General features: G+C 46.1%; 3 protein-coding genes across 5 annotated transcripts in view; 2 read left to right on the top strand and 1 right to left on the bottom strand.

Annotated features, from left to right (window-relative positions):
• Window positions 1-6,910, top strand: part of snta1 (syntrophin, alpha 1) — an 18,213-nt gene extending 11,303 nt beyond the window's left edge. Inside the window, exons 3-8 of one of the 2 annotated variants that reach the window (XM_037490126.2) lie at window positions 2,481-2,676; window positions 2,831-3,020; window positions 3,136-3,266; window positions 3,618-3,814; window positions 4,897-5,084; window positions 5,417-6,910. In XM_037490126.2, the coding sequence (XP_037346023.2) occupies window positions 2,481-2,676; window positions 2,831-3,020; window positions 3,136-3,266; window positions 3,618-3,814; window positions 4,897-5,084; window positions 5,417-5,509 (995 nt within the window). In that variant the 3' untranslated portion in view covers window positions 5,510-6,910. The remainder of the gene's footprint in view (window positions 1-2,480; window positions 2,677-2,830; window positions 3,021-3,135; window positions 3,267-3,617; window positions 3,815-4,896; window positions 5,085-5,416) is intronic. The other variant, XM_062563805.1, reaches the window with a different exon arrangement.
• Window positions 6,911-19,420: 12,510 nt separating this feature from the next.
• Window positions 19,421-99,885, bottom strand: tox2 (TOX high mobility group box family member 2). Of its 2 annotated transcripts, XM_037490005.2 has the most exons (10): window positions 99,681-99,885; window positions 71,389-71,481; window positions 57,790-57,849; window positions 43,677-43,967; window positions 30,337-30,621; window positions 29,149-29,379; window positions 25,148-25,228; window positions 22,385-22,795; window positions 22,137-22,285; window positions 19,421-21,574 (listed from the first exon to the last, which is right to left on the bottom strand). In XM_037490005.2, exons 1-10 carry the CDS (start codon window positions 99,771-99,773, stop codon window positions 21,532-21,534), a joined length of 1,737 nt encoding a protein of 578 aa, XP_037345902.1. In that variant the 5' UTR covers window positions 99,774-99,885; the 3' UTR covers window positions 19,421-21,531. The 2 variants fall into 2 exon arrangements, with proteins under 2 accessions (XP_037345902.1, XP_037345904.1); XM_037490007.2 differs by lacking the exon at window positions 30,337-30,621 and having other exon boundaries at window positions 99,681-99,882.
• Window positions 99,886-131,961: 32,076 nt separating this feature from the next.
• st7l (suppression of tumorigenicity 7 like) lies at window positions 131,962-143,911 on the top strand. Its single transcript, XM_037447797.2, has 15 exons — window positions 131,962-132,172; window positions 132,598-132,680; window positions 133,100-133,259; window positions 133,344-133,398; window positions 133,539-133,654; window positions 133,840-133,918; window positions 134,037-134,125; window positions 134,398-134,498; window positions 134,626-134,740; window positions 134,842-134,914; window positions 134,996-135,098; window positions 139,417-139,567; window positions 139,752-139,844; window positions 139,946-140,085; window positions 141,768-143,911. Exons 1-15 carry the CDS (start codon window positions 132,004-132,006, stop codon window positions 141,861-141,863), a joined length of 1,623 nt encoding a protein of 540 aa, XP_037303694.2. The 5' UTR covers window positions 131,962-132,003; the 3' UTR covers window positions 141,864-143,911.
• The last annotated feature ends 268 nt before the right edge of the window (window positions 143,912-144,179 follow it).

Genomic DNA, 144,179 nt, shown 5'->3' on the forward strand with positions numbered 1-144,179 from the left:
ACTCACACACACTCGCTCACTCACTCACTCGCGGTACGAAAGTAGTTTTGCTGGCTGCCAGATAAGCTAAAGTAATAACGGTGCCGTCTCAGCTCATTTTAACAGTGCATTGAATGTGCCGCCGCTGGTATTCCAGCTCAGCTCGGTGTCTCAGTGTCGCCAGTCTCTGTCCTCTTCATTCTTCCTCTCTCTCTCTTCCTTGTTCTCTCAATCCTTTTTTATTCTCGTCTCTCTCTCTCTTTCCGATGTCGTCAGTTTCTTTCCGCCTGCCCCCTTCTATTCAGCATCCCTCCCTGCTCTCCTTTTCATTCAACACTGGTCGAGAGCCATCTCGTCCGATTTGTTTGACTAAAATGCGCGAGGTTGTGTGTGTTTTTCGGTGGAAAAATCAAAGCCTCTTAATGAAAGTAAATGTCTTGTTACGCTTGTTGTGGTCATCGTTTCGTCCACACTCAGTTTAGCTCTGCAGAAACCACCATGAACTCAGTCTCTCGCATAATTATAATGAACATCCACTCAGAAAACAACGTTTGCATATCACTTTTTCGGTCTTGCGAGCTACTTTTCAAGCAGACCAATGACCAAGTCATGGAGAACACAGCGGTCCACACAGGAATGGGTGTGCGCCGCTACAACCACGTCCACTTCTCATCAACACTGGAAGAAATGGACCAAAGCTCATGTCCATGAAACATGTTTATGCAAGGTGACAGCTTCTTCCAAACACGTGACGTGACCCTCGAGTTTTGGCATCCAACCAAATCTGAAACTGGAAGCAAACCTCGTCTCTGAAGGAAGGGAACACGTTAGAGATCCAGGACAGAATCACAATGTTATTGAATGAGAAGAAGAGACAGGAAGACAACGTTCTGTTTATTCGATTCAACGTGTTGGTCATTCCGTCCTACATTTTTAACGGCGGCGTTGGGTTTGAAGAATATATCCCTTTCTTTTCCATGGACGCGGTTATGGCAGGAACATTTTCCCACGGTTAAGTACACGTAGTCCCTCCAAAGGAAGGCGCCATTTCAGGACGTTCACCCTCACGTTCGGAGCCAATTACCAGCTTTTGAACGTATTACGGACTTGAAAACTGGCAGATTGAACTGAAATGAAAGATTGGGTGTTACAAGAACGGCTTTTTGGAGGGAGGGAGGCAGGGAGGGAGAGGGGGGGGGGGTTAGATTAAAGAAGAAATGTGATAACCGCCACGCCGAGCCGCCTGACAACAAGCGACAAGTGAGCCATCTCTGTCATGGCGCGCAATTTCCTGCGACGCCTCTCCTCGCGGGTCGGATGTCAATCAGTCTGCCTCACACCGACGGGCGAGAATCGTGAAGATCTGGTCCGTCATCATCATCATCGTCATCGTCGTCGTCTCTCTCTCTCTCTCTCGGTTGGCCTACGCCGCCGCTCTTCTGCTCGCCCTCTGGCCTCGTGCCCCTGGGGCTGTGTGTGGGAGGAGAGCGCCGCACATCCCCCCCCCCCCCCCCCACCCCGGTGAAACCAGAGCTCTGCCTTCATGCGTCGCCATGTCCTCTGGGCTATTTATACTCCAGCAGCAGCGGTGCTCCTGCCAAACCCATACCACAGCGTACTGGACCGCAGTCTGTGTGTGTGTGTGTGTGGAGGTGTATGTAGGTGTGTGTAGTTGTGTGAGTGGTGAAACGGTGAATATAAAAACAGATGTGAGCAGAAAAGGGCCATGGTCCAAAAAAAGAGACAATGTTTTTTTTCTAATGATCATGAGTCTCAATATTGTAGGTATACTTAACTTGGTAGTTAATAGTTGTAGTCAACATTTTCTAATTAAGGGCCTCTTAGATCATGGTCATTTAAGGTGGGACAAACTGTGTGGGACAGAAATTTTATAAATATTTTGCAAATACTGAATCACTTCATTTTTTTCCCCAAAGGGCAACTGCAGCAATGATAAAATGAAACAAAACAAAACTAGTAAACATTTTTTAATAAATCAATTTGATCATTAATGACCGTCGTCAACAGCTTAGTGCACAAAGGCGGAGTAAACCACAGCCTCTATTCCAACAGCCGGTGCTCCAGACCGGCCACAATCAGCCATAGATAACAGATAAACCTCTTCCAAGGTGCAACTGATTACAATTCAGTGGTTCAAGGTCAAGACATTTTCACAGACCTTCAATAGGATGAAATAATTGTGTGATGTTGTGAAAAGAAGACATGGACGTTAAATGTGGGGCACTATCTAGTATTTTGGAGGATAAAAGCTCACCTGTTCCGTGTTAGGGTCGTTTTCTTCATGAAAAGACTCCAGCTGAGGAGTCTGAAGTGACAGAGAATTTTCTTTGGTGGAATTACTTTCGAAGTTAAAAAGTGCCGCTTACAACTCTGAACTTGTGGACGGACATGGAGGCCTTTTTACTCGCATCCTAAGTTCCTTTCCCTCTCCCCCCCTCTGTCCGATCCATCTAATTCTCTCGCTCGCACTCTGTTTTCAGTGAAGTACATCAAGGAGATGTCGGCCTTCTTTAAAAACTCGGGGTCCCCCGGGGCCACCCTCCCCTGGGACTCCCCCCCCTCCACGCCCCACAGGGGCACCGAGCTCGCCCCCGCCGAGGTGAAGGAGCCCTGCAGCATCCCGCTGAAGATGTGCCAGGTGTCACGGAAACAGTGCCCCCCGGACACGGAGAACCGGTACGCCGCGTTTTTTTGATCCGAACACCCAGTCATCTAAGGAAAAGAAATCTACTGATACTTATTCACACATTCCCTTTGTTAATATCTCAAACATCCCCCCCCCCCCCCCTCTCTCTCTCTCTCTCTCTCTCCCTCACATCTCACCTGCCAGGTATTTCGAGGTGATTTCGTCCAGCAGGAGGAGCTCTGTGTTCCTGCGGGCCAAGGACCCGGCCATGGCTCAGTCCTGGTACAACGCCATCCAGGCCGGCGCTGCCAGCCTCCTGCCGCGCGTCAAGGAGGAGATGAGGAGCATGCAGCCGGGAGTGGAGGTCAAACACGTGGGCTGGATCACGGAGCAGGTATGCGTGGACGCAGATGTACGCCGTACCCTGTTTGTCCCTCGTTTTTTTTTTTTTTTAACGCTTTCCTTTTTTTTGTTTTTTCTCGTCCCCGGGGGGTTCTTTAAACGCGCAGGTGACCCAGGGTCCAGAGAAACCCGTACTGGCCATGCTGACCGACAGAGACCTGGTCCTGTATCCCTCCCTGCCGGAGAGCAAGGAGAGCCTGGGCAACCCCACCAAGAGCCACCCGCTCATCGCTACCAGGTCCAAACGCACACGCAGCGCGTTGGGCATTCGGCAAACACACGTGCTCCACCCTGAGCTGCCTCAGAACGGAGAAGAAGAAGAAAAGAAAAAAAAACAGCCTCTCCTGGCTTCTTCTGGCCACGTCTGGAGAGCACAAGCTCACTCTTTCCACAGCTGGACATTTGAGTCATATTTATTTGGAAAAAACATTAGCATGTCTTTTTCCTTCCCCCTTCTCCTGTGCAGTCCACATTGCATTATTCTTTCCCCTCAATACCCCCCTCGGTTTGCTCTCACGCTTCCTTCTTTTGTCTGTTGAGTCCTAAACAGTCTTGTCTCCCCCCCCCCCCACGTCCCTCTCCCGCTCAGGCTGGTCCACTCCGGCCCGGGGAAGAGCTCCCCCCTGCTGGACTCTGACCTGTCGTTCGGCCTGCGTTCGGGCACCAAGCAGGGCGTGGAGACCCATGTGTTCAGGGTGGACTCTGCCAAGGAGCTGTCCACCTGGACTCACCTGGTGGTGGAGGGTTGCCATGACGCCGCCGAGCTCGTCAAGGAGGTCACCGCCGGTACGGACGCAGCGATTTGTTCCCTCACCCCCCCCCCCCCCCCCCCCCCCCACCAGCCGAACTATTCAAATCTCCCGTTGAACGTTTGACTCCCGCTGAGGTCACCCCCCCAGTGGGGACAAGTGACACATGATGAGAGGCTTAAAGTCAGGCTTAAAGACATTTTTCAAGGTCAGCTCTTCTAGATCAGGTTGCAGTCGCTGCTTCTATTAGTAGTTCAAAGTAAGGACCTGGTAGTTTATGAGGAGCATCAAAAGTTCTTGAATTGAATCTCCTTTGAGGCTCGATTGATCTGACTAATAATAAACTGGGAGCCCCTCGACCACAGGGGAAACACGACGGCACCGTCACTAAAAAGGAAAAAAAAGCGATTGGCAAGTCTTTCACAGTTGACAAATGCAACGCAAGATGCGTTTGTCACGCTGTAAAACTCCCAATTCGGGTCGGCCTGCAATCAAAAAATGCTCAAATGGAGGAGATCTGTTTAATCTGCACAAGACATGGTTTCCATTCAACAGACATCTCGCCGCCACATAAAAGGGGCCGGTCTCCCAGAGCAGGATTAGGAGTTAGGATTAATCGTTTGTCAATTCTTTTAGTGGCCTGTTGTCTTCTGCAAAACGTCCGCAATCTTCTGGCTGCTTCTTTGTAAACGACTTGAAGTGTGTTTTTTAAGAAAGGAAAGCTTTTGGTCACCAGACGTACTGAATGCAAAGAGAGTCACTTCACAGTCTGCCTTTTAGAGGGTGGTAATGCTGTCACACTGCCCTCTGCTGGTAGCACGAGGTAGTGCGGAAACCTCAAGCCTACAAACCTAAACTGATCCAATCTGAATTAGGATGAGTGTTCCATTTAACTAGGGCTTTCTTATCAATTATTTTAATCTTTTTGTTATCCTTTCAGTCTCACATTCATAGGATACAGCCGAGGATCCTGGGCTTTTATATCAACTCTGTGCCACTGAGCTCACAACATAATGAGAACGCAAGAAATAGGCAACAAAAATCCAGACTGCATCATTACATTACCTTCCCTTTGTCTGCCTCTGTGTGAGTCATGTTGTTCTTTTGTGCCCCCGGCAGCCTGCAGTTGGAATGGGAAGGAGTGCACCCTGGGAGTCCACATTGATGAGGGTTTCACACTATTTACACAAGAGATGGGTGTCAGGAAAAGTATCCTGCTGCAGCAGCCGTTCGAGCGCCTCCGAATGTCCTCAGACGACGGGGTTCGCATGATGTTCCTCGACTTCGGAGGCCAGGAGGCCGAGATTGTGAGTCACTGGTTTTGCACGGAACTTGTCGAGCGCGTAAAACTTTTAATGTTGCTGCATTTCCAGCCAGCCACGGGTGCGAGCTGTCAAAACGAGCTCTAATAGTTGTTAATGAAATAGATGAGAACAAAATGTTAATGCACCATCCACTCTGTAGCCTTTGGCAGAGCTTTCACTTGGTTCTATTACTATTTCTACCACTATTGAATCCGAATGACTAACAATTGATTAATGTTGCAAATTTACCAGTAATTGAATTTTTGAAAGTGCATTTTTTCTTAAAACAATTTCCATCCGTTTCATATTTCCTGCACTCTCATCTCTCTTTTCAGCAACTGGACCTCCATTCTTGCCCAAAGACCATAGTCTTCATCATCCACTCTTTCCTGTCTGCCAAGGTCAAGCGACTGGGGCTCCTGGCATGATCGAGGTCAACCATCTGGAACGTCAACGGGAATATTCAATAAATCACAGAGCCAGAAGACGTCAGGAACACCAGAGGATGCAGCCTGGGGGAAAAGGGCTGACTCAGCACTTTCTCTCCGCCCCTAAAAGGATCCTCTCTGACCAACAGGTCTTTCTATGGGAATGGACAGAAGGCCGCAGCATTGACGGACCTTTGTTGAACTTGTAGCTTCACGGTAAAGGAGAGGTTTTTTTTTTTTTTTTCCCATCATGGCGTGAGTCAGCAGCCTCTGAAGGGATCTGGCATCCGTCAAATCGTTTTTCGGTGGGTCGTCACACGTCATGGTGGCAAACTGTGTGACATCCTGCATCTTAATGTTTCCAAGCTGGAAATACCAACTATTTCCTTTCATTTTTTTTGTGCCGTTGTGTAAGATTTTGCTTTGTTTCATGAGTCACGGTAGGGCCTTTGTACCGAGAGTCCTTTCCTCTTTCAATAGTTGCTTCATTTCACAAATGTCCTGATTGATGTCGGATGTCGGAAGTTTTTTAACACAGGGAGCTTTAGTGCAGTGACAGAATGACATGACCGATCATTACATAATCAATAATATGAACTGAACAATGAAAAAAAACTTTTGTTTTTCTTCTTTTTTTCGGACAGCTTCCCAAATGTAATTTGCATTGCAGCTCAACAACTTGTTGTTTTATTTTCCTCTCTTCCCTGTTTTGAGCGTGCTCATCCATCATGGCCTGACAAAAAGAAATGCCTAACATTGTGCAGCGCATATTATTAAAATATCTGTTTTTTTTCTCGTCGTCATAGCTTATTCAATAAATCTGATTGAAAAAAGTAGGATTATCTTGAGAAGAAAAGACTGCCCTTCTCTTTCATATCAACGCATGTGAAGTGTCAAATGAGAGCTGTTGTGTTGTTGTTTATTTTAGAGTTCTGCCGGATTGGTTGTTGTTTCCTCATCGTGTATCGATGGACGACACCGTCGGCCCTCTGGACCTCCACTTATTTAGCTTTCAAGTCCAATACAAGCACAGAATTTCACAGTATTGTTTGTCTTTCTGTCCGTTTCTGATGGAATCCCATGAGACGATGAGCCGTGTTCATCAGAGTGTTCTGGTGGTCTCCTCTCTACACGTTGACATTTGATACTTTGCCATTTAGAGGTGTTGAGTTTAACTTAGTGTTTTTTTTTTTTATGTTTTCATTTGTGTGTCGACTGAACATCCAAAACTAGGGGCCTTCTCTCCGTGTCAAACACTAAACAGACGTGTATTAATATATATTTCAAAAACTAAAACCGGTTTGCTTTCAAGAATAAGAGGTATTGTATATTCTTATTTAAACAAAGGTGTGCCTTGCAGAGTTGTTTGTATATAAACATGTAATAAACTTTGTTAACTTTTATTGTTTCCTTTACTTTGCTTCATTAATTACATATTTAGATCACTTTTTAATATTTCGTTCTTTGCATATAATCAAATAGATCTATTATATGATATATATTGAATTTCACATTCAGCGTGCAGCTCTCTCCGCAGCATCAAGAGGAGATTTTGTAGATCGCAAAACCCTGAAAACCTTTCCTGTGAGTTAAGCGACACTAGTGAACATTTGATAGAGTAACGCAAATAGTGTGGTGAACCCACGTGGATCACGTTGGGACATCAAACAAGGCAAAGGATGAGGCAAGTTCACTCAGGATCAGCTGGTGACCAAAAGAAAACCCAGACAAAAGTGGCAAGACCACAGTGACTGAAGGACTCACATTGATCAGCTGACGCTCTGTGCCTGCTGGATGTGTAAACAGGCGTTTCTACATCTTAGGCGCAGTAACCTCACAAGGTCAATTTGGGGTTTTCAGAAAGCAGCTTTAAGAGTCCCGTTGGGTAAAAGTGCACCTCACACGAAACGTCCTCATTGTGTTGCTTGATGTCACTTTACACAGAAGGATTCTTCTGGTTTGGATTTACACGGCCTGAATCAAAGAAAATTAAAAAAATGACGGGTCTTCTGAAGCTAGAAAAGAATGAAAGAAAGAGGATTTCTTCTCTCTCTCAAACCGCCTCGCGGAGTCCTTTAAATAACGTCCCTCTCACGCTTCAGACACACGTTTAGCAGGAGTCCCAGACGGCCATCTGACAGGTTTATTAAGTCCAGGCGGATCCGTGGAACGGGTAGAAGCTCAGGCGACGATGAGGACGGGGGGAGGATGGGGGGGAGGGGGGGGGGGGTCTGAGCGGAGAGACGGTGAGGCCTGCTGCCGGCAGCGAGCAAACGGCAGGCCTCTCATATGCTTTTACGCCCCGTGTGCGTGTGTGTGTGTGTGTGTGTGCGTGCGCTTTGCAAACAACACGTGTGTGTTTGCATCGCGTGTGCCCCCCCCCCCCCCCCCCCCGGACAACGGATGGGAAGCGAGTCTGGCAATAACCAACTGTGACTTGTACATCAGCCCGTCAAATCAGGATAGAGTGTTCACATCTGATCGCATCTAACCCTCTCCGTCTCCGTCCTCTGAGCCCCCCCTTCTTGTCTTGTTGAGATGTTCCCATGGTAACGGCAGAGAGCTCTCAGATTGGCTGCATCCGTCTTTTCCCTTGAACTATGGTTTCGCTGCTGAAATTGCCAATCAGCCTCTCAGATCCGCTGGAGAGGAGGAGGAGATTGTGTGAATATATTTTGATTAACAAAAATGGAAGGGCACTTAGGGCGGAGAGGAAGGGGACGGGGGGGGGGGGATATGATGTTAGTAAGGGAAGGGTGGAGGAGATAATGCTGCACTTCATAGAATGCAATCTATGCAACCTTTTGTGTTGAGGCCTGGAGAGAAAACACCGTCACACACAAAAAGAGAAGCGATATCGATTCCGAATACGATTGAACAGGCAGCGTTAACACTTGGGTTCAGCAATAATCTGAAATATTCTTTGCATGGTCAACGCAGACACAAAAGAGCCGCAGACGAGACACGTGACGGTTGATCGTGGTTGTGCACTTTCCCTTTTAAAGGACTCTACTGCTGAGGTTTTAGCCCAGATACCATTGGGTCAAATTAATAACTGCTGCCTCTCTCTCTCTCTCAGGTTTTATGGTTTTATATCCTAAATGGTTTATGGCTTCAGTAAAAATAATCTGTTGCTAAAGTCATTATTTTAGCGTTTCTACTGTGTGTCAAATTCTGTGTTCAAATAATAAATGTAATACCTTTTAACGGTTATTATTTTAATGACATGGATGGGTCTTTTTTAAATGACCACATTACAACTTCCTCTTGAATCAGAACGTCATGCTTCCTTTAGAATGCTGTGAATAATAATAATAATACAAAGATCTTCCCAATGCCAATCTCACCCAGCTTTTGTCTTAACCTCTGGGTAATATATACACTGACAGGGGGCATCATTTTCGTGTAATACAGGTTTTTTACGGGCCGGTCACTTTTTGTAACCAGCCGTTTTTCATTATCTCCTCCCGAGCAGGTTTTAATACAACTGACAAACAGACAAAAGCGATACAACAACAACAACAACAACAACAATAACCAGTCCAATCCTGTCAGTATCTCTGCTGCTGTCTCAGAAGATCACCGAACATCAAAGAGTCCAAAGACTTCCTCCACCACTGCCCCGGCAGCCAGAGTCCTACATTTGCGTCATTTGCCCACACACATGTAACATGTGACACGACTGTATGTTTAAACGCAGACGAAGGGCACCGCGCTACAGGGTCCGGGTTTCATCACGTCCTGCAGTGTGCATCCTGCGAGGCAGGTGGCAGTAGATTATTGAAGGAGGAGACGTCTTGCTGGTTCTTATGGCCGGTCAGAAACAGCAGGGGTCTCTGTCTCTCCACACAGGAGAATCACAAAGAGAGCATTGGTGTTCAGTGAAAGGGGGGGGGGGGGGCTTTGATTGGTCCTGACCTAATTCAGAACAGGACATCCCACAATATTCAATACTCTATTTCTAGTTTTTTTTTTCTTTATTCTCCCACTTAACACAAAGGGACTAGAGAGAGGAAAGAGGGCAAGAGATTAATACTAAAGCTCAGGCTGAGCAATTCATATTCCAATTGCAGGGCCGTGTTATCTATTTTCTCACACTCATTCATTGTGCTTCCCTCCCTGAGAGCTTCCACGGGAATCAAACGGGGGGGGGGGGGAATTTTCAAGGAAACGAAACAATGGCGACAACAGTCGGCCTATAGGTGGAACGTTTCGACCTTGTGCGGGAATCCAAAAGGAATCAACTGCGCAATCACTTTCACATCAACTCCTCAATAACCATGTCAAATATGTACAGAGGGACGGGGTTTGTGGGCTGAAGCTGAGGCCTGTGTCATTGGAAAGTCATTCATCCGAGCTTAATCAATCTAGGTTGTTTGATTCAATTCAAAGTGCCTCCCGGGCAGAAGAGGAGAGGGAGAAGAAGGGCAGAAAAAAAAAGAAGAGAGTTGAGCTGAGCTGACTCTTTCTGACTCTGACGAGGCTTCTCTCCATCTCTCGTCTCATTCGTTTTCCCCTTTTTCTTTCATTCTCTATCGTTTTCTCATCCTCCTCCTCCTCCTCCTAGGGGCAGGAATTATTGCTACTCATTTCATGCTAAGGCACAGTTTGGATCTCTGTTTTTTTTTTTTCTTCCCTTGCCAGTATTTTTTAAATATTGTTATTACTACTGTATGTCTTAAAGACCAGGTTAGGGTTATTAAATATGCCAAAGCGAATTGTATTTTCGCTCAAGTAAGCTCCTTGGAAATATTCCATCAGGGCACCCTTTCATTCTTTCCAAATGTAGTTATGAATTTTAAAGTAGACTCGTATTACTGGAGGAGAGAGGTGTGTGATCGGAATGCCGAGCAAAGCCCAGATTGGAATTCCTTGTTCTAGGAGCACTGTAAGGAGGACGTGGCTGTCAACAGGAAGGCAAAGAACAAGAGAGACAATGGGGGTTAATATCGGCAGCTGGTGATGATGAGCCCACTTACATTTACATTTTTTTATCTTTGTCTGTTTGAGGCGTTGGAAACGGGCCAGATTGCTTTCAGAAAGGTGTTACTTGAAAACATTGCACAGAATGAGTCGATAATAAAATAGCACGTTTCCATTGCCTACCAGGGTTGAAGTGTCTTTTTTAGCAACGCCATCATGTAGACGTTCAGACCCCCCCCCCCCCCCCCCCCATCCTGCCATCAAATTTTTGGTATTCATGAGCATATGCTCCTGTGTGAAGTCCCCTGTCAATAAATATGCACAGTCTTAATTGTTCCCTTCGTAATTAGACTGCAGTTCTGTTCTTTTTGGCTCAGGTGTATGTTGAAGCTTTTTTTCTTTTGTTTGTGGTTTGGCACCTCTGATGATTTCCATGACAATCGTTTGAGTGAGCGAGGAAGCGAGGGAGAGAGAGAGAGAGAGAGAATGAGGGCTAGAGAGAAGGTGAGAAACAGTTGCTGGAATAAAGCCCCATCTCAATCTGAATAGCTTATTAATAGAGCCGGTCCCGGGCAAACAGATGGCAGCTGCCAAAAACAAACACAGAAATCACAGAAATGAAAACCCTAATTCAATTAGGTGGGAAGCATTCCTCGCTGCAGCAGTTATTGAGCAGTTTCCATTAATTTGATGATCCATTTAACAAAAAAACAAAAAAAAGGAATGATATTAAAGAGCTTTTTCCAGAATGCTCTCCTGTGTTTATTATCTGGGGCTGACAAGCGGAAAAAGGAGAAGGCCGCGAGCTGCATGTGTGTGGGTGTGAGAAGAAAAACAGGATTTAAGTCATTACTGGCTCATGGTTAACAAATGCAATTAAAGTTACTAATGAACGATACAATTGCAGTGTGGATAATATGAATTTATGGTTCACAGCAAAGGAGTCCACTAAATCGTGGGTTGGAATTGGCCTGTTTGCACATTAGCATATTACCGTTTAAGAGCCGGAGAGAGAAGTGAAACTAATCAGTGGATTTCCGGAGGTTGTGAGTGATGCTTTTGTCTGTGTTTTCATCTTCAGGATTGTTTCAAAGCCGTCCAAATGAGGGTTTCACCAGACTGTAGAACATCTTTTTAGCCATTTTAGCAACACGTCTCGTCATCTTGGTCGATTTGACTCCTTGCCAAAGAATCTTTTTATATATAGATATATATTCACGGCTCAGAGAAGATGAACGTCATCCGATGTTTTCCTCTCCTACATTACGTCGTTTACCTGTTACCTAATTCACGTAGTTACTTCAAGTTCAACCACGATGATCCAAGTCGCTGACTCTTTGGTGTTAAGCTGGCTAACCGCTCGCTGTGAACTTGCTATCTATGCTAACTTGCTAAGTAATGGTTAGCGTGCTAGCACATTGACATTAGCATCCAGCTCTTTCATGGCTAAGAGATATATGAAGTCCGTCCTTCATCGAGAAAGTTATACCTGATGCTGACAAGAGTTAAAGAAGGGACGCGTACCATCGAGAAACCAGTTCAATACTTGCGGAGAACTGATATTTATTTTTAAAACCCACGCGTGGACACCACGTGACCAGCACCTGGAACTCACCTTTCTACCTTTTTGTCTCACCTGACTTGAGACAAAAAGGTAGAAAACTCCCGAAATACCAGGTAAAGATACTGGTGTGTTTGATTCTAATGAATGCAGAAACACCTTGGCAGGCTGCTGCAGGAAGGCAGGACTCAAACGCAGAGTTCCAAAAAAGGTATTCTTTAATAAATCCAAATCCAAAATGGTGGCCAAAACGCCGTCAGGGACCAGGGACATACACCAACAACATGTAATGACAAACAAACAATCATCGACACTGCAGACAATCACAGGGGAAGACAGGACAAGGCAGGAAGTGAAGGGACACAGGACATATGAAACTACAAAATAAAACAGGACATTAACCCAAACCGTGACACACCCGACAAAAATAGATGTCCCCTGGGTAGAAAGAAACTTAATCTCAGGGACATGAATGTAAATATTGGATTTCAAACATGAAAACTGCAGACAAGAACGAAGCATAAATGATAAACACAGTGTTTGGTAAAAGAGGAGAAATGCTTGAAGTACCATGTGTCCAACACAATGGAGCTCGCAGGGACAAAAAAAATAATATTCGCACTCTAACTTACCTTGCGGAGAAATCTCTGGAAACAGATTCCGTCTAGCTGACAAAGGTATGCATTTGTATAGTACTTGAGTGGAGTACAAGCACTTTGTACTTGAGGGCAAAACCAAAAAGGTAGTAAGCGTTTATAACAGGTAGCAGTGGTATAGCATCTCAGACGGCTCATCAGAGAGACACTTCCCCCCCGACACCATTTACGCGACGATGCGTTTGTGAGGGATGTTCATTGCAATGAAACATATTAAACCGAGCTACGCTGTTAACTTACAATCAAAGAAGAAGAGAGCTGCGGCTAAACATGTTTCAGGGTCAGGCCTTTGCGGCTACTAGCCACTGCCACCTGTTAAGTTTTTCAGTTTGTTTTTGGCTGAGTAATCTTACAGGCAGAGTTGCATAAGGAACCCCTCATGAAAAAAAAAAAAGCAGTGCTGCAGGGTTCCATTGTTTAAACGTAGTGCAGCAGTTTGTAGCCTCTCGCAGAAGACAACTAAAGATTCAGGGAGACATTCAGTATTATTATCAGCGCCACTGACAGCCTATGCTCAGCCCTCGTGTCTTCCTGTTTTATTTAACTTCTTTTTCATATTTGGGTGTTGGCATGTCTGCATCATTTTTCCGAATGGCCTTTTGTTTGTCTGTTGTCAATAAAAGGATTTGCTCTGCACCAATATGTATTATTTTAAAACCATATTTCTCACAGCATGGGAGCAATCGATTGGTTTCTCTGCACAGCACAAAGGAAAAAGCTGTAAAATATGTGTATTTTTTCTTTTGCACCCAAAAGTCATTAGTTGCAGCGTTGAGTGAAGAAATAAAAAGGAACATCTTTCGTAATTCAATATTGGAGTAATCAGGCAAGAACATTTTCAAATAATCATTCCATTATATTATTTTCACAAATGTATTGCGTTAGGCAATTAAATGCCTAAATTGAGCAATGCTGATTCAAAGTGTGTCTCAGCAATGCGAGCAAGTGTAAAAATGCATTGCGAAGTTACATTTAAGGTATGTTGGCAACGCGCGCGTCACAGCTTGGTTGCTATGGTGCCCATTTTAAGAACATGGACCTTTTTCACCAACCAAATGTTAGGACCGTCTATTACACAACATCTTTCACTACGTTCGCTCGAATCCTTTCACCAATTTCATCTTGAAGCCTGTTTAAATATTGTTACATGCCATGTGCATGACAGAGCCGAATACCTTACTTCCCGAGTAACTATTTTGTATTTTTATAACAAGCCTTTAATCCCAAACATCTGGACCAGTAACTTGTTACACTAACACAATCATTTCTCTCGAAACACTCTCAACGTGCAATTATTGGAGGATCCAAGGTGCAGTGTGTGTGGGCGATGTTGCTCAAATAGAGCAGCTGTGGCGTTTATCAAACATCAGAAATGACTGCGTACGGCTGGTCCCGTTTTTTTTGTTTTTTTCTTCTCTTTTTTGGCTGCAGTGTGAGCTCATCCACGGCGTAAAAATCCCCCCGATTCTCACCGAAGGCTGCAGGGGGGTGATGAGAAAATAGTTATGTGTGTGGTTCCCCATCTGACTCGTCTCCACTTCAAGTCAGGGCTTTGAGAACTGCTGAGACGGAGCAGCGTGGGGCTCTGTTATTTTACTTCTTACTCAAAGCGAACAAGGGGGGGGGGGTTCTCTTTGGGGGGGAGGTGGGCTTCTGGCCCGCAGAGGGAATCAAGTATCTTTGCCACCCACCATTTGCTCAAAGCTCTCTCTCGACCCCCCCGATTTCCACACGTCGATAGAGATCAAAAGTGCAATATCAGCCTGTTCACATCACTTTGAAAGGTGCTATATAAATAAAAGTTATTATTATTGTTATTACTTTCTATTCAGAGTAAAGCGAAAAGAAAATCTACTGGACATCAGCGAGTTCTGACAGATTCACACATTCATTTGACACCATCCGATACTCCTCAGAAAGAATAGGAAACACGTGCTTTACTTTTCGATTTAACAGTTCTTTGTTATTTAAGACCTTTCCCAAAGGCACTTGTTTTTGAGCTGAAGTAGTCGCCGTTCGACGAGCAAAGCGTCAAACAACCCGGGACTTTCACCCATGAGACCCAAAAGTGTCACAACGCAGGGTGCGAGGGCAAGGAGGGAGGACTCAGACGCAGAGTATGCAAAAATAAAAGGACTTTAATAGTAAAAAAAATCAAAATCACTCCAACCAAAAAAGACAGGAAGGAGGCAAAAACAAAACCGACAAAGCACAAACAAGGACCTGGACTTGAGACGACGACGACGACGACAACAACAACAACAACAACAACAACAACAACAACAACAACAACAACAACAACAACAACAACAACAACAACAACAACAACAACAACAACAACAACAACAACAACAACATACGTGCCATGAACGGTCGACATGTAATGACGCCACACAAGACAAGAGACTCACAGGGCTTAAATACACAAAGGAGGTGCAGGTGATTGGACACAGGTGGAAACGATCAGGCACGGCAGACAATCACAGGGGAAGACAGGGGAAGGATCCAGGCTCTGCAGCTCTGGCGTCGTGCTCTGCGACTCCGGCATTGTGGCGTGGGACGTCGGGCTCTGCGGCTCTGGGTTCTGGCTTCGTGGCGTGGGGCACAGAAGCGCACTTTATTTCAAATGTGACCCACAGAAAGGTGTTCTAGGTGTTTCAGATTGACTGATATAAAAACCCTGTGGGACAAAGAAGTGAATCACTGAAGCTCGCTGAAACAGACCAAAATAAATCCACCAACTTTAAATAGACTTAAATGTAGTAAGTGAGACATTTTATTTGATCAATCATGAATTAAAAGTATTAAATCCTCCTGTTACGTTCAAATTTACTAACACCTTTTACCATTGGGGTCAATTTGACCCCCAGCGATTTAAACACCCAGAAAATGATAATAATAATATTTTTTTCCCCAGGTTTATGTATTTGGAACTTGCGAGCCTTAAGCCTAATCTCTAAGATCCGTATCATTTGGAGAATAGTCGGCCTGGCATTGTTGCAATGTGGGTGGTATGTGCAAATGATTCTTTGGCATTGCTCCGTGTTACCGGCACCAGCAGATTTCCGCTCCCCTACCGGCGAAAGGCTGCCCAATAACGTTGTGTGGCAACAATACGGAGCCGCTTTTCAATTGGCAAAGTGTCCCTTTAAGTTACATCGCGCTAAACACCGATCTTTACCTTAACGTGGCCAAGTTTGGTTTGCTAAAACCGAGCAACATTCTCATGCGGAGGAACGTACATAACTCACGTCATATATAAAATATGTGTTGCACCCTGCATGTTGGAAAAAAAGAGGCTAAAAGGGTGTTAAAAGTGTGTTAAAAAGTTATGGCAAAGGGGTCCGACAAGCCAGAGTCTGCTGTATATTTGACGAGATGGGAGTGAGAATGTGTTGGTTTTGGCACCATTTGCCGGCGCCTTCGATTTTGTGTGTAATAAAATGATTTTATATACCATGAAAGGAGCTGTTTAATTTTGGAGGAAAAATATGTGAAAGAAAAAACTGAACCGAGTGGATATTCAGACATTCAAATTTGGATCAGTAGTCATATAGAGAAAGTCTTCATCATCATCTAGTTTCACGACAAACAATCCATTACAAAACACGTTATTACAGGTATGGTTTTTAAATGACAATGCAACTACTTTAATCATTTAAAAGTATTTTTATCCTCAGAAAAAAACAGGAAATGGACATGAACATTTGACCTTAGCAGTTCTGACAACCCGGTGGTTGTCAAAACCGACACAGCGTGAATGCTGGATTATGTAAACATGCAGGTGTGAAACCACAAGTGTGCTTTGTGCCTCACGTGGTATCCTCTGTCCTCTGGGTTGTACTTTGTCACCCTTTGTTTCTGTCCTGTTGTCGCATAGGTACGAGTATTCAAGCTGCAACCTCAAGAAAAATAAATAAAATAATGACAATTCATTTCGGTCCAAAACGAGATCTTCAACAAACAATAATGACTGCGGTAAAAGCATTAACTTAAATAGCCAAATGAAAAGTATGTCGGAATGAGTTATGGAAATTCTGGTTTCTGTAGATGTACTAGTTCAACATGTGCAGTGAAGTCAGCATGAAACAAAAAAAAAAAAGAAGAAAGAAACCCTAACTGATTCTGAACACAAAGCGAAACCCATTTCTTGTTAAAACCACCCACATTTCCTGCTGCTCGCTGCTCCACCGCAGCACCGAGGTTGCAACTGAAAACGTTTTGCCTGGATGCTGCATTATGGCGTCTGTGACAGACCCGGTGTGTTTGGTTGCTTTCTCCTCCCCTGGGTTCAGCCACGGCGCTGACCTTCTGCCCTGCATCTCCCTCAAAGGACAGATACCTGGTGGCGTCATGTTCGCAGAGTAACCATCAGCACACCGCTGCACCGCCGCAGCTCAACGCCTTGCAATGCAATTGTAGCCAAACGATGTGCTCTTTCAAAAAAAAAAAAATGTTTTACGAGGGGACCAGGTGTCACTCGGGGGGCCGATTCATCACCCGCAAAAACGTGCGAGCCCTGTGCTCGGCTGCATCTTCAATCAACCGTATACTTAAATAAGCATCTAGAGGCGTAAAAGGATCTGGTAGTTTAGGAGGACATATTGACACGTAGTGAGCGGAACTTGCTTTGTTGTTGAGTTGTTGAATACAACATTTCAATAAAATGGACACGTTGTTCGTCATTATTTAAAATCTAAATGAGTTGTGTTGGAAAAAAAACATCTGTACTTTACTTATTAAATGTAGCCGGGAGAGCGTTTAAAACACATTGGAACAAAAAAGGGAACACAAAACAGCGCTGAGGACTCATTTAAATTTAATTTGGGTATAATAAAGAACCTTTTTCCTAAATGAATCTTGCCAGACTGAAAAATTGAACCTAAATCAAAATCAAAACTTGCAATGGATAAAAAAATTACGTACATGGCAAACCAGTCATTGAAGTTATTGGCCTTTTGATTCAGTATTGAACAGTGAGTCCATAGCGGTTGTGCATCTCTTTCATCTAACTCTCTACAAGATAGACACCACGCAGCAACCTCGTCTTTGTCAACAAACCTGCTGCCATTACTGATGCCATCGCTGCAGTGGTCTTTTGGATCCTCCACGACCGACGAGACCACCGCATTCGCTGCTTTTCTAACGGCATCCTCCACCACAACACTGCAGCAGCTTCTCGTTCTCGGTCGGGCCTCGTGCCTCCGACTCTGGGACGGGCGCGTCTACACAGTCTGCACAGTCTACACCGTACACACCGTCTGCACCGTACTCACCGTCTGCACCGTACTCACCGTCTGCACCGTACTCACCGTCTGCACTGTACACACCGTCTGCACCGTACTCACCGTCTGCACCGTACTCACCGTCTGCACCGTCTGCACTGTACACACCGTCTGCACCGTACACACCATCCACACCGTCGGCACCGTCCGCACCGTCTGCACCGTACTCACCGTCTGCACCGTCTGCGCTGTACACACCGTCTGCACTGTACTCACCGTCTGCACCGTCTGCACTGTACACACCGTCTGCACCGTACTCACCGTCTGCACCGTCTGCACTGTACACACCGTCTGCACTGTACTCACCGTCTGCACCGTCTGCACTGTACACACCGTCTGCACTGTACACACCGTCTGCACCGTACACACCGTCCGCACCGTCTGCACCGTACACACCGTCTGCACCGCCTGCACCGTACGCACCGCCTGCACCGTACTCACCGTCTGCACCGTCTGCACTGTACACACCGTCTGCACCGTACACACCGTCTGCACTGTCTGCACCGTCTGCGCCGTCTGCACCGTCTGCACTGTACACACCGTACACACCGTCTATACCGTCTGCACCGTCTACACCGTCTACACCTGGCAGTATTTACTTGAGAAATGATGACTGACACGCGTGTGACACAGGGAAGACGTGGCAAAGGAAATCGAATATTGCTAACCATGTACGCACGGGTACAGCTGCAGCCGGAGAGGAGGGAGACAACACCCAAACAGAAACACAAACGCGGGGCCTGCCGCGTGCACAGAAGGCACAAGACAGCGGCGCGTGGTGGCACCCGAAGCTCTTTTTCATATTGCATTGTATTAAGAATGTATGACTGTGATGTTAACGTAATGTGTGTCATATCACAAAGTGGCAGGTTCTGCAATCGCCCAATTAATGATCTATTTGCCGATTCAATGCCATTGAAGAGACGAGACGGGCGGGCGGACGTAAAAATGAATAAAACATGGCATCGAGGGCCTCGCGACGCTTCCATTTCAATCTCTCCATCTCTCTCTCTCTCTCTCGCGCAAAGTCTCCAAGAAGACTTGTGTGCGATTGGGGTAAAATCGGCCCTTGGACGGTTGCCTGGGTGTGTGTGCACATTGCATTTCTCTGTTCTCTTTATCTCACACATAAGACGCCTACGATGCACCACTTTCACAAGCAAAGCCGACGTCTTCTCGCATCTGCTCTCTTGTTTGTTAAGATAGTTTTTACTGGCAATACATCCGCGCTGGCTGGCGTGCTCCGTACCCACGGCTAATTAGCTAATGCCACCGGAGTCCTGAGCTAAAAATGCACACAGGATACGAGTGTGACCCTCTTGAGCGCAGACGCACTGCGAGGTTCAGCGAGTCGTGGGTGTTGGTGAGTGTTTGAAGCGGTTTTAAAGTCTTGGAAAAACAAAAAAAAACAAAAACAACAACAACAACGTGTGATCGTCTCATTAGAGGAAGGGAGAAAAAAAAAAAAAGAGTCGGCGAGGAATGATCCCTTTTAAACTTTTTTTTATTATGCAGGTTTGAAATAAAAGAAGCAATGTGACACAAACAGATGCTGCTGGCAAGGGGGGGAAAAAAGGGAGCAGCGGCCGAAATATATAAAAAAAAGAACAAAAAATCAGTGTGATCAGCATCCTTTTTATCAAACCAATAAAAATGAAACAACAAAGTAAGATTAAAAATACACCTCTATTGTAAGAAGCAAAAGTGATCTAATTTCTTTCATAAATAAGAAAACCTGTCAAATGGCTGATGGGTAACTAGCGGAAACAATATATTGGTAACCATTTAAAATATTTATCATTACTGGCTTTACAAATAAAATAACCACAATTGGCAGGTTTTTATTTTTACACAACTTAAAATGTTATTGTTCTGTAACAATTAAAACTGAAATTATGCAACAGTAAAGAGATAAATACAGATGTCATTGTCAGCAAAATGCAATTCTGTTAATCACACAAAAAGTTAAAAAGATGAGATCAACACAACCTAACACCAAGTAGAAACTTATAAAAATCACTGTAATGGGGATGTGATGGCTCCATTCACATATTTCATTACTTCACTTGTGCATGTCGAGGAGACAAAAATTGACATTATGGTCAGAGAAAATAAGAAAAGGGAGGTTGGGGGGCATTTTGAGGCAATGTCTTCTTTTTTTCTCATTCCAACAGCAACATTATATCTCATTTTATCTCACGGCGTTTCTCTCTCTCTGTCTGTCTCTCTCTCTCTCTCTCTGTCTCTTCCCTCTCTATCTCTCACCTGGCTCTTTCCATTTAATGATCTGCAGGACACATATTGTGTATTCAGTTTTAGATTGAACTTTATTGGAAAAAAAAACACACCAGTGAGCACAGACTTAATGCCAGAACGAGAGTGTGAAATACTCCTCTGAAATCCAGCTGCACGAGGCTGTTAAAATTCACGAGAAAGACCTCGACACTCCAACGCTCACACAATCTTGCGCACGGGCGCGTGTCCGTGGACACACACACACACACAGTCAACTTCACACGTCATGAATGGGTTACATTCTAACGTCCAGGCACACACACACACACACACACACACGCACACACACACAGAGAATGACTTACATGTAATATTAAAGAAGAAAAAAACTCTATCTGGACTCCCAATTCCCTATTTGATCCCATAAAAGTGATATTTACAATCACACTGTGACCGCTCAGTAGACCTCAACAGGTCCTTTAATATTAAAAAAAGATCCTTTTCGTTTTGTTTCCCCACCCCGAGTTTTTTTTTTTGTATCAATTTGCAGGCCCTTAAGCAAAGCTACCATAACATCAAAGCCTGCGCTGAACCTACTAGAAGTTAATATTTCTCTACAGTACGGGGCCCAACGCTTATTGGCAAAAAAAAGAAAGAAAAGAGGAACGATTTTGCAAGCCAGAAATAAATAAAACAACAACAACAGCAACAACAAAAAGGAAAATGAGAAAGAAAAAAAACAAAATAAAGGAAATCAAAACGATTAAAGGACACGCAGATTTTTTTTTTTTTCCTTCTCATTCTAATTAAAGCTGGATGGGGTCCCTGAGGGGACTCTGATGGTGACACAGAAGAGGAGTGCTCTTACAGCCCGGCCGGCTTCAGAGCGACCAGAGAAACACAATTCAGAGAAGAGGGAGGGGAGGAGGAGGGGGGGTGGGAGGGGGGGGGGGGGGGGGGCTTCATAAGTGCTTGGCAAATTTTAAACAGCAGGAGGACTGCTAATACATTAAGTGGTACAGACAGCAGTCATCTAGTCAAAAAACGCTGGTCACGAATTCTTCTAGAAACGGAAAGAATCGATCATTACGTTGACCCCCCCCCCCAAAAAAAAAAGATGGTGGTGGTGGTTCGGGAGGCGGAATGTGTGTGTGTGTGTGTGAGTGGCCGTATGTGAATGCATGTCATTGTACGTTACAGTGTGAACTGTGTGTAAGTGTGTGTTTGTCAGAAGAGGGTTGACGGGCAGAGGGGCGAGAGGGGGGGCGAGAAGGGGGGGGAAGGGAGGGGCGAGAGGGGGAGATTAGGGGTGAGAGCAGACTTCTCTGTGTCGTATTTGTCGACCGAGAGTGATCTTCAGTTTCAGGTGAGGTAGAGTGGCTTGTCCCTGCCAATCATGCTGCCGCTGGGGAGGAGAACAAAAGAAACACAAGCACGGGTTAGATGACCAACAAAGAAACAATGATATGCATATTTTTCTCAGAATGCAGATATTTTAAGCTCATTGTTCCTACTTCTATTCTCCAAAGAAAAGCCTGCAAACTTAACGAAACATGTCGCGGTACTTTGTCCCGAGCTCTGAACATCTTCTAAACCCTTTGGTACAATAACGGTGAGAACTTGTTTGAGGGACATCTGTTTTTTCTTTCTTTTTTTTCTTCATATTGCTGTCTGACAAACACATGACAGGCTATTATCTCACCATTACCTCTCCAGCTGTCCTCCCCCCCCCCCCTCCCCCTCCTCCCCCCGTCTCTCTGGAACCGAGCTGACAATTTTCAACTCAACGTTATGTCGTGAAAGCGGCCCGACAAGAGGCAGCTCTGGTCCAAGACTCGGATTGGACTGCATCTACCCCGACAAACTCTCGCCACCCCCCCTTTGAACCATTCTGTATACGCATGTGTTCACTCTGCCCCTTCAAGGCCACGAGGTCAAACACAACGGCGCCCTCTGCCTCCGCTGACCTGCAGTGGTTGCCACACTCCCGATTGCAGTATTCACTGTCCCAGTCGTGGCTCTGAGCCACTCCGGGACCTGGGCCGGGACCGGGGGCTCCTGGAGACTGGGGGCCGCCGATGCCCTTCTGATATTCGGACTGCAGGTGGGAAAACCCCTGGAGACAAAAAAAAGAAAAGGCAAATCAAGCCCACCGCCTCAAAGCGTAAGCCGGCGGCGGCGCGGCAGAAGGCGTGCGTTCGGCGTGTCGCTCTACCTGCTGCCCCGGAGGTGGGGAGTGAAGAGACGCCTGCAGCCCCATCTGGTGAGAGATGATCGGCTGGGACTGGACCTGCTGCATGCGGATGGGCTGGTTGAGGAGCGAGCTCTGGTGCAGGGATAGCTGCTGGTGGGGGTGGAGGGGCGGGCTGATCTGGAAGGAGGAAGGGGGAGAGGCACTAATGCTTGGCAGCATCTGCGATTGGCTGAGCGTCTGCGACAGGGCGTGGCGAGGGGCGTGTCCCGCGTAGCTCTGCAGGTCGGCGAGGGGAAAGGCCCCGGGCCCCAGGTAGGGTGACGACGGCTGCGGGGGGTGTGGCACGCTGTACAGGGGCGGGTTGGCTGGCATCATGTGTGGAGAGGCCTGGCTCGTTTGGGCACTTTTTGTCTCCACGGGGTCATTATACGTCTGAGAGTAAATACAAATCATGGGAAAGCATCATTTAGTTACTATGCAACAAACAGCTGGACTTGCCCCAACTCTGAGCAAGTTTAAACCAAGACTGAAAACTTTTATGTTCACCTTCGCCTTCTGCTAAATGTGACCAACATTGCCCTTTTAACCTTTGATTAAACAATTTTAATAAGATTTTAATCTCTCACTCTGCACTGTAACTTTTAAATCTTTTTATATTTACTATTTTATTTGCTGTTTTTTAATTGTCTTTTAATTCTTTTTTCATTTATTTCACTCTATTGTATGACATGTTATGATGTGAAGCACTTGCCTTGTGTATGAAAAGCGCTATACAAATAAACTTGCCTCGCCTTGCCTTGAGAGGGGGGAGGGGGGACCAAGATGGAGGGAAAAATGGTCAATTGGTAACAGTGGCTGAGTCACACCGAAGGAGCAGCTGGCTTTGGCACATTCAAATGTAAAGGCAATCATCCCTAACAGCTTTGTGTTAGTAACACGGCTCCTCGTCCAATGAACTCAGATTTGATGTGAAAATGTCTTTTTTAAACGTCAGTTTGGCAACATAGTGAACTCATCTATAGTATTAATTATCTCTATCTATTAAGCTAACGTTCTTCCTCTCCTTATTTGCTCAGTCCCCGCCGTTGATGCCGCGAGACCCGCCGCGCACATTTATTCCGCAGGTCCCTCAGCCTCCCGTCCTTTTATGAGGTGGTGAACGTATGAAATATGTGCCGCGTTTCTCATTAGCTGTCAGGCGGCGCGGAGTGATGTGTGGTACCCGGGCTACTTAGTAATGGCTCGCATCCATTCCTCTGAACCCGTGAAAATAATCAATGCAACGTGATGGAGAGATGGATAAAAAGGGAGGGTCAGATATTTTTGCGAGGTCAAGTGGAATATAAGAAGCTGAAGAAATGGTGTAAAGGTAAAAAGAAAGTATTTGTTTCACCTTTTTTTTAAAGTTTGATGTATTGGATAAGAATAATTTGATATATATATCAGAGGAAATTTATGAAGACTGTGCGCTGTTTGAGTTAAAGTTTGCGAGGATCGAAACAACCTTTATTACATTTTAGACTTTATACATCTACGTTCGGTACGTGGGAGCTCTTGGATTCAAACGTACAAAAGGAGAATTGCCATGCCATACAGAGGGAAGCAATCATACTTTTGTTTTTTCCTCTCCTCCCAAACAAACCGACGTGCATCACCAAACAAAAAGGCAACAGGTGCACGGCGGAGCTGTGAATCCTCCAAATGACACTCCAATTACCTCCAATTCCACCCGCCCCAATTCACTTTGAAAAGACTCCTTCATTGGTAATTAAAAAAAAAACAGAAAGTTGCTTTGAATCACGGGGTTCAGCGCTGGATTGGGATTGGCTGTCAGGTTTTTTTTGACTGGCAATCTAGCAACGTATAGTATCAATCAGGCCTCTGTATGGGAGCTCTGACATGAATGTCTAATTGCAGCACAGACGACGCCATGAGAATAGTCTTTTTAGTTGAAAGTGTGCCACAGTGAAGAGGCTGATGAATTAACTATTCATGCCTTAATCAAGGTGCTTGTTTTCGGCCCACGAGCACGAGAGGAAGCGCGGTGCGGAGCGGGGGGCGGACCGGGATCGGGTGAGAGATGGGGGGGGGGGAAGAGGAGGAGCTTGGCATATGCTAATGCAATTTAAGAGTTGTGTCTCGAAAAACAATGCCCCCGAAACACTGAAAAAACGAGGGAAAAAAACAGATTGAAACACCCCCGTGTGCCGAGAAAACTCCCGTACCAGCCTCTGGTCAACATATGACATCATCCTTTAAAAAAAAACAAAACAACAACAACACTTTCAGGGTAAGGTGTTTACGTTGTGGGCTAAAGAGGAGCGAGAGCAGGTGTGAGCGGGCGGCGCATTAGGGGCCCATCAGGGGCCCATCAGGGAGGACGAATGACAGCTGACGCAGGGATGAGCACACAGGCGTGCACCGATACTTTTTTCATTTCTCCCCAGGTTGCAAATTGGGTGTGTGTGAGACCTAATTTTCACTGTTCTCCTCTGAGCACACGCACACACGCACACACACACGCACTCTCACACACACACACACACACACACACACACACACACACACACACACACACACACACACACACACACACACACACACACACACACACACACACACGCACTCACACACACCCTTCTGTGTGGCAAGCGGAGGCTTATCTCTGAATAAGAGTGAGAGGAATCCTCTGTCTAATTCATCATCCCTTACATTGCCGCTGACCCATGTATATCAAAGATGTGACCCACCCCCTCTCCCCCCCTTCCCCCCCCCGGTGGTTACCTTGGAAACCAGACTGGCTCTGTAGGCGGCCAGGGCTTTCAGGTACTCCTTCTTAGCAGCCTCTGTTTTCCTCTTGTAGTTCTGCAACAACAACAACAACAAGGACGATTGATTACAAGGCGATGCCAAAGGTTAGAATGACCCAGTGGTCCACACCGGCTGACGTGGAGGACATTTTGGGAGTCGTGGTGTGACTGTGTGCCCCCCCCTCCCCACCCCTCGGCAGCGAGCCGTGTGACAAAAGGCCCGTTAAAATGGATTCATCGCAGGTGGAGCAGATTCAGCCGTCTGCACGATGTCTGCCGCTGCCATTTGAAACATGAATTCCTTCCCCAACGTCCAGATGTAAATGCGGAGAAAGGCCCCGGCGTGCAGCAATGGCGAAATGATGGCGTTTGAAATATGACGACGCTAAAGGAGCGACCAGAGGCGGTTTGTCATTTTGTGCATTGCTTCCCAGCCTCTTTTGCTATAAAGGCTGTGGCTCATCTCTTAATCAGAGCCGATGTCCCGGCAAATCACTCAGACGAGGAGGGGGGGGGGATAAAAGAATTCAAAACAGCATTAGTAGAGAGGCAATCTCAAGCCTTCCGAATGATCCTCGAATGATGCGTTGAGACAGAGAATTCAAGCTAATGTCATCACACGTCACTCACGGAACTCTTTATAGCTGCCACTGCCTTTTTCGAGGCGGGGTGGGGGGGCAACAAGTTCCCCAACAAGCCTTAAATCGACGAGGAAGACTCAGGCGTCCTCTTTGACACATTTTAATATGAAGAAGAACGTTGTGTTTGGGTAATTTGCTGATCCTCGCTGCGAGACAGTCTGTGGCTCCGTGCACCGGGGGTCATTTCTTTGAAAGAGGTGGGGTAGAATAACCATTAAGCATTCATGGGTTGCCAAATTCACAAAGGCCTGGCAGCTGCAAACACGGGGCAGTCAATAAACAAACAGACATAAACAGAGAACAGCAAACAAGCCGGGACAAAGGCGGATACAGTCCCTTGCTCTAACAGATGACGTTCCTCCTCCCACTGATGCCTATTTACAATTATTTCCACTGCATCATACTGTATATATATATATTTATAGGTATTTCGGAACGACTGCATTGAATTAGGAAACACAAAATACAGGGAAAACCTTCATAATACAAACAGATAATCGCCATTAGGAAAAAAGCTGACAACCTCTCCCCATCACCCTTTTAAATATTGATCGAGTCACGGCCGCCTCTTTAATGAACCCCAAACTTCTCCCAGCAGCTTTAATTTCAAATCAATTTAACACAGCTAATGATTCGTGCAACGACGGATACTTTTAAATAAATTACCATGCCTAAGGATGTCTAATTATTCCAAAGTGAGTGGATTCATTAGCAATTGAAGCCGTCAGGGGCTGCGGGGTCAGTATGAATTAAAAATAACAAAGCTGCGAGGGGAGAGCATATGCCTCCATCGTAATCCTGACACAGAGGTGTCCCGCCTGAATTAGCCCCTAATTGTACCTTAATGAAATGTTCTTGTTTGATAACCAGTTAATTACAGAAGACAATAACTTCGCACCCTGCTGACACTGAAGGGAGCGATTACCCAGACGACCGAAAAGCCGAGCGAGGAGGAGGAAGGGGAGGAGGAGGAAGAGGATGCAAAGTTACAAAAGATATACATTCAAAAAGCCAGAGTTAGAAAAGAGTACAAAAAATCATTGCTAGATGCTGAAATGTAGAAGGAAATACAGAGTTTTATTCTAAACAGTTTGTGTTTGCCTTCTATTACTGCCATTTTCTCATGACTCCAACGCAGCGGACTCTTTAATTAAATGTAAGTAGCCCATTCCGTTATCACTGTTACTCCCTACCGCTGTATTAAAAAATAAAAAAAGCAGAGAAACAACCTTAATAAATCTTAAATAACAAAAAAGAAGAAAACTGATCTTCTGTGTTTCTGGGGCAGCTTTAACATGTAAGTCACCTTGAGGAATAACGCATTGATCTCGCACTATAAAACAAAGGCCTTTCGGGAATAAAAAACAAAAAAACCCTGCTGCAAAGCATCTGAAAACATATTAATAAAAAGGAAACTATCAACATAAACACGAATTGCAAAATAAATAAAAAACTCTGTTCTACCAAACTCGAGGGTGACACTGGAGAATACACAGCAATGCCATCAAAGTGGGGAAAACTCACACGCTTTGGAAAAAACAAAGGAACACAAATCACAACAAGGCCTCCTGTGATCGTTTCTCCAATAAAATACGGCGATAAAACACGCCGCCTTTAATCCACCCGCGTGAAAACTGGGCCGCGTGGTGCTGAAGGTAATTGGAAACAGGGGCCTCGCGTTCCCAGTTAAAACAAATGCTGCGCGTGGTGGGGGGGAGGGGGGGGCCGTGTTTACATTCTTGTGCCCCGTGCGCGGCTCCAGAGGGTCTGACCGGGAGGTGGGATACACCACCTAGGCGGCGCTCCTGAAAGACGTGGCGTGGCAGCCGAGAAAAAAACAAAACGCACACACACACACAAACACACACACACACACACACACACACACACAACGAGTCCAAGATTCAACGGGCCCCCGAGCGGGACAGAGGTAGAAAAGGTTTCAGGCCCGAGACCTTTAGCTTCAACAGAACAGCTATCCTCCTAAACGCATTTCACCTGGTCATCACTCCGTGCCGTAATATGTTGTTCAAACCCAAAGACGGGTGGGGGGGGGGGACGGACGTTTAACAAGGTTAAACTCTGTTAATGCGCGTTGATCCAGTTCGCGCGTTTGTTGTGCAGGAACGAGTGACAGTGTTAGTCGCGGAGAATAATTAGAGCAATCACAGTGTTATTGCCCAGACAGGGTCCTACATTTCATTCCATAATGACATTATTACCTGGCGTTAATTATGTGTCTTGCGAAGGTGACACGTTTGATTAAACGCACGCGATTGCACAAACAAATCAAAACATTAGCGGCGGAACGGCATAATGAATGGATGTTTTTTGGTTTTAAGCCCGGGACTGCCCTTTCGTTTCATCTCTATTCTCAGGTAATACAGCGAAGGACAATTGCATTTAAGAGAGAGAGAGAGAGAGAGAGAGCATCTACAGTGCAAAATCTAAGGCGAAAAGAGAAGGCGGGACACGAAGGGTTAAGAAGCACAAACAATAACATTTCAGGAGCAGATGTCCTTGAGGCAAAACCAAGGACGAGGCAATTGCTAATCTTGTATTCCCGGCATGATCAAATCACCAGGCAACAGATATAAATAAAAGGACAGGAAATGAGGAATTCACATTCAAGGGTGTCAGCGGCGAAATGAAGATTCATGGTGAAGAGCCCCGGCGAAGGCGGCAAAAAATTAACTGCAAATAAAAGGGACAGGCGGCCTCCAAAGTCCGGGCGTATAAAGTGGGTTCGGTGGCAGAAAAGCACACACGTGCTTAGATGGGGTTCTGGGCGACAGGCGGCTGGGGCTGAGGGAAAATGGGCCGCACTTTGTCATGGAGACAGGTGCTTTTATTTGACAGCCAATAGGCTGCGCCCACACTGGATATTCTAAAAATATGAGGCGGCGAATGGTCATCAGACCGTCTCGCCTCTCCCCCCCCCCCCCCGTCATTTCGCTCTCATCATTTGTTACCAGAACCCGCATTCTGGGTCTTTGACTTTGACTCGTCGGCGCCGGGGCGCTAAAATGATGTTTGGAAAACGTTGCCTGGGTGGAAAATGCTCCAGACGGCAGTAAAAATGTTAATGAAGTTTCACGTGCGCAGGTGAGGTCATAAAAAATAAAATTGACTCGCCGAAAAAAAAACGTTCTGGGAAAATACAGTATGTCTACACTGTTGATTGCGACACACTTTTCATCACTGCATATTAGGCAAGTTACTCGTGACATAAACACTGTCATTATCACTCCTCTTCTTAAATACATATATATATATATATATATTTAATGAAGTTTAAGAAATGTAATCCTAATATGAATGAGCAGCCTGTTACCTGTTTCTGCTCCTCTCCCAACCCGTCCCACATGGAGGCCACTATCTTGGACACGTCCCCGAAGGTGGCGTTGGGGTTCTGTCCCTTGATGGCGGCCTGCGTGTCCCTGAAGAACAAGGCGTAGGCTGACACGGGCTTCGTGGGCTCGTTGGGATCCTTCTTCTTCTTCTTTTTTTGGGGCTTGGGCTTGGGCTTCATCATCTCCGAGGACGGCCGCTTCTCGCCCGTGATCTGGAAGACCATCAAAAGCACGCAAAGACAAAGCCACTTATTGACACCGCAGGAACGAGGGCCACGCCAACATCTGATCAAGGTCTAAAACTCTCTGTTAGGTGGTTAGTCAGCGTTTTAATGCACCGGTTGATGTGTTTTTTTGTGTCAGAAATAACATCTGTTAGCTCAATTCATCAAACCTTTTCAAATCTTTATTTTTCAGTTATTGAGCGAGTCATGAATTCAGACTTTTCATGCTGTGGGGGGGGGTGAAAGGAATTTTAAAATGGCTCTGACTTTGATGTGGTCTCGGAGCGAACTGGAGGCAGCGAATGGAATTACTTACTGGTGGGAGTGATGGTCATCACTTTCGTTCACACAGCACAGATGTATATGCAGGGGTATTTATATGTTTTCCTTAACGAAAGGGTCTCCCGTATCACTGCGAGCAACCGTCTACATGCACCCGTGAAGCCGACACGCTGGGGATGTGGCCCAATCAATTACATGCTCGTTTCCCACTCCCCCGATAGAAAATAAGTAGGTCCACGGAGGCTGGTGGGCAATACATGAAAAGCCGATTTGCATAAATCAAACAAACCTAAACAAGTGTAGCAGTGGTAGTTTTTCGAAGCCAGATTGTATGTGACCAACGGCCGAGTGTGTTTTGGTTGCCGACACTCAACGCTGAAGTAAATAGGTCAATTTTTCTTTTCAACTTGCGCCGCTTCGACCACACCAATGAATGCAAATGTACATTAAAACATGGTCAGCTCCCCTCGACAGCAACATTTTGCAACCGTGCCAGTTTTCTACCCGACCCGATAAAAAAGAAGCCCCCAGAATCACCCCCCCCCTCCCTGCAGAAGCTGAGCACCGTCTCTGAGAAGCCCTGCCGAGCCCCCCGCCCCCCCGACCCCCCCTTTTACTCCTCCACCACCACCACAAGCCAGACAAGCGATGCCCCGTCGGTACCTTCGAGTGAGGATCGGTCTCCTCCTCCTGATTGGAGCTCGAGGGGGAGGGCGTGGCCGATTTACTCCCGGGAGGTGAAGGGGAGCCGTGAGGCAGTGCGCTCCGGCTGACCTGAGGGTTTAGCTGGGTCAGTGCACCCATGGGGTTGGGGGGTATCGGAGGTGACCTGTTTATCAGGGGGTGGTTACGGACGGGGTCATAATGAGAGCCATCTGGGTGCTGGTGATGGTGTTGCTGGTGGTGGTGGTGGTGGTGGTGGTGGTGGTGCAAAGCCATCTCCTGCATCTGGGGTGAGAGAAGAACACCAGCTTTACTATCTTCTCCTCCACTCAAAGTGATAAACGTTTGCCAATTAGCCAAATGTGCACAGACCTGGAGGAGTGGTGTGGACATTTTTCCAATTTGAGAAAATATTGGACAAAATCTAAAGTGAGACCATGAATTACTGTTTGGACGTGTGTTGGAGTGAGGAACACATGTCTGTTGGATCAAAGACCTTCTCATTGATAAACTGAGGCTGGTGGTTAGAAAGCTTCTCTTTTTATTTGCAACGGTCTGTTTTTCGTCTCCTAACTTGCAGGTTTATGGCCAATTATGGCTTTTTGGTATCACTGAACTTTATTTGCAAGGGAGTGTTTGAGGGGGGGGGCATTTGAATATTGTGAGCAATTCAGTTAATTAAATTAAAAACGTAAAATCCGTCCGGCTGGTGTAGACAGCTGTCAATCAAGCAAATCTGACCCAAACATCCCCTTCTGAAGATGCTTAGTGAAGAATTGTGAAAAGTGAAGAATATTTCAAAATATTGAAGAGCAGCTACTCTGCAGTATTTGTTGTTGTTGTTGTTGTTGTATGAAAGCTTTTGGGGTTGAGACTCCCTTAAACTACGTGGTATTTTCAAGTCTCATTATTTCTATTTTTTCCCCCCCGAGAACTTGACTGTTATGGTTTTTTTCTCACCGCTTTCAAAGTGTAAGACTACACCTCAGTCCACAGAAGGCAGATGCTTTTAGCAGACATGATCTAAGAGTGCACTGCGAATAGTGGCCAATGGTCGCCAACAGAAACCAGTGGCATTATGCTCTTTGTGGGTCATGAAAGAGGAAAAACATCTCCTGCTGCCATGTTTAACCACACAACGCACCTTCTGCAACACAAAAAGGGAACAAGAACGACCCTCACGCGGAGAACACCCTCCAGAGTGATTACAGAAGCAGCTTCCCCACACACAGTTCTGCTTCTTCTTTAAAGATCTTCAATAATAACCACATGAAAAGCTTCTCTTCGAGATTCATCAGGACGGAACATGAGCACGCACCAAAGGAGGCTTTTAATGTGGGCATAAATGGGACTGCTTGGCAATTTACAGATCAGAAAGTGATGAACTAGCATTTGTTAGCTCTTTTAAATATTTATGAGTTAAATAATACATTACACATTAGTGAAGTGCTAAAAAGATCAGATTGAAACGGCCCGAGCATATGAGGTCCTGATAAAAACAAGAGGTTTAAAGATGAAGGCTTGGATCTCTAATCATAATTGGTCCCACTAGATTGCTGCAGTACAAATGCACAACAAAGTGATGTTGCACGAGGCTCCGGCGTTGCTCTTAAAAAACTCCTAATATTCATACACAACATTAGATTCTGTGTTTTCTCTCGGCAGCTGCACACAAAAGACAGCTATGAACAAAGCCAATCCTTTTGCATTTGAAACCTCTCCCCCCCCCCATCCGTGGCAATCTCCAACTTCCAATCATAACTCAAAACACCATCACTACACTTCTTAAAACATGAGGAAACAGCTTCCGCAAAACAAGTGGTAAGCCAGGCGGGGGAAGAAAAAAAAAAAAAGAGGAAGAAAGGAGGAAAGCAAAAGGAAATTGAAATCCATTAATTTTCCATTTGCTATGGACTTGCTCTTTAAGGGTCCTCACAAACCAAGAAGCATTGAAAAACCAATTAATCAAACATGAATGGCCTATCATAGCTGTAGCAGACGCATTTCCATAGCAACAGCCTCCGGGGGCGAAACTGTCACCCTTTAAGCTGAGCCACACCATGTTTAATACAAACAAGAGGGAGACATGCAGAGGGTTCACCGGGGGTGGGGGGGGGGGGGAGAACAGTGGCATCACGGGTGCAGAGGCTCCCTCGCGTACTGCACACACATCTGTTTAGAAATTCCCATTTTAAACCACTGATTTGTGACACTTTGTTTTCTGAAATGACAGTATGTTAAATATCAAACCCGCCTCATTGTTGTTTTTCGGGCAAAAAAAACCCCCCCAACAACAAAAATTCAGCAAATTTCTCGGTTATAATTTGAACCCAGTGGACTTTGGTCAGAGCTGTGTCCTTATGAAGCAGCAGGTCACCAGAAAACACACAGAAACCGATTCTTCAGCCGCCGTAAGAGACGCACAGATTGTACCACCGCGTCACATTAACTAAAAAGCATCTGACACCGAAGAAGGACCAGCGATCCAACGCTCATATCGTCCCCACTGTGCTCAGTCTGTGCTTTAAACCCGCGTGAGACGGAAAGAGCAGGAAGTTATCGCACAGCGCCATCGAGGCCTGAGCTAAATAAAGCGAGCAGCAGACGGCTGTTCAAATATTATGAAAGAATCTGACAAAGGTTGCCGGTTGCCATAGGTACTGTATGCTAATTCCTAATGGTATCACCCGAATGGGAGGGAGGTAGGAGGGGAGGGGGAGGGGGGGGGGCAGTGAGTAACAGGACTTGGTTGGTCACTGCTGTTAGTATATAACACATGTGGCCTTCTCACCTGTCATAGACATCCTGTGATACAAATGTATTTCCTGGAAAAAGCGACAAAGCACGACAATTACGTCACGTCGTTTTTGTTATTTTCAGTGGGGCAAACCGAATAGATGGTTGCGGGTTGAGAAAGATATCATTGCAAGTGGAGGGGGGAATCGTTGAATACTTTCAGGTATTTCTGAACCCGCTCTATTTTGCTCAAAAATGACGAACCAATAACGATCCATACTCAGAAGACTCATAGAGTGGGATTCGTGGGAGAAGAGCAACAAGACACAAGAGAGGAGGAAAGACTTAACTACTAAAAACCCATCTCCAAAAGTCAGCACGAGGACAGGTGTTGCTGTTTGGCGGCGAGCGGCCGGTGCGACCTGTGATGTGAAGCCAGGTAACTCGGCGTGAGCGCGCTCCGCCCCCCCCCTCGCCGTCGTTAACGCCCGTCCTGTTTGCATTCACACCTTGTACATCACAGTCAAATGGGAGTCAAATAACAAAGGCTTTCCAATTACGCGCGGCACACTGTGCGTGAGATGGAATATCACAAAGCCATTGTTCTCCTGCTCCCGCTGACCCTACCTTTTGAAAAACGGTTTCCACGGGCCGCTCCGATTGCCGGCGCCGTTTGATTTAGCCAAAGGGGATTTGACCACAGCGCAGGGAGGCGAACCAGGGAGGAGAGGAGAGGAGGAGAGGGGAGGAGAGGAGGTGCAGCCACCAGGAGGACGACGATCACACATGATCACGTCCGTTTTTTTCGTCTCTTTAAAATGAGCAGGGTGATTTTAGGTTTTAATTGCCCCGGCATCGTAATGAACCAGACTCTAAAGAATCAATAAACTCTGGTCAGCGTCTAAAACTGAGTCAATAAAATCTTAAATGTGCCACTTTTTTTTAATGAAGTGCGAGCGGTCCATTCAGTTTGGCAACTGGTTGATCTTTTAGCGTTTTTGGATTTTAAAAGAGACATCACCTGTTGTTCTGCTTTAATTGCGCTCGGAGAGGCTCTCGGTGCCGTCCCGCCCCTGTTTGAACACACAGGGATCAACGCTGCTGAGAGCCGCCCCCCTCCCTCCTCCTTCTTTCCACGGCTCCCTGCTCGACTGGAGCCATCTTGTTCGGAGTGATGGCTCACTCACACAGGTTTGCGGCTGCTATTGTAAAATCACCCGGCGTTTAATTGAAACAAATGACTATAATAATAGAACATTATCCCTGCAGGCGCCCAGCCATGACAGCTTTAATTAGAGGCGCGTTCAAGACTGATCCTTCAAAAAGCACAGCCCGCACCGCGCAGCAACGCGGCGGTAAACACGCCTTTTAGTAGGTGGGGGGGGGGGGGGGGGGGGGGGAGCCAACCGCGGGGGCCTCGGAGCTACTTCTCATCCCCCCCCCCCGAGGGCAAAGCGCTAACAACTCCTGTGCCTCGAAGAGCCTTCCAGCCTCCGCCCCTCCCTCTCCTCTCCTCCTCTCCTCCTCCTCCTCCTCCTTCTCCTTCTTCTTCTTCTTCTTCTCGCCTCTCTTCCCTTCATCCGTGTCTTCGGTTTATCAAGCTTATATAGACCCAGGGGGGTCATTTACACAAGCCGAGGAGAATTAATAAGAGAGTGGATTCATGAATCATACGCTACTTAAGAATGGAAGCGAAGGCGAAAAAGAAAAAAAGGCCGCTCCGTGACACGAGACGGATGCTTAAGTGAGGGGAGAAGACGGGCAGCGCTTTAACAATGTGTCGGGGCCTAACTGGACTTGTTTAGAAAAGAATCATCCAATACGAAAAAGGGAGGTTTTGATTCAGCTGTAATATGATGCTGTGATCCAGGTGTAGTACAAGCCAACAGCATTTAGCGACGCGCTATTAAAAACTAATTTAGTTTAACAGCCTGGCGGTGACTCCACGTTGGCAAAACAAGACGCTATAAGGTCACTTTCACTGGTTCCAATTACAAGCTGGGGGCGGGGGGGGGTGAAATACTTGCTCTTGCACCTCCTGCGCTGAACTGTGATAATTTATTAATCCGGCAGAAACACAGCAATTCCTCGGAAAACTGACGTCGCAAAGGAAGTAATTATGAGATTTCACACAAACTTGAAAAGGTAAAAAAAAAACAACGTTAAAAGTAGCTTCTGGAATGGATAAGCGTTTTATATATTGGGAAGCCAAAGTCCTCGCCCACACGCTTCATGTTTGTATAAATACCTAGGAATTACTTTTGTGCCACGCAAAAAATAAAATCAAAACTAGAGCAAAAGGTCAACTTTTATGACGTTGAATACAAAATGTTTTTTTTTGTTGTTGTTACGTTTTGATTCTCCTTTGGGTGTAAAGCACTTAATGCCCGCGGCTCTTATTGCCGTTGTTATTAATGACTAAATCTAAAAGCAGCGCTGGAGGCTTTCGCTCAAAGAGGCCGTCGTATCTGCCTGTGACTGACTGGCGGTTTGAAAAGCTCCGCACCGCCCCTGAACGCCTCGCAGTGGATCCGTGGCAGCAACAAGGCAGTGGTTGATTTCTCAGGCAGCAATGTCAGGATGTCCCCCTCGGCGCCGTCCTCCATGTTCCTCATTACTGCTAATGTCAGAACCTCCTTTGCTTTTATACTTCATCCTCCTCCCCCCCCCCCCCTCCCCCAAGTTCTCTCTCTTGTTCCTGCAGTCTTTATTCTCTCTCTCTCTCTTGTTCTCTCTCACTGTATCTCTCCCCGCCCGGGCCTCCGCTCCCCTCTCAGCCCGGGCGTGTCTCTCCGAGCTCACCTCACAAAGCGCGGCGTCAGAGAATCAGAGGCTTGCCTGACATGACATGCAGGAGACGGCTGTGAGGAGCGGGTAGGGACACACACACACACACACACACACACTTGACAGTGGAAAGGCGAGGCTCCTCCGCTGCCACTAATGAGACTCCTGGCTGCCGTGACATCTTTGTGCACGCGTGTCAATGTGTGTGTGTGTGTGTGTGTGACCGTGCTTGCACCGACAACAACAACAACAAACAAAAAAAATATGTAGATGCAGAAATAACGAAGGGAAATACAAGAAAGAGCACAGACATGAAAGGTGGGTGCATACAGTATGGTGCAGGTCACGGGGAGGTGATTTTCACGTGTGAAATCCTCTCGTGGAGACATTTCACTCGTCTCTTGCAGAAGCCGCCTCGACTTATTCTCCTCATTTGGACCGCATCGAATGCTACAGACAGCGTGTTACCGGGCAAAGGAACTCATTGCTATTCAAACGGTATTGTACATGTGACCACACGGTTCCCTGCGTCACACTGTGGATGATGCTCTTTTTTGATTTTGCGGACAGAAAAAAGATATTTTGTTAAATAATTACATTAAAACAGGTGCTTTCTACTGCAACACCACACAGGTCGTTAAAGATCATCGATATCGCTCAGGTTGTTCTGGAAAACAATAGTCCTGGAAAAAACAAACAAATGAGCTATGCTGCATATGTGCTCCTCTTAGCGAGCAAAATCATTAGAAAATAAATTAACCAAACTTTTTTCGTCCCTACGCCATCAAGAGACAATCTGCAGGTAACTCTCTGGCCTCGTGGTGCCGTCTCACGGTAACTAACTGTGTCACATGACTACACAAAGTGTTTTAATCTCTTGCGGTGCATTAGCGGGACAGAGCGGTGGCTGGTTGCTCAGCAGGGGAGACGTTAAACATCCGTCCCCTCCCCCCCCCTCCGGCGCTCTCCGCCGCCACCGGGGCCGAATATTCCCCCCCCCCCCCCCCCCGGTGGTGAAAGCAGAATGAGCTGATGGACGGTGGAGATAGGGCACAGTGCAATATGGACACGATTTCATGGCGTGATAAATCTCCGCGGGGGCCCGTAACTAAGTGTCATATGAAATCCTTTATCTGAGTCTCTGCTTCATAACGCCGGCTTTCTCCCGCAGATGAATCTGCCTTTGTTTCTTCAGCTGTTCTTTGTTTGAATGCCACTGTTGATCACCTCCACGCCACGGACGAGGACGGTGACCGCGCAACACCTGTGTGGTGATGCGTCTTCTACTCAGTTGTTTTTTGAAATAAGATGTTATGAATTATCTAAATTGAAAATTGTCACCATGGAGATTGTAATCCGTTACCTGTGACCACACAGACAGGCGGCGTTATTAAAAAGGGATTTGGCATAGCACTCTGTACTCGCAATATGTTTAAATGACACAATTTATGTCCTATAACTGATCCTTTTAAAGTTTGGTGTGTGCGTTATTTAACTTCATCTCTGTAGCAGCATACAGATTATAAATAAAGAACCTAAGACGCCACCTTATCCTGTGATTAGCTTAATCCAATAATGTTAACTGACTTTATCGGGGTGGAGAAAATAGACGAGCTGCAGTTGCAATGAAAATCCCCCCCAAAATGATGAAATTGGAAAATAATTTATATTTCTTTTAAGATATTTCTTAATATACAACTACAGTTTCATATCACATTGCCAGAGAAAAAAAGTCACTTCTCCCAGGAGATGAGAAAAGAATTGAATTTTTCCTTATCGGTCATCTATTTTTCCACGGAATGCTATTACTTGCTGCCTGCCGTTGCTAGGCAACAGGAAATATTAATAGGACCTTTTATTAGCTAGGCTTTACCAGTGGAGTACTAAAATGAAGAAGTGGAAAACATGAATGTGTTACATAAATCTCTGAACCTTTCAGGGTTTTGCACAAGTCTCTGTTTGTCCAGTGATTTACGGCTGTGATGGTTCGTTTATGGGAGAGGGAGGTGTGAAATGCCAAATGGAACATTAGCCTAAGGGACAATTTGAAAATAAATAATCACAAAAAAAGTGTGGAGGGGGGGGAAAAAAGGAGAGAAACCGTTTAAAGGACAGCGGACTTCAAGAGCCCATCAAACAAGCAAGTGCTATTTTGGTTTGTGCCGAGGGCATTGATGGTTCAAAATCACCTATGCCTGAATCAACATTGGAATAACTAATACAAGTCCCATTCTATCAGCGGGGTTGTTGAACTGTGGTGGAAAGCGACAGACATTCCATCATTTTTCTGCAGACGCTCTAATCCCTTTAAAAAATGACTGAAAATGAAGGTCTTTCAAAGGAGAAATAGGTTTTCTTCATCTGAATGAAAAGTATAGAAGAAGGCAAAGAGCAGGAAGCCTTAAAGGGAAAGGTAAGACAGATTTAAAGTCCATATTGGAAAAAGTCCAAACACATTTAATTATAGTATTTCTGTAAAGTCGCTTGATAACAGTCAAGGTGACGTACAGATCTTTTTTTTTTCTATGAATGCATCACCTCATCTTTAATCCACCGTTCTCCCTGTTTCATGTTCATAAAAAAAGAAAACAACAGCAAGGTGTACAGTATGTGATAATCCCTCCATCAGAGAGAGAGAACACACTCAAAAACACCACAGCTCTCTTATCATTAATTCATCCCAGCTTGTCTGTGACAAGTTCAGTTAACATTGCAGCTCATATTTCATTCACACAGTCTTAGAGAGCGCGCACCTGCCTCCAGCACTTAATGCCGCCTCGCAAGTAAAAAAACCAAGAGAGGAAAGAAACACACCAGCATCCACCCAATTTAACATGACAATCAGGGAGGGATTGACACTTTTTTTTTTTTTTAATTAACCTCGACAACTGCTGATGAAGAGCCTGCGAGGATTTTTTTTTCTTCTTTCTTACACTAAAATGTTGGTAACAAAAGAAATTAAGAGTACGACATTTGAATATGAAATCAGCAGGCGGACCACCCTCATTTCAAATGACCTGACCCCCTCATCCGGGGCGGATTTACGTCTCGTACTCTGGAAAGTAACAAACGAGATAATACCTGTGAGCTAAAGGCCCCGTATAATAAATAGCCGCTACGCATAACATCCCCTGGCTGATTATACATTCATCATCCGTTACATATTCAAAACATCACACCCGAGCCAGTTTGATGATGGCTAATATTGCATGCATCATTGAGGAACATGAAGAAGAAGAAAAAAAAAAACCTTAATCAAAGATAATTTATTCCACTCGCAGGCACGCATATCACACGCGTTTAAGGGTGCATTTGAAATGTGATTGAACGCGGAGGCCTTCCTGTTCCAGCGGATTGCAGATGTTGTTGTCGTGGAACAGGTGTGGAATCTAACAAGAAATCAGGCCGATGATAAAATAGATTTGCTTTTGGTACGTTTTCTAGTAAATAAATGACGTATTAGAAAGAAAAATAGAACAACAACAACAAGGCCACTTCACTTGTGAGTCCAGCAGCGATGCAGCAGCAGAGATGAGTGTCGTTCTGGGCTGTGTTGATACCATCAATGCAACCTGAGAATGGCTATTAAATATCTAATGTGTTTTTGGAACTTGTAGATGCTATGACAGTGGGGGCATTAACAGAGAGAGAGAGGGAGAGGGAGAGGGAGAGAGGGGCCCTGCCAAGTGCATCAGAGCATCGGCAAAAAAAAGATATCGTGTTTGTCCAGGAGGGGCTTCAGGAGCTCCAGAAAAAAAAAGAAAATATGAGTCTTTACACAATTAGGAAAGTAGATTAAATCATGTTTTTTATGTTCGCCAGCTGAAAGTTAACCTTTCTCAACTCTTGGTATTAAGGATTATAACTAATAATGTCCTCTGTGTGGCATTCAGAGCATTATTATACGGTGCATGTGAAGGGAATGTTTTAGTCCAAAGTTCTCCTCGCATCGCTGACATCGTGCTTTTGGTGCATGAGGGGCGATGCGCTCACACACCACGGCTGCAGCAGGTCACAACGCCGGCCCGGGGGAAAGCGACTGGGTCGGCGTGGAAACGTAGCGCCCTGCCTTCCGGTTCCCCGTCAGGTGAACACACACCGTTGGCCCGTGTCGCGGCTGCTGCTGCCTTGGGTTTGTATTGTTAGCGATGTATTGTTAGCAGCTGCTAGCTCAAAAGAATGAGGCCGGCAATATTTTATAGTTATAAGTTGATATTGTTGGGGGGGGGGGATTGGTTCATCACTTTGTTGTTTTGTGATGCGGACACTGTTTAAGCTTCTGAATAAAAAGCGACTTAAACCATGAATGATCAAAAACGGCTAAAAGACTCCCGTTAACCGCCGCCAATGGAAACTTTTTAACCAGACAATTCAATTCGGAAATGAAAACAGATTCAACAACTGGATGCCTTATTTCTCACCTCAAAGGTTTTCATAAGCTAATTTCCATGAACTCTTTTCATTGTATGAGAGCTCAGGACCACGGAGCAGCAGCACGTACCATCCAGCTCCCTCACCAGCAGCTCAACGCCAACATTTCCATGGTAACAGCGAGGTGTTCTTTAATGTTCTCTAGATTTTCAGTTTGCATCTGAGTCAAACACCTTGTGCTTGAATCACATTGCTGCTCATTTAGAAAGCAGGAGCTTCCCGAAAACCTTTTGTTGAGACCGAATAACCTTCCACTCAACGGAATTATCTCTGAAACATCTAACCGCGAAATCAAGGAGGTACAGAAAAATGAAGGTATGAGCTCATTGTGAATAAGAGTTACCTCTTTTCCTCTTTGCAATTTCTTTCTTGCTTACCTACCAACAATCCCCCCTCCCTCCCTTTATCTCTCTCTCTCTCTCTCTCTCGTTCTCCATCCTCACCCCTCCTCTCCTCATCCAACTCTATTGCACTCTTTTCATTGCCCTGCTCACGTATTGAATCTGCCTGATGAAAACAGATCTCACTGCAGCACCACAATAGAATGGCTGATGCAGGAAAGATGAACCCTAATGGATTTTTTTTTTTTCCCTTTCAATGTGCTCAAGATTGAATATAAGGCCTGACCTCCAGATGTAGTGGATCCATTTCAACAGCAGAGATATTGTTTATAGTGAGGACACAGAAACGCACGGAGCCACTTGGAAACACACAAAACGGCAGAATAAATCCCTTTGTATCTACGTGCGCGTGTTCTTTTTAGCCCAGCAAACTGTGTGAAGTAAGAATTAACCCTCGTTATTTATCAATCCACGTCAAGTGAGGTATCCACTATTAACAGAATCCCGTGTTCCAAGCGCACAGTTTGCTTAATTACTCTGCTCAGCAGACTGTGTCAAGGTGAGGCACCGATTTAATAGACACTCCATTTTCAGCACAAATGAACCTCCGCCACGGTTTGGTGGCTTCGCCGGGTCCGAAACTATCTGACTTCGAAATGTGTGAGTTCGCTTAATGCGCCGCAATGAAGTCGAGGCAGAGAGCCCCCCCCCCCCCCGAAAAGGTCTCCGACGTGTTCAAGGAATTTCTCTCAGAGACGGTTAGAAATAGAAAAGGTTTCGAGAGGTTATAACATTTCTTTTTCTTTTTTTTTTTATCACTGATGATCTGTTTAAAAGCTGTAATTTCTTTTTAGCTTTTTCTTTATCTTTTGGTTTCAAAAGGATATTGAAGGTAATTTGTACAAAATATCCCATTCAGGACGTGTGCTGCTCTTTGGGTCTCCACTTTCAGGTATTGTGAGTATAAATTGTTACCGGCATTAGTTTGTGTGTGTGTGTGTGTTTTGGTTACATGTTCATCGTGTGCCATTTCAAACATTTCAAATGTCATGCTTTTATAGCACACAACCTGAAATACTCAATCTGTTAAAACCGACGAGTGGAGCGGGAACAAATATCCCGACTGCTGAGCGAAACACTGGCCAATCAACCACTGTCTCCACAGTAAAGGTCACGACCAAAATGTGGAATGAATATGAAGATAAATGACACACAAATCCAATTGCTCGGGGGGGATATTGAAACATTACATATAATAAATAGTATTTATATTTCAGAGCAAAACCAGGCCATATCTTGCCTGCATGCTGAATGATGTTTTAATCTTATCTCTTCTGTTTAAGATGAACGTTGGAATATATCATATCACATGATTCACATCATTAAAATAAAAATAAACCAATACAAATGTTAATAATAAAGAAACTCACAATGTTCAGTGTAGCTACTTCTGTTCCTTTTCTATATTTCAGTCAATGTTATTATGATCTTCAGATCCTCAACTATATTATGCATTTTTTATATGTTATATTTTGCCCATATGTGCTCTTTCTCTTCCGACACTCTTTCACCCATTAATATGAACGCATCAGCATCCAGCACCTTTTCACGTGGGCAGATTCATGTCAATCATGGTCCTCCTGTCACATGCGTCACACACACACATGAAATAAAATGCCTTCCCCCCCCCTCGCCACGTCCACCTTCTTCCTGGTGACACCGGGGTCCAGGGGTTGACCAAATACTGTCGGCTATTCATGGGTAGGCGTCAATATCTCCCCCTTCGATGGGGCAGAGAGTGTTAAGCGTTCTGCGCTGTGCTGCTTTCGGTGGGAATCGCCCAATCACGTGCGGTGGTTCAGTCCAATGGGGGCGGAGCCGAGAGGGGTGTGTGAAGCCGCCCTGGAAGAGTTGCTGTTATTAGCAGCAGGCTGTGAGGCCGCTGTTAGGTCACTTAATGCCTCTGTTTCCCCCCTCTGTGCTAATGTACTTCCGTGCTTGCTGTCTGTTGTGGTTTATTAAAAAACCAACACATTTCGGGAGGACTTCTGCCTCCTGCTCTCCTCGGGTGCCACGCAGTCGCGCTGGGAGCCCTCGTCCATGTGGACTTACCAGCGATTTTAGTAAGAAGCGTTGAATCAAACGTCAAACCAGAACATGAACACTCTTTTCAGCAGATCTCTATTGCAATATGTTGGTGAGTGAATACCAGGATCCCCAAAAAAATGAATTACATTGAGCTCTGCTCGTTTCTTTCCATGTGGAGCCAGACGGATGCTACACCGCAGACATTTACTTACCAAAGCCTTTACATTATGCTCCGCGCATACGCTTTGCATAATACATATATATATATATATATATATATTTTTTGTGATAGAAACCTGCTCAATTTCCTGCAGTTGCTCTCAATGCAATTACAGTTAGAAGATGCTAATTTGTGGAGGAGCAGTTCTGTGTGGAGCTGCGGGAGCAATCAGTGCGCATTCATGTTTGAAGGCTTGACAGATTGACCGATGCATGCTGTCGAGGTAGATATGATGCTGATGGATTTACCCACAATCCTTTTCACCGGGCATCAGAGCTGACATTGAAACCACTAAACAATCATTCGGTGGTCCTCCGTTTAGCCCCCGTTTTCATGTGCCGGAAAATTAAGTTTAGCACACGGGCTCGTGATCTGTTTCTCATTAAAAAAGCGCTTTTAAATGGCTGTTTTTTTTAAGTGTTTTTGCAAAAATCCCAAAAGCTTTAAAAAAATCATTTTTAAAAGGTCAGACATGTCCAATCTCTCCTGTGCTCAATCATTTCTCCCTCCCACTCCAAACTGCAACTTTTTTTTAACTGTGTGTGTGTGTGTGTTTTAAAGTGCTACAGTTAAAATCACACCCCACACTAAAAGTGTCTAGGAAGAGGAAAAGGAAAAATCCTTTCCTCTGAGGCACAAAACTCATTTTGTGAGCATTACGTGAAAATATTCCCTGACTCCATAACCACCAGCACTGTGGTGTTGAGGCACGGTTCCGTCCGCTTGGTGCTACTCACCGAGGGCATTTGGCTGGAGACGAGGTGGCCGTCCTGCGCCAGCATGTTGGACATCATGAGTGTGGGCAGCTCCGGGTAGGAATACGGGTTGATGAGCCCGTTGTGTTGCAGGGAGTGGCAGAGGTAGCCTGTGGAGTCGTGCTCCATCAGGTGAAGGAGAGACGGCTCAGGGTGGTTGGGTGGAGTGATGGGAGGGATCTCGTAGTCCTCGTCGCCGCCTCCGTTTCCCCCGCCGCCACCTCCTCCTCCGCCTCCTCCTCCGCCTCCGCCGCCGGTCTGACCCGTGTAGTTCTGATGGAAGGGAAACAAAGAAGACACATGCCAAGATCAAACTCCGCTATTCCATACGGGTTGAAGATGTGGACCTTCGGGTTTTATAGGGACGGAGTCGGAGAGGAACCGCCCTGTTCGTTTCCTGCAGGCGGCGCGTTATGTAACCGTTGAATCACCACTGCTTCACAGAGAGATGAAAAGAAGGCGAACTCTCAAGGTGCATTTCATCAAGAAACGTAAAACTATACATAATAAAACTACATGCAGCAGTTTGAATCCGGTTGCTTTGGTATGAATGTGGCAGAGTTTTACTCCCCGGATGCAACGACAAAGCACTTGGAATTTGCCACGCCGTGTAATTTTAAGCCTCTAATTGGCTCCTTCTCCATAGCAAGGCCCGCTGAGGGTCATGGGTATCACAGCGTTTAGAGCCCTTTCAAGACACCCCAACCCCACACAGACACACGTGTCGAGTCAAATTCAACATCCAGACAAGACACATACTGCTGTTTATTTGGCAACACGACATTCCACGTTAGTGGAGGCCCGAGTATCCATAGCAACAGTGTACGTCTCAGTTGCTACTTGCCAACTGTCACTTAAAAATGAAATAGTTTACTTCTGCTTTGTGCTACTTTCAGTTTATTAGTCACTTTGTGGTGTTGTATAGAAAAGGAATATATATATATATGAATGAAAAAATGAAATGTTGACGCCCTATGATTATCAATGTCCTGTCCTCGCCTACAGGATATTTGGCATATTACCTCTTACTGACACGTACGGGCATGAGAATCAATATATTAGCATCGTGATCCCCTTGGGATTCCGTTTCGTGTCATTTTTTGTTAGAAGAGGTGTTAATTCAGCCTGGTGTTTTGAACGTCTCATTTTGGAAAAACCCAAACTCGGCGCTCGGTAATAAAGGAGCTTCTGCATTTGTGTGCTGCCGCGCTAACACAGCAAGTCCAATCAGATCAGAGTCCTGCACAGAGCAAGAAGAAAAGAGAAATAGACGGGAAATTCAACGGGGGGGGGGAATGAAAAGCAATTTTGTCTGAGACTATCCAACTTGACTCCCATTGTAATGACTGAGTCAAATTAATCATCACAAATAATATTCTGGTGTCAGCCATTCAAGGGTTTTTTTAATAGAATTTTTATGATTCATGTCTAGCAGTATACATCAAACAGTCAGTTCTGCAACATTTCTGAAATAAATTCAATATCATCTTTGTGTAGGCTGTCATCCTCGGCAGCAGAGTGGTCATTTATCTCTCAAACAGATACTTTTAGAAAATAAGGGGCATGAGGAGATGGAAGAAAGGAGAGAGGATACAGGGCACATTTCTTTTTCTTGTTTCACTCAACCTATAGAGGTGAGAATAAAGCCCCACTGTGGCCATATGAATTACAGGCTTGTTAAGATATGTAACTAAAAGGTCCAAATTATAAATTAACATTTTTCAGCTCTTTGGAGAAAGAAAAGAAAAAGAAAAATGATGTTGTTTAGTACATTTTTTGAAGGGATTGCACCTTTTAATCCTTGGCGGGGCAAACCTTTTCCCATTCGAATCGCACATTTTAAACACATAGAAACTGGCTGTTGTTTTTACAACACTCGCTTTCAGCACGTCTAAAATATACCTAATGCCTTTTCAAATGAATACCAATCCGAGGCAGTAAGCACAAAAGCTAGACGAGAGGAATTTCATTAAGTTACAATCCCTAAAACACCCATTTTTAATTTGACCACAAAAAAGGACGTTTTTACTGTGAAGCAGGAATGCAGACACGGACTCTGCGTTTATGGCACACTTTCATCTTCCTACACGCAACACCAAATGAAAAAGGGTAAAAAAAAAGTGTGATTGCCTCAATTAGATTCACTTTATCCTGACAAAGCCTGCGAGATGTTCATTTTCCTTTTCCGTCCTTTTTGAAGACGGGTCTTTTTTATACAGCTTTTTTGGTTTGTTTTTGGACATTTCCTGACATTCGATTTCCCTCATAATTGTTAGAAGGGGAAACTAAATGATCCGCTATAAACATCGGGGGCCATTGTGTGTGAAGTGACTCCCGGGCCCCAGTCGTGACCCTGCATGTTTTTTTTTTTTTTTTCCTCTTTGTGTACGGAGCGACAGTCTCTCCACATAAACATTTTTTCTTGGTCCCGTCTGTTGCTTTTTGATGACGCGGACCGAGCATGTGTCGCGTGCTGGATTGTGCTGCGAGGGCTCACCCAGTGCCCTTGATGATAAAATGTAAATACCAAGGACGTTCCCAGTTGGATTGTGGCGAGATAAATTATTCATATGCCCCTTTCGGAATGAGCTCGCATGTACAGAGCCACATGTGCACTCTGGCTAATGTATACTCTTTTCTCCTTTAAAAAGTACAATCCGAGGAAAGGCGACGTATTTGATGGATGGTACGGAACGGCCTGTGTATGGAATTATCTTTTCAAACAAAAGCCCACCACTTTGTATTTTCCCAACATACGGTGCTAGTCATGGGTTCACTTCCAATAGTCAGGGTCGCATTCCTACCACAAGCTGCATTACATAGATGCTATTTTCTTATTGAAACATCCTTGAATTTCCCTCGTCTGATCGATACAGATAGCGTCCATTTCCAGAGGACAGTATGCTCAGTTTGCACAGTGAGCCAAACACAATCTGCAACATTTTAATTGAGAGACAGATCTCGCGACTGTAAGTGTTACATAGCAGCACACCTTTCATTTGAAAGAAACAGATGAATAGACAGTTGGTCTGGGACTGAGAGGGAAAATAACATTGAGTGGGGAGCGTTCCAGCTTGTCTTTTTATTTGGCACAGATCTCTCCCTCCCTCTGTAACACTGCCTGAGTATCCAAGGCCTTCTGGAGATGTTATTGACTAATGGGTAATGGCTCATTATCTGTACATTCTACTCCTTCTTAGGTTATTGTTGTAATGCCTGAAATTTAGTACAAAACCCAATTAATATTACATTTTATGTTGCTATTAATAGTATGAAAACTGATCCACTGTCAAATGTACATGCAAAATCATAACAAGAGAGCTGCAGGCTGTTTGGTATTGGGGATATTGTTAAAATATTTGGTTCTTGTTTATGCCATTTAAAAATGAAACACCAAAACATAATCTGCTTCTCAGTTGTGAGGATTTTTTTTTCATGGCATTGGAGGATTGCTCAAAATTGAGAGTGTTATAGTATTATTAACAGAGTTAATAATAATCTACAATGGAAATAGTCATTTGTTACAACCTTAGTTGTATTATTTGACAGTATTTAACTACATCACCTAAAAAGGAACATCACAATAAAAAAATAAAAATAAAATCAAGCGACACAATAAGAACATGCATGCATGCATGCATGGGTATATTCAGACGCATGGCGAGCAGACATTGGTTTCGGCAGAGAGGGCGGGACCAGCAGCTCTGAGACAGACGATGACAGATCTGCCTCACCACTAATGTGCACTTATCTGCCTATTGGAGAGCTTTGTCACGGTGGTGATTTATGCTCAGAATCCCGCACACACACACACACACACACACACACACACACACACACACACACACACACACACACACACACACACACACACACACACACACACACACACACACACACACACACACACACACACACACACACCACCACTCCCATCGCCACCGACACTCTCTCTCCGTTCCAACACCTCCCCGCATCCGCCGTGCAGCGCAGGGAGACAAAGTCAGTCTCCGTTATCTCCCGTTTCCACGCAGTCCGGTTCGCAAGGAAAAAAACGGAGGGTTTCTCCCTGGGAAGAATTCGAGGGCATCATCGTTTTTTTTAAAAATAATTTGCTCTGCCATCGCTCTCCCAGAGGAAGATTATCCTGTTATATTTATGAATGGTCATGTTTACTAGTTCACACAGGGCTCTTGTTTTAATGGAACACAGCACAAGCGAATATCTGTCGGACAAAGATCACATGACATGATTATTGGGCTCCCCCCCCCCTTTCTCTCTCTCTCTCCTTATCTGTCCATCTCACTCAGGCTTAATTAAAGCCATACTCGTTCTTCTGCCACAGTATCATTTCGGTGGGGGGGGGGGTTGTATGAGCACATCACAAAGCCTCTACAGCAGAGCCCAAAGAGACGGGGTGGGGGGGGCAAAGATCCAGTTACAGTCACCCTACACCTCCACTCTCCTCTTCCTTTCTTAGCCGGCCCACAGAGCCCAAACAGTTCTGGTCCTCGTATCAACCCCCCCACAACCCCACACCCTCTTCCGATTATTCCCCTGCCATCTCATTTTCCTCTAAAACCGCCAGGCTGCATTATTTATCTGTCACTATGTTACTGTTTGGAAATCATGAAAGGGGGCTGTGGGGATGGGGATGCTAAATCGCCATGTACTTGGTTTCTGTTTGGTGAAAAGAATGGGAGGGGAGGATGGGAGAGAGAGAGAGGGGGGGGGAGGGGGTGGGAGTGAGACAGGGGAAAAAAATAATGTCACAGTCACGCTCTTTCTAGGAAATAAAGTGCAGCCAGTATCTCTTCAGTCCTGGTCGCACCCCAGGGAAAAAATGCTCTATTTTTTTTGGAAGGGTGGGAGGGAAATTATTGAGTAAATGGGGAGAATAATCAAAGCGAATAACAACTGCCGAATGTCCGAAGATGCAGATGGCCCCATTCACCCCAAACACAGAGCCGATTACTAAACCTCCCATTCACTAAAACCAGCCTTCCTAATTGCTTATATTCTCTCCTTTTCTCTTTTATGTTTCCTTCCCTTCCTCTCCCTTGTGTATCCTGTTCCCAGTGCTCGTCTCACTTGTCAGTCAAGGTCAGGAGGTCATCCTCATCTGATCGCGTGTCAGAGCAGATTAAAATCAGAGCTTTTGTGCCATGTCATATTTCATTATGCATTTGACTCATCTGGCGGGTCAATAGGTCAGTGTGATTTGATTGGATGACAGAAATGATATAATTTGTGTTTAACCCTAGGCTGTATGAGGCTGTGAGTGGCGTACTAATGTATTTTGCAAAGACGGGGCAGGCCTTCTCCACGAGCGGCTAATTTGAAGTGGCACACCGCGGAGTCGAAGGAGAGCCAGGGCCATTGCGCAACATGCTGAGGTTATGAGGGAGGCTTTATCAAATAATAAACACAACCTCCCTCGTTCCTCCTTTTCCTCCCTGTCTCTCGCACGCTTTTCTTTTCACTTTGAACTGACGCGAGAGGCCAGACGTGACTGCACCCGATGCCTCGCTTACCCTCCTCCTATCTTCTTTCGTTCTTCAATTTGAATTACTGAAAAATGTGTCAGTTGACCCTTCTCTCTTGTTTTTATTCCGTCTCACTATCTAATAACACTCGATTTTTTTTTTTTTTGGCGAGAGGAGCTGTCAGCAACAACAACCGCATCGTTATTGCTGAACATTCGACTGGAACACAAACAACATTTTAAATAGCTCCCAAACGACTGCACTGTATAATAGACGTGTAACAGAAGCAACAAAAAAAAAATGACTGAACAACAGGCTTAATGTTTTGATGAATAAAGATGTATCTACGCGCTGTGAGCGCAAGGGAAGAGTCGCGGAACGTGTGGTGGTACTGATTCGCTGCCCCAGTGTCAGTGAAAACGAACACTAATGCGGTCAGAAAAAAACCAACCATCAATGCACGAGATTCCTCGGTTATCTAGAGGGGTTTTGATAGCGATGTTGATACTGTGGAGAGTGACATGAGATGGGGGGGGGGGTGGAGGAGGAGGGTGGAGCAGAAAGCAGAGGAGGGAGCAGAAAAGAAGGGGGGGGGGGGGGGGGGGAAGCTACGAAACCAACATTTCAAATGAGGACCATAATCAAACTTATTGCCTGCCAGCATGAATCTAGGATTACGACGTTGCGTTGGCAGACACGCCGCATTATTCCCAGTCCCCGCAGTCTCTCCCTGTTTGAAGCAGCCGCGTCTCCCGGAGAGAGAGAGAGGAAAGCCTTTTTTAAACTCGACTCATCGGCGCACCGCTGTCTGTTTTTTTTTTTTTGCGAGGCTTTAGCGGCAGCGATTGCTACTGACGAGTCGTGGGGCGAGCGCACCGAGGCCCGCGAAAAAAAAAGAAAAGAAAAAAAAACAGCAGCAAGTCAACTGCTTTTAGAGATGCTGAGAAAAGGCTCTTGAGTTATCTACTCTTCTGCGCTTTACTGTCCGGGGAATCGTCATTAACGTGTGGACAATGGCGCCGCTGTGTGTGACTGACAAAAGTAATTATTGTTATAAGAGCAAGTGAAACAGCACAATAAAAGGGCTGGTGGATCAGTACCGACTGACTCAAACAATGTTGAACATAACAAAGGGAACGCTGATGGCGCAGTCATCCAAACAAATGTGCATTATTCTGAGAATTGTTAGGATCCTGTCACCCACTAAAAAAACACCAGGAGAAAGGGGTGGGGTGTAACGTGCATGTGGTGTGTGTGTGTGTGTGTGTGTGTGTTTTTTAATCTGTGTAAGAAACGTCACATTTTCCCCTGACACGGACCTTGGTGTTTAAAGCTGATTTCAACTTTTTGAAGTTAATTTTCTTAAAACCAAAACTACAAAAACGGGCTGCTCTGTGTGTGTGTGTGTGTGCGCGCTCCCTGGTCCGGAGTCAATGAGGCTGTGTATTGGAGGCTGGCACAGCTGGTGGGAGCAGGAGACGAACATCTGGAGCCCTCGTACTCTGGCTGCCATTGTTAATAAGAGGCTGGTGGGGCGTGGAGGGGAGCGGAGGAGACGGCTCTCCGGCGCTCAATGGACCTCGCTGTGTCCCACTGGAACGACGCTGTCGCGATCGCACACTTCACGAAAAGGGGGCTCCAGGAAAAGAGGCTCCAGCCTGGCGAGCGTTATCCACAACTTTGGCGGGGTGAAACCCAAACAGAAACAGCTTGACAAGCCTCGTTTTGTCGGGTTTTAGCCGGTAGCCACGCTAGCAGTGTGCCGGTCAGGTCTAAAATAAAACTATTGCCATTAATATTTGGTTTCGATATTAAATCTGCCCCTCGGGACCAATTGTGATAACTTCTAAGATAGGTGGTTAATGAAATCTACATTGTTTTAGCATGCTATGAAGCCACGATGAACATTGGTATTTAGCATTACCGCCAGTATCCATTTACACTCTTATTATTCTAATCACACAGCCGCCATGTTAACTGACCCAGAAAAGGATGAAATAATCCTTGGGATCGTTTTACATTTCTGGTTCTTTATTGAGCACCAACTATATTAAGAGCCGAGAAGAAGTGAGAAGTGAGGTTTGTTTGCTTCTACATTAATGCTCTGCAGTCTGTATATCAGTGGCTCGCGAAATCTTTTTTTTTGTGATGTGACATATTTCTGTCAGCGTTTTTTGGTTGGAAAAAAAGAGATGCAATACAAAGCGCTGTGCCAGCAGTGTGGGATTTCTTTAACTGTTAACACTGAAAGGACACAAAGCTTTGGTTGGGTTGCACCTTGTGGAGGTTTTAAAAAAAAAATGCTGCTACGCTTCCGCCAACGACACCTCCCGTACCTCCCGTATCTCCCGTACCTCCCGTACCTCCTGTATCTCCCGTATCTCCCGTACCTCCCGTACCTCCCGTACCTCCCGTATCTCCCGTATCCCCTGGAGGGCCTTCCCCGTACCCTCATTTGAGAACCACTGCTGTGTAAACATTTGAAGTTTCTCACAACAGAGGAAAAACGCCACCATGGATACATGTCGGCCCGAGGACTTATTTCCTACCTTGGAGATACTTCATCAATAATTAACTGAGTATTTTTGCTAATGAATCTCTCTTTTCCTCTCTAACAACCCGTATGTGTTTGCAGCCATTAGGGAAACCAGCTCAACTACGTTGTGAGCCGTCTTTTTTTCTTTCTTTTTATAATCTTTACAGGCTGAGAATTGCACGTCCTTTACAATGATCTGGCACAAGGGCGAGTGCTTGGTCTGCTGTGTCCTCCAATGGGGTTGAACGGCCTAAACAAACACATTACGGTCGCCATTGGTTTCGCCGGATCGCCCGGGGCAACGGGAGGATGAACAGCTTGGCAGAGCCGAGGCCCTTACACAAATATACAGCTGTGCTTTTGTACACGCGGTGCCGTGTCAGGTGAGTATTTCAAAAAAGACGGGGGGCGGGGGGGGGGTTTAAACGGCGTGCGAGAGAGAGACAGAGTGAGGAGGAGGAGGAGCGACGATGTTTCGCAATGACTGCGAAAAGGCCAACGGGGAGAGAACTTTCCATCTTTCCGCTGCCGCGACAAATATGCCTGCACATCCTTTTGCATTGTCTCCACTCTCTGCTTCGTCAGCGAACAGCTATAGAAATATTTTGGCAGGCTGCTCTTTGTTTTCATTTTCACAAAAGATGTAGTGAGGGAGTGAGAGAGAGGGAGTGGTGGGGGGGGGGGGCAAGGGGGGGCTACTCGGAAAGGTAAAGGGATGCTGTCAGAGGTTTGAGGGGGACAGTTGAAGAAAAAAAAAAAAGAGGATAAGGGGAGGTATACAGAGGAGAGATGGGGGGCGGGTGGGGGGTGCGGGGGAGTTCGGAATAATGGAGGATGGAAAGACGGAAATGTCAAAGGAGGGAAGAGCAGGAGAACGTGTGGGAACGACGAAGCCCCCAAAGGACGGATGAATCAGGTACATTATGTGAGGTGGGATGAGAGGGGTAGTGGGTGGGGGGGGGGGGACATGAAAGGGACCGGGAAGCTCGGGGCGAGTACTAGAGGGTCAGGCACAAGGTGAGGGACTCAATCGGAAGAGAAGGGGCAGGTGGAAGTGCAGGGGAAGGAGGAGCCTGCACACGCTGGCCCCCCAACTCCCAACCCAAACCTAAATCAGGCCAAAGTGGCCTCGGGGCTGTAATCCGGACCAGGCGGGCCGGGTCGGGTCCGGCCCGACGCGGGGCGCGGCGGGCGACGAAGCGCTGGGCGCTGGGCTTTAATCAGCGCGGCGATCCAAAGACACCGTGTCCCCCCCCCCCCCGCCCCCTCCAATCAGCAGGCTTCCTGTCAGTCACACATGGCCGAACCGGACCAATCAGGCTTTCGCCGAGGGTCCCAGACGAGGCCGGCTGTGCTTTGGGCTGCTGCCAAACAAGAGAATTACTAATCTAAACTGGAACGGTGGAATGGGCCTTTAAGTCAGAGCGCAGAGGGACGAGGTGACAGATTTGTCAAAGGTTGGACATAATTGACTACGGGATCATGTTCTACAATTGTTCACCGGAAACAAATGGGGGAAAGATGAGAGACACGGGGGGAGCTGTGGAATAAGACTTAATCATATTCCTGCGACTGGAGTTCCCACAGTAAAACAAACTAAAGTAAAACATGTTTCTGCTCAAATGAGCTCTCGCAGCACTAATTCTCTCATTAAACGCATTCGTGAAAAATAAAAATAACACAAAGGCCTCATTGTAACTTCAGTCAGTTCAAAGGTGTTTTTCAAACTCCATCCTAATCACGTCTGTTTGCAGCCATTTAACAACAACTTTCCATCGGTTCCAATCCGTCTCTGCTCCTCCGTGTCTTAACAAACCGACCCAATTACAACGACAACACCCAAGGGGCCGGTAGGATCCCTGCCGGCAGTGATTTACCGCAAAATAACAAGAAAAACGTCACCTGAGCTCCCGAACATGTAAAACAGGCAGACAAACTTTCAAATCACTCGTCACCAGAAGCTGCCTTTTTAATACCTGCATTTACTCAAAGAGAGCGGGGGTGAGGGGGGGGGGGGAGGGGCCAATGCATTAACTTAAAAGTGAGTGGAAAAATGCAAATGCCATCCACTTTATCATCAGGCATTCAAACAGACCCTTTCAACTCGGCAATCCATAATATTTCAGCTTTGATGCTCGGTAAATGGCCACAGCTCGATGGTAACGGGGAGCTGGATGCTGCTCTCGGAGCGGTGGGGCTAGTGTGACTGGCTGGGCTGCACACACACACACACACACACACACACACACACTGTGCATGCTAAAACCACATGCAGCGTCTTGGCAGCAAAGACGCTACAGCGGCAGCCAATCAATAAAACCTTGTTACGCTAATTGCAAGATCATAATCTCTGTTCCTACTTCTGCTGAATATCCAAACAGTCACTCCATTAGCCGAATTATTCCCCCGTGCAGTCTCTCCCCTCCTTCCCCCCTTTTCTATTTCCTCCTCCTTGTTCTTTTTTTTCTTCTCCCTCCCTGTGACATATTTCTCTCAAACAGCAGTTCTGCTAAATGAATTCATAAGTCAGGCAGAAAGACATCAAAGCGAAGCATTGTCAAGGTAAAGTGCTGATGAAGTACACAGTGTCTTCCACTTTTGCTGCAGCCCGAGAAGGAGGCGTTCGCCGCGGTGCGTCGTCGACGGCGACGCGCGTTTCTGTTCAACAGATGTCACACACCGAAAGAGACGTGGAAGTCTGCTGAGACCTTTTCCCCGACGAAAACCCCGTTGTTGGTTACTCTCTCCTGCAATGTAGCCAAGACAAATGGTCATTTGGCCCGAGGGGGGGGGGGGGGAGCTTGTTGATGACACGACCGAGGTCCGTGACCTTGTCATTGAATCAGCAACACTTTGTCACTGCGCCGGAGGGGGGGGGGGGTTAGAGAGAGACTAGAAGAAACACCACAGAGTACTAGGCAGGGTCAGACCACGATGCTCATGGGAACATCAATATGACAATGGCACTGACCCCGTTTGGTTTGCGACTAATCGCGAGAACACGCCCCCCCCCCCCCCCCCCCTCTCGAAGCGTCTCACTACGGGCCGCAGCTACTCAACGGGGGCCCTGCTTCGTGTCCTATATGATTGTAAAAGAAAAAGAGTATTTATATAGGTGAGCCAGATTAAATAGAACGATTACATGCAGGAACTGAAGTGAGAGGCAGCCGAGCACCGAGAGACACACTTTCACAGTTAGGAGGCGGAACCGCTGACCCAAATGCATTTAAATGCAGCAGGGGGGGGGGGGGGGGGAGGAAGAGAGGTAGAGATGTAAAGTGAGATAATAAAGCAGCAAACAGAGAAAAGGGAGCTTTAGGCAGTATGATTTGTTTTTATTCGAGATGGAATATATTGTGAATACTGCAGCTACTGTAGGTACCGTAAAAAAGAAACGTTTATTCAGGAGTAAAACTAATTAATAAAAGATGATCCCTGCAGCTGTGTTATCCCTCTGTTACGCTCACCAAGTAGTCAGAAGCATAAACATGTTTAGAGTTAAGCAGCCAATCCAATGTACCACAATTACTTTTTTTTTGCAGTACTAGAAATCAATGCACTTCACCAATGTGTATCAATTATGCAACATATTTTCATTAGACATCAATAAAATGGCAACTGTGTCCCACATCTACACTGCACAGCATTTCCCAGCAGTCTGTGAGTGTGGTGTGTGTTCACAGTGTGAGTGACTGCATGAGGGTGTACTGTCGATGCTCTGTATTCTCTCACAATGCGGTGTGCACAAAGAGAAGAACACTCACCGCTGGACGACATGTCTTAACTAATCGTGTGGTACAAATCCAGAAGCATCTCAGAAAACGGAGAAATAACCAAACAATATTTGGTGAGAACATGCCTCGTTAAGTTTAAAGAGGCAGTTTGATGCGTAACGGCACAAGCATTGTAGTTTCCTGTTTTTCATTCAGTAAATAGTGTTTTTATTTCATCTAATCTAACTTGAAAATCAAGTGTTCATTTGTTTGTTTCCTAACGTCTTCCTGTTTCTCCACCAGCCAATTTGTGCACAGAACAGCTCCCACACAACAGAAACATCCTCAGGTCTGCACATTCACTTTGCTGCGTGTATATTTTATTCATGTCCAGTTTACATTCTCCCCCCCCCCGGTTAAGATCAGTTTGAAAGGTGTAATTAGGATATTTCTAAGCAGGTGCAGATCAGCGATTGTTCCCATTTCCTGCATCTCCATGTTGTGTTGGCAGAGTGTTTGCCCAGCCACTGAGGCCCTCCCCGATTCAAGCTGTCAGAGGGAAGGAGAGGATGAACTTGGTGAAGCGGAGAATGGAGCAAGGCACATGTCAAATATGAGGGGATCTTGAGTAAACAAAGTGTAACACCGAGCAAGGCAAAATCGTCTCTCATCCCATCACCCTTTTTTTTTTCCACGCCATTTTCCCCCTCTGCCTCTCTCTCTCTCTCCTGCTTCCCCCCCGAAAACCACCTTTCTCTGTCTTTTCTATCTTGCGCGCCACATTTCCAAAGTTTTATCTGTCCCCTCGGTAATTCAGCAAAGAACCTTGTGCACATCAGCGCGACTTGCAATCGCACAATCAGCACTGCTGCAAAAGAACATGCGCTGAATAAAAAAAAAAAAAAAGGCCAATAAAATGAGTGGTTCTTAAGATTGTTTAGACGGCAGAGTAGCCGATCGAGGCATTTTTCACGATAACGGCGCCATCCTTCCTCAAATCCACTCCGTAACAGAGATATTTGACGTCGGAGTTATCAAAAATGAGAATAAGAAACAAGCGCAGCCGTCTCTCTCACTCTGGGCCTTGAGCCACACTTTAAGAAAGCAGGGTATTAAGAAATTAGTGGGGGGAGAAGAAAAAAAAAACGCAATTGCAAGAGAAACGCTAGAAACTAGTGCGGCCTGCGGGTCGGTTCTAATAATTGCAATTGACAGGGACAAATTCCCTGCTCCCCTATGTGTGTCAGGTGGGCTTATTCCCAAACTCCACAAATCCCCCTGTCCAAACACAACCATATGTTCTCCCAGTTGTTCGTGACCAGCTGTTCTGCAGTGTGTCTGGCAGTGACACGGTCGCCATGTTCAGTGGAAGAGCGCTGACTCCCCTCCCCTCCCCACCCCCCCACCTCCCCCACCTCCTCAATTCTAACTTGATAAATCCTTTGCAATGAGGCCAAAACTCACTCAGAGGGAAGCAGCGGCGCGTTCTGCTTGGCTTTCACCAAAGTGGAAATGATGTGTTCAGAGAGCGGTTGCATCATTTGAATGAAGTGAATTTGGATTTTATGATGGCGTAGTTTAATGGTTTGAAACAGAAACGAGGAACAAGTGCCTTCTGTTTGCCGTCTATTTCAGCTTCTCTGGTTTCCTTCTACTGTACTTAGCTGATGGACACAGAAATTCGTCTTTAGATCTCTTTGCAAACTGCATGTGGGAATGATTTTAATATGTTGTTATTTTTAATGTGGCCTGTGCCTTTGTGTCTCATGTACTCGGGTTGGTTATTTCATCGGCTTATCTCTCAAGGTAACACCGCTTTACCGTGTTTACCGCTTGTAGCATAAGTGCAAACATGTATAGACGGTGTGGACATTTTACTACCCCAGTATTGTACCACTAAGTGCCTGTTGCCACGGTAACAACTTATGGGGATGCAAAGAAACCAGAAACGATAGAAGCGAGCATCCTTGGCAGTGATTTGTAATTAGACTCCAGGTTCTGGGAATATAATAAATGTGTTTGTTTATCACACAATTTAAATACTAACGGTCATAATATTATATATTATCATTATTGTCCGTGGTGAATGCTTCCCCCATGGGGGGCACAATGTTTTAAACAGCTTTTTTTCAGTATAGAACTTGTGTGAACTAATTGGACTATTTTCTTTTGGGAGCCTTCGGTCCCTTTGCTTTCAGCTGGTGTCATCTAACTCTGACTGTGGTTTCAGGAGAAACAATTTGTCGCCCATCCTAACAAGCTACAACAATGGTGGAATGAAAACAGTCCCGGGGAACAGGCGGAATAAGAGGAACAGCGGGTGAAGAGCAGCTATTTCGTTAGAGGCAATTTGTTCTCACCTGGTTTGGCGGCAGGAACTCATGGTTGTTTTCATTCATGTACATGTTGTCACCATCAAACTGCAGTGAGAGAGAGAGAGAGAGATGGAAATGAGAAAACTGTTAGGCAGAAACAAACACATCACAACAGTGAGAGAAAAACAGAGGTTTGGGAGAGACACAGAAGCGGCGTCACACAGCAGCAGCCTAATGACTGCGAGTCCTCGGCTTATAGACCTCGATGCTCGGGTGGATGTCAGTAATTACAGTTCATTAGAGACACGTATAATTAGGCCCTGTCGAGCTTTGTGGGACTCACACTCTTCGTCTCAGCTCGTCGACAGCCTGAGAGTGAGTGTGTGTGTGAGTGTGTGTGTGGGGGGGGGTAAGTGCGCGCACACCTCACCGCTGCGATTCCACAGGGCGACAAAGGCACAACAGAGTGATAATCACAACACAGGCGCCGACGGCTGCGCGGTAAGTTTCGACCCGTCAGATCCAAGCCGAGGGGGGGGGGGGCAACACTCGCATGAAAATCGACGATCCCAGAGGTTAAAAATACCAAACGCGGCTGTTTTACCACTCAAGCCAATTACCTCAACCCGCCAATAACGAGTCATCCGGACAGCGGCCGCACACAATCAGGTGAGAGCGGTCCGGGCCGAGAGAAGAGGACACTCGAGCCGATGGTGAAGGAGCAGGAAGGGATGGTGTAGAAAGTGGGAGTGAGCATTGTAAGAAAGATGCTTTATATTGGCACCAGGAAAAAAACGACAAAAAACAGCATGAATGAGGAACCCGCTGGAGTCGGAGAGGAGGTAGCAGGAGCCTGTGGTTGTTCCGGGTGTAGTGTGATTAACACTGAGGTCACAGCCAGAGGCCGCAGCTTGAAACACACGGCATATAAACACACACACACACACACTCCCAAAGGCTTCCCTGCCTCTCTGTCTGACACTATTTGGCACACGCCATTTATTAGGAAACAGAACACACCTGAAGTCGGCTATGGTAGCGGTAGAGATGAATTGCCGCTGCATTTGTGAGGTTAAGTAACGGGACAGAAGTGCTGCATCAAAAACTTGCTGGGGGGGGGCGGGGGGGGGGGACCAGAAGTTGGCCTCACACTGTTATGGCCCCGTAATGAGCCATGTTCTCCACAGACTGACTCGTTTCTTCAGTTGGTCAATGAACGCCCCTTTTTTGGGACGTTTTCAATTAAAATCGCAGCCAGCTCGCTCTACTTGAGTCAAGTTGAAATGTTGTTTCTTTTTTTTTTTCCAGACGTGACACACGCACCAAACACACAGAGACAATTCCTTGCACCATTATTCCATTTAAAGCCCCAATTCCATTTCCGCGTTATCATTCGGACTCTGATGGGTCCGTTACTTCTAGTGCAATGACTTCTATCTGATAGCACTATTAGTTTTCTGCAGGAATAATCATTCTATTCTGCAAATGAAATTACTTTCTTTATTGCTCTTCGAAAACGGTCTTACTTGCTGGCCCTAATCACGTCGCGCCGGAACGGACGGTATCTCGAAACGGGTTATTTTCACACCTGCGAACCAGATGTTGATGAGAAAAACAAGTAAAGTAAAAGCAATTGTACAGAATGTCAAAGAGCAAACTGAGGGCAGTAAGTTGTTAGAACAACAAACGATATCTAAATCGAGGGGAAAGGTAAAGATAATTATTTTGCTTCTGAAGCTCACAAATGATCTCTGCCAGTTGTTTCCATCTGAAGCAAAACATGAACTGTAAAAAACAAAAGATGCGGCTTTGAAAGAGTTAAAGGCTAATGTGTTTATATGTTCTTAATTTTTTTTTTTTTTAGGGCGGCGTCCCGGCTTCTGAGCTGGCGAGCTAAAATGGCGCGTTCCCCCCCAGAAAAAGGACGAAAGAAAGCCCTGAAACGGTGTGAATTAAATACGAACAAATGACTAACGCACGGGGCAACAATGTCGTCTACCGGGTAGAGTTTCTATCTTCAGAAATCAGATTTTTTTTTTAAACTGTGTGTGCATATGCAATCTCTACTGTGTTATCTGACGGGTAATGAGTGGACCTCATGACGTGCTCTGGTGGAACATACGAGCGGGTGACACCAGAAAAGAAGGGAGGTCTGTCAAATCGACCATCTTGTCGATACTGCCACAGGCTCTTTGAGAATGGCGCTGGACGGTATTGCTCCCCTCAAAAGAAGAATGGCAACAAGAAGGAAGTTCGCGCCTTGGTATAACTCTCAAACCCGGAACCTAAAGCAAACTGTGCGGAAACTTGAGCGGTTATGGCGTTCCACCAAATCAGAAGGATCTAGGCTAACTTGGCAAGACAGCGTTAAAACATATAAGAAGGCTCTCCGTAACGCAAGAGCATCTTATTACTCATCATTAATCGAGAAAAATAAAAACAACTCCAGGTTTCTCTTCAGCACTGTAGCCAGACTGACAGAGAGTCACAGCGCTGTCGAGCCGTGTATTCCTGTGGACCTCAGTAGTAACGACTTTATGAACTTCTTCAATAATAAGATTCTGACTATCAAAGAGAAAATTGATGGTCTACTACCCCCAACCGGAGCCAACCCGTCCGCGGATGTAGGATCCTTGGACGTAGCCGTGGGCCCTGATACCTACTTGGATGGTTTCTCTTCCATCAACCTTGATCAACTGACTTCTACAATTTTGAAATCCAACTCTTCCACTTGTCTCCTGGATCCGATTCCAACTAAGCTGCTTAAGGAAGTTTTTCCGTTAATTAGCACATCCCTACTGGATATTATGAATCTGTCTTTGTTGACAGGACATGTACCACAGTCCTTCAAGGTAGCTGTAATTAAACCTCTTCTGAAGAAACCTACCCTAGCTCCAGAGGTGTTGGCTAACTACAGACCCATCTCTAATCTTCCCTTCCTCGCTAAGATCCTGGAGAAATCTGTCGCGAATCAATTATGTGACTTTCTACAAAACAATGCTTTGTTCGAGGATTTCCAGTCAGGATTTCGAATGCATCACAGCACAGAAACGGCACTGGTGAAAATTACAAATGATCTTCTACTTGCATCGGACCAAGGACTTGTATCTTTTCTTGTATTGCTGGACCTCAGTGCTGCATTTGACACCATCGATCACCGTATCCTGCTGCAGAGACTGGAACACTTGATTGGCATCAAAGGAACTGCACTCAGCTGGTTTAAATCTTATTTATCGGATCGATCCCAGTTTGTGTTTGTGAACGGTGAATCATCGAGGACCACGAATGTTGGTCACGGAGTCCCACAAGGTTCTGTGCTTGGACCGATTCTATTTACCCTGTACATGCTTCCTTTGGGCGACGTTATCAGAAAACACCGCATAAACTTCCATTGTTATGCAGACGATACTCAACTGTATCTATCGATCAAGCCAGAAGACACCAACCAACTTGTTAGACTTCAGGACTGTCTTGGAGACATCAAAACCTGGATGACCTGCAACTTCCTGATGTTAAACTCGGAAAAAACGGAAGTTATCATGATAGGCCCAGAGCGCCTTCGAAGTCAGCTGTCACGTGATACAGTCTCTATGGATGGAATTGCTCTGGTATCCAACAGCACCGTCAGAAATCTTGGAGTTCTCTTCGACCAGGATATGTCCTTCAACTCTCATATAAAGAAGACTTCAAGGACTGCCTTTTTTCATCTACGGAATATATCAAAAATCAGGAACTTCCTGTCTCAAAGTGATGCAGAAAAACTAGTTCATGCATTTGTTACTTCTAGACTGGATTACTGTAATTCTTTGTTATCAGGCTGCTCTTGTAAATCGCTTAAACCTCTCCAGCTGATTCAGAATGCTGCAGCACGTGTATTAACAAGAACTAAGAAATGGGATCATATAACTCCTGTATTAACTTCTCTGCACTGGCTTCCTGTTAAATCAAGAATAGAATTTAAGGTACTTCTCCTCACCTACAAGGCACTTGCTGGTGAGGCACCGTCTTATCTTAAAGAGCTTGTTACACCGTATTGTCCTACAAGGCATCTACGCTCCATAGATGCTGGGCTACTTGTGGTTCCTAGAGTTTTAAAAAGTAGGATGGGGGCCAGAGCCTTCAGTTATCAAGCTCCTCTTTTGTGGAACCAGCTTCCACTTTCAGTCCGGGGGGCAGACTCGGTCAGTTCATTTAAGATAAAGCTTAAAACGTTCCTCTTTGATATTGCTTATAGTTAGGGCTGGCTCAGGTTAGCCTGGACCAGCCCTTAGTTAAGCTGCTCTAGGCTTAGACTGCCGGGGGACTTCTTAGGACACACCGAGCCCCTCTCTCACTCTCACTCTCTCCTCCCACAATCATCCATGCTTTATTAATGTACATCACTAATTAAGCTTCTTTCCGGGAGTTTTTTGTGCTTTCTCGCCTAGCAGGTCTCCGTGGATCATAGTTTCGTGCGGACCCCGGTTCTGACTCCTGGCTCATGGCTCTGCTGACACCTGCTACTGCCATCATCATTACTTTAAATATGATTCATATTACTGTCATCAAAAACCAACATCTTTCTGCTCTCCCTCCCCACAGAAGCCTCTGTGGATGGTGGTTCGATCTGATGGAGGTTGTCCCTGCAGTGGTCCTGCCGTACACCTCTTCTGCTACTTGCAATTACTTGTATCATTTCAGTTAGAGAAATTGAATGTATTGTACATCTTTTACATTGTTGATTCTGTACACATGACATCCATTGCAGTCTGTCCATCCCGGGAGAGGGATCCCTCCTCTGACGTTCTCCCTATGGTTTCTTCCCTTTTTTCCCCATTGAAGGGTTTTTTTCATATTTTGGGGAGTTTTTCCTGTGCCGATGTGAGGGTTTCGGGACAGAGGATGTTGCATGTGTACAGACTGTAAAGCCCTCTGAGGCAAATTTGTAATTTGCGATTTTGGGCTATACAAAATAAAATGAATTGAATTGAATTGTCAGCTTGTTGTGTCTCTCTCTCTCTCTCTCTCTCTCTCGCTCTGTTTGCTTTTCTGAGGCTTTGGGGGTCATTAATCATCGTGGCCAAATCTACAGGAAAAAAACAATTGAGCAAAGAAAAACACAGACAGAGAGAGAGATGGAGGGGAGAGGAGGGAGAGGGGAAGGGGGGGGGGTGAAGGTGAGAGAGAGGTGGAAAGCTACAGTGAGACGGAGGAAGGGGGGGTGGGGGGGAGCCACGTCGAGCGAGGGGGGGGCAAAAACCGCGAGACGGATGGAGGCTTGAGAGAGAGCGAAAGGGACGCGCTGGGGCCTTCGACAAACTGACGCACTTGACACCAGACTCCTGTTTGCAGAGCGGAAATGCAAATAGACGAGAGGGAGAGAACAGGAGGGGGGGGGGGGAGAAATAAAGTGGGAGAGGCGCTATAAATAGCCCTGTGTTTGCATGGAGCCAAAGCGTAGTCAGTTTGATGCAGGAAGTGCACCGCGGGCCTCAGAAGTCAGTAAAACAACTGTTGACTGCACGGCGTGTCAGAAATGCAGCTCGGTCCTGCAGACCGGGGGGGGGGGGGGGGGGGGGACGAGGGGGACGCGCATCTGTTGCGGCATCGCAGAACACCCGCAACTCAAACCACTCGTTAGAGAATAAGTTCCCCCTTTAAGACAAGGGGATCATAGAGCTCTTTAGAAAGTGGGGTCAAATAAGGTTCTGGATTAAGGTGTGTACGGTGTTTGTTCACCTTGTGCAGACATATATTCTCAATACTATGTTTTTTTTTAAAATGCATTCTATTTTGTGTCTTATGCTGCATGTTCCTGTATTTTGGATTCATCTGTATTTGTTGGTTTGCTGTCAGGTTCACTGCTCTATGTTATCTATTCTCACCAAAAGGGTCTCTGCCAGTGCTGACCGTTGTTCTCGTATTCTCAAATCAACACTCTTCATAGCGGTTACATTCATCATGACATTAATCCGCTGCACCTCTGCCTCAAATAAGCTCATTTTCTCGGATCAATGTGGTCACCATTCTTTGTTCCCACTACGATGCTTACTCTGCATTCCGGGGGAGGGATGTCTTTAGATTTAGAGAGAGACGAGGCAGGGACGCGGAGAGCAGGACGGAGCGGCAGCGCGCGCCTCCCTTGGTTCTTCATCGCAGCGTAACTAACCGCATGTCAGTCAAACGTGCCGATTGGAAAAGAGGCAGCAGTCAAAATACCTGCGTCGGGAGTGTGGTCGTTAGAGCATTCAGTGACTCGCTGTCAGGTGCGCGCACACACACACACACACACACACGCACAAACGCACAGAAGTATGGGGGATGGTGTGTTGTGAATATGGATTTCTTCTGCATGTGTATATATCACCTTTATGTGTTCCTTATGTGTGTGTGTGTGTGTGTGTGTGTGCATTCTGTGCAGACAACCTAAGCGCTCGGCTCCAAATGTGTGCACATTGCGTGCGTGCCGTGCTTGTTTGTGTAATGTACCCTGTCCAATAATACACACATTGATCCCGGCGAGATAAAGATAACAAAGTTAGACTTTCCACAATATTTATTTTCCTATAACAGACCTCCTGAGCCACGCCCAGCCGCGTAACTCCGTGCAGATGAAATATGGTCTTCATTACCTTCAGACCTCAACACACACAAACTACAGAGCAAAAGCAGAACTGCCCTCCGTTCTCAACCCCGAAAGAGCACGAAATGAATTGGAGCCGCAGAGTTTTTTTTTTTTTTTTTTTACATTACCAGTACAAATGCGGGCAAGAGAGAGAGAGAGAGACACACATGACGACAGACGGAAAAGGGCAGATCAGCCAGAAAGAACAAATTGTGTGAGAAAAAACAAAAAACAAAAAAACCCCACATCAGCTGAATTTGTGCTTGACTCTAAGCTGTGAGCTGAGAGGAGAAATAAAATAAGGGATTTAGCTGGGAATCATGTTAAACCATGCAAGTGAATGCGTCCCCAGAGGAGAGTGTTCCCTCTCCCGCTCATGATGGACTTAATTGCCTCTATCAGAGCTCAAGACATAACGTTCATCTCAGGTTTATTGCTTTTACTTTACGGTCTTGTCCATCGCGCCCGAAGGGTTTCGAGAGGCCGGCCACTCTTAAAATAATGAGACGGATTACAAAGCAGCGAAAGAAAAAGAAAAAAGAGAGAGAAAAGGCATCATTTATATCTGGAAAAATGAGAGCATTTTCACAAGCAGATCCGGCGGAGCAGAATGGTTTGGACGGAATGCCGGTAGGGTTACTCTTTCGCTTCTGTGTCTTTCAAAAAGCGTGGTTTTGTCGAGCTACAGGCGCACACACACACACGCGCGCAAACACACACGCACACACACACATCTCCCCCACCTCTGACCCCCGAAAGCTCTGGGTAGGTGTAGGGTTTCAGATGGCCACACAATCGTACCATTGTGCTCCTGTTAACACAATGAAAACAAAGCAAACACATCGCTGATATTCAACTCCCCCGCGCTCCCCCTCCAACCCCCTCCAAACCCCCCTCCCACAGCCTAACCTTGACTTCCAGCACGACTTATGCGGGACGCGCATATTGACAATCAGAACCTCAAAAACAATCCACTACTGGCGGTAATGTGGAGCGCAAAAAAGGAAAAGAAAAAAAAAAGTGGAGTAAAATTCCATTTATGCGTAAGCATACGTGGGCAATAAAGCTTCTGATTAAATGCAATGGCTTCTGTCTCCACATGCACCAAACCACCAGCAACGTTGAACATAAAACCAGAGCCTTAACGCACTGCTGGAATAACGCGGGATTGACATATCATTTCATTCCTCTAAGATGTGGTTCTGATCTCCTGAAAACAAGCTGTTTCTCATCGCATGAGGGCCTGAGAGCGATGTCTGCGTGTTCCATTAAATCTATTAAATCCACTTGCATTATATCATAGTGCTTACCACACAATAGGAGCCTTTCAATGGCAGTCCCAGAGGAAGCCAACAAAGGGCCCTCTCTTTCGGTCTAGTCAAGTAATTCGGAAAGAGCCAAACATGATTTTTGTGTGTGTGTGTGTGTGTGTGTGTGTGTGGATCTTCTCCACCGGACCCGCAAACGGCAATTTCCCCCTTTGTCGAGAAGAAGGGAAATAGAGTGGAAAAAAGCGAACAGCAAGTACCATTTTTCTTTTCTTTTTTCCATCTTATTTAAAGCGACGCGGCGTCTGGTGTGGAAGCGTCCACCTTCGAAAAGAGAGCGTCTCATTGGCTCCCGATGATGCTCAACCACAAATATCCCAATATCTGAATTGATGAATTTAAGAAACAATTGAAGCAAATTGGTTCAAAATATACAGTCCTAGGTATTTAATTAATAAAACGTTAAGCTGCAACCCTGATCTCACATGAACTCTTGCATACGATGATATTTATTAGTTCTCCTTTCAAACCCCAATGATCAACTCTTGCTTCGTTCCGCAGCGGTAAAGCAGAACTGTTTATGGACTTTTCCCAGGAAACTAACCAGGTGTGAAAGTACAGTCATTTGAAAAAAGAGACAAATAGAGCACCACCAGGAGAAAAGAAAAAAGTATTTAAACCTAAACACGGCGAACCGGCAGCGTCTACTTCTGTCGATAAGGGCTCCAAATAATTCACCATTCTTTCATCCACATCCAGCGTCTGCCACTCGCATTCAGGCAGATCTTTTTTTATTACCAATCTAATTGCACATTCCACCCTGACAAGAGCTCATTAAACCTTAATTATACACATGTTGTTTTCTACAAACATCTCCATTTGGGTCTCTCTGCCTTGTAATTGTTCAGCAGGGACAACCAGTTGAGATTTCGCAGATTGAGAGTGAATAAGAAAGAGCGAGAGGGAGGTGAGAGGAAAGAGAGAAGAATGGGGGGGGGGAAAGAAAGAGAAAAATACCAGAAAGAGAGAGAGAGAGAGAGAGAGAGGAGTGTCTGGAAGTAGGTCATCCCTCTCCATAAACAAGGCATGGTTTCTAAAATAATATACCCATCCAGTGGAAGTAATGCCAAACAACTGAGCGAATGTGGAGCTCATGTAATATTTACGGAGCACTAATACATAGATGGCAGGTCTTTTTCTCAGCAACCTGCCCCCCCCCCCTCCTCTCCAAAGCCAGGGGTTTCTTTTTTTCTTTTTTTTCCTTATTAGGTTTTTTCTCTCTCTCTCTCTCTCTCTCTCTGTTGCCATTTGAATTTCAGAGAAAGCCAACTGCATTGATATATCTGCTGGGGAGGAGGGGTTGGGAGCGTTAAGATGTTCAGTCTCCCCCACTTTCCCTTCTTTTCTGCCCCTCTCTTCCTCTCTCCATTGTTCCCTCTACATTGGCTGTGATGTTTTTTTTTCTTTCTTTTTTTCACGCATTTGTTACATTTTAGCTGGGGAAAGTGGGCCTTAATCCGGACTCTTTGAGGCATGGGCGATGATATTACTGTGGAGAATCGGTCTTCTAAAAGACTTCTTTTGACTCCAGCTGGTGCTGTAAGGTCACCAGGCACTTGTTCGACACCGGGCCCAGCGTGACGCTTCTGGGTTCGAGGGGACTGACTGGCGGTGTGGACCCCTGGCCCGGGGGGGCTTTCTGGGCCTTTGACAGCGGCAGGCGAGGTTACTGCAAGAGGGGAACGACTGTAAAGGAGGCCCAAGTCCTGGGAGAAGAAAACTCTGGACTGCAGGACATTTTTAGTTGCCAGCTTCCTGGATTTTCTTAGTAAATAGTAAATGCATCATGTTCATGCTTTTATTTGTATTTACATATCCATTAAAACAAAAACAGCTGCGATTACACATGATAATTGTTATTATTATTTTCATACAATATCACTGGGATTTATGTTAAAAACGGATGCTTTTGACAACCGGTAATCATGAAATGAGACGTCTACACCTGCCACCTAAAAAGGCATCAAGTGTCCTCACTGAGCATCTCAGTCATTGCTGCAGGGACCTTCTTGGCTTGTCTCCGTTGACACTCTGTGTGTGTGTGTGTGTGTGTGTGTGCATCATTGAAACCCGCCCAGCAGCAGAAAATAAATAGCCTGCCACCATATCACTCACGGTTTGCAATATCACAATTATCTCGGCGATGTTTCTTGTTTTTTTTTTTCTTTTACAGCAGTCATTTGTTGTGGGTCTCTAATTTGTTTGTTTCTTCAGTTGGCTAGTTAAAAATAATCCATCCTGAGCGCAATTACGGTAAAACATTGCTCACTTCTCAACGAAACCAAGTGCGCTGAACCCTCGTCTGATCAACAAACACGACATATTAAACAATAACATGAGTCACTCTTATTATCCCACAAAAATAAATCAGTAATTATAACAACATGTGCACGATTTCAACTAATTCACCCCTGCTCTCCGGCTGTGTGTGTGTGTGAGTGTAGGTGTGTGTGTGTGTGTTGTATTCTTCTCCTGCTGTCGCCCTTAATAAGCAGTCTCTTAGATATTCGCTACAGAATAGCGCTCATGCAATATTAATATCGCACCAAAATATGGGAGCCGGAGCCCCCACTCCAGCTCTCCCTCCCTACATAATTGACTATGCAAGGCTCCAAATCAGCTTGGAAAAAGAGAAAAAAGACACAGAGAGACAAAGCAGCAGCAGAGAGAGAGAGGGGGGGAGAGAGAGAGAGAGAGAGAGAGACATTTAGAAACCAAGGGAACACACAGAAAGGGAAAGAGATGGTCCTGAAACGATGCTGTCTTCTCTGCGCTTTGGCAGATTCCCTCTAAAGCAATGGAGCTAAAACAACAATAACAACAACAACAACAACAACTACCACAGCGGCAGCTCAATGAGTTTGACCCCCTGCAAGGAAACACACTCTGATGCTCATCCAGCCTGAGAAAAAGCAAAGCTAAACTCAGGCAACTTTAAGAGATTGGTAAACATAAACAAAATTCATTTCATGATTTAATTGAATTGTCTTGATTCCTGTAGTTCCATCACAGCTGACAGTAAACCGTGAACACATGCTAGCATGCAGTAGGTAGATAAATAGAATTTAGTTTCCTGGTCCATCTATTGCATATTCATTATTCAACCCATATTAAAGTACCCAAAGATATTAAATTGTGAGGTTTATTCTAGAGGAAGTGTGTAAAAGTGGCAAGACACATTTCCATTTGATGTAATGGCACAGCTGTAGTTTAAGGGTCAAGGAAGCTATGTTTTTCATCTTAAACATAATTAAAGGGTTTACACTAATCTATTGGCAGTGGGAAGAAATTAAGTTATGTGCCATCAAATGCAGGGAGAAAATATTAATTTTGTTTCATGGTGAAGAAAATAGATGTTTGTTTGTACGTTAAATGCAATTTTACACCTTTAGGTTGAAAAAAAATGGTTGTTAATGGGTAAAAACGATGACAATGAGCATTTTTTAGGGAAGTTAATGTATATGAGAGCCTGTGTTTGTGTATTCACTTACATTCATAATGGATGTTTAACAATATTCACTTTGATTGCAGATTGATTCAAATGGGTGTGAACAACTCATTCAAACAGAGACCCTCCCCCTACTCTCTCTCTCACACACACACACACACAAAGTTGCAGGACTTGCGAGATCCCTTCAGAGCGCCGGGGTCAGGCCCTCTGCACCGACCGTCTAAAAAAAGAAGAACTGTAGGCATTTAGAGCGATAATAGATGTTGAAAGAAAGCAAAGACAGGGTTGCGGGGGCAGAGCCAGTGGTTGAGGGAGGGGGGGGGGGGGGCAGTGCACCTTGACAGGAAACATAGAGGTGAAAAGCAGGAGTTAGAGGTTAGTTTGACAGAGAGAAAAGAAGTGGTGGTGGTGATGGGTATAGGGAGGAGGGGGGGTGGGGAGGAGGGGGGGGGGGGTTGCTGCGGAAGTGCCAGCCCACTTTTAACTGAACCCAGGGTGGTGAGTGGTGGTGGGGGGAGGGACAGAGATAGAGATCAGGGGAAAACATCAGGGGTGTGCAGGGGAAGGAAGAGGGGAGGAAGAAGAGTACGGGTGAGATGGAGTTGGGGTGGGGGGGGGGGGGGGGGGGCGCGAGGACCTACTGCACCTTGACACTTGCTCTCACCACAGCACCTGATAAGTGCAATGGAAAAACGTCTGGTTTCCTCCTGCATGTTAAGTGGTTTACACCCCCCCCTCCGACTCCTCCTCCTCCACATGCTAAGCTACCGATGCTACACCCAGCTAATAACAGACCAATGGGAATAAAGCTAATACGGTCTCCTTTTGTATTTTGCTTAGTAGCTCTCTTTATGTTTCCCGTGTGAGGAACATCGTCATAAATGTCCCATCTCTCGCATCGCTTCATTTTAAACATCCAAATGAGATTCAGATGCAGAGTTGATGTTGCGCTCGACGAAGGGTCCGATGCAACTGGACGTGTGTCTTTAGAACCTCATGCACACGCTGACAAGGAACTCATTCCCGTGATTTGTAAGCGGGTCTCTCTCCAGAACAGCATTAACAATATTCACTTTAGATAACGTATGATTCCAGCCCCCCCCCTCCCCCCCCGAGAGGATGGGTTTCTCAGAAATGCTTTGTTAGCACTCTCCCCCTTGATGAATGATTGAGGACATCAATACAATCGCTGTTGTAATTAAGAAAAAAAAAAAGTGCGCTCCAACAATATTACACAGCTCTCACTTTATCCGTCTCTCTCTTTCACTCCGTCTCTGTCTCCCTTTCTCCTCTCCTCCCTTGCTCACCCACTCTTCCTCTCATGGAGCCCCGGAGCAGGGAAGAGATAATTCAAAAAGCACTTGCATGGAGTGAAACATGAAAAAGAGAGACATATGAAATTAAATTCTCTCTTTTTGCTCCACTGTTCTTTCATTTTCCCTCCTTTGTTACATAAGTGCATGAAAGCAAGGCAAGCTAGATTCTAATTATGATTTCCACAATACTAAATGATTTATTATTTATTTATTTAAAAAAAAATGCAAGAAAGGTGTCACAAACCAAGCAAACTTACTGTTCCAGCACTTTGTCAAAGTCAAAGTCACTGCAGCACTAAACCCAAATAAACTCCTTTCCTAGCTTCCTCGCAAACAATCACATAATAAATTATTGACAAAGTTCAATTTAATACATCTGCGTTGCATCGAAGAATGTAAAAATAAATGGAACGTCCCGAAATATTTCAACTATCAACATTTCCCTTTCCTTTATCTACAAGTTGGCAAAATGTTTCTGTTAGAAGCTTTTCCATCCCGATACCACTTAGACCACCAGGCCAGACGGGCGCTTTATCGGCGGGGGCCAATGACGGTTTGTGAATGGGGGGGGGGGGGGGGGGCTGAGAAGCTGTATCAGGGTGAGCGTGGAAAGAGCCCGCGAAGGGAGTAGTAGTGGGATGAGGAAGAAGTCACGGAAGTTGATGCCCAGGTTTAAAAAAAACAATGGCTTGTCCTGTCTAACGTTTGTTTCTGCACAAAAAGCTCCCCATCATGAAGACGGGCAGACACACACACACACACGCACACATCAACCCATGAAATGATGCCCCTCGTATGCCGTGTCGGGAGAGTCTTCTTGTGCAGGTGATGAAGGAAGTGTCTCCTCAGTGGGTCTCAGTGTTTGCTTAAGGGTATGAGTCTAGATGAAGGTATGGATGAGACCTCGGGGGAAGAGGGGGGAGAGGGTGGGGGGGGGGGTCTTACCCCAGTAGAGGGCAGTCTCTTGCCGTCTGGGTTTGGGCGCATGGGAAGGGAACTGTAGAGCCTCACACCTCGATCTGCAGCACCGTATCTGCTCTGGAGTGGGAGAGAGAGAGAGAGAGAGAGAGAGATTTTAAGAATTATTTCCATGCTTGCGACTTTATTATTCACCACAAAACTTTTCCATGCACTTCACGCACAATCCCCATCCTTCACACTGCAGTTCTTTACGTGGTCCTCTCTTTGTTTACGAGTGCTGGTTTTCACAGCGTCGGCTGCCACGTTAAATCACATCAGCGCATGATGAGTGGGGAGAAGGTAGGCCTCAGGAGCGGCACTAATGGGACTAAGCTGTTATGTTTGGTGTCCGAGCAGACCTCCCCCCCAACCCCCCCCCCCCCCCCGTGCTCAGCTCCACTGCACGTCCCTACGTAGGCTCCGGCAAACACCACCTGAGGAGCGGAGTGACGGCCACGGCAGCCATAGGCGGGGTTCACGCCGTGGTCACACCCCCTCTGGATCGAGCGTCTTTCTCCCTCCTCCTCCTCGTTTTTTCATCTCTCTCTCTCTCTCTCTCTCTCCTCACCCGACTACTCGCATCCCACTGCACCTCCCCTGATGTCCTAAATTTCTCACATTAACTAAAACATCTGGCTGCGTGCGGTTTCTGTCATCAGGTTTGCCGTGCAGGGGTTAATTGATCAAATGAGCTCCATCCTCATTTTGGCTTCCGTGCACCGCCAGCTGTTAAAAAGAACTTGTGATGTGGAAACTGGTTTCTCATAAATAAGAGGATAAAACATTTTTTGGTAATGGCTATGGCTCCGGCGTGCTATGTATAGTGCTTAATGGCTTTGCCACACTTGAGCGATACAGGCTGTTAATGAGGATGTGGATTATTGAAAAAAAAAGAAAAAAAACATCTCGGGCAAATACGTCACATTATCTCTGTCTTGTACTTTGTTTATTTGCTTCACTCTCTCTTGCCTTCTCTTGTTTTATTTTAGCCTTTATCCACACGAAAAAAGAAAAAAACCCGGCACACATGTAATCACGCAGACACAAATACATTCAAGGGCAGGGCTTCAGATTGCTGAAGAGTAGTATTTCACCATATAAAACATCCATGAACCAACCATAGCTGGCCCTGCCTTTCACTCCCAGCCGGCGAAATGGTGCAGACAAAACACACACAGGCCTTAAAAGCCATAAAACACACCTTTTTGCAGATTGCGTGTGGAGCCCAAAGCGTAGTTCTTACCATGCGGCGAAACCTGCGAGCAATGTAAGCTGAAAAGTATGTAATCCCCCCCCCTCCCCGATATATGAACGATATCGGAGAAATCACACGTCAAAGCGCATGATTTATGACAAGAGAAGATTTGTAGTATACTAGAGTGCCGACAGTGTGCCGATCTAATGGCCTCATCTCAGAGGCTCCACAGTAGCAGGCGATCCCCCCCGAGGCAGTGGGAGCACTTGCTGCGTAAGGTTTGGATTTCCGTTGCTCATTATGAAAGGTGAAAAACGGATGAGTGGACAGCAGTGGCCATCTCGTCGATACGGCTCACATAATGGTGACGCAGCTATCTAACCCCCCCCCCCCCCCCAACCACTGATCCTTCCTTTTCAGTTCCGGTAACGTGAAACCTATAAAAAAAATACATGTTCTTCTTATGTGGATTCAAATCCAAAATCCTAATCAGCCACATGACACCTGCATGTTGCGCTTACATCCTCTAGTCAGACATTTATTTGGCATTTTAACCTCCCATCGGAGCCACTGTACGCTAACTGCATCGCTCAGTGGGGGATTTTTTTCCTTCTTTTTCTTCTTTTGTGGCCTCTTGGAAAGCTTGCCAGCATCGCGGCTAAGTGAATGCCTCGCAGAAGAGATGCTTTCGCCAGCGAAGGAGCCACAGTAAGTGAATGTTTGATATTTCTCCAGTGTGCCAGGCTAATCTGGCCCCGTGGCATGCCATTACGGGGCTAATAACAGCTGTCTGAGGCCTGGAGGGGACACGAGCGGGCCCTGGCTATGCTAACTGGCCCTGACAGACTCATTAGGAGTGTTCTGGCGCACGACAACAGCAACAGGGCAAACTCCTCACATTTCGCAAGTGCAAAAGCATTGTTCCCTGCACTTGTTCTCTGACACCTTGCTTCTGTTTTCCAGTCCTCGGCTCAGACGCTCTCCCCCTTCGTCACTCGCTGCTTCAGGGTTTTCGTGATAGTTCTACAAGATCTGGATGCTGCCGGCTGTTTACCATCCCTGCTTACCCTAACCCACACCCTCTAGTTCTTATCAAAATAGAGCAGAAAGCACAGCCTTCCTTGTGCAAGGTAAAATATATATATTTTTAACTGTGAGTGATTCAAAGACATATTTGTTCATTTTAAAAAATGAACAAATATGTCTTTGAATCACTCACAGTTTCTAACTGACTTTGGTGTGCGGCGACAGGAAGATGCTGCACCGCACCAGGAAGAGGCTGGCATCCTCTGAACTTTGTATCAGTTACTGTAGCTGCCCCCCCCCCCCCCCTCCCTGTTCAGGGACAGGAGGGACTTCCCCAGGCAGACAGCGAGGCAAACATGGTCCTGTCGCTTGGCACGGAGGAGCCAATCGGTACGGGGCGAGCGGGCAGACAATAAACACACAGAGCCAGTGAGGGTAGTCTGGATGTAGAAGCCACTAACAATGGGGGGAAGGAGGGTGGGCGCTCCCCCTTAACCCCCCCCCCCTCCCCCGTTCCATGCGACTGCAGACTTCAACGCTCCGGTACAGATTCACACGATGCTGATCATGCGTACTGATACGCAGCAAGCGGCGGCTTGCGATTGTCAATCGTGCTGAGAAAGGCATCATCACGTTATCGGACATTTATTATTCTCAGGATCCATTCTAATCCGTCTGCCTCTATTATCTAACACATATTCATCAGCCCAGTATAAGCCACAGCACATCAGGGATGCTTTTTTTATTTTTTTATAGGCGGGGCGGGGAGGGACTGCAAAGCCAAAAGCACAGCTGTGGGGGTACAGTTACCTGTAACGTTAGCTGTTGCATGTTATATTATTTACGCAGATCTGGACTTAATGGAACACATGTGCGTCTGCAGGTCCACATTCTTCCCAGATTAGCTGGAAAGGCTTGAAGACATCAGACTCCACCCGACTGAGAGGAATGCAAAGGGCCTGGACCGGCTTATGAGGAAACCCGATCACTCATCCATAGTGTACAGCAATGTATGCACACACACACACACACACACACACAATCAAGCATGTACACGCATACTGCAGCCACGCGTTGTGGAGACGGTTTGTGGAGTACGCACTCAACGATGCATGGGCAGTGAACTCGGGGGGAGGTCGATAGCACAAAAAGATCACTCTCGTTTCAAATGCAGTCACTCCATTGTTCAACCGGTAGCATAGATCCCCCCTGTCAGCGGTGTTGTATAAACATATTACATAATACCAGTCGGATTTCTGGCTGCGGTGGTCTGACAGTCAACAACAGAGTGTGAATCACATTTTCAGTGGTGTTTAGAGACGTATGTCTATGCGCAGCTCTGGTTTGCATACTGCGATGCATCATAATCCTTTGTATATTTTGCAATGAATGTCATATAATTTAATTTGAAGAGAGATGATTGAAGTATTTAGATTCTGCTCCAAGTGGCTTTACATCTGATATTTCCACATAATACACGCATACACACTTCGTAAGAATCACAAGCTGAATATACAGCCCTCATTTTTTAGGCTGCACAGTTCTGTATGTACTATTTATATGATGTAAAAAGAATGTGTTTGAAGTCCAAGCCCAAACTTGTGCTACATAGCAAATCAATACAAGGCATTGATTAAAGGCTGGAAGCTACAGACCTGAACTGTAAAAACATATTGATGCACATTGTACACACAGTGACTCATGTGCACATGTTTAAGATGAATGTTTGTTTCAATATTCGCATTCATGTCCGCAGGGACTGTACATCGAGTCACTTACATTAGTGAGTAAGATTTGTCTCCAAAAACACCTGCAGTGAGAAAGACAAACAGATGAGTTGTGTAAACGTGAGTGTGTGTGTGTGTGTCTGTGTGTGTGTGAGAGTGAACGAGACGTCCAATGAAGCCGAGGCAACCCAACCGTAACCGGGACGTGAACCCATGGGCTACCTGCCTCGGGCCACTGCTGACACTCAAACTACTGATCACACCATTGGGAATATCCATGCCGAGGCTATTTATAGCTGACCGCAGCTTTTTACAGAGACCCTGCATCCGCTCCCAGTGTGAACGCCGGTGACCTCGGACGTACGTGCATGCTGCCGCTTGTGTTTCAAAGGTGGGAACAGCTGACTGCGTAGTAATCGATAGCGCAAAGGAACGGATACCGTGACACGGTAACTTGATTTTGGAAGGTTTTTTTAGTGTAACACAACGCAACACAAACGTAAACAAGTCTTTGGGATCGGCTAAAGAAGGAGCATTTTAAATGAATGAAAACGTGCATTTGACTGTTTAAAACCCAACAGTATTGTTGCGCTTTGGCAGCTGTATTGGTTGAAATTTGACTGTTGACTGTTTCCCAACCTTATCCTGTGATAAGACAGTTGCAAATATTCTGCAAAAAAAAACAAAAAAAACAAATGACACACAGACTTAACTCAGTGAAAGTGGAGGTTGCACATCTGCAACCCAGTTTGGGCTTTGTGCTCGATCTAGTATGTCACCGCATGCTCTCCATCCTCTTCCTGCTACCCGGTCTGGTTCTTTCCAACTCGACATTGTGTGTCTCTACCGGCAGTGTGTGTCTCTACTGAGGGTCGTCGCACCGGGTCGATTCCGTATCTACTGGAACAACAACGTAGAGCTTGGCTGCATGTTTCAGGCCCGGGCAGATAAGAAGTTCGACAGCAAACCATCTAAAATTGCAAAAGCTTGGATTCAAAGTGCAAGTCGGCTGAGTGGATTATCGAGTGGAGTAAACGCTTCGTTCTTTTCTAACTCCACACACAGGAAAATGGAATAAAAGTTACAGATGATTTTGGATGGTGTCAACACAGGATTTATCAGAGAGCTAAATTAAAGGCTGAATTGGTTTGGTAGAATGAAAGTATTCAAGCTTCATCTACGCTGAGGCTGCACGTCAAACACAAGCAATCACTTTCATGAATTATGTCCCTTGTTTAAATGGACCCTCTGGAACGCTACACCCCCACGTGGTAAACATGTACTGCAATAACTCCTGAAATGGGGTTGCTCTCGTTTCTGCCCTTTGTATTATGTCCGACAAAAGGAGAAACTTCCTTTCTCATCTTCACGCATCTGTTTCGCGGTTTCCTGAAGGCGATGCACACGGCGGTGTTACAACCACGCGACTAACAGCGGGCCGGGCCACAAGCCTGTGTGCTGCAGGCAGCAGACAAGTCGGTCGGCGGGAGATTTGGCTAAAAAATCTCCTCCTTAAGGTCGATTTTGCATTTGACGTCTGATTTCAAGAGGAATCCTGTGACCTGTGGTAGAGATGTTCTCCTGTTTCTTTGCAGAGAACTTAGCGAGTGGAAGAACATCAGCTTGTACATGACAGTTCTGCAACATGAATGGACCTATTTGCATACACCGTTGAGTAATAAAAACAAGAGAGGGAATACATTCGATCAGACTTTTAAACTAAACTAAACTAAAAATACTTGCTTCTTAAGGTTACCATATCTGTTTTTTAATTGAATATTTGAAATAAATAATTGCCAAAGTGTACAAAGGTGTAATGAGAGAGAGAGTAACAGTGCACAAGGAAACTGAAGTGACTCTGCTCATTAATACAGTTCGAGTATTATTTCAAATTGAAATGTACGTTGAAAGATCACAAGGGGGCCCTTTCTGTTTGTTTGTTGCACACATTTAGCGTTGCTCTTGCCAGATACGAGGTGCAGGGGAAGTCACTGACTGTTGGCCACCCTCGTATAGTAAGCCAGCTTTAGCAACATTTTAACAAGTTCAATCACACATCGGCGGAAAAGAGAAGGAAAGAGAGAGAGAAAATAGAGACAGACAGAGGGGGCGGAGGTCCGGGGGGGGGGGGGGGGGTGATGATGGAAGAGGAGAAAGACAGCCAACACAGCGTGGAAAGAGTGAGAGCAGTAAAGAGAGAGAGAGAGAGGGAGAGAGAGAGAGATGGAGAGATATAGGCAGAGAGTCGGTTGAGAGTTGAGATGCTGACTCCAGGCAGTTGATTTGGTTTCAGAGCATTGTTACGGCGCTTTGAATTAATGCCTCCCAAAGAGTCCAATTGTGATTCTTGGGCTGTGCTGACAGAAAATTTGACAGCTCAGTGTGAGCTGCTGATCTCAGCCGAATCCTCTGTGTGCGCGCGCGTGTGTGTGTGCGCGCGTGTGTGTGTGTGTGAGAGCGTGTGCCTGAATGTACAGGGGTGACACACATTCATACACCTACACAGATGTTCAGATATGTGTAGGTGTGCAAAACAGTTCGAAACCCACAGAAACATGTGCGCCCCCACACAGTCGCACACTTTGGACACACAAAGACAGAGAGGACGGCATGAGAGGCCGAGACGGAAAAAAAAAATGAACCAACACACAAATCAAATCATAAATTGACTGTTCGCTAAGCGCTTAACACACACACAGACACACACACGGACGCAAAGCCTTCATATGCAGCTCAACTGAGCTCCTGCACTGCAGAATAAAAAAAAGAAATAAAAATAAAAAACATAGACAAGCCCAATGCATCATTACACTGATGGTGAGAAATCAAGACGCTCCGTCAAAATAAATATGCTGCACAGTGCTGGCGCCGTTTGACAGCAACACAAATCAAAAAACATCGTTGGTGAAAATGTGCTACACAAACCAGCAGATACAGCAAATACATACGGCATTAAATATGACGCAAGGAGATGGATAAGGGCTAAGCAATGCAGACCCACAACTACAATGAATCGGCAGAGCCTTTAATTGTGTTCACACGGCTCTGTACATGTAAATGTAGTGAACGTAGTGGAGTACATTTTTTTGACATCTCATTATTGAGCCTCATGCTGCAAAAGGCTGTCGATGACGCATTGCAATGCAAATGCATTTCAAATATGTTGTTATTTTCATTGGCAACATTCAAAATGTGATGCATTTCTCTCTATATGTCTATTTTACTTGGTTGAAAGAAAAAACTGTTTTGTTATTTCAAAAACAAAAAAAATCAGATCCAGTAACAACATTAAATAATTGGCATCCGTATCTACTAATTGTGCCAAGAGCAAAAACCATCACTTACCATAATATATAACATAGCAGATCACCACAATATATCAGTAAAGAATGATTCGAAGCATAGCATGACATTTAAAAAAAAAAAAAACCTGTTCTACAGTCTCTTCCAGTCACTCACAACCTTCCAATAAAGGGGATGAAGGAGGCAGGAGACAGAAGAGTATCATTATGATGCAGGTGGACAGATACTCGTCTTCCAGCCTTTGTCTTCTCCCTCTACCTTTACCACAGCTATCCACTTTCGGGGCGACTCTCTCGGCCTTTTACATCTTTCTCTCCATCTTGAGTGCCGTGCCTCCACCCTAATTAGAAATCCCCCTTTCGAACCAGCTGAAATTGAATTGCACATCATTTGCATAATGATAGCTGACCGGGCTGAGGGCCGATTTGCCATGAGATGAAATGTAGCAATCACTTAAGAGAGTGACCATGAGGGAGCGCGGGTAACGGGGTTTGCATGTGGGAGAGAGAGAGAGAGAGAGAGAGAGAGAGAATGTGAAGATGGAATGGGATCACAAAGAGGGACAGAGGTAAAGAGGCGCAGGGAGAAAGAACCAGAGAGAAATCCGTAAAATATGTAGGTTATTGTCTCCTGGAGCCACATAGCTGACGGGGAGACCGTGTCCTCAATATGACAACGACTGGACACAACAAGGACACACGAGGACGCTTACGTAGCACTGTCCCCCTCGTCTGTCCTTTCTCACTAATTATCACACAGCGTGTTTTCAGACAAAAAGCTACGATTCTCCTGCAACACCAAAATACTAAATGACACGCTGATCTTTACCCTCTTGCTTTTTTTTAACATTCCCGTGAACAGCGAGTCATACAGAGGTTTCCTATTTTATTTCAAAGCGGCCTCCTTTCACATCAACAGCTAAAGGTCGATCAAACCAGGTGAGCCGCTACCTGGCAGCAACTCGGTCAAAGAGCATTTTCCCATTTAGAACCTTAAAAAAAAATAACAATAACAATTTAATTGTTTTTCTTACCCTCCCCACACTGATAAAGAAACTAAAAACGGGGACTGAAAGTCAGCGACTCCTCCTGCCGGTGGAGATGTTAGGCTCCTGTGCGCTATTTTTAGATAACTTTTTTTTTAGATGTTTGGCACGTTCTGACTCTGACATCAACATCAGGAACCCGTGAACCCACCCACGGTTTTTACGAGAATCGGCCACTCTTGACTGTCAACTGTGTGGCTGCAGTGAAGGCCCTGCGCGCGACTTCTTCAACTTTCAACGCGGCGCACAAAGAAACCGGCGGCGTCACGACCCCAAAAAAATCGCCTCTTCTGGGTCCGTCGATCCTCCGCTCCGAGGAACCCCTGCAGGTCTTGTCGCGCGGTGAGGTGAGGTCACGTAACTGCGGGCAAATCAAATAGCGCAGCGCGATGAGTGTGATGTGGCAAAAAAAAAAAGAATCTCGCCGCTGTGGGTGTTTTTTTTTTCTTTTTAGCCAAAATGTGTTTATGTGTGTGTGAGAGTGCGTGGAGGTCATATTTGTTTCTAATAGTCAGGGTGATATGTTGGGCTCTCAGGTTGGAAGCTCTGCCCAGAGTCTGATAAGGCCACTGTTTATTGTCTAACTTCCACTCTTTAACCTGAGGAACCTCACACACACACACACACACACAGGGTACTTTCCACTCCTTTGCCATTACTTCAACATGAATGTGTGCGTGTGTGTGTTTGTGTGATCTTTGGTTTCCATCACAAGTCTCGACCTAATTAAAAAGTCCTGTTGATGCTCAATAAGCGGGCAGATCAACAGAAAGCGATGCGCGCACACACACACACACACACACTAAAGACACACTAAAGCAGTTTGCACACATCGGGCCGGTGCACCAATCGTTTATTCAATTCTTCAATCTCCTCTTCCTCTGTCCGTCCCTACGCGAATGACGGGTGATCACATGTCGCATGTTAAAGAAGTCGGCCCTGGGCCCAGGCAGGAGGGAGTTAAGTCCCTTATCTCTCCCCAGCAGAAGAAATTCCAACTAGAGGCCTCGCTCTGCTGGTTTCCTGCCTTCTTGCCCAATGCCCTATTTTTACTCATCGCCTCTAGAATACCAGGGCAGCTTTTTCCTTGTCACTAAACATATTTCCTGCCATTCTCACTTTGACATTTCTCCCCGCTGCACGCTTCACTCAAATCGTTCCCCCTCTTTATGGGTCATAACCTTTCAGTCGAAGCCGTTCATATTCAAACGTGCCGACCAATGGCTGGGCCCTTTTTTTTTTTTTTTTTGATGTTCAAAGGTTTTTAACGTCAGCTTTTCAAGAGGTGATAATTTGAGATGTTCCTGAGTTCTGTCAGAAACTACCAGGTCCACTTTGTGCCTTGCTGTCGGGTTAATTGACTTAAGTGTTTGATGGTTGTTGCACAAAAAGCATAGGAAGGTAAGTGTCTCACATTAAAATATTTATAAGGGAACAGATGAAAATAATTAACATGAACTTCATTTTTAATTGTTCTCGTTTGTGTACGAGAAAATTTAAATTCAGCATATTTTACATTCCCACTAAACATGAATTCACTCTCTGTGTTCTAACAAACAAGACTTTCACTAAGAGGACCATCATTCAATACTTATAGATAACCTCTCTTTCCTCTTCGAGTGAAGCAAGTTTAAATACTTTTCAAAGGTACTATATTGTATTTTCAGACAGCAGGAACCGTCCTGTCGAAAGCTGTAAATCCAGATCCAGATTATCTGGTTCTCAACTTTACTGCAGCATTTAAATAGCAGCGCGAGTGACGACTTGAACTCCATGTACTACTTCACTCGCGGGCGGCGGGCGGGGCGGCCCTGTAGGCCCGCGGTTCAGAATGTGAAGTCGCAGATTTCAAAGCCACAGGGCCCCGAGGAGGCGAGTGAACGCCGGATTAATGCAGGTCTGGAGAGACATTATATCAGTGGTCGACTCTCTGCTCACTGCAGCTTTCATAGTATTCACACAGCAACCTGGGTTGGAATGCCCGCAGATCGATGATTGTTGAAGAAAACTGATGAAAAAATACGCTGAACATCCTTAAGTGTGTGTGTCTTTCTCGCCACGGTCTGATCACTCATAGACTAGTTATGCCATGCGGCTCTCAATAGAGAACATCCAGTCAGCTACAGCCCTGACATTGACATTTCAAATAAAAGAATAACAATAGGGTTACTACTTGCATTAATGAATGTACTGATATTCTTTCTGATGAGTGGGACATTGTGAACCAAAGGCCGGAGACACCTGGGCTTGTCTTTTATTTTATTTTTTTTGTCCCTTTACTGGGTGCGTTTTATGAATTTCAATATTATTTCCAAGTCAAAAGGTAAATGGTACTGAATGGTTGCCAAGCTGCTGCACCGCTGCTGGACCGCTCAGCTGACTCGAAAAGGAGCCGCTCTCCATTTTATCTCTTTATCAGTGTGCCGCACACACACACACATGCACGCACGCACGCATGTATGCACGCACGCATGTACGCATGCATGCGCGGCTCGGTTCTCGGACCGAGGAGCAGAGCGAGCCGGAGCTTGCTGCACCACTAGGCCATGTGAGAAAGAAAAGAAAAAAAAAAGTGCACGTGATGCAGGCAAATACTGCCGGGTCTACAGCAGGATGGAAACACTGTAATCAAACCATAAATCATAAATCACTGGACTGCCATCCACCCACCAACTCTCCCTCTCTCTCTCTCCCTCTCTCTCTTTTTTTTCCTTACCACCCTCCTACTCCTCCCTGCAGACGTCCCTGGCCTGTTAGGTTACACACGGCCGTGCATACACGCTGCCTTTGTGGAGGTTTACGGCGGATCAATGAAAAGTGCATTTCGCCCCCATACCGAAGGTTTCTCATCACAGGACGGCCTAGGAATCGCACAGTGAAAAAGAAAGAACCTTTCCTATTAGTTAAGGTGATTTGGGGCGAGAAACCCACAATCCGTAGTACCAACAGTTCTGCAGTTGGCGTGCGCGCTCCTCCTGACCAGAACACGCGCAGTCCGCATTCGTCCGCAGGGGGGGGGGGGGCGTGACTTTCACAGTGAGCCACCTGGCGTGCGGTAATATCAGGAGAAACAGTGGGGGTCATTGTGAAGGAGCTGTGTGATATCAAGGAGAGTGACCCATTTAGAGCTCGTGGGGGGGGACGGGGGGTGGGGGGGGGGGGGCACAGAGCTGACAGGCCTCTGTTATGTCTGGGACATCTGGAGGGCCGGAGACACTCACTCTCTCTCTCTCTCTCTCTCTCTCTCTCTCTCTCTCCGCCGTGTGCTTCTCCACGTTTCGAGAGTCAACCCTTTTCCAGGGAGGCGAAAAAAAACAACAACAACAGCAACAACAGCAACACATCTGACACGGTTCACGGGTGTTTTACAGGCTCACCTGTAGGAGCGTGTTCAGGAGGTGAGGATCCGTTACAGCGCACGGTGAGAAAAGGGGGATACAAAACAGTATCTGGAACCGCCGTGGCGAAGATCGAGCGACCTCATCTCATTATTCCAACGAGAGGGATTCAAAGAGAGGAAATGTTGACACTCGTGTATCACACACACACACAACGCTGGCCAAAAAAGGACTGAGATTTGTCCGATGGAGCTGCAGTGCTGCGCATTATGTAAACAAATACATGAATGTATAATGAGAGGCCAAAATGAGCCGAGGAAAGTACACAGCAAAAGAAATCCCCCAGGGGGGGGAAAGGAAATTATTCAGAATAGACACAATTCATAACAATATTGGAAAGGGGAACTTTTCGCTCTCTCCTAATTTAAAACCCATGCTTTAAATAAAAAACAGACATTAAACGTGTGGCTTACTTTAGCGTCACGATTGGGACCTTTTTTTTTTTTACAGTAATGCAAAGCTTGCTTTTACTATTATGGCATGAGGTAAAATCTGCTGAGATGACAGATACACGAAACACAAGCTAATCCAGTCCACGGTTCAGATGTAAGCATTTATGCACATAACTGGTGGAACAATGCAACAACGCTCTGATTATTTAATCGAAAAGGAATCCCACTGTCATTTCACTTTCTGCTGCTCGCTAAACAATCATTCTGTATCGTGGGGTAATTCATTTTCGGGCGGAGAGGCAATTGGCGGCGTAGATTGAATCATCGGCCCTTGTTTCATTTTCCATGTAATTAAATCAGCTTCTGAAAAATGATGTACGCTCGCGTACGATTTAGGTAAAATTAGCATTTTTAATCGCAGTACATTACTTTAATAACTCAATAAATCTGTGGCAGCTGGAGCATCTGAGAATGTTGTCACAGTCACTTAGTTCTACATTTGCAACTAATACAGGCTGATGAGAATCAGCCCGAGAGAGAGAGAGAGAGAGAGAGAGAGAGAGGGAGAAGAGAACTGAGACAGAGAGGATGAGAATCCAGGGGAGACTGAAAGACGAGGGTGAACAGAACGAGGGAGAAAGAAACATCACACGTGTTTCACCTCTCTCACTTATTTACTGTTAAGCCCCAATTGGCTGATCCGTCACCTCGGCGCCGTACGCTAAAACCTGCGTAACCCTCGGCTCAGTCGTAGTAGTCGCCACGTTCCCCAAACAGGGCGGGTTGACTGGAGCGGAACCTAATTCAATAGTGAAAAATTGATGTTGTGAATGCGCACAGTCCCTGACCCGCCGGGGGAGGGGGGGCGGGGCCTTGGGCTCTTTTAAAGTTGTGATGTGACTGCAATTACGATTTGTGACTCAATCAATCAGACCTGACCGAAACCGCGACCTGACCCGTCGCCGACCTCCGTCCGGTTGACTTGCGGCCGCTTTGACGTTTCACTCGTGGCGCCGCCTTCGAGACGACCGTGGTCACGCCGAGGGGAAGAACACCTGTGTGAGTGGGAGCAGGTGCATGGCCACAAGTGGAGGCCGGCCGCTGCTAACTGCTACGTGGCTAACGTGCCGTAAGTGCCTGTGTTCTTTTCTTTGTTTCCTGCAAGTTTGCAGAATTGCTTATCGGGCGTCTCTCTCTCTCTCTCTCTCTCTCTCTCTCTCCCCCGTCTGATAAAGCTGCATCTCTCCAACTTCTCTTCCTTTCCGTCGGATGTTTGTTGTTCTACTTCCTGTCACATGTGCAGGGCTGTAATAGTGGAACCCTGCATCAATTCACCGCTTTTAACGGAGATTTAGCGTGAGTCTGAGGGTTCGCTCACGCGCGCACGTTTACTCGCATCTTTGCGCTTCAAAGCCTTTGGCGACGTGCTCGCGCACACTCACACACACACACTCACACACACACACACGGAAGACAAACATAAAAAGAAATCCTACGCCTGAGATATGAGATATGACTTTACATTGGACACAGGCAGCAGAGGCACATGAAAGCATCGTGGCACTCAATCAAGGCCCTGAAGGCGTATTGGCGTGCGCCTGTGGGGGGGGGGGGGGGGGGGGTTTACTTAGCAGGCCTTGTCGTGGGCACGTCGGACTAAGCTTCTGCCCTGAAAGAAAAATAAATAAATCGAACGAGCCGCGGATGCCCGCAAACCCGCAAGCAGCCACTAGCGGGGTGGCGGTGGACCCCGCTAATTAGCTCGTCATCTCAACACCTCGGGGGGGGGGGGGGGATCTGGTTTCAAAGTGTACACTGCCCCCAAAGCGTCCCGGCGTAATGAAAGCACTACAGTGTCGGACATTGGAGTACATTTCCCTCGTGCTCTCCGGGGGGGGGGGGGGGGGGGCGAGAGGCGACGCGCTAGACTTGTAGGTTTTTCCTCTATCGACTGTGTGACTTGACACTGGAACAGCACCCCGAGAGGCACGAAGCCACTGGGACGCCGTGCCAGGTCTGATTTGGCCGTTTCGTAGGTCAGGCAACGGTGGATCTTCGCAGGTGGCGACAAAACCTTTTATTTTTTTCTTTCATTTATTTTTTTAATGCTCCGCTACAAACAGTTGACACTGTTCTGAATGCGTTGGTTCCTCTTTCTCTGTATCTCTTTTCTCCAATGACACAAGTGTTGGGGCGTTTTCACGCTGTTGTGACTTGTAAAAAAAAAATGCTGTTGTTATTCGGCCTCAAAAAAATGCTGCTAATTGAAACCCTGAAAGTTCTCTTGAATGAAAACAGAAAATTGCCAACACGACTCTGAGAGCCTTTGTTTTAATCATTTGTGGCTGGCATTGCTTAAAGGTCATTCGAAGAAGAGGGAGATCACTTTGTTCTTCGCAAGAGGCAACAAAACCTCAAATGTAAATTGCTGTTGGTCTTGACGCAGCTAAAAGGAAGGAAGTGATAAAACAGTTGTTTTTTTCCTTCCACTATCGTTTCATCGACACTATTAGTCATCTCGGATGATAATTAATTTCGGTGTTAACATGCAAACTTTACTGCAGGTTTAAGGCAATTCCTCAATAGGCTTCACCTTTCACAGCCGGACCCGGTACTTTGACAGGTTCATCAATCGAAAAATAAATGTAAAACAGCTGCAGGTTTGGATGTTTGTCGATGCCTCCTGCAGCGGCATCAGCACTTACCTCCGCTCTTCTAATGCTCTCGTATGATTCAGTTTGTCGATACCTCCGAATTAGAAAAGCCGGCAAAGCTTGCAGCAAGTCAGGGTGTAGATTGTTTGCCACTGAGGTGCCACTGAAAGATTCATATACTCTATATGGTAAACAGTGGTCTTGTACGGTTTCATATGAAGACCCGGACCCACAGCTGCAGTTTACATGTAACCGTAAACATTATTACAAAATCTGTTTCTGCACCACGGCCTCGTGTTTTTTTTTTTTTTTTTTTTTTTTTTTGTGCGATATGGCACAGCAAAGGGAAATGGCACCGAAGCCAATTTACAGTTTATAACTCACACACATCAATAATAGGAAAAAAATAGATTACAGTAAATCCATGGTTCAAAAGCTGCATACCTTTTGAAATGTCAAAGGGGAAACCACAATGGATAACTCATCTCAAAACTCATTTGAACTGCACAGTGCGAGCTGTATAACAAATATTCAACAGCCTGCTGTTCCCTGCAGGTATTCTTTTTTTTTTTTTTTAGCAAAACACTATATATTTTCATTTGAGATGAAAAAAAAAAAACAATGTATTTTTTTCACTGGCGAGCAACCAAACCAATTTAATTGCATTCCAAATGGGGGCAATCTCCACATAGCAACCAGCTCGTGTTGTATTTCTCAAACTTCAACAGCCTCCTTGACTTTCTCAGAGTAATTGAAATATTCCACTCTTCCACCCTCGTCATTATGCAGAGCTGAAGAAAGTACAACAAACCAAAACCAGAAGCAACGAAGAGATCCGGCTCTCGGGAATGAGCAACTTTAGCCAATTTGTAACTTCATCAGCAAGTCTTCATACAGATTCTCTTAAGTCAAATGAAAGAATATTAGGTGGTGTCTATCTAGAAGAAAAAAAAAACGCGTTTCCCCTGCCAAGAATCTGATGAATACCCATGACTAGTCAGCAGAATCCTGTCAGACTCGGATGAGAGGTCACCGCTTTTTGTTTTTGATTCATTCTTTTAGCCTTGAGCCATGTCCCGAAAACATCTTTTTTTAATGTGAAAATATTCATTTGAAACTTGCAATGCTTCTCCATCTGAAAGGTGTCGAACTTTGCGAAACACCTGCCCTCGGTGCCAGGAGGAGAACGTTTTGTTGCAAAGAAAGCAGTGATTATGATCTGGATAACACAATAATTAGCTAATGAATCAAATGTTTGCTTCACTGCATAGATTATAAATATCTTTTTAAATGCATTTTTCAGTGTTTCATAAAACATCAAAAGATCCTTTAAAAGAGCTTACTTTCAAATACGTGTTTCTTTTTTTCTTTCTTTTTTACTGCAAAGACAAACCATAATCTCACCAGAGTCCCTCCCATCTACGCGGTGGGTAATTACTGGATGGTAGACAATATAAATATATAGATCCTCCACGAGGAATTGCTGCAGCCTGGATTTTTGCACATAAGGGCCCTGATCTGACCAAAGTACCAGGCCCAGTCCCTATTATGCAGCGTTTTCTTCAGGAAAACCAGTGACTGTGATGTTTAAGGCCTACAGATATACCCTAACCCAAAAAGGAAATCTTCCTGTCTAGACAAAATGAAAAAAAAGGGAACAGAGACAAGTTTGAACGCTTAAACATGCGAATGTTATAGGCAATTATCCTTCTATTTATGTACACATACATAACTCTCTCTCTCTCTCTCTCTCTCTCTCTCTCTCGCCCTGTGGCTGAATCTGTCTGAGAGCCCAGCCACATGCCAGTGCCTTTGTGTCAAAGATTAAGTGAAACCAGGAGTGCCAGCGTTGCTGTGTTTGCACAGTGAACACAGCGGCGTTCGGCCGCAAAAACACATCACACACACCGATCATCATCCAGCTAACAGACCTGAGGGATCCACCGTCGATCAGTGGTCAACACACAGACGGCGTAAAGTACAAGTTCCAATTCTTGGAACGTCTAAATTTAGCTGCAACACCTTATTCTGCGTGTTGGTTGGGTGTTGGAAGGAGGAGGGGAAAAACGGCGAAAACCCTCAAAAGATTCAGCACTGATAGGCAATGAAGAATTGAAACGCAGTCGCATCTCGATTCTAGAACAGGGCGTAGTTGCTTCTCGTAAGATTAGGTGCTCTTATTTGACGCTGTTATCTTGGTTTAACAAAAAACTGACTATCAACACACAGCGAATGGAATTCCTGGAAAGTAAAGCAAAGCTTCAATGAAAATATTATGAACAAAGCACAAAAATGCCAGAGGCGGTTTGCTTGACTGAGGCAAAACTGGGGCCTGGGGGGACTGTGGGTTTGTAGTGATAGCGAGGGGAGTCTCTCTCTCTCTCACTCTCACACACACACACACACACACACACACACACACACTTGGCTCAAAGCGGCACACAGACACAAAAGTCACACGGAACAATCCTCGTCGGCCTAACCAGCAAACTGACTTCTTGTGCAGCCCTGATGTAACAAGAACATGATCGATTGACATCACAAGTAGTTTCAAAGATTTATTTTCAATGTCAACGGTTTCTAAGGCTCTATCAATAATAATAATAATAATAATAATAAGTAGGCAAAAAGTCTCCCCTGAGGGAGAAACACTTCCACGGGGCGCTAGAGAGCCATTTTTTCACACCCAAATGCGCAAAAACCCCAAAATATAGAAGTTTTTCGCACTTCTGATGCGCATGCCAAAATTCAAGAGGTTTTCAAGAGGCTTTGAACATAGAGATAAAGGCCTCAAAAGTGCGATCGAAGTGGTGAAAGAATAATAACAATAATTCTTTGAAACACAGTAGGGCTTCGCGGCTAAGGACCTAATCAAAGTCACCCTGCGATGGGGTTTTTTCTTCTTGTTTTATCGCGTTTAAGGGGGCGGGACTTGTTAAGTGAATGTGACACTTAGAGAAGGAAGCCTGGAGATGCTGTACAACCCCCCAACCCCCCCCCCCCCCCCCCCCCCACCCACCCAAAAAGTCCAAGAAATAAAGCGTGACATCCGCTGCAACTAAAACACATGTGTTTAAAAAACGATTGTGCGAGTAATCACACTCCCTGTTCAACTCAAAACACGAAAACATTCACGGCGCAAAGGACGAGCAGCAATCCGTCGCTCATTCACGCAGTGCGTGTCTCGACATGCGCTCGCACGTCCCCGTGCGTGCGCGTGTGCCCAGTGGGTCCGTGGTCTCCCCCGAGCGTGGGCCTGAAGCAGCCTCCTCCGGCGCTGTTTGCACAGGACATGCCTCAGGAAGCTAAGACAACTGTTGGAGTTTGCCCCCCCCCTCCCACCCCTGTGTGCGATCCCTTTTCTTAATAAACCCTACAGCCGACATTCCTCCGACGGCGCGGGAACGCCGCGTTTTATCCGTGTTTCTGTACGTGGGCCCTACATGGGAGCGCGGACGGGAGATGCTGAGATGCTTCATCCTGTGGCTGGAGCAGCTGTTGGGAAATAGGTGTTTTTCCTTTGATAGCCGAGGTATTTCGACGTTGCCACTGCGATCCGTCCGCGCGCCCCCAAAATATCGCTCTCACCGCCCCTCCCTTTCAATTCTTCCGCTCCTTAGTGTTTCATTTCCTGCGAACAGTCTAAACCCGGCAGAGCTTTTAGTGGAGAGAAAAGAAAAGAAGAAGAAGAAGAAAAAAAAAAAAAACACAGGCCGCAAACACACTATCCCCGGAGAGACCAAATGAAAAACAAATTGTTGGGTGAACTGCGAGATCTCCGTAGAGTGTGAAAGTCGGAGATGATGAGCTCCGTCTGTGAAATGTTTATGGTTTTCTCATACAACGCTTTTGCAAATTTATGTACCGAAGCCTGCTTAGCACAAATCTGCCAAGGCCAATAACTGCACTCATAATCTCCCAGCATCTCGAATCATCACTTTCTGCTCTATTTGTTAAAGAAATAAATGACACAATTATCCTAATGAAGATCAGCTTTCTTTACTCTGGGAATCTATCGCACACTGGAAAAAGCTTCGCCTCTCTTTGCGTGAGTCTTTGCTTGTGCTGATACTTGAGGTGTCAGGACAATAGAAACGGCAACATGGTACGTGTACTATAATTAAGGGCACGCGGCTCGCAGCATGGCCGCTGAAACTGCTGCAAAAAAGACGGAGCGGCGCACTTCCTGACCTTAAAGTCAAAACCACGTGCATGTGGATGATGCTAAATGTCAGCATCAACAATACGTTTGGTCGTGCCCCGACCGAACCAAAGACACAAAAGAAACAAAGCTACATAATAGAAGGTCAGAGCAGTTTGGGAGTCAATATTGACTTTGGTTTATTGTTACCATAAAAAAAACAGCCCCTACGATGCAACATCTTTGCGATTTATTGTCTTGCAGGTAAGCATGTTTACCATACTTATCTCAATTGGAACCTGTTACACAGGGGAGGCGGGGGAAGGGAGGGGTTAGGGGGGGGTTGTCCATACGGAAATATCAAGGACCACATTCTGTAGATATCAACGGGAGACATTTTGGGAGGGCTTGTATTATATCCTTTTTGTGCGCTAATAAAAAAAAAAGAAATGATACTGTAGCAGGAAAAAAAGCACAGAAATGGTTAAATAAATCACATGGAACAGATGTCTCTCTCTCTCTCTCTGTTACACACACACACACACACTGTCAGGGTTTGGTGCTGGAGCAGGCGGAAGCAGGACTCAAGTGCAGAGGTTCGCGATCAAGGTGCTCTTTATTCTTAGACAAACCAACAATAACGTGCTCCAACGACGAGTGACACATAGACAATGACACGACAAAGGACAGCAGGCACACAGGGCTTAAATACACAAGGGAGGTGCAGGTGATTGGACACAGGTGGAATCAATCAGGCAATCACAGGACAAGGCAGGAAGTGAAGTTACCCAGGAACACAAGAGACATGAAAACTACAAAATAGAACAGGAAGAGAGACCAAACCGTGACAGAACCCCCCCCTCAAGGACCGAATTCCAGACGGTCCTAAAGGGGGGCAGAACCATGAAAATCAGACAAGGGGCGGGAGGGTGGGGACCCGACAGCTATGGTCCGGCGGCCTGCCGGGGCGGCGGCCGGGCGTGGGGTGCTCAGGGGGTCTGCCGGGTCGGCGACCGGGCCTCGGGGTCTCGGGGGGTCTGCCGGGTCGGCGACCGGGCCTCGGGGTCTCGGGGGGTCTGCCGGGTCGGCGACCGGGCCTCGGGGTCTCGGGGGGTCTGCCGAGTCGGCGACCGGGCCTCGGGGTCTCGGGGGGTCTGCCGGGTCGGCGACCGGGCCTCGGGGTCTCGGGGGGCGCCGGGCGGTGCGGCTCCGGCGTCGTCGTGGCGTGGGGCGCCGAGCTGTGCGGCTCCGGCGTCGTGGTGGCTTGGGGCGCCGAGCTGTGCGGCTCCGGCGTCGTCGTGGCTTGGGGCGCCGAGCTGTGCGGCTCCGGCGTCGTCGTGGCTTGGGGCGCCGAGCTGTGCGGCTCCGGCGTCGTCGTGGCGTGGGGCGCCGAGCTGTGCGGCTCCGGCGTCGTCGTGGCTTGGGCCGCCGAGCTGTGCGGCTCCGGCGTCGTCGTGGCTTGGGGCGCCGAGCTGTGCGGCTCCGGCGTCGTCGTGGCTTGGGGCGCCGAGCTGTGCGGCTCCGGCGTCGTCGTGGCTTGGGGCGCCGAGCTGTGCGGCTCCGGCGTCGTCGTGGCTTGGGGCGCCGAGCTGTGCGGCTCCGGCGTCGTCGTGGCTTGGGGCGCCGAGCTGTGCGGCTCCGGCGTCGTCGTGGCTTGGGGCGCCGAGCTGTGCGGCTCCGGCGTCGTCGTGGCTTGCGGCGCCGAGCTGTGCGGCTCCGGCGTCGTCGTGGCTTGCGGCGCCGAGCTGTGCGGCTCGGGCGTCGTCTTGGCGTGGGGCGCCGAGCTGTGCGGCTCCGGCGTCGTCTTGGCGTGGGGCGCCGAGCTGTGCGGCTCCGGCGTCGTCTTGGCGTGGGGCGCCGAGCTGTGCGGCTCCGGCGTCGTCTTGGCGTGGGGCGCCGAGCAGTGCGGCTGCGGCGTCGTCGTGGCGTGGGGCGCCGAGCAGTGCGGCTGCGGCGTCGTCGTGGCGGGGGGCGCCGAGCAGTGCGGCTGCGGCGTCGTCGTGGCGGGAGGCGCCGACCCAACCCCTGGCCCCACCCCCCCTTCAAGGACCGACTTCCAGGCGGTCCCAAGAGGGTGGGAGGGAGGGGTCATGGTCGGGGGCCGTGGGGACGGGGCTGGAGACTGGAGTCTTGGGGCCGGAACGGGCGGAGACGAGACTCTGGGGGCCGGAACGGGCGGAGACGAGACTCTGGGGGCCGGAACGGGCGGAGACGAGACTCTGGGGGCCGGAACGGGCGGAGACGAGACTCTGGGGGCCGGAACGGGCGGAGACGAGACTCTGGGGGCCGGAACGGGCGGAGACGAGACTCTGGGGGCCGGAACGGGCGGAGACGAGACTCTGGGGGCCGGAACGGGCGGAGACGAGACTCTGGGGGCCGGAACGGGCGGAGACGAGACTCTGGGGGCCGGAACGGGCGGAGACGAGACTCTGGGGGCCGGAACGGGCGGAGACGAGACTCTGGGGGCCGGAACGGGCGGAGACAAGACTCTGGGGGCCGGAACGGGCGTGGGTCTTGGAGCTGGGGGCGTGGGTCTTGGAGCTGGGGGCGTGGGTCTTGGAGCTGGGGGCGTGGGTCTTGGAGCTGGGGGCGTGGGTCTTGGAGCTGGGGGCGTGGGTCTTGGAGCTGGGGGCGTGGGTCTTGGAGCTGGGGGCGTGGGTCTTGGGGCCGCTTCGGGCGGAGCCGGGCGTCGCTGGCGCCGTCGCTGCCGCCGAATGCGGAGGTCCAGGGCGTGGGGGTCGTACCTGGCCTGGAGGCGGGCGGCCAGCTCCAGCACCTGCTCCCAGCGTGCGCTGAGGACCGGGGGCTGGACGCTGGCCTCCATTGGCGAGACCCAACCTGAGTCTGGAGAGGGGCGAGGGTGGTGACTGGAACACCGCCCGGAGCCTGCTGGCGAGCCGTGGTTGGCCTTACGCCGGGCAGCCAGCTGCACGCTGCGTGGCCCACCCAAGGCCAGACGGGTTCCCCAAAACGGGTTCTCAAAATCGTCCTCTGCGGAGTCCTCTTTTGGTCGTGTCATTCTGTCAGGGTTTGGTGCTGGAGCAGGCGGAAGCAGGACTCAAGTGCAGAGGTTCGCGATCAAGGTGCTCTTTATTCTTAGACAAACCAACAATAACGTGCTCCAACGACGAGTGACACATAGACAATGACACGACAAAGGACAGCAGGCACACAGGGCTTAAATACACAAGGGAGGTGCAGGTGATTGGACACAGGTGGAATCAATCAGGCAATCACAGGACAAGGCAGGAAGTGAAGTTACCCAGGAACACAAGAGACATGAAAACTACAAAATAGAACAGGAAGAGAGACCAAACCGTGACACACACACACACATTCATTAGTGAAATCCATCAATCTGCATTTCATGCAGTTTGGGTTTGAACCACACCAAATGCACTAAAACAATAAACGTCTGTCTTTCAAGTCGCTATCTGGACTGGAACACATCTGGTGGCAAGGCGCGTTTTTTGGTTTCCACATCGTTGAATGACATTACAGACTCAAGGGCGAGCTGAAAAATAAAGTACCTCTAAAACCTCTCTCCATTTTCTCTCCATCTGCAGACCTCTCTCTCTCTCTTTACACACCCGCCCCTAATCTACTTCCCCCTCCCTGCACAAACCAGCTAACCTCTCAAGTGCTATTCCACCACCCCATCCCCCAACCAATCAGCAGCTGAATATAAAACAGCACGAGGAAAGCTGCGTGGTGGGGGCACACCGACTCGCTGCTACCGAGGAGCCAGTGGCCTCCCGGGGTGAGGACAGTTTAAAGCACCTCAGCGCGTTGGACTCCTTCACACAAGCCGAAGAGGATGAAACACACACCCCCACACACACACTCACACACACACACCCTGACACCCAGCCCGAGGAGCCCCGGGAGTCAAGCCCGACTGTGGTATGTGGGCTTCAAGGGGCACTGACGATAATTAGGGTTAATGTGAGTTAATGAGGGGCACGAGTTGGGGCCGGGGCCCGGGCCTCCTTTGAGTCGAGTTCAACGTCAAAGTCGGAATTGCTCCCGACACCTCGGTACGTGGCTGCGTAGCGCGTGTACATTACAGTTTACCCCGCGCGTCACCAAGCCACAACAACTACCTTAAACCCGGCGGTCCAGCCGTACCTTACGGTACAGCGTCTACCCGGCTGACGGATTGCTGGAGGTAACAGAAGCAGGTTAGCGTACCACAAAGGGTATATTGAGTGTACGGAGTTTTTAGGCATGCACTGTCATGACTGAATTCTTGAGGGTTGATGCCATCGATCACGGACGTAAATAGCCCGCTTCAATGGACCCAGGTGATTAAGTAGCTAACAAGGCAGGATAAACTACGCTATCTATTTTCGGGCACGCATGACTTACGACCCTCTCAGCACCTCTGAGTCACGTCTGGTCTCGATTATAAAAGTACAGAGCAGAGCAGTCGGAGTCTGTTGGAGGCTTCGTTACCTTCGCTGTCCACTCTGAAGGTTTAAGCGAAGTCTAGGGTGGTACATTCCTGTACGGTGTTATCAGCCTAATGCCGTCCTCAAATACCCTGTGAAACCCTATGCAGCTGCAAAATAGAAACTACTGTATCATTGATGTGGCGGCGTGAATGTGGGCGTTTTTTCCTATGTTGTAACATTGGTTATCAAAACACACGCAGATTAGAAGAAAGCTGCAGCTCTGTATGCTACTCAACTTCCCCTGACACATGCATCTGATTCAATTCGTATACGTACTCAACACAGTCCCTTCATATTCCCTTTTGTGTTTAAAACAAGTCAAGAAAATCATGAATAATGCATTTTTCTAATGCAGTAATAGTCTGCGCACAGAAAACAAACCCAAGCCCCACCGCTCCAGAGAATAACACTGTAGCTACTTATCATTAACTCAAAGACACAATCAGCCCCAGGCGATCCGGCTTTCCTGCATAACCTTTTGACATTGCTGCTGGGAAGGTAAATGAGAGAAGAAGTTAGACGCAGAGAGGCGGGAGAGAGGTGGGGAGACGGAAAGACTTGAACATGTGAAGTGTCAGGAAGTGGTTAGACCAGCAACAACAAAAAAAGTAACTTTTTTTGCAAGTACAAATAATAATGTTCATTCCATGAGTCCTTTTTTCTTTAATCTATTATTTTCTCCGAAGTTAACTGCCTGGAACTGCATTCGAACAATAAACTCGCCACAATCAGTATTCCCAGTCGCAGCAGCTGCAGACTGCGTCCCCACCCCCCCCCCCCCCCCCCCCCCCCCCCCCCCGCCCCTCTCTGGTGTGCATTAGAGCCAGGCATGGGTTAACATCTCTCCCAACGAGAACGGTTATTGCAACTCGGACCGGCCAGTCAGCAGAATGTTATGAATGGGCACAATGAAAAACCCCAAAGTCCACGCCGTCGACCCAAGAATGCCTGCCTCCATGTAATTAACTTTCACTGTGTACAGAATGAGGTACTGCTGGAATAACTCGTTTCTTCTGTTTCTATTACAGTCATGTTTTAAAGAAAAGAAAGAGAGAGAGAGAGAGAGAGAGAGAGAGAGAGAAAAAAAACTCTTGACAATCTGGCGTGGAAAACATTTTTGCCTGTGTGTGCTTTGAAGTATCCGTGACGAATACAGTGATTTGGATACTGGGGGAAATGGAACGGACCACTTGTTAAAAAAAAAAAAAAAAGAGGGGGCCCGGTTGCTTCTCCGCGTGGACAAATGTCAGCCGCCTGCTACTTGCACTTGTATGAAGACGCAGGCGGATGCACGACGCGGTATAACGTTGGGGGGCCCTGATCAATGTTTTAAGCCACTTGTTACGTGTGTTCCGCGCGTCTCTCGCCCCCCCCCCCCCCCCCCCACCATTTTAGCAGCTAGGTGTGGCCTGCACTCGCACACGCGTCGAACCAACGAATGCTTTCTGACGAGATATCACTCACTCAAGTGCTCGCTGCGCACTGCGGTCGAAAACGACTCGGCTGCGTGTATAAATAACGTACAGTAACTTGGAACAGGCCTTAAAAAAAAAAAAAAAAAGGGGGGAACATCTGCAAAGCATTGGATTAGAAACCTACAGAATAACTACGGTATAATTACTTGAGAGCCTCTCTCTTGGGGCACCGTGTTGTTAGAGGGGAAGAGGGATGAGGAGAAAGTGGAACAGCTACGGTAATCTATCCAACTTCATTTCACCAGAGTGATTCTGCCCGGGGGGGGGGGGGGGGGGGGGGGGTATGCACAAGTCATAATGCATTTGACAAATAGTCTCTCGCCGAAACAGGCATTTGCGAAGAAGTGGCCTTCAGCGCTGGTATACACAGCTGAGTGTACACTGAACAAACAAGCCTCCCACTCAGCAGAGGAAAGATACAGAGACGCTTCAAAAAGATTAGGAGAAATCTTGGGCAAAAAAAAAGTAAAGATGACTCACGGTGAGCGTGCAAGTGGAGGACAATGCGAGTTGGAAGGAGTTGAGACGAGCAACGGAGCCGTGGGGTTCAGAGCAGAAGCACAAATCGATGCTCCTCTCATGTTTGGTTCCGAGCGGCGTTCTGAAATGCGGACGCTCAGGTCGATTCGCCCGGGAATTTACATTGAGATGTAGAAAAGCACAATGACGTTTTTGTCAGGCGTGATCTCTTTTTTGTGTTCGAAAATGGAATTAAAGCATCAACTACATCAGATCTTTGATCCATACACTTATGATTGCTACATAATGCATTTGGCTGATGTTTCATGTGTAAATGGAGGCCAACCATTGCCTTAATTCAAAGGTAAAGTGCATTCATAGCTTTGTGGTATTGACGTGTCCTGTCAGTGTGATCCACACTCCTGGCAGGCGTCAATCAATCATCAGCCTGAATGTGACCGATCACTTCCAACGAGTTTCAGTTTACACATTCTTTATGTTCCTTTCAGTACACACATTCTTCATGTTCCTCACACATAAACCCTTTCAGGCACACAATGGCTTGAAGTGTACACACACAGACATAAAGTCAGTCTCACGAAGCCATAGTTAGTTGGAAATAGACTTGTGAGTTTACACCACCACAGGAAGTGCTGGGCTTTTTCATATGAACTGTCCCACTTGATGTTATGCTCACTTCCTTGTAAGTAATACTGTTCTGTAATGCATAACCACACTGGTTTGTTCAAATATATACATGTGTATATATACATATATATTTATATATAAATATATATAGTTGCGTCAGGTGTAAACTATAGTGAGGAGGCCTCATCAGGAGGGTTTTATCCTGTTCAAACCCTGCAAAAATGCAAAGAGCAATAACTTTTGACTTATTCTACTTTCAAACAAAGGAACCATTGAAACCACTAACTAGCTAACGACTGCTGAGTACAAACAGATATGTCCTTTTGTATGATCTCTGCGCGATTTTCCCAGTTAACACCTGCTCACAGAGTGCTGCTCCTGCGGCTCCGCTGCATCCCCCCCCCCCCCCCCCCCCCGAAATGAAACCGCCACAAAGGGCCTGCATTATTATTATTCAACACTTAACACGACAACACGTCCCTTTACATCCTCGGTCGCAGCCGTTACTTTAGAACCGACAGTGTGATACGACTCCGGGCCTTGAAACCCAAAACCTACTTACGCACCGGCCCCCCGACAACCATCGTGGTAACTAGGGTGGCTCGTATTTTTGTGAATGTCACGGCATCAGAGAAACGTGGCCCTTGGTCCGGAGGGGGGGGGGGGGGTACATCCTCCTCTGTGTGAAGGAGACATGTCACAACACACACACACACACACGTGCGAACAACGGCACATCATGACAAAGAAAGAACAATTATAAAACAAAAAAAACCCTTCTCTGTGAGATGACTTTGCCCGTGCTAAATTAATAACACATAGTGACACATAGTGAAACGATTGAAGCCGGTGGTACAGTAGGTTACGCAGTTGAGGAATGACTGTGGTGTCATGTATTGTAACTCAAACCTCAATGCAAGCGAGTGTGGGTGTGAGAGAGAGAGAGGGAGAGAGAGTGTGCCGTCTGTGTGTGTACTGATACATCTACGTACAGGTGACCGCGTGCATGAACATGGGAGATGAACGATTCAAACGTTGCACCGTGCTACAGTGTTTCACTCTGTCATCAGCAAAACGTCACCTGGCTGCTGGCTTCCTTTCAGGGGGCATAAAGACTTCTCCTAGCTCTGCCAAAATGTATTTACCCAAGTTCTACCCACACCACACGGAATACAAAGATGGCTATGTCGCTTGTGACTTGTAATCTGGCAGTTTTTGTATATTTCAAATTTGCCTAAATGCAAAAACCTTGCTGAATAAAGCAAAGCGTCAGCGCACACGAACAGGAGGCGGAACTAGTCCGGTGACCAGGTGATCTCTTCACAGAAGGGCCCATCGAACCGAAATATCAAGAACTGCATATTTATGACAACTTGAACAACATTTAGCTCTCCGTAAAACAACTGGTGCTCTCTGGTTGTGTCGCGCTCTCCTCTTTCCCACGTAAATGTACCGACAAACGTGTCTATACGTCCCGTTGATACTGGACGCGATTTCGTGCGTAAAAACGCACGGCGATATCAACACAAAAGCTGGTCATTTACCGTATATATAAAGACTGGCACTGTCTTCATAGATTTCTAAATCAATAATCGATTCAAAAAAGTTACCGTGATGAGTTTGCATGCATGCGCAAAAAAAAAGGTGTTAACCGAGCCTGCGGAACACGCGATCGCGTATTCCTCATGGAAACATTTATATCAAGCAATAAAGGCAAGATAGTGAGAAATACGACACACACTGGTCTGTTACAAGCTGCACTATGCACACACTGGAGAATCACAAATAGCCCCGATCCATAACATGTTGTCACTGTCAAGTTTAGGCACGATGTGTACAGCTGTTTATTGGCCTAATTGTGCATTGACCCATGTGTGATCCTGCGTGGAGCAGATAAGATAAGCGACTTTCCGCAGTTGGGTTGGAAAAGGTTTACATGTTCTTTCTTCTTCTGGTTCGCGTGTATTCAAATGTGGGGTAAGCCACATCTTCACTTCAGTGCGCTGGAGACAGTGGTGCGCTCCGACTCCGCTGCGCAGGACCACGTACCCGTAGTGTATCCCCGTTAACACATGGGCACATGTCTGATTAAAGGACGCACGAGCTCAGAACAGGTGTCAGGTGTGCTTTTTTTCCTCCTTCCTGTTCGAAGCCATCTGCGCCGCGTCAGCAATAAAATAAAAAAAACGAAGTTCGGCCACAATACCGCCGCGCGGACTCATTTCCATCGACATTCATCCGGCAGACGAATGGTCTTCCTGCACGTTGTGCGTACGCACAACCCCTGTGGGATCGATTCACCGGAGTGCCGAGCATCTGACCCGCACGCGAGCGCGCAAAAAGTAAGAGATAATGGTTACCTTGTTGGAGTGGTAATAGTCCAAACCGGAGTCGGTCGGTAACGTACACGAACCCACGCTTGAAGGGGGAGCTGGATAAAATCTGACGTCCATCTCAGAGTCCGCAAGACTGACGGCATGAAAGCTTAGCTCCAATAAACCTGAGCGACTCTCTCTCTCTCTCTCTCTCTCCTGCACTCCCTCTCTCTCCCCCCTCTCTCTCTCTCTCTCTCTCTCTCACCCCCCTCTCTCTCTCCTCGTGCAATAAACCGAGCCAAAAAGTAGCAGAAGAGGAGGCTCGAGTCTCTCTAGTAGTTCACTCTCCACATCCGCGTCACACTTTCTTCGGGTCTATGTGGGCACTCTGCGCGGGGATGCTCTCATATAACATCCCTGAAAAAGTTCATCGGGGGAGAGAGAGAGAGGAAGAGAGAGAGAGAGAGAGAGGGGGGGGGGGTTGATGTCCGCAAAGCGAACCAAAAGTCAAACGGTCACCGGGGTTATTTGACAGCGTGCCGAGCCGAGCCGTGCTGCAGGTAAGGATTTGCAGAACGGATCGTATCGATGGGTTCATCCCGACCCCCCCTCCGTGCTCCTGCTCCTTTCCGGATTATTTCCAGCTTTGTCGTGTGGGAAGCGCTCGGGTCCTTCTACGCGTCCACGGAGCGAGAGACTGCGACCTCTAGCGGCCGGAGGAGGCGCAGGTGGAGGGAGGGAGGGGTGCGGCACGGGGAGGAGGTGGGGGGGGGAGAACGAGTCCTCCCACGCAGTTGTCAGGTGGCGGGTCGGTCCGTGCTTGGTCACCAGGACACCACAGACACGTTTGAATGGTATCAACAGGTTGTGGCATCATCAACAAGATCACGACCTACTTAATGCCTCTGGAAAATGAGGTGTCGCCTTTAATGCTAAAGGGACAATGTTTCTTTACTTTATAATCACCTGAAAATAAGAACTATTGTGTGTTTGTTACCTTAGAATGAGACGTCCTCTTAATGAAGCAGGCCTTCGTGTTCCTGCAGAAGCCCAGAACCTAAAAAAAAAAAAAAACAGCACTGAATCCATCAGCATTTTTGCGCTTTTGCTTTTGCTCATTGGCCACCGTAGTTCCACTGGATACTGGGAAAATGTCAGTTGATTGCAAGTTACAATTTCACCCTCTTCATGCCACTAAATCCTTCACACTGGCCCTTTAAGTGGAAGTATGGAAGTATGTGGAAAATGCATTGAAAGTTATAAGTAAAAGTACTTCATGCAAAAACATCCCCCTGTGTATTTGTGTGTGTGTGTGTGGGGGGGGGGGACATGCTACTACTTTTATTCTATTATCATATGAAATATCATTATTGACTTTACCTTTTGGGTTGTGTTGAATTTGAGATTTTACTCTATTGCTCTTTATCCCACATATACAGCATCTGTCTTTGAACAGTGTGGTTAAATCAGAAAGCGGAATGGAAACTCAAATACTCCTTAGAATTGTACTACTTGACAAAATGTAATCAGTTTACATTTTACACCAATGATCGACCACAGCATGGGGCTCAATAATGTTGATAAGTAAAATAAACTCAAGAACCAAACGTTCTCAATGATTTGGCTATGTAACAGAATAAATCATGTTGTTATACAATGTGACACATTAAGCTGCACGAAGCATCACTTGTTTTGTAAGATTCTTCCTTCAAAGAAAATCAAATGTTTTTTTTTTCCTTTATAATGTCACCGATTGGAATGTCAAGGATGTGCATTCAAAGAGCCAGATGTTGAACGTCTGGTGGGCCACAGCTAAGAGCCTATAGAGATTAACTCTACCGACTTAAACAAATGATGAACATAATTAGGATGCTACACAATAGAGGTTAAAGCACAAACTATGTTTTTAGAAATGCATGAACAAGCATGTAAAACATCCACTTGCTATGATGTGTAGTCCCTCCATAATTTACGCCATGTCCTTCACACTAAACTATGCATTTTTTGGTCATTTTAAATTCAATGCCTAAAATGCAGCTATTTTGGTCATTTTCTTCTTTTCTTTGCTTTATTCCGTTTTAATGCCTGACTTCTATCCGGCGGGGGGGTTCCAACACCCGGCGAGAACACGTTGGCTTCCCGCGGCAGCAGCGATGATACACACGGCCGCCGTGCTCCTGCTTTGACCCCCGCACACACACACACACACACAGCCGGACCAACGAGAAACACAACAGGATGCAAAAAACACAGAACAATGTCCGAGTGGAGCTTCAAATAGGTGCAGCGAGGGAAAACAACAGCGCTCACAGCCAAATGTGTGTCCCACTTTTTCAGGCTGAGCGGGGTGGAGTGGTGTCATGTGCTCACTCATACGTGCGGGGAAGCATCATTGAGGTGTTTCTGTTTGTCTCTCCGTGTTTTGATCGCCACGTGTGTGGGAGTTTTTTTCTTCATCTTCCCAAGTGTCGATGTCCTCCCAGGACTGGGCCTGCAGGTCCGTGTGGATGCTACGCAGCATGGTGGCACCGTGAGGGGGGGGGGCTGTTCTGATACCGGGCACAGACGGGTCTGCCTTTGGGCCTTCCAGCTCAGGCCGTCCTGACTCTGAGCTCATAGGTCAACTGTCACCAAGGCGCCAATTTCTCCTCACTCCGTTTACCTCTGTGTCGCTTTCTGTCTAATTCTTCTGACCTCTCTCTCTCTCTCCTGCTTTTGGCTCCGTCTCTCGGTCACTGTTACGAGGAGACACGGTGGTGTACGCGGCGGGTGTCTGGCACGGGGCCCACGCAGAAGCGGGCCTCACGGGAAAGGAATGCGTGTTTTTTCTTTTCCGTGTCGAAGTGGCGTGTAAAACAACAAGAGTGTTAGCCAGACAGAAAAGACAGTTATGTCACAGAGAACATTGAGGGGGGGGAGGGGTGGAGACATTTGATAAATGGGGGCGGGGAAAAAGAAAAGATATGAAACACGCGGGTTGGAGTTAGTTCCAGGGTGGAGCGACTCGGGCTGGTGGAGCGTGTAAATAAAGGGGCGATGACACGCGCATATAAAGACGTGTCTCGCTCACGAACCACTTCTTCCCAGCGTGGGACGCAAATCCCAGCGTCTCGAACCATGTGGACGACGCGCATTCCACTTTGAGCAATTAGCAAGAACCAACACTTTTATTGGCCTGAGAGCTCCTGTTCCAAGATGATGTCAGTGTTGCTGCTTTTTATAACTTCTCCTTCTCCATCAGGGAGAAAATGTACTATTTGACTTTTAAAGTAAAGTATTCACAAGAAAGAAATAATCACAGAAACATTTCTTCCCATTCCTTTCCATTTGCATTTCTCCTCTTGCACTTAAGTGAGCTGTTAATTCTTCTTCCGACCTGGAAATGTGCACTTATCACCACGCCGGGGCTATGAAAAACACCACAGGAATAATTATTCTCTTTAGCTTTCATTTGTTTTATAACACTGAATATTCTTTAATAAAGCCTTCATCATGCTGCCCCCCACCCCCCCACACACACACACACCCTCTTTTGTTTCATATGTTTTGTACACAGATACAAAGCAAATGTTAAACAACTCATATTTCAAGAGAAGAGGTACTCATATGTGGACTGATATTAAAGTCTTCATCATGAAAATGTACGAGAAGCTCGATGAATCTAACTCAATATGCAATGAAAAGGATGATAACATGTAACATTGTACATTAATATAATAAGAATAAAGAAGAATAAAGGCATCAGAAGGTGGATCAATGCAGTGAATAACGCGAGCGTGGCTGTCTGCTTAAAACATCTTTAACTGTGTCGTCTGCATGTCAAATGGCTCCAAATGATTAATAATTCAAAGAATGGGAATGGAATGACGAGAGGTATCAACCAAAAAAAAAAAAAAACCTCCCCACTGTATTTCAAAGGTCCTGCAGGACACTAATTCAGTGTGTCTTAAGTGGCATCCTCCGCTTCCACCTGAGAGAACTCACATTAGCCTATTCTCTCATCTGGAACAAACAAGCAAGTGTAATTTAATGTCACTATAATAACACCTTCAGTTCCCCACTTACTAGGGAGGTGAAGCTGTCAAGGTGTAGTTTCATCAGACACAGCAGGACTTTGGATGCTGGTCCTTTTGAGTGAATTATTTAAGCGTTAAACTTTCAGATTCAGAAACAACTGTCAGAAGTTTTCCTTAATTAAAATCGTGGCAGGAAGACGTTGTTTTTCACATGGATGTTCTTTCCTTTTAGACTCGAACGTTGATTCAATTTGGCACTGCTGTACATGTTGTACAAGCGGTGTACTGGCAACAATTCCATATACGGTTGTCCCCGAAAGGAGCCAACAGCAAAGTTACGGTAAACAGGAAATAGTTCAATAGGTCCATTAAGCGGAGAGATGATTCAATAATGACCCAAATTCACAAAGAAAACAAACGTGTTTGCAGAACTGGAAAGAAGCCACAAAAATAGCATTTTATAAAACATGGAAATAGATTATGTTGAATTCCTTTCATTTGTGCTCTGTTGACCACTTATTGACAGAGCAGCTTGTAAATGCGCTTGGTGAATTACTTTTCCTTTGACTTTGGTTCCCCTACAGCAAATGTCACTTTATTTCAATCTACATTGAATCAAACTGGTACTCGGGCGCTTAATTTTTTCCTTTTTACATTTCCGCCCGTCTCCAGCTGTCACGAGGGGACCCTGGACGGAGACTCGGACTCAGGATCAGAGCTTCCAACCTTTCTTTATTCAAGGACAGATATTAGTTATATTTAGGGACAAATCTAAATGGGAATTCCGAAGACAGGCAGTAGGTCGGCAACACGGGAGGCAAAAGATGGTTCTGGTCCAGGGGAATAGGCAGGTTCGTGGTCAGATGCAGGCGGAAGGTCGAGTCACGGGTTCTAATGGGGTTTCAGGCAGATAAGCAAAGCGGTTCAGCAGAGAAATGTACATTCAATACCTCACAACCTGCCCGCTGCGTCGGGCTGTTTTTATAGGTATCTCTCCCTCGCAGGTGTTCAGCGTTCCGGTGATTGGCTCCGGGGTTCGCGTCCTCTCTCGCAGGTGTCTAGTATTCCGGTGATTGACTCCGGAGGACGCGTTCTTTGGCTCCCCCTCGTGGCCTCCTGCCGTCACGCTGGGGTTGAGACCTCACAGAGCCCCCTCCTCCACGGCCGGCTCCTGACGGTCGAGCCACTGTAGACGGCGGGCGGCCCCGCGGGCGAGGTGCAGGGCGATCCGGGCGCATCCGATGAAACTCCTCTATTAGCTCTTGGGAGAGGACATCCCGGGCCGGGACCCATGATCGTTTTTCAGGGCCGTATCCTTCCCAGTCCACCAGGTAATGGAGACCGTCCCGCAGACGTTTGGAATCCAGCACGGCCGTGATAGCGTATGCCGGACCCCCATCTATCTCCAGTGGGGCAGGTGGCGTTGGTGTCGGTAGAGATGGATGGAGAGGGCTAACATGGACAGGCTTCAGAAGAGACACGTGAAAAGCTGACGAGATTCGGTAATGTTTAGGTAGAAGCAGTCGGTAGGTTACCGGGTTGATGCGATGGGTGATCTTAAATGGTCCGATGTATCGTGGCCACAGCTTCCGGCAAGGCAGACGCAGCTTCAAGTTTCTCGTGGATAGCCACACCCTCTGACCCGTTTGGTAGTTGGGAGCGGGCCGGCGTCGTCGGTCTGCGAACTTCTTTTGCGTGCTGGCGGCTTGACGGAGGTGACGATGGGCGGTCTCCCAGACTTCGCCACTGCGCTGGAACCAGTCCTCTACGGCCAGTACGGGACCGGGCCTAGTATCCCAGGGAAACAATGGGGGCTGGTATCCCAGCACACACTGAAAAGGGGTTAGTCGTACTGATGAGTGGAACGTAGAGTTCTGTGCGTATTCTGCCCAGGCCACGTACCGGGACCAATCATGTGGATGTTGTGCGCAATAACCACGAAGGTACTTCCCCAGTTCCTGGTTGAGTCTTTCGGTTTGGCCGTTGGTCTCTGGATGGTATCCGGACGTCAGCTTCACCCTTATTCCCAGCCGGTTGCAGAACGCCCTCCAGACCTGAGACGTGAACTGAGGACCTCTGTCTGAGAGGATTTCTTCTGGAAGGCCGAACGGGCGAAACACCTGGAGGAACAGACATTCTGCCATCTCGATGGCTGAGGGAAGGTTACACAGGGGTATAAAGCGACACATTTTAGAGAATCTGTCGATTAATACTAAAATAGTAGTAAACCCCTCTGACGCCGGTAGGTCGGTGAGGAAGTCCACTGCCACATGGGACCACGGTCTCTGGGGAGTGGGCAGCGGTACTAACTCCCCGGCGGGGAGTTGACGGGGTGTTTTAGTTTGTGCGCAGACTGGACAGGATAGCACGTAGTCCCGCACGTCGGAGGCCAACGAATTCCACCAGTATTTCTGGGACAAGAGCTGAGTGGTTCGGGTAATGCCTGGATGTCCTGATCCCAACGAGGTGTGACTCCACTGGACGAGTTGAGGTCGCACTGATGCAGGGACATAGACTCGGTTGGCAGGGGTGTCAGGTGGTGCTGGGTCCGTGCGGAGCGCGTCCTGGATGACGGACTCGATCTCCCAGCGAATGGGACCGACGAAATATGAGTCCGGTAGGATGGGTTCGGGGTCGGCCATAGACGCCGGAGACCCGTACAGTCGTGAGAGTGCGTCCGCCTTTGCGTTCTTCTCTCCGGGCTGGTACGACACGGTAAACTGGAAGCGCGTGAAAAACAAGGCCCACCGGGCCTGCCGCGGGTTTAGCCGTCTTGCCCCTTTCAGGTACTCCAGGTTGCGGTGATCAGTCAGGACAATGAAGGGATGCCGAGCTCCCTCTAGCCAATGTCTCCATTCTTCAAGGGCGAGTTTGATGGCTAGTAGTTCCCGTTTGCCCACGTCGTAGTTTCTTTCCGCCGGGGACAGTTTCTTTGAAAAGAACGCACATGGGTGCACCTTGGGGGGACTCCCCGTGCGTTGGGATAGAACACCCCCGACCCCTTCTTCGGAAGCGTCCACCTCGACAATAAACTGGCGGTCGGGGTCCGGTTGGGTCAGCACGGGAGCCGAGGTGAACGCCAGCTTAAGGGCGTCGAACGCCTTCTGGGCTGCGTCAGACCATGTGAGTTTGCCTTTCTTCTGGCTCGTAAGGGCGGTAAGTGGAGCAGCCATTGCTCCGAAGTTCCGGATGAATCTCCGGTAGTAATTGGAGAACCCCAGGAACCGCTGGAGGTCCTTTACGGTGTTGGGTGTAGGCCAGTTGTGCACCGCGTCTACCTTGTCTTGGTCCATGGCGACCCCTCCTGGCGACAGCACGTATCCAAGGAAAGTGAGCGTCGAGACGTGGAACAGGCTTTTTTCCGCATTCACGTAGAGTTGGTTGGCCTGCAGACGCTGTAGCACTAGACGCACCTGCTGGACGTGCTCCTCCATACTGTGGGAGTAAATGAGCAGGTCGTCAATGTACACAATGAGAAACCGATTTATCATGTCATGGAAGAGTTCGTTCATAAAAGCTTGGAATACTGCGGGGGCGTTTGTGAGCCCGTAGGGCATCACCAGGTACTCGTAATGCCCCCTTGCCGTCAGGAACGCCGTTTTCCATTCATCGCCCTCCCGGATGCGCACCAAGTTGTAAGCGCTCCGGAGGTCAAGCTTTGTGTATATGCTTGCCCCTCCTACCTGTTCCAAGGCCGCAGGGATGAGGGGCAGAGGGAACCGGTTCTTCACTGTGATCGCATTCAGTGCCCGGTAATCGATGCAAGGACGTAGCCCTCCATCCTTCTTTCCCACGAAGAAGAAGCTGGAAGCGGCCGGGGACGTGGAGGGGCGGATGATGCCCTGCTGCAGGGATTCCTCGACGTACCGGTTCATGGCCTCCTCCTCTGGTAGGGACAGCGCGTATATCCGACCCCTCGGCAGCGGTCCCTCTGGCAGCAGCTCGATAGCACAATCGCATGGTCGATGGGGAGCCAGCTCTGCGGCCTTTTGTTTGCTGAATACCTCCTGGAGTGTCTCGTAGCAGGAGGGTACCGCCTGGGTCTTTGTAGCCGTGGCTGCCTCCACCGAGGTGGCTCGGCAGGTGACGTTCAGGCATCTGGACATACATTCAGGAGACCAGGTCAGTAACTCACCTTGTCTCCACGAAATCACAGGGTCATGGAGCACAAGCCACGGGTGTCCTAGGATCAGTGGTTCCCGGGGAGAGGACACTATGAAGAAACTTATGTCCTCCTCGTGCAGTGCTCCGACCCGCAGAGTGATGTTAGCCGTCTGGTGAATAATCCTTCCGGTGCCCAGGGGCTGCCCATCCAAGGCGTTGATTCGGAGTGGAGGACACACCGGGATGAGGGGCACAGATAAACGGTGAGCCAAGTATTGGTCCATAAAATTCCCTGCCGCCCCCGAGTCCACCAACCCACGTACCTCCTGCTTCATTTTCCCCACAGATAAAACAGTAGGTAGGGTTAGTTGTTGACGTGACATGTTTAACACTGGAGACATTCCTACCTTGGCAGAGGTGTAGGTCCAGCCTTCCTTCTGACGGGGAGGTCGGAGTCGGCAGTTCCGAAGGAGATGTCCCGCCTCGCCACAATACAAGCACAACTGCTCCCTGATCCTCCTCATCCTCTCCGCTGGAGACAGGGGCAGGCGACCTAACTGCATCGGCTCCGGTCCCTCGTCGGCCAGAGGAGGTGTTACCGGAAAGGTGGGCTCTGATGGAAAGTTGGCTCGCGGGGATAGTCGGGACTCGAGGAGGTGTCCCACGCTAATGGACACCCTGATGTAATCGCCCAGCTCGGTCACATCCCCTCGGCACGCCAGTTCTGCCTGGAGTTCAGGACGGAGACCGCGACGGTAGATGGTCAGGAGTGCAGTCTCGCTCCACCCACTGCCAGCGGCGAGGGTCCGGAACCTCAGGGCGTAGTCTGACACCGTTTGCGAGCCCTGCCGGATTTCGCACAGCAAATCCCCCGTGGTCTTCCCGGTAATGGGGTGGTCAAACACCTCCTTAAACTGTGCTTGAAAGTGTCGCTCAGACAGAAGTTCTGGGGCTCCCGCTGACCAGAGGGCCGTTGCCCAATCGAGGGCTCTTCCTGTTAGCAGGGAGATGACGAAGTCGACTCTGTCCTTCTCCGTCTGGTAGTTTGCAGAGTGGTGGGCGATATACATCCCGCACTGCATGAGGAATCCCAGGCATTTGCCAGGAGAGCCATCATACTTTCCCGGCATAGCCATCGGGGCGGGTCCGGTGGAGGCCAAAGAAATGGCGGGTTGAACCGCCGGTGTGGCGGACTGGCGTAGGAGCTGGCATAGCTCCTCAACCCGTTCCTCCTGCTGGGCGAGCCGACGTTGGAGCTCTGATGGTTCCATTTGAATACTGGTGAGGTATTCTGTCACGAGGGGACCCTGGACGGAGACTCGGACTCAGGATCAGAGCTTCCAACCTTTCTTTATTCAAGGACAGATATTAGTTATATTTAGGGACAAATCTAAATGGGAATTCCGAAGACAGGCAGTAGGTCGGCAACACGGGAGGCAAAAGATGGTTCTGGTCCAGGGGAATAGGCAGGTTCGTGGTCAGATGCAGGCGGAAGGTCGAGTCACGGGTTCTAATGGGGTTTCAGGCAGATAAGCAAAGCGGTTCAGCAGAGAAATGTACATTCAATACCTCACAACCTGCCCGCTGCGTCGGGCTGTTTTTATAGGTATCTCTCCCTCGCAGGTGTTCAGCGTTCCGGTGATTGGCTCCGGGGTTCGCGTCCTCTCTCGCAGGTGTCTAGTATTCCGGTGATTGACTCCGGAGGACGCGTTCTTTGGCTCCCCCTCGTGGCCTCCTGCCGTCACGCTGGGGTTGAGACCTCACACCAGCCACCTAAATACGTCGAATGAGAAGCCATTCAGCTCAGCGTGGCTGCTTGTCCTTCAATCAAGCATCAAATCAATCCCATTATTATGTTTCAAAACTACCACGGCCGCAAACATAAGACAAATAAATGAATAAAAATAGGACCGAAAGCAACGGGCACCATGACGTGAAAGGGTTCGGCGGAATGCATTTCTCTGCTAACAGGGCTGATGGTTCTAGACCCTCCGGACACGGCGAGTGACTTCATCAGACTGACCAACGCCTCACAGAAGAGCCCATTCTTGTCTGGTGATATTTCCTGCAGTACATTTTCGAATTTGCCCCCCCCGTGGGATCCTATTTCTGTCTGCTATCTTCGTAGCGAGCAAAAGACGGACTGTGTTTGAAAACCTGGATCTGACCTAAAGAAACTCTGGACCATTTCCAATGAGAGTGTGTGTATGAGGAAAAAGTGTTAATTCAAATGTGCAATCAAACCAAAACGCGTGCAATAATAACGTTGTCGTTAAGCACGGTTTCAGTTATGGTGTCAAAGTGAGTGCGAATACATTTTGCTGCGGGTCCGTGGCCCGTCTCTCCACAAAGGGCCGTTCAGCGGTGAACCTTTGGCAACCTTTCATAGCCACTGACCTTTCATAATGAGACTATGTTGTCTCTTGTTCCTTCGGAGACAATCGGCCATTGAAACAACTGCCACTCACGGAGTGACCCTTTTCCTCACCAGTAATTAGCCGCTGTTGCATTTCCACCAGATACAAAACCACCAAAATCACAACACTTACTATTCACATGCAGATGGGATATTTTGTTGAGTCGTACCATTGTCCCGCGTCATGTATGTGGAAACACGAATGATCCAAATCAATCAGTTTTTACTTTGTATCACAGTCGTGTTACTTCTTCGATTGACGCATAACGCCGTTTTTTTTTTTTTTTAAGCGTTCAGATTTCTCTCTAGAAAATATAATTTCAACTCATAATGTCAGAGCCCCATGATCCCCTCATCCTTCCATTCCACTCCAGAATAAACCCTCCTCTTCATCATCCTCTCATTCCCCCGGCCTTCTACTTATGCAGCACATGAGAAACGAGAGGGGGATGGGAGGTAAGATGAATGAAACGAGGAGTGTGGAATGAAAAGGAGGAGTGGGGGGGGGGGAGTGTGTGTGTGTGTGTGTGGGGGGGGGCAAGATTGGGAAAAATGCCCTTTGACTGGATTTAAAAGTCTGTGGCATTTCATTTTCAGAGAGAGGGGAGCTTCATCTCCTTCAGATCCTTTAAGGGCCAACCTAATTGATTAATGTTTCCATCTCATTGAGGAGAGGAGGGGAGCCATTTGAAGCTTAACTGGAGCCTTTCACATTCCCCGAGTCTCCAAAACAGAACCAACCACAGAGCGAGACGATGACAGAACGAGAGACGCGGCGATGAAACAAAAAAAAAGTCTAAAATTCCCCGTTGATGAGAGAAATATGCTGAAGGTCGAAATTGTTTCAATAATTTACTGAACATAGAGGAATGGGGGGGGGGGACACACGTCTCAGCCACTACTAGAAGATCTGGCTGTAATAGAATAATGTACATGGTTTTCAAAGAGGCTGTTTAGATTTCTGCACCTGTCACTGGGAGCCAGCAGCGGGCACTTTATAAGATTGGGAAATCTAATGCAAGGAAAATACATTGCCTTTCCATTGGAAGGGAAGTCTGAGGGAGGATGTAAGTGACATTAAATCTGTGGACGAACGGGAAAAAAAATAATATATATATATATGTATATCAGGATCATCTAGTACTTTGACCAGGTGCTTCGTTCCCCAAAACAAACCATCCCACAACTGATGATGCTGGAATAGAAGAAATAAACTCACCATGTCGTAGCCCGGGCCCGCTCAGGTGCAAGCTAATCAGCCCGGCGTGATTAGAAATCTCCAAAATCACTTACCGGAAAAAAAAAACGCACCGTGATTACTTTCCCTTTGCATATTGTTGACAGCGAGGTGGAAATATTTACATGTATATATGGGAGGGACCGTGGGCCTTTGCAAACTGCACAACAAAACCAGTGGAGGGAAGCCAAAACAGCAGGTGACCTTTTACGCAACATGCTATACTAAATATGAAAGGTCAACTCGCATGGTCGGGAAGGGGGGGAGGCGCTCCAGTCTAGCACATAGCACCGAACAGACGAAACACTGTAGTATCTACCAGGCAAGATCCATATGCGGCCCTCGGAGGTCATTTGAATGTGAGGGGTGTCGAGGCAAGAGGGAAGAAAAGATACATGGTTCAATCTCTCCCTCCCGCTCTCCAAAATTGAGACGTGCGGCTGTGCAGCACATTGGCTGTTTTTTACAAACCGTATTAATCTCGCAGCTCTTAAAGCCGGTGTTAACATCTGCTCCACTTTCCTCAGTCAAAAAATCTTATGTTTTAAAATCATGTGGGGGTATTGCCAGATAGAAACTCTTAAATAACAGCCATGCAAATGATTTGCTTTGATTATAATTAAGGCTCTGTTGTTTTTCGGGTCCAAATATCTTTCCGAAACTGGAGACAATTTAGATGCCAATCACTAAGCTCGCTGCACGCTGCGTTCCCTAACAAAAATAATGACCTTCTTTCAGTTGTTGTTCTTTCAGAATTCATTTCTGTTGAAGTCATTTGCAGCTTTCTCAATGCTGAAAAAGTTACATTGCAGTCGGGCGAAAAGCATTCATGTCTTTAATGTCATGCCGTTTGGTTCGAGTTGACCCTTTCAATCTATTGATTTTTAAATAAGTTGGATTTCAAGAATATGATTTTATCTGATAGTATTTAAACTAGGGGACAACTTTGCTTTCAAATTTAGATTCCTCATCAAACGTTTGACATAAAAATGTCTTCACTTAAAATGAGCGATGCTCTTGTTACTGTTTTTTTGAAGAACAGTAGTGTTTCAAACCCGGCGCACACCTCTCATATCCAACATGGGGTGTTTTCATTGGTCCAGGTCGTGCCATGCGAGACAACCCTCTTGACCAGACACTTTGTAAACACACGGTAGAAGATGACGAGGGTCATCTGACCCAGCCATTAGTCAACTGGTCCACAATGGATCACATGGGACAGTCGTGGTTACAAGTAAACACACCCATCCGCACACCCTCCCACACGTCGTTTACCACAAACGGCTGTTGGACAGCGAAAGGGGCGGAGCTAAAGTGCAGGCGTCAATAATAGAACACTGAATCACAAGAGTGACCTTTTTGCAACTGTCACTGTCGTTCTGGCTAAAAGACCCCCCCCTGAAAGAGCGACACGTGGGACCTCAACGCCAAAATACAGCCTCCAGAGGAATTTTATCGACATGCCGAAAACTCAAAAATCCCCCCACACACTCATTTTTGGTTATCATTTCATAGTTTCCACCACGTTCACTCGCCACCACAGATCCACGGCTATCACCAAATACCAAACCTCCGAAAATATCATTTGAAATGTGTCGTGCACTGCTGTTCAAAGGCGGGCTTTGGGAAGTTGCTTTCATGAGCGGAGCGGCCATCTGGAGAGCCCGGAGTTCTCTCGTGGCTCGCCGACCTTTGGGGGGGCGGGCGCCGAGCCAAACGAGGCCAATACAAAAAGATTTTAAGAGCCCGGTCCGACAGCTAGAGTGGCAGGGGAGGGAGGCTGAAAAATGAGGAGAAGAAAAAAGATCAAATGAGACTTAAAGTGTACAGACGGAGCCATTTAAATACCACAAAATGGTTTATTTATATGGTAGCCTAGAACAACCAGTGCAAACATTAAGTGCTGCTGAAAACTGTTTCTTGTGAGGTGTTGTAATGTTACCATGGAACAATTTGGCAAATGGGCAACAAAAAGAAATTCACTTCAAGTAAATTAAGAGATCATGTTAAACAGAAATGAGAATCACTTTTCGAATACTTTAGAAAAACTCTAATGTTTTACTGTATGTCCATATTTTAAAGGGTCATCTGCGCAGCAGACATTGTCATTCTTTTTAGGTATTTATAGGAACATTCATTTTGCTTCATATTTATAGGAATATATATTATATACAAGGCCATTCATCCTGAATGACTTTGATTTGATTTTGATAGCATGTAAGGTTATACTTAATAGTTGAGTTTTTAGGTTGCATTTAAGGTTCTTGGCCACTTTGGGGAAGAAGAACTCCACATTAACATGAGAAACTATCACCGCTGACATGTTAATTCACTTTTTATTCCTGTTACTCTTTAGTCTAGTTGCCTCAATTTCCCTTAATTGCGATTTTTGTCTTTTTCATAAGATATTCTTCTCAAGCTGGATTCACTCCAAAACAAACTGTCAGCCAAATTGTGCTCTGCGACTCTATTTCATCTCCGCAATTACTGCAGAATGGGAACAAAAACTAATTCCTTATTCTGAGTGTGGAGAGTTCCCCCTTTATTTTATATCGCTCATCCCTTCTGCTGGCCTTATAGTTCTGCTTAACATGCAGCCGGAGCATGTTTCAGCAAACAAACAGTGTAAAGCTCATTTTTAACTAGCTGAATCAATTGGACACAAGCAATAATTGGGTTAAATTTACAACTTGTTTGCCACATTACGTATCCAAGTCTTATCCTCTCGCTCCATCTTTTTGTCCGTCCAACTCACATTAACGTCTAACGGTCCTCCGGGTTGACTTTATCTCCACCTCATTCCTCTCACTTACCAACAAGGGGAGCCAGTCCCTAATTATCTTAATGCATCTTTACAAGTCCAATTAACTCCTGGCTGTTCCCCACCAACACCAAGCCCTATCTGGAATCTGAGCGCGCTGTGCTTCTGACGGATGGGTCCGGGTCGATAGTTCAGGCTCTGATCCCAGATGGAGCAAGGCCTTATCTTTAAAAGAACTTCCCCTAGAAATGATTTCATTTTTTGAATCACAAAGGGGGGGGAGTAAACACTCTAGGAGGTCTCTGAATGTGAGTGACTGGCTTCAGGTTATGTAACACAGGCCAACAACAACTCATCCAAAGCAATCCAGGCTGACAGGTTTATCTCCACTGTATTTCCTCCTCGGGGAGGCTGGTGTTTTGTTGGAGGCCACGTTTTTACAAATTACCTGGCAGAATCTTACGGACGTCTAATGCGAACCAACGTCGCGCTCTACTGTCATCGAGGGATCCTTTCACTGCGTCTCTGGTGACTTTCTGAATGTCTGGAATGAAGGAAATCTCCATTTCACTTGTGACAAGCAACATTTGCAACTAGCGCTACCCGGTGCTAAATTAACTGTGGTTAAAAAAGAAGCTCTCTGGAGACGTCCTCCACTTTGGAAAAACTAATCTCGTGCACCGTAATCAGGAATATTTCGTCACAGACTCTCACCCAACATCCATTAGCACAAGATGTATCTGGGATTTTTGATAAGTGGAAAAGAGGAAAGGATCTACAGATTTATACCATCTTGTAAAGTTACATAAGCCACTCTCGGCTCATGACATACTTAAATAAGCAAAGGTAACGCAACGGCTCTGTAACCGCACTTTGTAGAAAAGCAAATCAAGTCGCCGCACGGGAATTTTACAAGTGAAGCAAAAACATTGTGCCGGATTCCTGCTTTTGTTCTCTGTGCGCATTAAGGCGTGTTTTCACATAGAGGAAATAAAGGTACAGCTGTAAAGCGTTTCCTTCGCTGCCGGTGACTCACCGGAAGTTGAAGTGAAAAATAAGTCGGAGCTGCACAAACACAGAGGAAAGAGCTGCGGGTTGAGAGAGAGCCGCGGACAGATGTGGCTCCCCGGGTTGTGCACCCATCTATTAAAAGAGAAAAGGGGGCGTGGTCGTGAGTTATTCATCACTATTCTGTGTGACTGTGCCCTCTGATGAATTCAGAAAAGCTCCCGTTATGAGAAAAGCCTTTCACGGCGTCATTAATATTTGACACAAAACACGGCTTTTTGCTTTTTTCTTCTTTTTTTTTTTATCTGGCCAACATTTGCACCGTTTCTTTTTCTCGAATTCTCTCCACGCGAGCCTCGTGTCACAGTGCATTACAGGCTTTTCCTTTTCATCTCTTTTATCTACCTCCGTGCATCCTATTCCTCCGATATGAGATCATACATTTAAATGCGTACTTGTGTAAAAAGAAAGAAAGAACGAAAAAAAGAAGAGCATTTAGTCCTCCGCTTTGATCTTGAATTCCATGCAGCTCGGTCACCCTCCTCCGCAATCATAAATGTTTCCTTTGCTGTACGGGCTGTGCTCTATTATCACAACATTTAACAGCACACCTCCGTTCCTTCAAACATCTGCATCATCATCATTAATTCACGTCTTTCCTTTGGTTGGGTTGGACGTGGCGGTGGGATTAAAAACAGATGCGATCAAGTCAATAACCTCGCCACGGGATGGCTTTTCTTTGTGTTGTCAGAAGAGCTAAACAATGGGCCCTGTTTGCTGTGGTGTGCCCTATAAAAGGTAATGGACGGATCACTGACTCGTATTAAGACAAATACGGGGCCCGTATGAAGGGAAGTTGGGCTTCTTTAAAAAAATCAAATATGAGCAAGTTACACATCCTAGAGACTATAAAGAGTTTCAGAACTGAAATTATTGGTTGATGAATCGTGGTAAATGTTGAATTAACCCTAAAGTACATGTTCTGTCTGAATCTGAAATGTGAACATTTGTGGTGAGGTGTTTTGATTTAATATACATGTATTTCAGTGTAAAAAACCATGCACATGACACTGTACACATAGACATTAAATGAATGATCCTGTAAGAAAGTGATCATTTGTGCATTTGTTTAGGCATTGTAGTTATTAAATAGATTGTGAGAGATTGTGACACCACAATGGGGCGCTTTAAAAAAGCTCACATTTTCTGTCACAAGTGTCCTTTTTGATGGGGCAATCGATTCATGAGTCAACTCAGCAGGTTTCAGTTGAACACGTTGTTGCCGGCAGCAACCAGTACCGATACTGTTTTAACTGACATGGTTGCATCCATAATTTTGCCCGTGCGTGCACCATCATTATCCGTGGTTAACCATTAATCTGTTTTCTTTCTAATCGTTCAGTTTACTGCCAGCAAAGCTAGCCATTATGCATGCTGTCTGAGGCTAATGTGTTGCTGAAGTACCACTATTATGCTGTAATAACTGTTATGAATGGAATGACATATTGGAACATAACATTAATCTTTCCGTTGTGATTTCAGTTTAATCCTTGCATAATAACTACTGTATTGATAAAAGATGATAAATGATGCACCACATTTTAAACTAATGTCTGTTGGGAAAAAGAGAACAACAGTAAACCCAGACTTGATGTGCGCTAACTTGATTTAAAATGAAGCACAAATACATTATGTTCTGTATGGCTAGCCTGGTTAATAAAGTAGTATTAAATGTTTATTACAAATAGCTGGATAAAGGAGAAATATTCATGGCAGAGGACGGTGATCCTCCGTATTGACGCAGCAGTCATAACATTCACCAATTATTCAACAGAGTAGTGCACCATCCAGAAATCTTTCCTTCTCACATCTTACCGTTGGTTCTGATCTAATATTCTCTGTTTGCATCTCAGCTCTGGTGCCCTTTCCACAAATCAGGTGTTTACTTTATATCCCGGCTGTAAACATAGTTCACAATGAAGTAATTTATTTGAATGTCGGCCTTTTTCCATTTAGTTTGTGCCTTTAAAGTTTCTCATTCAGGTCTAAGAAATATATATTTCTGTATATATATATGTACATAGTTTTCTTTTAATGGCGTTTTTGGGAGAAAACAAGCTGAAATTTGATCATCATTGAATAGAATAAGAATAAGACAAATGGATTGTGCAAAATAACTTAATGAAAATCAAGGCGTCCTTCTAATGATACAATAACATCTCCCAGTCATTTATCTCATACTACAAAATGATCCAACAAACATGAAACATTTCTAATCCAGCCACCGCTTTTGTTCATCAGCTAATTCATTTTGCAACGTTTTATATATATATATATATATGAATCATCTCTGTCATCCATGTGAAACAAAATGTACTCTCCCGATGCTGCATGCTCATCTCAGCCTCACTGACACAGCCTTCAGACTACTATTTCCATCCATAATGTGCACAGATGCGGCTTTAATTCAATTGGAAGACGTTGCTGGGGTTGTACAGAAGTACGTCCCTGTGTTACGCCGTTGTCATGGAGATGATGAGGCTTATATAAGCTAAAATGTATTTTTGTTCAACACGAGGGTATTGTCTGTGCTCATTTCATTATGAGCATTTTACACTCACACGTGGAACCAACATTGATTCGTCTGTCTCTGTGTTTTCCAGATGGGCAAAAAATAAAGAAATACTCTTTGAGAAGCTTTTTTTGGGGGGGTTGGGGGTGTATAGTAACGCATGAAGGATCTGCTCTCAGGCCGACATTTTCTGCCATCTGCAAACGTTGATATCAGGCATTTTGCGTTTTCCCCTCAGTGTCTTTCATCGGTATCACTGTCTGCAGCCTTGATGTTAGAAACTCAGATGTCTGTTTCCACGAAAACAATGAGGTCCTTACCTTTCAGCCAACTCTTCACCAACAATGGAAAAATGCTCTCTGCTGGGCTGGGTGTGTGTGTGTGTGTGTGTGTGGGGGGGGGGGGGGGGGGTTGTCACTCACTTTACCTTTAACCTCCTTTTTCTGCCTCCAGATCCTGCACCAACCAGCTTTCAACACGGGATTAAAGAGGTATTGACAGAGGGGGCGACGTGATTGACAAGTTAAGGTTTCCTTCCCTGTCAGAAGGGCCTCTTGTGTCTGCGTGACCCACGTCTTCCCAGAACTCACATTTCACATTCCTGCGTGACTTGAACAACTTCTGAATTCCTCTGCTTTGAAAATGCAAAGAGAGAAAAAAAAAAAAAAAAAACACGGAGCCCCGGCTTTTTCACACGGTTTCGTCCAAAGCGGCTCCTGTGCAACGGCGTTTGGGGGGGGGGGGGGGGAATCAAATTCTTGAGCAAACCAAGCGTTCGAGTGTTATGTGTAAAGACGTTACTTGGCGTGTTTGTTCGCGGTGGGCTGGGCGACACTCGTCTCTGATGAGGGAATTCACCGTTTCAGTGGAACGCGTGGGAGTGGGTCGTTATAAACATCCATTTGAAGCCTTTTGACTGTATATATTTCACCTGAAAGAAGGGCCGTCTCCTCTCGTGGTGGAACGACCTCGAGCAGACAATGACTAAAAGTTCTGAATGGCCTGTTAAGTTTTGATTTTGCCTAAAGAGCCCCCCCCCCCCCCCCACACACACACACACATCACAGTTGCAACATGATGAGCGTTGTGTTTCTAAACATTTCACCGGCAGAAGTAGAGAAAAAAAAAAAACTGAATGCACGGAGGTGGGAGGTCAGAAAAGAACAGACGTTCCTCCAAATGTTCCTGTCAGATGATACAATATGTGTGGCAGGTAAGTTAGCTCCACATCAATAAAAAGGGGAGACGGAGAGTAATAGCAAAAAAAAAAGGCGTAAAGCTGGGAGGACTTGTCTCTCCGTCTCTCCCTCAGTCATCTGGACCCACCTGTCGGCAGTCTGAGCCCCGCAGAAGATTTGCCGCCGTTTGGGGAATTCGTGGCCCGAACGATGCGTCAGGGGGTTGTCATATAAAATGTGAGTGCTTTTCCCTGAGTAATTTAATCACATACTTTTATGGAGGCATCAGCCAGCGCACTGAGAGACAGAGTAAAAGGATTGTAATTGGACTTCTTTCATTCAAAGTAATATATGGAACATGTGGCGCAATTACGGCGCCCGGTAATGGTCGGCGGACGGCTGAAACGCTAACGCACAATGATTGGTTTAATGTGGGCTCATCAGGGGAAAATTTGCACCACCATTGACTTGGGAATTTTCTTTGGTGGTATTTTTGTTTTGGGCTCGTCAGGCGCTATCGTGCGGCTTTCACATCCTTGCCGACGACTCATCGTCGCCGTCCGAGACGATCGAATGACGGAAAGACGCCGTCTTCTCAATAAATGAAACCTAGCCGAAATGGTCGCTAACGTGCAAAATGAGTAATTTCGCGTGGGCGATATCTAAGGTCAACCCTTCCATCATTAACGAGCTCTCGAATAGTCTGGAAACCCTCTTATGCAACTGCGCCGTTTGAATAGAAACGGTTGTCCGTTTTATGACGGCAAAGAAGAATGATTAGCCTGACTGAAGGAGGTGCAGATCAACGCAATCAATGCGCTCATCAACGCTCACGCCATTTTTGTCTTGCTCCATATTATGGGGAGAGACAATTACAGATTGTACATATCTCATACATTTGTGAATGACTGTAGAAATGTATACATTACACACACACACAAACACTTGCCTGGCTTGGAGAGTGGCTGGCTTGCTGCATGTTACATATTTACGGCGACGCGGGGCCTCTTCCATTCGTTTTTTTTTCTTCTGTTTCTCGGCTAAACCAATCAGGTGAAACTGCTGTTCCACGCGGCCTCCGGGCAGCGTGTGTGAGGGCCTGTTTAACCGGTGTCGCGGGGACATAAGTCTGTTCTCACGGTCACTCCGCACGTCTCCATAGCATTCTTTTTCACATTTTAGTTTGAAGAGAAAGATTGGCGTCGGGGGTTAAGAAGGTGTCCGGGGGAATAAATGGAAATCAAGGTGATCCCAAAAGTCACGTGACTTGTACGCACGTGTGTGACGGCAAAAAGCTTTGTTTCAACCATAAAGCAAACAACATGTTTTCTGCAACATATATAGAAACCTAAAAAATGACAGAGCGGTGTCTCGTACTTCTTTTCCTCCACATGTTCTCTGAGTGGTTTTCGTTTGTGTCATGTGACCTCGTCTGGATCAGCTCCACGCCTCTGCTCCGTATATACAAGGGAGGGAATTGCATTTTGCCTAACAATTAGGAATGTAATGTAACCCGATGACGGCGCCACCCGAACTTTGAGAAAAAAAATTAGACCTAGTCACACTTTCCATCATCTTGCTCATCGGGAAACATTACTGCAATGAGATCCAGGTTGAGAGAGGGAGCTATAGAAAGAGAGAGAGAGAGAGAGAGAGAGAGAGAGAGAGAGAAGGACAGCTCATAACAATCTGCAGATAAACTCAATGTGACAAGACGGTTACTTTCTCCCTCTGCTGTGACAGTTAATTCTGGACTGGGAAAAATGTCAGAAATGTTTAGCTGTGCTTGACTGCAGTTAATTACAGAGCCTGCGGCTACTCCGACTAGTGCTGCTAATAGCCTTGACTTACAAACAAAGCTACGTTTACCAAGACTGTTTCTTCAGCCCAATGATCTAATCTACTTCAAATGACAACATTTTGGTAGGAGCCATCGTTTTGTAGCTGTCTTAGAAGAGCAGGATTTGGTTGTTAATGTCAGCCGCCATCGACCTGATGTGTTGCTGTTGTCATCCTTTTGTAACACACATGTATTGTGCGCACCAGTTGGGCGGATTTCATGAGAAACATAACCGCATACGTGCGAAAATATCTTCAACACCAGTTTGACCTTCATGCTCCAAACAGTCACAACCTGACATTTAGACCCTGTGCACACACCCCACCTTAAAAATCTCTCTATCAGTTTTCTTCTCTCTCTTTGTGTCAAACTTGCTGTCTCTCTCTCTCCCTCTCTCTCTCCCTCTCTCTGCCCCCCCCCCCCCCTCCTTGTCTCTTAGCTTCCTCTGAGGTCAAAGAACCACAGTGTGAGTGTCTTCAAGCCGTCTTTGTGGTTGCATCACTTCCTCCTCGCAGGTCCGTTTCCGGGCGCCGCTGCAGCACTGACAACAGAAAGTCTATGAAACAGCAATCAAGACATCAGTAGCTCCGGGCCAGCGCCGAGTGAACCCAGTCCCAGAGACCGGGACCCGGGGACGGCCCGTGAAACGAGCTGGGAGACGGGAAAAATCACAGAGGGGATATTCCACGCTCCGATTGCCAATTTCGCTATCATAATCAACCTCAGCTTGTAGAATTATATTATAGAGCCAACTATTTTTGCTGACACTCCAGCTGTGCATAGATTTTTTTTTTTTTCGTGGTACAGATGATAAGAGAGCGGAGAGGAAATGTTGTGGGGGCTGAATTGTAGAGAAAAGGGGGGGGGGGGAATGAAAGGAAAAGTGATGAATTTTTGGTAATCTTATCTTAACTGTACGTGTTTAAATTTGTAAATTAGTTTTATGAGATTGAAGCTTGCTCTTGGTGTATTAATTGCGTTCATAGACGCTGACACTCGGCAAAAGCGCTTCAGTGAAAAAGTGCAGAAGCAAATGTTTTGTCCATCATCAGCGTCTATAAATCTAAAAGGCCATAGTAATCTCAATTGTGTCCATCAGGTTATTGCAAAGTATTAAAGGCTATCTCAACAGTTTTTAATTCTTCCCAATCTCACACATTACTACTAAAGCATACTAAATAACTGAATACAGCTGTATTCCTTCAAACAAAAGGGTACATGAAACATACGGAATATTTCACCATCCTAATAAAGCTGGTTGAAATGAATCTATATATATACATTAGGTTTATAGACCCATATATAAACCTCGGAGAACTGACAAGAAACTAATGAACATGTGGCGCATCTAAAGCCACCTGACAATAAATACTTTTTATGAGAAGTGGTTGCATTGAAAATAGAAAGCGGTTAGTTCTTCTCTAACAGTATTTTTCCGTGTTCTCCAGTATTCAGGTCTGAGGTTTATTGTAAACCACAACTGAGTGAAATACAAGTTATGATTTCCCATATTTCATAATGTTCTGGATTTACTAACCCTATGGCTTCCTGTCGACTGCAACACGCCACACAACTGCTGTGTGGGGAAACACCTAAAACATCATCAAGCCTTTTGCTATCGGCCCTATAAGCAAGTAAAGAGGGTTACGTTTGTCTATCTTCAAACTCATGGATGTGAATGTAATTTGTAATGTAATTATTGTAATAATATATAATGACACTTTTTCATTCTCATCTTGATTTGAAAAAAATGTCTTGAATGTTTTGACCTCATGTTGTCACCATAAATGTTGAGGACACATGGATTTTGTAGTTTTTTCACTGACAATAACAGACACCACTGATTTGAATACCTTTTGAAGAAGATGTGTCAATCAACTTATCAGTGATGGCAGGATTTTAAACAAAGTTTTGGGAGTTGGGAAACCCATATGTTTACATTTGGACCATCATTTTGACATTGAATTCACCTATTTTTAAATCAGTTTTCTTCAACATGTTTAGAAATAAATTAAACAGTTGTTAAAGCTAAACTTAATAAACTCGTGCAATTCATGAAACGGCCACTGGAGGCTAGCTCCAAAAGTGAGTCATTCACCACAGAAGCCTAGGCTTTACTGGCCACAAAAAAACATGTTTACAACCTTTATAGCTCATTTGCCCATTGATATTGAGATTTCCATCCATCATATGCTGCACTGTTGTGTTGGTGCGTGGACCTGCTTTTATTTGGACCTTCAGTCAGACTCTCTTTCTGTGTCTCATCTTGTGTTTTTTGAGACTGAAAGATAAACATCCGCTTTCCCGAATGTAGATCGGTTTTCGTACTGATCGAACACACGCGCTGGAGAAAACAGTTTCACGTGGATTTAAAGCGTATCGTAACACTTCATAATATCACCCTGAAAATGCTTCACCATTGATTTGAAAAGCAGAGCGAGAAATCCAGATCAATATCCGTCTATTATAGACAGCAGCGTGAGACCTTTTGAAAATCTATGTATAGCAGAGAACAAGCTCCTGCCTGAGAGAGAGGGTGCGTGTCTGCGTGCTCGGCCTTTCTTACTGTAAATCTCTGGGACATCTGCAAAGAGCTCTCGGGCAGCAAAAGGCAGTCATCTTCGGGTTCGTTCGCAATGTACATCTGCATTTTGCTGTGAATACGGCCGTCAGTCCCCGTAAAGAGCGTCACAATAGAACACCCTCATTAGTTTTGTGTTGCACTGTGCTTCGGCATCAAGCGCATACCACCCTTGACTAATTTTCTGTTTTGTATCGAGAAACAAAAAGCTTCCCCCGAAATCCCCCCCGTGGGCTCCGGAGTGGCTTTACTGCACATCAAACTATGCTAATTACCTTTTGCATGATTAATTGGACCAATTAGAATTAGTAGAGGAAGAAAATGATTCTTGGCAAGGTGCGAAACATTAATTAGTCATAAAAAACGTTTATTATTGTTTAAATTTAATCTGGCAGAACACAATGGGATTAAAAGGAAAAGGCCGTTAATATGTGGCGTGTTCAATCACTTTCGGCTGCAGATGGAATAATGAGTGTCAGTGCTTGCATTGTGCTCCATCAGACACACACACACTCACACACACACACACACACAGCCGCAATCCCGCAGCACAGTAACTGTACTGTTGCAAAGCACCCATCTTCATCCATCATACAAAGTGGCAGTTGTAACACAAACATTCCAGCTCTGATTGATGAGTCAAGACCATACAAAGGACTTATACACAGTAATCCCAATACGAGATTTATGGCCCCGAAGGCGGTGCATTACAAATTTACAATAACAAAATCAACAGCAATAGCGGCAGCGGCGGCTAATGGTGATTTAGCTGCGGCGGGTGTTTGTGATGGTGCGACGTGGCATCGGTGATAACACCGTGGCATTACACTGGTTCACGCACTGTGTCCGCAGCGTGGCAAGATGACAGCTGCAGGGCATTCGTTGGTGATGATGAAAAGCCAGCAGGTAGGCTGCAGGACGCTGGGGGGGGGGGAGGGGGGAGGAGTTTTCACAGTTTAAATAAAATAAAACAGGGAGTGGCTTCACACTGAAACAAACTGTGGGCTTTTGTTATAGATGAATGTAAAAGGCACACACACACACACACACACACACATGCACATGCACACACAAGGTGGCAGTTTAAGTGCATTACAAAATGAGTGCAGATATATTTTTGTCTGAAAGTTGTTTCCCAGTCAGTCAACAGTCTGTGTATGTGGTCTTCTGTCTTCGCTCTGCTGGCCTTGTTTCAGGGGAGTCCTTCAAATAATGAGATGTTTTGTTGGCTTTAATTGTAATAATTTCATCACAGTGTATGTATCTGTGTATCTGTGTGCGTTTGGTTTTGTTACTTTTGTGATTAATCACAAAACAACATGCCACATTGATAAGGTTACTGTTATTCATGTATTTGTTAATTTGTTGTGGATATAGACAACTTTGAATGTATACTTGAATGTTCCAAAATAAAAGGGCAATCTAAGGAAATCTACTAAAATTGTATCATCAACTAGTCAAAGTTTTTAGTAGAGAAACTATATCAAACATGAATTATTACTCATAGCCAAAGTCTTGAAACATGTCTGGAGGGGATCTTTAAATAACGTTTTTTCCCTTTGATGTTAATGAGAAGGAAGGTTAGCGTTCACTTCAGTCCTTATATTAGTATAAGAAAAAAGTAAGATATGGATATTTGAAATGAAAGTGTCAATTGAGAATATAAAATAGAAACTACTTCAGTCAACAGTTGCTGATGAACCTCACGTTCAGTCAACAGTTTGTTTTGCTTCAACTCATGGAGTGACTTTGAAAAGTTTTTCTTTGCTTTTCCTTGAATGAATTAACTGTTGTGTAAAAATGTTAAACTAAAACCTGTGAATTTATTATCTGAACAACTCAACAGACGAAAGAAGAACTTTGCGTTAATTCCTGTTTTAACTTTTTTTTGCCAACAAATATGACAGAAATGTAAAAACGACCAAATATAAATAATACTCGAGTAGAGAGAGAGAAACAGATAATGAAAATATAATGAAAAAGTTTTTTATATTGAATTAAATGAACCAACTTTACGATCCATCAAAACAAACAAAAGATTCGACCAAAGGTGAGTTGTTGTAAAATTACAAGTAAAAAGACAACGTATGGAACTGAACTCATAGACATGAGATGAGACATGGTGATAAAACCATGACCAGAAGACCTATCACTATGTTAAATTGAATAAGCTATTATATGTTTTCAAATGTAAAATATTGGTAACTAAAGCTGCCTAAATTCATTTTGTGGAATAAAAATGTAAAAGATTTGCCTTGTAAATGTAGTGCAGTGGAATTATAGCACAGCATGAACTCATGTTACAAGTACATGTACACACAAAATAAACCTCATTTGTTACTTTCCACCACTGTGACCGAACAGAATGAATGTGAACGGTCAAATGTTATTCTGTGCGAATGGAACAGCTTGCTAGCAAATCAGTTCTAAAATCTCATTCTTTCTTCTGTTTCATGTGACTTATGTGAAAATCTTTTGAGCAGAAGTGATATAGTGGAGCAATAATGTCCAGCACTAATTTAATACCTTATTACCATAAGCCTGGTGCAATGCATGCATAATAAATTGTTGTATCTTTTACACGGCTCAGGCATATGGTTGGGAGACCGGATTCTCTTCAAACTGCACCACATTTGCATGATAGGATGTGAGAGTTGGATGGATTTGGGGATTATATGAAACACAGCTTCCATTTCCAGATCATTGTACTAAGGAGAGGTATCACATTTTTGCAGATGGTAAGAAACTTTGAATTGCACAGCTTCTGTGAAACACAAAATGTGCACAGGATTCAAAGACATAATCTATACCTTTTTTTTCTCCATAAAAACAAGTTTTTTTTCAGTTTTTTTTCTGCAGATAGAGCCGATCAGCGAAAGTAGTCTTGAGCTGCACGATGCTCGCCATGTGTTTCTTGACCCGTGACCCTGTCAGCTCCATCGTGATTCCTGATAACATCACTGGCATCGCCCTCTTACTTTACATACATTATATCGTTTTGACAGCCAACATTACATAACGTGGTTCACTTCAATGCTGTCAATCATCTGATTTGACAAGGCCCCGCAGTATTCAAAGCGCTGATCTTCTTACAGTGTAAAAGCTTTCTACTTTGTCATTTTTGCATTAAAAGTACAGCACAATACTTTGCGGTGGAATAATTTTAAACACCAAGCAAAGGGGGACGCGAGGGGGGTGGGGGGGGGGGGGTGGTGTGGTGGGGCTAGACGCCCTGAACTTACTGACACTTTAGATTTTGCCGCCGGGCTTGAGAAGCATGATCTTTGTCCCAGATTTTGGCTTCATATAATAACTCACTACATGCCGTCAGTTTGGATCTGGTGGTTCCAGACACGTGACGTTCCCACCACAAATACCAGTGGCCAGGTGGCGTTGATGCGTGGTGGCGTTCGGGGGAAAAGGGGGATTGGCCGTGTGAATCAGCATTTGGTTTGTTCAGGTGACACTAACGTGTCGTCTTTTGCTCTTAAAGGTCAGAATCACAACGGAGGAACTCGCTGTGGTTGGATTTGTTGTTTTGTTTTCCGTCAGCATCCAACAGACTTCTCCCCGAACCGTGTGCTGTGAGAGAGCCCTAAGAGAGAGCTGTAGTTCAATGTAGTGACCGTATAGATGTTTTCTATTTTTCCAATGCGCAGTAATTATCATAAGCCTATTCCCTCAAACCTTTTTACCCCAGTCAGTGCAATATGATACAACTTTTACTCAGCAAAAACAGTGTGTTCACTGTCAGTTTATTTAGCCTGTTAAATGATTTATTCAAATTATTTGAAAGCATTCCTTTTTTCGCCTCCACTTGTAAATACTCAAAGTCGGCTTAGAAAGCCCTTAAAATGAGTTATTAAGAGTTTAATATCACAAAGGTTGCTGCATTCTCATCAAAAGTGCTGAAAGATGCATAAAATGAACCAAGCCCTTATCTCTTATTCTCACACGTAACATACAAATATATTTTTTACTTGCTTTTTATTTTCTTATTTTAGATTAGTTTGGGTGCTTTGAAAAAGTTTTCATTTTTATTGATTTTATATCATTTAAAGACCTATTTCATTTGGCTGTTGTTTTTGTTGAAGTTTCCTGAAGATAACTGAAGAGATGGTGCTTCATGACAGAGCCGCAGCAAACTTATGGCTAGACATTTATTCTATGAGACAAACATTTATTTTGAGAAGTCTCTTGATCAAACAAATCAGGCCCCATGCAAAAATTGTAGATTTCAGGTCTTTTCTTCTTGCCACATGCACTTTGGAGTTCGAGGTTGGTCTTCTTACATCGGTCTTAAATAACTTTAAAGGAAACTCAAGTTTCAAATTGGACTACAACTGGAATAAAAATGTTTGGGCGGTATATAAATGTATTAAATCTAAGGACCAAATCAAGCACATCTACAATTTTGAATTGCCTTTAAAATTCAAGGCTTTTTTCCTTCACTTTCCATTTGAGACGTGACATGAAGCGGAGTGTGCCTCTTTCTTTGTTTGTGCCACTGCGTTTCATGTTTTTATAATTGCATACTTCAAGGCCAATCTAAAGCACAAAGCCCTCCTAAAATTAGCTTGCCCCACGAGTCCTCTTTAAAACCATCCCATAAAGGTCACATGTTTCTCATCATCACCGCCTGCAACCAAGAACCGCTGACGGTGACACAGGACTCAAACCACAGAGAAACCAGTCCTTTCTGTCTTCTTTCGCATTCGCTGTCAGTCGAACCTCAATCGGGGTGTGGGAATGGAGTCGGGAACCTTTCACGCAAATGTTGATGGTTTAAAGTGAAGGTTTGTGAGTCTGTGAAATTGTTGCATCGACCATCTGTTGTTGCCGTGGGGGGGGGGGGGGGGGGGCGCTGGCGACGTGAATGGCGGTGCGTCCGTCTTCAGAGATTCTTTAACAAACACTTTTGGTCCCCAAACGATGATTCCCACACACTTGTGTATCCCGCTAGCTGTGTGGACTGTGCTTTTGTCTATTTAAGGTTTGCAAAATTCGAAAACTCACCATGTGCCCGTAGACAGCATGCTTCCTAAACAGTGTCGAGAAAACAAACCTGTCGTGGTGGGAAAGAAAAGAAGAAAAGAGGGAACCCAGTGCCTCGACTGGTCAGTGGCTTCAGACCTTCAAACACGAGAAGCTCTATTAAGATTATGAAGGGTATTTGTGGCTATCATTTTTGAGTGCACAAGACTTTCATTTCTCTTGTTTGCAGTTACACCCCCCCCCCCAACACCTCTCTGAAGGCACTGTAACACCTTCCATGCTCCTGCCACTCTTGACGCACTGCTGTTAGCTTACAATACCTGTGTTCGTTTTCTATCTATGCACCTTGCTCTTTGTTTTTCTACAAAAATGACCCTCACTGTATGAAGGAAATTCATATGTATTATTCACATCTGCCTCTTCCATTTGTACTTACAGTTGGCCAGAGTTGAATACGATGAAGAAGCCAGCACACACACACACACACACACACACACAGATGAGAGGCTGCTCGCTGCACTGCTGAGCTGTTCTTCCACGTCTCGCGTTTCCATTTTACATGTTTCGAGTGCTTGCGCTGATAAAGGCGAGGATTCTGCGTCATGTTTTATTTGACGTTCAAGGGTATCCATTAGATTTTGAATAAGCTTTATTATCCTTTTTATGGAAATGACAACAATGCAGGGGAATGTAAAGTGTGCATGATATGCATTTCCCATGCTGCTTTTTTACCGATGGGTACCCTCTCTGCAGGACCATAATGTGTGTTAAATTAGTCATTATTGTAGTTATGAAACAGCCGCAGAACATGTCCACTCATCCTCAATGATTTGCAGAGAAAAGGTTGATGTGTTGCTACATGGTCTTTGTGCCTGTCATGGAGGAAGTCATTTTTCTGCGGCACCATTGCTTTCAGATGTGGTCAAACGGCACGGTCTCCTGATGCAAAAAAAAAGAACACACGTTTCCTGAAAATGAAGTGTTTTGAGAGAAATGACTCTGGTGGGAGAGTCCCTTTGTAGAGACAAGTAACATAAACTCACAGAGAGAAAGCAGTGTGGGAGACAAGAACCAGTTTCATAAAGATTCAAGTTTTCCATCGGAAAGGACCACCAAACAAAAAAACAGTCACATAGAATGTACACATGCACTAAAGCGCTCAGTGCAGACTTCATCAAATGTGCATGGCATCTAAATCTCTCCTCAGGATCCACTCAAATGTTTTACTGACATCAAACGATATTAATTAGACTGTTTATATGAAATATTCAAATCATCATTTCTTCAAGCCTGAAATGATCAAATATTGACGCATGTTTTGTACGTTTTAGTGTCATCCATCCTCACTTGTTTTAACAGCTGCCCTATTGAACAATACGATCAACAGAGCGCCAGGTATTTTCTAGCTTTAAAGAGCAGCCTCTTAAGTAATAATGAGAGTGAGAAATGCAGTGCATTTAAGTGAAAACCCTGATTAATTATGTATGATTAGAGGACTCTTAAAAGCTTTGGGGAGAGAAAAGAAAGAAACTACATGAACAGAACACAAAGTCCACAATGGCATGACGGCTGTGAATCGTGAAATTGTAAATGAACCTTAAGTATACAGGTGAATGCAGAATGATGATAGATATTGCTTCTGCCTGGCTGGACACTGGCTGACTGATCGTGTTCAGTTCAGATCATACTGACTGCCCACTGCCAGCAATTTTTATTTAAATTTCATGTTTTGCATTTGCAATTTAGTTATCTACCAAAAAGCCAAACTAAATATAATTATGAGTTAACTTGTGCCCCATGTTCTGAATAGAGAATGTAATGAATTATTTTCTAATCAGGAATTGAGATTACGCTGGATATAGAAATACTGCAAATGTCCTTGCGATCAAGTCTTATTTGACTGCGGTCTAGATATAACTCCAGTTAGGTATGCAGTGTAAATACCAAGAAGATATCACTGTTTATTCTGTATATTCCAGGAAACTTGAGGTATGTCTTTATCAAAGAATGGCTCACTGAGCAGAGGTCATTTGGAAATACAATTTCTTGGAATACATTCAGACATTCAGGTTGTGCTATATACCCCAAATAACTTCTTCAGTCTTTAGTCCTCCTTTCTTTTCCCTTCTCTCCCTCCCTGTCAGTAGCATCACGCATGTTTTCACCTCTAAAGTGATTGTACCTGATTTATATGACAGGCCTTTAACCCTGCGTGTGCTTGTCCATCAGCATCAGGCAGAAAACACCCAAGGGCATGTGTGAGCAGGACCAAATCTGGCTCTCTGTCATTCAGTGGCTGTAACCTCCAACAAAAATCACTCCGACAAATCACATTTATTCCTGCACTGTTGAGATGGGAGTCAATTGCAATAAGGTGAGAAGTGCTGTGGGTGGTGCACATCCAAAAATGCATTTCTACCTTCAAGCCACAATCATATGCATTATATTTGACAAAGTAAATCTACAATAATCTAAGTTAAATAATAGGAATAGAGAGTAGCCGACCCTGTATGCACGATGCTTCGGCAGTTTAAACGAGGCCATAGCATTTGGATCTTTGGACAAAGCGTGCAAAACGTGTCTTCGCGACAGGAGGGGTGAAAGGGAAGGAATACTTACATTGCAGAAAACATGAATTTCTCAAAATATGGTAATGAATTCAGATATGAACGTAAACAAAACAACTGAACGTTGTCTCCACCTGCAGTCAGCAGGTTGCATCAGAAGCTAAATCCTCAATGTTGTGATAGCCCCACTTACTGGTCATGAATAATAGCACAGGATAAAATTAGCTTGTTTCCATTAGAATCATAATCAGCTTTATTGATCATGCATGATTACAATACACATTGTGTCTAAATCAACAGTAACCAAGCAACAGTATCTAAGCAAATGATAAATTGATTGAACACAAATATTAATACAAAATCTGGATAATTGTTTCCTGAAGTCCCATTATTAAGGGGGCTGAAGAAGCGCCTACAATTACTCACTAACTGGACATTTTAACCCCACAAATAATGTACATCGGCTCATCATGCTCAAAAGAAAATACCTACAAAAAATTCTACTGAAATACTACAGCAATGTCTCTTTCCAAACCAAGTACCAAATAGCTATATTACATTAAAATAGGGTAGACATCTTTACCACCGATATCTACAAAACATCGTCAACGTACACTGAAATAAATTATATTGGCAAATATTTAAAAATATATATTTTTTACCGCTATATAAAATGTCATCAAAACCAAAAAAACATACTGGTTAATATATAAAGCACTTTAATGGTAAAATGCTTTAGAGATAAAATATATCCGAATTTCAAGGTTTTGGTTTGGTTTTTAGTGACCATTTACTATGATGTCATCGGTCGAGGAAAAAGTAGTGTTAAACATTTAAAGTTCATTAAAATGCCTGAGAAGTCACCCATTATGTAGCACAACATAGATATTCTTAAAGTCCCCTTATAGAATATTCAACAACTAGGCCGTATGCCACTAATGTCTAATTCAAGCCAAAAAGTTTGTCATTTAAATACTAAAATATGATCATATTTCTTTCGTTTTTACCGGAAACGGATCTTTGTGGATATTTCAAAATAGAAGTCGTCCTTCGCGGTCACGTGACTCCTCTGTTTACAGGCATCCGGAGAAACATGGAGGACACCGCTGGCAGTAATCCCCAATCTCTCGGATTTACAGAGAAATTAAAGTCTTGGCTCTCTTGGTCATGGACCTACGTGTGCTTCATTTGGTTCGGCATGGTGTTGATCATGATATACGTCCTGTGGAGCCCGCTGAAACTGCAGGAATCTCTCACCTCAGGTGAATTAATGCAAGTGCTAGCTAGCTATTGTTAGCCTTCGGTTGTCTGCCTTTAGCTGACAGCGAGCGCGAGCCGCCGGTTTGACAGTTCTTTGTCGGACTCATTCAAGCACAAAGAGCGGCGACTTTCTGGTTATTTTTTAATCGCGTTTTAGCACATTTATTGGCAGCTTTTTTGTGATGATATTTTTTTCTCGTGGAAATTCGGTTTATTGTTGTATTACCTTCCTCGGTCATCGTATAATCGAGATACTGCACGCGGCTAATAACACGTCACTTGCTATTCAAGACCCACTTGCAATGCTTTTTTTTCTGTTTGCACTGGCATGCTTTTTTTAGTTTAATTGACACTCGCTGCGCTCGTTTGCGGTTGCAAGTGTGCCAGCACTGTCCTAACTGTCCCCTTCTTCTTCTCCTTCTTTCAGCCTCGGTGTTTTTGAATACACTGACCCCCAAATTCTATGTGGCTCTCACCGGAACCTCTTCTCTAATCTCTGGACTCATCCTTGTGAGTTACCGTCGTGGTTATTTCTCACACCTTCTAATAGATGTTGAATAATCGCTCCTTTGCAAAAATGGTATTTGCTTGCAGGCTTTTTAGAGGGCACAATTTACAATAACCTGATTTTTCTTTTTTCAAGAATCTAAAATTTTAGCGTCACTATTAAATGTAATGGGGAATTTTTTTTTTAGTAAACCTATTTTAGTGGTTCCTGAACTGGGTGATCAGCCATTGAAGTCAAACTATTAAAAAGCAAAAAACAAATTAATTGAGATTATAGCAAAGTATCTTTCAAATGGGGACATGCAACAGTAATGGATCTACTGGTCTACCGTTATGACGGCAACAGCGACTACGGTAGAACTTTTTGTCTAAGCATGTACTCTTTGTAACGCACGTTGGCACCGTGTGTGTTTCCCCCGCAGATATTTGAGTGGTGGTATTTTCGTAAATACGGGACCTCGTTCATTGAACAAGTGTCAGTGAGCCACCTGCGTCCTCTTCTGGGCGGAGTGGAGAGCAGCTCCGCCACCGGTCTGTTCGCGTCGGTTAACGGAGAGGCAGAGCCTCGGCCCAGTGTGTCAGGTAGATAAGTATACGACAGAGACCGTAAGAGGAGTACTAATCCTAGTACCACAAGCACTAACCACAATGTCGTCCTCTCGCTAGAGTGTAAGGTCTGGAGGAACCCTTTGAATCTGTTCAGAGGAGCAGAATACAACAGGTGTGTGTGACTAAGACATCTCTTTTTACCAGGGTAGAATGCCTCCAGTTATTAAAATAAATGTTTCAAAATTCCAAACTGTTTATAGAAATGCATTATTGCAGAACATAAAACTTTGTATTGTGTATTTAACACTACAGGTACACCTGGGTAACCGGGAAGGAACCCTTGACATACTATGATATGAACCTGTCAGCTCAAGACCATCAGACCTTCTTCACAGGAGACACTCCACAGTTGAAACCAGAAGATACTGGTGAGTTTTAGTGCAATGCAGACAAAATCTATCTGTCGTTTTGATTGTACCGTCAAAACTCTACAGGAACAAATTGCTTTGGTTCATTGTAAATGTTCATATGGAACCACTCTTAGTTGTTTTGTTGTGGTGCTCTTTGATTGGTGGCATCTGAAATAAGGGTTTTTCATATCATGTCTCAACAGTGATGCAGAAAGCCTGGAGGGAGAGAAATCCTCAAGCCAGGATCAGAGCAGCTTATCAGGCCATAGAAATGAACCAGGAGTGAGTCCTGCTCTTTCACAGTGTTTGAAGAGAAAATTTGTATCTATAAACATAATATTGTAACATCTACCACTGTTGTAGTGAAGTTGAAATAGCGAAATATCACATTTGTGTGCAGATGTGCTGCAGCCTACGTGCTTTTAGCAGAGGAGGAAGCCACAACCATCACAGAAGCTGAGCGCCTCTTCAAAAAAGCCCTTAGTATTGGTAAGAATGGGTTTGAGTTCACATCAAGTTCTCCCAATGACTGAACCATGAGGCACAGTAGCAGGTCCATGGCTAACTAGCTGGAGAACAACTACACCCAATGCACTGTGACTGAGGATGTAAGCCCAAGTATATGTGTATTTCATCAATGATTCTCTTCTGCACAGGTTGGAAGATGTAACTTACGTATCGATACCATTCAATCCATGTTTTTTGTATCTTTCGTGTTTCGTGCATTAACTGTCTCATATTTTCTCTTGGCCCATCCACAGCTGGGAAAGACATCAACTTGCTGGTGTACATTAAACGCAGACTGGCAATGTGTGCGCGCAAGCTGGGTCGGATTAAAGAAGCTGTGAAAATGATGAGAGATGTGAGTCTCTTTCAGAGAAGCACCTCGAAATACTTACTGCTATAGTAACGCATGCAATTTAGTTACTGCATCTAAAACCTGCTAACAAATTGTATTGTTCATGTATGGCGTTTTCTTCTCTCTACAGTTAATGAAGGAGTTCCCACTTCTGGGAATGTTAAATATACACGAAAACCTCTTGGAGGCCCTTCTAGAGCTTCAGGCATATGCCGATGTCCAAGCGGTCCTCGCCAAATATGATGGTAACCGACTGCTATAAAAACGCCTCTTTTTCTTTTTCGTTCCCATGGAATCAAACCTAAAAATGTATGTCACACGACGCCACTTTCTTCCTGCATTCTAGACATCAGCTTGCCAAAATCAGCCACTATATGCTACACATCTGCACTGTTGAAAGCGCGGGCTGTATCAGATAAGTATGTGTCCATGTGTTGGTTCGTGTAGCCTTGCGGACAAATCAACAGGACAACATCTCAAACCTGTTTCACTCGTCTCAGGTTCTCGCCAGAGGCCGCGTCTCGGCGAGGGCTGAGCACGGCGGAGATGAATGCTGTGGAGGCCATACACAGAGCCGTCGAGTTCAATCCACACGTGCCAAAGGTCAGTCATTAGACTCAGCGCAGTGTTTGATCCGGACTCTGTTCCGGAAGTACTAATTACTCGTGTTCACGTTGGCTCTCTAGTTTTATTTCAACCATCCCGATAAAATGTACGAGTCAAAGCATATCTCCGTCCAAGCCTCTACTATCCTCCCAAGTGGTTGGAGGAGAATCCCTTTTAATCCCATTTCTGTGTTTAGTCGCAAGCGGAACTAAGTAGTCAAAGCAGTCAGACGGGTAAACCATATTACGTGAGTGTCAGCAGTAACAGGTTGTGTGACCTACAAATGTAGCAGGCGCTTCCATCCAGAAATGCTTTATTGTGTCTTAACAGCAGGTGTCAGTGTACGTCTTAATTCTTAGCTCTATATTTATTTTAGTGTCAGTACTCATATTTGTCTATTATGTCTCTAATTCAGTTATTTGGGTGATTATTGTATTTAGTATTAATCCATTCAACACTATACAACAAGACAATGTATACTGTAATTTTTCCTATATTATATATTTCAATATAATATTTAAAGGACACATTCCCCCTATTCATCATCTATGCCGTATTTTTGGAGTCATTCGTGCATCATGAATTCGTGTGCTGAGGAAAAACTGAACACACTGTACATCGGATTGGTCACAGTGCAGAACCGCTCTCTATACAGATGAACCAGGGAGGACATGGGGCCACGACTGGATATTTCTCTGGCTTTTCCCATCAGTTCCCACAGGATTAGATGTCACACATGCACACACACACACACACACAGTCATACACAACTAGTTGCACTTGGGGTTCATCTCAGATTAGCCTTTGTAGCGTGGTGTTGTTTCATCTCGCGGACTGAGAGACAGAAAGAGAATCTGCGTGACGGGGGCGTTGGCGCAGCGGTGTCAGCCAGCACTTTGATCCCGCCTTTGATTTTAAAGCGAGGGCCCTCATTTTCAATCTCTCTCCAACTGCTCCCCACCCCCCCACCCACTGTGCCCCGAGGCGGCCGTCCTCCCGCCTCTCATCACGTACCCTCATCCCGTTTCCCATCCTCTCGTGTTGCCTCCTCGCCTGTTTGAGCCCGACGGGGAGTCTGATGTTGGAACACACCTTTCACAGAGGGCTTTTGGTGGGCTCTTCTTTCAGCGTTTGACTGGCATCTAGTTCCTAATCAGGACTTGTAACAGAGTTGCGTTACGTTTTTGGAGTAGCTGCATGTGAAAATGTACGGGGGGGGGGGGGGGGGGGGGTCGTTGCTTTGTGTTGTCTGGGATGAGCATTGCACCTGTGACTGTGTCCTTTCTTCACACGGGCTGGCCTTCAGCTAAATGTAATCTGGCTTCATCGGGAAGTTCCCTGTTGTCCAATACTCGGTGTGGTGTTTATTTAGGTTATCAATGAAGAAATTACAACCATTATGTACGTGTACGGCTTCCACTAATGGAAGCTCAGTGACCAATTTGTTTATTTAGCTTATAGTAGTGTTTGATTGTATTTCTAAACCATCAAATATCATTAATGCTTCATAACATAACTTGACTTGTATGCTTATATAAGCCAAGTTATGTAAGCATATAAGTCTCACGATGCTTCATAATTGAAGCAACAAGTTCCATGTGAATGTGTTGTTATAGATTGCGGATTTTTAATTAGGTGTATATTGAACAAAGGAGGTGTGTGTGTGTGTGTGTGTGTGTTAAGGAGATTATACATGAGTAACACATGTATTCATTCAAAGTGCTCAAGGAGCCACACTAAACCCACACATGGAGTCTGCTTCCTCTTCCCTCTTCGCCTCCCCATCTCAACCCTCTTTACCTCCCCCTGCATTCTATTTCCCTCCCCATCTTCATGTCTTTCTCTATTTGTCCTCCTCCTGCGCCACCCGTCTCTCCGTCTGTCTGTCCTTTCCAATCAGCCTTTCTACCAGCCAGTGGTGTGGAAGCTCAAAGTTTGCCGGATGCTTGGATAGCTGATCAAGTGTTCCTGCTATCTGAATCTGTTGTGCATTTACACTTAGCACCACTTCGGTCCCAGCGAGTTTATTTTTTATTTTTCTAGGCAGTCCGGGTGACCCGATCTCATCTACCTGGCTAGTTTACTCCACTTTGCAAGGCGGTTTCTCATCCCAGCTCATTCTGGTTGACATATTCTCATGGAAGGCCCGTCAGGACACCGAAATGCAGACAGAGTTTACCTCTGAAATTGCCTTTTTGGATTCGTAAATTTGAAACAGCAGTCGCTGGGTTTGTTCTAAATGAAGATGGATGAGGTTTGATTCAGGATTGGAGGAGTGGCCTCATCCTGGCCCACGCTGCGAGTCGCCTGCTACTGTCCTCCGTAGAGGTTGGAGTAGCCAATAGTGGATTTTACGGACTATGAAATCCTTAATCTGCAACACCTGTTTTTTTCAATGTACAAGTGATTGTTTGTCCGACCCCTATGGAGCAACCACAGGGCTGATGTCATTGTGGCCTGCGTGTCCCATTGTGAGCAGCAAAGTGCCGCAGATTAGAATCAGAAGGCGGCTTATGAGTTATGCTCCGGGTTTATGGCTGCCCCGGGGGATAAAAGGAGAACACATGAAACTCAATCCCTTCATCAAAGGGGCGACAGGGTGGAGAAGCGGGCCGAGGAACGAGAGGGAGGGGGTTAGGGGATATGGGTGGGGGGGGGGGCGGCACGGCACAGACGACTGAGGTGTCACCAGGTCTAATGCCGTGGCATGCAAGGAAGGACAGCTGAGCAGCCAGCCTCTCTAAATGGTTAATCTTAAACCACAGAGGAGCCAGGTCCCCACGGCGGCCCTGTACTCTGCATCCATTATCTGCAGCAGAAGAATATGGAATGGTGTGTGCGTGCAAAACTGTGCCGTTAGATCAGATCTGAACCTCAGGGCTGGGCCCCGCGTCGTTGAGATCGCCTTCCTGCTCCCGTGGTGCCTCACAAAGCGAACGCGTGTCATTCGGTCAGCTGCCGTCCTCCTCTGGACCGGACAGAGGCGGCGTCTTTTCTCTCGAGCTGGCCGGCTGCCTCGACGCCGGCGCCGGGGAGGAGGAGGCAGGGGGGAGGAGTGGGGTTGGAGGGTGTAAGAGGATGGTGAAAGGTTTTCGCTCAGGAGGATGAAGGCGGACAGTCGGCAGAGAGAGAGCTGATTTAAAGCTACAGGGTCAAACCAGCAGCTTCTGGTATCTCCAGGGGAGGTTGGAGAGGAGAAGAGGCTACACCTGACACCCGATGGAGAGGGAGGGGGGCAGGGGGGGGGGGGGGTTGTTTAGTCGAGTGAGGAGCAGACCACCAAGAGGGGTGAGGTGGGTCTGGCAAACTGCCTCCATGGATCACACACACATTTTATAAGTATTTTAGGAATATTGGCCACAGGTTCAGCGTTGAGGGAGGGGACATCGCCAGAGGCCGAGCAACAGGGGACACGATGGGACCCGGAGTCATACCCAGCGGGCTCAAGGAGCCTGAAGGAGGCTTGGCGGGGGCAGGTGGAGGAGCCCGGGCAGGCTGCGGTCATGAGGGTGACGGTGTAGAAAGAGGGGTGAGGCAGGGGGAGACGGACGGACGGACGGCTGGCTGAGCCTGTGGCCAGGGAGGGGATCAGACCGGATTAGCTGTGGGGGGGTAACCTTCCCAAAGTGTCAGTCTGAGATCCAGAGCCACACCCCCCCCCCCCCCCCCCCCCCCCCCCCCCCCCTCCCCACACCTCAGTCCCGTCTCATGGGTTTGTTTAACACGGACTCCTGCCACACTGGGCACCACAGAAGTGAAGTACATAAAGTGTTAATGACTCCGCTGTGGGCGGCGTGCGGTCAGTGTGCTCGCGTCGTCATTTCCAGAAGCTTGTTTTTTTTTCCTCTTGTTCCAGAAGGCATACTTGCCCTGCAGGTCGTGACTCTGGGATGTGGGCCCTTTAGTGGACTCACTGGGAGGGAGGGAGGGAAGGAGGGAAGGAGCGAACGCACCATACTGTAAGAATGACACCCTCAGCATCGCCTCTTTCTGCACCAGGACTTGTGGTTTGGTCGCAGCTTGGGTGCTCGGCATTTTTTTAATTTCTGTAAAAGAACTGTACTCACTGTACTGTACTGTATTTCAAGAAACAAATACCGGTTTGTGTATATATATTATATTTGCAGTCCTCTGTAGCTGGTTTCATGAGCTGAGAAATGACTGCCAGTGTTTCCCGGCTCGTACAAAGTGCTCCTGAACAACTTAAACTTGTTCTGCTATTCTTTACAGAGCTCAGGAGGCCGCGAAGCATTAAGCCAGATCTACGGCGCACACTCACCACACTGTGTGTATTTCTTCCCTTTGGTGTCCGTAGTACTTATTAGAGATGAAGAGCCTGATCCTCCCTCCGGAGCACATCTTGAAGAGGGGCGACAGCGAGGCCGTGGCGTACGCGTTCTTCCACCTGCAGCACTGGAAGAGGGCAGAGGGCGCCTTGAACCTCCTGCACTGCACCTGGGAGGGCAGTACGTGTCACTATTACCGCTCCCACCCGGCACCACCGCTGTTTTTCATGTCGTTCAAATGAATTCATTTCAATTTCCAATGAGATCATTCCTCAAGCGAGGCACCACAAATACGATTTAATTGTTTCCGCTGGTGAAGTCAATCTTGTTCGTTCACTTTGCTCTTTTTTGTTTGCTTCCACAGCCTTCCGGATAATTCCCTACCCTCTGGAGAAGGGTCACCTGTTTTACCCCTACCCAGGGTGCACAGAAACAGCAGACAGGGAACTACTGCCCTGTGAGTACAACCACACGCAGTCCATTCGTGTTCCTAGAGAAACTGCCTCAGCCTTTTGATTGACGTTCTTCTGCACCCTCCCCCCCCCCCCCCCAATCCAGCATTCCACGAGGTGTCTGTGTACCCGAAGAAAGAGCTTCCCTTCTTCATCCTCTTCACAGCAGGCCTTTGCTCCTTCACTGCCATGCTGGCCATGCTCACGCATCAGTTCCCCGAGCTCATGGGTGTCTTCGCCAAAGCGGTGAGTACCTCAGCTGCACATCTGATTCTGATATTCCACCGCTTTTATCACGACACAAGATGAACTTGAGGTCTGTGGTTAAATCTCCAAATGGCTCTGTGTTCTAAACGCATGTTGTTTGTAACCCGAATCTTTGAACACCCCCCCCCCCCCCCCCCCCCCGCGTGGTAATTGCTGCCTTCCATCGCTGTCAGTACCACTGGAGGCTCATGGGAGCTGCAGGCCTCCAGACTCTGTGTTTCCCGCCAGAACCAGCTGTGGCCACAGCTCTAGCTATCAGCGGCCGCATAACGAGCTCATCGCCGCTTCCAACCGAAAAATGTGCAGCTCGCGGCCACAAAGACGTGGAAAAGTTGAATGACTTCCTTTTACTGTTTATTTATGGTAGAAGTGTTGTGTTATCTGTTTTTAGCTGGTCTGGCAAACTCCTCACTTTGGGACCGTGTGTTTATGGTGGCTCTGTTTATCGGGGCCTGCCTTTACATAGACACGTAGTAAAAACAAGGCCGCGGAGAACATCTAGTGCTCGTCCCTTTTGTTATGGGAAAGATGGAAGGCAGATAGGTTTTCCTTTTTACAGCAGCCTCGGCGAGCCTGGTTTGCGCAATGCTCAGATGGGGTGCGTGAAAACAAGCGAGGAGGGAACACAGACGTCCTCGCTGCCTTCTGAGGACAAAAAAAAAGAAAAGAAGAAGAACAAAAAAAAAAAACACAATTTCTCTGAATCTGCTCCTCTCGAGCAGGAGATCCCAGACAGAGGCGGCGGTGCCAGTTGGCCTTGCCTTAATTTATGGACACCAGACATACATAGCGTAGCAGTTGATCATGTTTCATATATTAAAAGGGATTACAGGCGTATTTGATTTGCACTTGTCTGGCCGGGCTGATGCATCCACTCATGAAGCTATTAAAGTGTCAAGTGGATCACGCACACTTCAAGTAGTTTCAGGAAGAAACCCCATTGTAATATTTCACAAGGACATGTTTGAAAGGCTCTATTACAAGCATACGTGTTGTAATGTGTGACTTAGATCTTAATCTTAGATCTGCGGGGATACACTCCGTGCTGCAAGTCATTACAGCTGCTCATTCTGGCTTCTAAGTATCAAGTAGCATTTGTCTGATTTTGTTCGACATGAAATCATTATTGCTCCATATGAGTCAATAGTCAGATAATATGAAGTATGACCCCAAGCACAGAGAAGTAAATTGGATTGTCTGTCAGCAATGCTTTCCATATACAACAGCACAAAAACAATAATACCTGGAAGGCCTTTGCAGCTGTTTTTTCCTTTCCTGTTCTCTGGAAAAGCTTCTAGATTTCCAATGTGGACCGCCCTGCTGCAACTCCAATACATATAGATACATGTGGCTGCATCCTCATTGCGTCCCCTCAACCTCCTCAACCTGTTTTTCCTTCCAATTGTGAGCAAGATCAATACATCTTAATATCACACCTGTCTTGTTTCCTAAAAGAACCCCAGTGGTCTGTTGTATGTCCTTTAGAAACGTATCAAACTTCAAGGTGGATCGAAGCAGAGATTGGAAACATACTTCGAGGCTCCGAGACAGAACATACGCTGCATGGCTTGCGTAACATTTTAGAGACGGCGTGTTCTACTTAAACATTATGAAAGATCGTGTTGCTCATTCTGTGCTGTCTTTCTTTCTTTCTCTTTCAGTTCTTCAGCACACTCTTTGCGCCCCTGGGTTTCTTCGCAGACAAGATGGAAAGCTTCATGCCGTCCAGCTTTTGGCACCAGCTGACTCGAATCTGACCCCATCCCACACACACACACACACACACACACACACACACCAATACCACTCCAAACCCTCAGACAAAAAGTGTTTGCTCTCCTGTCTTCAGCATTACTGTCCACTTGCTGCATTGTTACTGATTACGTTGGCCGAGGTTGTGTCAACACGGCGAAGCCACTCTTGAGACGCCCTCCCACGCGGTTCCATCGGGCCAGTTTTTCCAAGAGCACATTTAGCGAAAACCTTCTGCATCCATTCCCGAGGGTTTCGTCGGTCATGGCGTTGGGATCGGAGGTATCCCACAATGCCTTGCTGCAGACTTCTGGTGCACAAATTATAATTGGGAGTTGGTGGGAGGCACTCGTCTGTTCCATCACAATAATGAACAAGTCATGGGGTGAAAAGGAGCCATCACGGCTTGTTTTTAATACGCTGTCTGGTCAGATGAGTTTTTAACCGGTGTGTTACTGACACCAGCAAAGTACACAGAAATAACAGCATGTACAGTGAGGACGTCCCTTTGTAGAAAACGTTTACCGATTTGATCATATTGCCCTTACCCTGCTCGACTATTTATTTCATAGCACACAAAGATCCCATTGGATCTTCGGGACAGGACCCCGTGCACCACAGACCTCCGATGGGGCCCGGTTTGATCGCCTGCTAGGCCTCCCGAAAACAGAGCTGTGATTTACAGCCGCCAAGTGCCTGCAGTGTGTACACAACGCCTCCGCACTCCGGCAGCTGTTACCATGGGACGACACCTCCGGCGCTGCGTCGCTGTGGCAACCGTCACCGCGGCTGGCGCGGGGAGTGTAAATTGCTCGTCACCGTTGCTTTGTCCCGTCGGGTCGGGCGAATATCAAACGAAGCGCGCGCTGAAGTGGTCGCACCACGCCGCGCGATACTTGAAACGACGTTAGTTCTGAGTTCAAATGCGCTGAGCCACTTCCACCAAGTTACTGTTATTGAACTGTTGTGCGTACACACTCGCTGTGCGCCTGTTCATTTGAGCCAGAAATTGTACATGACTCGATTCTTCTGTATCTGGTTCGGTTGTGACTTAAAAAGGTCGACTTTGATCTCTGTTTTATCACGCGTGAAATGTTGTAAAAGTTTAATGTAAGAACTTGTCAGAAACAAATGTGCCTGGTTACAAATTGTGAAAATAGCCTGTAAATGTAATACGTGATCATATTATTGAAAAAAAGTAAACATTCACTGTAGCACCACTTGGATGTGAATGATAAAATACACCATCTCAAATATGTTTATTACATTAACAGGTCTATCACATTTTAAGCCGACATGTTTATTTTATCAAGTTATGTTACCTGATAGTTATTACATTATCGTTACAACATTATCATTAGAACAAGTGACATCTTACTTACACCCGCTATGAAACACGTGATGATAAAGTGCCTTTTATGGTTTAACTATCGTGTCATTTGCTGCACCTTCAGCATCGATGTGGAGTGTCAGCGCTGTTAACTTTTGATGGATTCAACTTGGTGAATAGATGGCTTTAAATGTGACGTGTGAATGAATTGTTGATGGTCCAGTGATCAGCATCGTTCGGTGCAGCGGTCAAGTAGCGTCGGGGAAACATACTTGAAACGTGTAAAAGCGGAAAAGGGCGAGCTGGTGATGATTTAATATTGACGCACAGCGGTGCAAAGTTGACTTGAATAACCCGTGTCTGCTCTGAACCACAAAGATCTGTCCGTTTTTAAATTTGTGACACTGGAAATGTGACCTTTTATAGTGATCAATGGAAATGTAAGAGAAAACGCTGAAGACAGGAGATTGTTTGAGAAATTAAGTAACTACCCCTGGATGAGTTTTAAAAGCAAAACTCACAATAAATTTCTCTCTCAGTGAAAATTCCTCCTGTTTTGATTGCCGACGTTCCGTTTACTGTTTTAAAAATGCTTAAAAAGATTGTCTTCTACTGAATAAATGTGTAGATAATGATTACATTAGTCTCACGACCTAATTTCAAAATAACGTTGGAGACGTAATTAAACTCGTACCTAAAGAATAATCCCGTGTGTGTTGATGGGAAGCTGGTGTCTCGCTCCTCGATGTGCCGCCTGCTGCTGATGCTGCTGCTGCTCTCGGACCCTTATGAAGCCGAGAGGCATCACCACGGTGATTACACCACTCCACCGCCATCAGCACAAGCTTTTCATGTGGCGACCTCACAGCGAGCCCCCCCCCCCCCCCCGGTGCCATAATCCTGCTCCGTGCACTCGAGTGGAGGAGCGGGCCGTGGAGGGTTGCCGACGGGATGCTCAAGTGTCGGCTCTCGGCACCAGAGCCCACCGCTG

This window comes from Pungitius pungitius, chromosome 8 (genome assembly GCF_949316345.1).
Source record: "Pungitius pungitius chromosome 8, fPunPun2.1, whole genome shotgun sequence".
Taxonomy (NCBI): Eukaryota; Metazoa; Chordata; class Actinopteri; order Perciformes; family Gasterosteidae; genus Pungitius; species Pungitius pungitius.

Bases quoted from the DNA above. Each gene is read 5' to 3' on its own strand.
- tox2 (XM_037490005.2), bottom strand. From the start codon at position 99,773: ATGGACGTCAGATTTTATCCAGCTCCCCCTTCAAGCGTGGGTTCGTGT. The intron at 29,380-30,336 runs GTACCGACGGGG...ATGGTCTTCCAG, and splicing joins AGACCGATCCTCACTCGAAG to ATCACGGGCGAGAAGCGGCC. The intron at 22,286-22,384 runs GTAGAGCGACAC...TTTTGTCTCCAG, and splicing joins CCCCACCTCCGGGGCAGCAG to GGGTTTTCCCACCTGCAGTC.
- st7l (XM_037447797.2), top strand. From the start codon at position 132,004: ATGGAGGACACCGCTGGCAGTAATCCCCAATCTCTCGGATTTACAGAG. The intron at 132,173-132,597 runs GTGAATTAATGC...TCCTTCTTTCAG, and splicing joins GCAGGAATCTCTCACCTCAG to CCTCGGTGTTTTTGAATACA. The intron at 140,086-141,767 runs GTGAGTACCTCA...TTTCTCTTTCAG, and splicing joins TGGGTGTCTTCGCCAAAGCG to TTCTTCAGCACACTCTTTGC.